Source organism: Canis lupus, chromosome 37 (assembly GCF_048164855.1).
Source record: "Canis lupus baileyi chromosome 37, mCanLup2.hap1, whole genome shotgun sequence".
Lineage (NCBI taxonomy): Eukaryota > Metazoa > Chordata > Mammalia > Carnivora > Canidae > Canis > Canis lupus.
Window position 1 is genome coordinate 315,785 of NC_132874.1, and position 144,179 is coordinate 459,963.

Genomic DNA, 144,179 nt, shown 5'->3' on the forward strand with positions numbered 1-144,179 from the left:
GGGAAGACGCGCTGATGAACCTTTTGGTGTACTGTCCTGTCGCTGCCCGGCATTTCCAGCCTTTTCCCGCAGAAATACCTGTTTGGAGGAAGGGTGGCATCCTTAGAGCTGTGGCACAGGGATATCCTGTCCCAGCACACGGAGGACCTTGCGTCTTCACTAGAGGAGGGTGTATGGAGAGGGCAGGTGCAGATTTCAGCCTGGTGTCTTGAACTGTGAACGGCTCGTGGGCTCCCGTGAGGGGTGAATGAATTAAGGGATGCGGTGCTGGGCCCTGGGGTGGCCCCTTGGGGACAGAAGAGCGCTGTGTGCAGGGTCTGTGCACAAGGAGTGAGACCCAGGGGCAGGTGCAGAATAGAACCAGCCTGCTGAAGGGATGAGTGACAGTGGGGACCCCAGCCCCTGTATCCTACCTGCTCCAGGCTGTGGGAGGGCTTCCCGCACCCAACCCCTCGAGGTCAGCTCTCATACCTTGGCCGGGCCCAGATCACACTAGTTTCTTCACTCGCACATTCGCACAGTCGTGTTTCTGAATTCTGGGCGAAGGACTTTGGGTGCTGCTGAGGAACCCAAGGGTCTGCTGGACTGTAAGGAGCTGTCCTGATGGTTGGGTGGGCTTTGCTGCTTTCCAGGGGCCAGCACAAAGGTAGGTCACTGGAGCCCTGTCTACTCCCCTCTCTTCCTCTTCCTCACTGCACACTTCCACAGTTTCCAGGACTCCTGTATCCTGGAAAGCCCTGCGTGTGTACCATTATCCTTCCTGCTCCCAGAAAGGGACCCACCACGTGGGGTCTGTGTGTGTGTGCACTCCTACAGCGCCCACCTGGGGGCTGCTCCACCATCCTTCAGTGCAAATGAGGAAGCCCAGACCCAGAGTTTAAAAACTCGAGCCAAATCAGGGGCACTTGAGTGATTCAGTTGTTTAAGCCTCTGACTCTTGATTTTGGTTGAGGTCCTGGTCTCACGGTCCTGACATCCAGTCCTATTTGGCCTCCACCCTAAGTACAGAATGGCCTGAGATTCTCTCTCTCTCTCCCTCTGCCCCTCACCATCCCCTCTCAAATAAATGAGTACATCTTAAAAAAAAAAAAAAAAAAAAAAGACTTGAGCCCAATCAACTTGAACTAAACAAAAAAGACTTTTGTTGAGTGAATGTTTGACAGCCATATTGGCCAGCCAGGTATTTGGCTCCCACCTGCCCTTGGTGGTCAGCAACATGAGGAATGGTTGGTATTACGAAGTCAGTCACCCCATGAAGGAGGTAAACATAGTTACAGCTTTATCCCAGAAAAAGTATTTGTGAGAGTGGGGGTAACTATATTAATATGTTCGAGTATAAGATTTTTAATATGCTTCTTGAAACTGCTGATGCAGTAACTGACCTGCTGACACCCCAAGAGTCCAGCCTGCTCAGTTAACCTGTTAATGCTACTCCCAGGAGTAGGATGAGGGCCTGGCCATCATGAGGGCCTCACCAGCTAGTGACTGACAGAGGGGATACAGGGCTGCAGACTGTGAGTGTGGAGTGGAGTGTGCACATGTGTGTGTCTGGGGTGGGTGGGGGTACACGTGGGTGCAGTGACTTTGTGTTCAGGTTATCCCAACCAGTCCAGTGGGGCTTTCTGCCCAGTCAGTGTTATCAGGGTCACACATCATTAATGCATTCAAACCAGGCTTACCAGAAACGGGAGATCTCATTTTTGTTTCTTACGCTGTTTGAAATATTTTGACAGTGAGTATATGGTCTTTATAATCTTTTTTTTTTTTTTTTTTTTTAATTTTAAGTCCCAAACCAACCAACTTGAGGAAGCTCCTTCGGGGGATGCCTGGATGGCTCAGTGGTTGAGCCTCTGCCTTTGGCTCAGGGTGTGATCTTGGAGTTCCGGGATGGAGTGCCACATTGGGCTCCCTGCGGGGAGCCTGCTTCTCCCTCTGCCTTGTCTCTGCCTCTCTCTGTGTGTCTTTCACGAATAAATAAAATCTTAAAAAAAAAAAAAAAAAAAAAAAGAAGCAGCAGCAGCTCCTTAGGGAAAATACTCAATTTAGGGAGGGATGGAAGGCTCGCTGGTCACTGGCGCCATCTAACGGTCACAGCAACTACTGCTCAACCACTGAGCCACCCAGGCCACCCAGGTGCCCCAATTCCTATTATAAATCAAACGTTTTAAAGATTTTATTTATTTATTTGAGAGAGAGAGAGCGCAAAAGCAGGGGGAGGAGCAGAGGGAGAAGCATATAACTGCCGAGCAGGGAGCCCAACACAGGACTCAATCCCAGGACCCCAAGATCATGACCTGAGCTGAAGGCAGATGCTTGACCTCCTGAGCCATCGAGGCGTCCCATCAAACATATTATTTTTAGTTAGTTAGTTACTTAGTTTGTTTGTTTGTTTGTTTATTTATTTATTTATTTATTTATTTATTTATTTATTTTAAAATTTAAATTCAATTTGCCAACTCCATCAAACCTATTTTATTTCTTAAGATTTTATTTATTTATTCATAGAGACAGAGAGAGAGAGAGGCAGAGACACAGGCAAAGGGAGAAGCAGGCTCCATGCAGGGAGCCCAATGTGGGACTCGATCCCGGAACTCCAGGATCAGGCCCTGGGCTGAAGGCAGCACTAAACCACTGAGCCACCCGGGCCCCATCAAACCTATTTTAAATTGTAACTTCCTATACCAGTTACCACAGAGTGCTTAAGCATGTGAATAATTCCACCCCAGACTAAAGAAACTTGATATTTTAATTACTGGCCATAAGAAATATATGTATGCTTTGTTTTTTATATAATAAAAACAGCATAGATTTATTTTGCCATCTTTCTGCATTCCAGTTTTAAAACTGCCTTACCAGACTGTAAAGACTATGAAGGCTGACATCATGTCTTTTCACAAAAACAAAAATCAAAACACAAAAAACCTTGAGCCAACTTTATTTCCTTTACACACCTGTCATACTTTCAATGATAGTTATGGGATATATCAACCAGTAATATTTTCTTAGGAGCCACTTACCAACAATGTCAACACATCGGTATGAAAACATTCTGAATCTTTTGTTTTCACTTTTCTGAGCAGACCTTTTGATAACATTCTCTTTTTCAGGTCAGAGTCCCTCCATTACGTATATATTTAAGGTTACTTATTTTTAAGTAGTATCTACACCCCAAAAGGGACTCGAACCCATAAGTTCGATCATGAGTCTCATGCTCTTTGGACTGAGCCAGCCGGGCATCTCAAGAGTCCCCTTTTGGGAACCCTCTTGCACTGTTGGTGGGAATGTGAACTGGTGCAGTCACTCTGGAAAACTGTGTGGAGGTTCCTCAAAGAGTTAAAAATAGAGCTACCCTACAACCCAGCAACTGTACTGTGTATTTACCCCAAAGATAGAGATGTAGTGAAAAGCCGGGACACCTGCACCCCAATGTTCATAGCAGCAATGTCCACAATAGCCAAACTGTGGAAGGAGCCTCGATGTCCTCCAACAGTTGAATGGATAAGGAAGATGTGGTATATATACAATGGAATATTACTCAGCCATCAGAAAGGACGAATACCCACCATTTGCTTCGATGTGGATGGAACTGGAGGGTATCATGCTGAGTGAAGTAAGTCAATCAGAAAAGGACAATCATCATATGGTTTCACTGATACAGGGAATATAAGAAATAGTGAAAGGGATGATAAGGGAAAGGAGGGGAACTGAGTGGGAAAAATTAGAGGGAGACAAATCATGAGAGACTCCTAACTCTGGGAAACAAAGGGTTGCAGAAGGGGAGGTGGGTGGGGTGATGGGGTAACTGGATGACGGGCACTGAGGAGGGCACTTGATGGGATGAGCCCTGGGTGTTAAACTATATGTTGACAAATTGAATTTCAAAAAACAAAACAAGGAAACAAAAAAAGAGTTCCCTTTTGATTCTAGTTTGGTGATATCAACACAAAAAAAATGCATATACAACTTACTCAATTCTACTGCCAGGAAGTGATTCTACAGGTAAACTTCATGTGTGGGAAATGACACATTTACAGTTATTCAATGCAGTGTTGTTTGTAATTGCAAAATATCATAAGGATAAAGGGCCTATTACAAATGGACTGATGGAATAAACTATGAGATAGCCATCCAGTGGAGTAGTCTTTAGCTATAATAAAGCAATAGGGGAAGCTCTCTGTGAATTAATATGGAAGATGTGCCTCAACTACAGTCTGCTGCTGTACTTACAGTCGTGAAGGGGAGACATATTTGTTTGGACAGCTGCAATCTCTCTGGAAGAACACTTAACACACCAATTGTGTCTATCATGAGGCCTGGCTAGCACATATCTTTTTTTTTTTTTTTTAAGTTTATTTATTGAAATCATCTCTACCTCCAGTGTGGGACTCGAATTCACAACCCTGAGATCAAGAGTCACTCACTGGCTTCTCTGACTGAGCCAGCCAGGGGCCCCCGGGGCATCTCTTCTGGATCCCTGTAAGGGGTCTGAGCTGAGCTATGCCCACAGTGAATTTAGGAGCAGAAAGGAGCTACCTGTTTTGGGGAGCCTCTGTGGGCTTGCAGAGTTCCCACATGTGATTATGTCAGCTCTTCGCTACAACAGCAGGAGGGATATCTTATTATCCCCACTTTAAGAATGAGGAGGATGAGGGGCGCCTAGGTGGCTCAGTGGATGAAGCATCTACCTTTGGCTCAGGTCCTGGGATCAAGCCCTGTGTGGGTTCTCTGCCCAGCAGAGAGTCTGTTTCTCCTTCTGCCCTTCCCCCTGCTCTTGCACAGGCTCTCTGAAATAAACGTAATCTTAAAAAAAAAAAAAATAGAAAAGAAAAAGAAAGAAAAGAATGCGGATGGTGAGGGAGGGTGAGGGGCACAGAGGCTCAGCAGTGTTCTGTATGTCTTGGGGAGGTGGCTTCTGGGGTACTTCCTGATCAGTTTGGGACAGGGTGCAGGAGCCAAGCCCAGATCTGAGCATCTGGGGAGGTGCTCAGAGACGAGGCTTGTGGCTCTGGGCTTTCTGGATGGTTAAGGTAGAGGACAGTGGGAGTGTCCTCGCTCTGGGCTGTGAGACTGGGAAAGCTCCGTGTTTCTGTTTTTAAGTCAAGCACACATGTCCGTGAGTGCCTGCTATCTTTGTGATATTACACACAGATACTTCTTTTCTTGGAGGACTTTCTCTTAGAGGACTGGGCCATCGTTCCTCTTTCATCTACTTTTCTCCCATAACAAAATTTTAAGTACTAATATTTGTCTGTTTCAAGCTGACAGAGCACTTTTAATGCATGTGAGCCTCATAAGCATGGAAGCAAGTGAGCAAACAGAGGATTGTCCCCACAATAGGGCAGGGGCGTCTGCCACTCGCTCACACCAGCTACTGCCTCCAAGCACATTCAGCACATGGGACTCGAGGATTTTGGGTTTTACTTTAAGTCCTCTTCCCTTTCACCTATGTTTGCTACCTCCCTTTATATCAAAGAATTGCCCATGGAACTGTCTTACAACGATGATGGCAGATATGACTATCCTACTGTTCTTGTTCTCTCCCGGTCCTCAATGCCCAGGGGAGGAAGTCATTCAGGAGTTAACCTCAAGGGGAATGGTCGTAGGAGCCCAGCCCCTTCTCGTTGTGGCTCTTTGAGCTGTTTTGTCCTCCCCTCTGAACACTTTGCTGCCAACATTAACAGCCAGGTAGTTTGCATTATTCCTCCTAAGGCCCCAAGAGTAGAAGCCATGTGACCCCAATTCCCTTGGTAAGATGTTGGTAAGAAGTCAAGGACACTTGCTTCCTGTGTTACCCGTATCATTGGACAATTTCCCCACCATGGCTTCAGTCGGGTTGGGTTTAAGGGAGAGAATGCAAGCATGGCCTCAGATCTAGGATTGGGGCATCTAGCGCAGGAGAAAGAGGAGGAAGCTCCGTCACTGGCTGTCTGCCTGACAACAACCAGGGACAATGGGGCCACCAGTCCTTTTCCTGAGGTCTGAGGGCTCTTGGTCCACCTGTCTGTCCCTCCTTTGTCTCCTCCCTGCTCCTACTTGTAATTATCCAGCAGGATGCATGTCTGCTCTCGACAAGCTGGAAATTCTCCAGCTTTGCCCCTACCTCCTAGCAGGATCTTGGGATAGGACCAGAGAGGCTGCTTCTGGTACGGCACTTTCTGAAGAGCACCAAGGCCATCCTCTGGGTGATGTGCTGTGCACAGAGGCTATGAGCTTTGTTAGTGCTGCCCCGTGGACGAGAACTTGCACGCTAGAGACTATATCTATAATGTCCTGGAGGACTCATGCAGGATGTAGATGGGTGGACAATGTGTCTCTGGTATGGCCTGTGGAAGAAGGCACCTCACTTCACCAATGCTAGGAGAGATCTGTGACAAACATGAGGCCAGCAGGAGGTCAACAGACTTGGGACTAGGAGAGTTAAAGGCGGAGTGAAGACTGTTGAGTCAGAAGATGTTTTGTTGCTTAATCTTTCATTAAGCTTCTAAGGCACTATGCTGCGGTGGGGAGGCTGTGGGCACCTGGCTTGGGGGCCCTGCTCCCTTGGGGCTCAGGGTCTGCTTAGGAAGGCAGGCATTAAAGAAAGGGTTGTGTACTTCAAAAAGAAATTACCACTGAGCAGAGTGCTATTCAAGGTGAAGTCTGTGCTGTGGACTCTGGGTAAGTGTGAGAAATTCTGGGAAGGCTTCCTTGGGGAGGTGACTTGAGCAGTTACTGAGGTGATGGTGCCCTAGGATGGGCAGGCTGAAGAGCACATGTCCAGGCTGTTACTCCCTGAGCTGAAAGTATCTGGGTGAGTTCCAAGAACACAATCAGGCCAGTGTGGTGGGAGCACCATGAGCAAGAGGGAGGAGGACCAGACATCGGGGCTGGAGCAGGTAAGTTTGGGCAGGTTGGTCCAGCATCTGAGCTGCAGCTTTCTCATCTGAAAATGGACCATGATAGCAGCGGAGACATGGTTGGGAGGATTAAGGCAGGTAAAGTGAGTTGCTTGTAAGTTAGACAAGGAAATGTGTTTCTGTGCTGATCTAAGTGAAATAAATACTGAAAGCATCTGAGGGTGTATGAATCATGTTGACTTTCAGAATATCAGAGACACTTGGAAAGACAGAGAAGAGTGAAAACTCGGCAGCTGTTCTTTGCTCTAGATCGCTGAAAGCAGAGGCTTTCCTTTCTGCTCAGATTCGAGTCCTCCATCTGGGCCCCTGGATAGGGCGGGGCCCATCTTGCCCTGTCATTTCCATATAGGGCCATTATGAGGATCCTCCTAGTGTTTTTATAGTATTTCCATGAATAGAATCTCTAGTGTGTTGTCTCAGATTTGTTCACTTGGCTCCTAAAACATCCATTCATAAATAAATTTTCATATTTGTCCACTCAGTTCCACACACCCTTTTCCAAAACCCACACTGCTCCAGAAATAAAAATGTTGTTTCTACCTCATTGGTGGGATGATCAGATGTGAAGCTATTTATGGTCTTTATTTACTGCACCTAATGTTAATAATCACGTGCTTTGGGGTGCCTGGGTGGCTAAGTTGATTGAGCAGCTCAGGTCTCGATCTCAGGGACATGAGATGGGTCCCATGTGGGGAGCGCTCAGCAAAGTCTACTGGAGATTCCCTCTCCCTCTCCCTCTGCCCCTTTGGCTCAAGCTTTCTCTCTCTCAAATGAAAATATAAATCTTAAAAAATAATCATGTATTTTACTGCAGAGACAGGGTTGTGCTTATTTCGGATGTTAGCCCTGTACACATGTATCAAATAGTGGAGTTCTCAGCCTTCTGTAGTTTCTAATAGAAAAATGTGGTGGTGTGACTTTTTTTCTCTGAGAATTATTTGGATCGTGTGCTAGTGAGCTCTGAATAAATGAACAATCATTATCGATTCCTGAACTGGACATAATGAGAGAGAAATCTGTTGCAGCAAAATGAACAGACAAAACCCCTACCATCTCACTGCCCAAATGCATACGTGCATTATGATGCATATGTTTCTTGAAAAAAAAAAAGATACATAGCCTTCTTGGGCTGGTATGAATATTCATATCTCGTAGGTACGTAATTACATATATTTAACTCAACATAACACTTGTTTGTTGTGACGTCTTTAGAAATCCAATTCTCTTGTAGTTCCAGGAATCCAGGAATAGAAATACTACATTTGTCTGTGAGGACGGAATGCTTTCTAAATCTGTTAACCTGACCTCATATACCCTTTACAAGGAGGGAGAAACTAGGTAACTATTTTCCTTTCTGTTGTTCAGATTAAGTAGCATCTCATTACACTGTGTTCATTTATTTATTATAAAGGGCTCCCTTCTATAATAGAGATTATAGAAGAGAAATCATTTCCAGGAGCAACAGGTGGTGTCAATTTTGTATTCTGGCACTTGGCCCCAGCAGGTGTGAGACATGCTCCCCCATGACCCAGATCATCTTCTGGGTAGGGAGGTGGCTCCAGAGCAGGCCTAGGGATGTGGCTGTTATATTTCTCTGAGTTGCTCAAGTCCATCCTGGGCTTCCCTATAGATGCCTGTAAAGGCTCCTAGAAATACTCTATCACGGTCTAGGCACCAAGCCCCAAGGCCAGCAGTGTCAAGAATGTACAACTGGACTAGAAGTGTGCATGGGGAGCCCAGGATGGACTTGTTGCAGAAAGGCTTCCTTAGCCCTGACCCTCTTCTGGCTCTGCAATGCTGTGAGCCTGTCCCCGGAGCCCAGGACGAGGAGATCCCGCAGGCCAGCAGGAGGGGAGGGTCAACAGGACTCTTAGTGGTGCTGCAGGATGAAGCCTGACCTGTAAATACCCCATGTTTGAATTTGAGGCTTTTGTCCTACACGGGACCCTAAATTGGAAGAGCTGTGCAGGACAGAAGGCCGTTCTTGAAGACAGGACGTCCACCCTGATGCAAGAGGACGTGACCACCCACCCTCACGCACCCATGCTCACACACACCCTCACCCACCCACTACTCACGCACCTACTGTCACGCACAAGCACCCGAATGCACTCACCCTCGCGCACACCCCCACACACCCATCCCCACACAAGCACCCTCACGTGCCCACCCTCACACACCTACTGCTCGGATATCCAACCTCACGCACACCCACCGCTCACATACCCACCCTCACCAGTTATTCGATGCTCTCTGACCTCTGACAGATGCTCGGGGGTGGAAGCCAAGTCAGAGGCAGGCCTTCAGACTAAATCTCTGAACACAGTGGAGAGAATTTGGAAACAGACTACAAGGCTTGAGTTCAAATATTGGGTCTGTCAATTTCAAAGTGGGGGGGGGGCGGGGGAGAGGGAGGAACCTCTGATTTGTAGTTTGTTTCCCCAAATCACCGTTTAGGGGGCTGCATACTAAGGACATTACATCTACTTTGTGTGGCTGGGCGAGAATTCAGTTGGATGCCCTCCGAAAGCACCTGGCACTCAGCCAACCAGCACTTAACTGGGCTACTTTGGTTAATATGTTTTCAGGGCATGTGAGCTATTAAGTTCTGGGCTCTACACTCTCAGTGTTGGGCATAAGGTGAGGAGAAGACGGGAAGGGAAGTGGGAGGATGGGAATAAAATGAACCAAAGATTGATCCCTTTCAAAGTGGGGAGGACAGTTAGCAAGAACTACGAAGTAGTTACAAAGGTAACACCTGTAAGACATTTGAGAGAACATTGAATAACAACAGCAACAAAACAGGAGCCCAAAGATTCATGGCCCCAGAGACCATTACAGCTACCATCCTCAAGTATCTTCTTCCAGCTTTTAAACATAGACACATCAAAGTTGTACAAATCTCCTGTTCTGCTTTTCTGCCTCAAACTCTCACACTTTGCCACGTTAATGTCATCAGTTGCTCTATTTAGCGTGTTTTCGTAGCTGTTCCTCGGAGTGGATGCATTCCCGTGTAGGAACCCAGCAAATACTCTGTGAGCTGGACATGGCGGTGGTTCCCTTTCTGATTTAATACCACCACAGCAGCAAATATCACCAAAATACTTTCCCGTTTCTTAGACTCGCGGACTTCTTTTTTGGAGGGAGGATCTGTCCTCCCATCCCCCGCAACTCAGCACAGCCTAGAAGTAGGGACTTGAGGGAAGACAGTTGCTAGAATGCAAGAGGAGGACTGGAGAACCCAGCTGTGGGCTCTGGGAGGGTGCCTCCGCAGAGAGCACCCTGCAGAGGGCATGCTGAGCCCTGGGCCAGGACCACACCGCAGTGCACACGGGGTGGCCAGGCACGCTTCTTTTCTAAGCAGTGCACGTGGCATCCTGGTGTCGGTAACTGCATACCACGTGTACTCTATGTACTCACACTGGTGGGTCCTCCCAGCTGAGAGCACAGCAAGTCCCTCAGAGGACAGGTGGCTGATGCTCTGACTGGTTAGAAATCCTGCCCCACTCTCCGCTTCTCTTCTGCCCATTTCCTAGCTCACTGGATCTCAACCACTCCCTGGGGAACATTTTTAAAAAGCTGTGGGCTTTTCTTTTGTAATCACAGTGATGGGGGGGGCATGTTGGCATTTATGAATAAGGCAGAGCAATGAGATGTTCTTCCAAGCATAGCCTGCACGATGAACTGTCCCTCATCCAGAATCTCAAATGTCCCTTAGGAGATTCATGTACATGAAAACCTGTGTTTAATTATCTGAGCCTAGAAATTAATACTGTTTAAAAAATGGTATTAATATACAATGAACTTTCTAGGAATACAATTACAGTTCTGTGTTAAATGACTTTGCTACCAAGAGTTGTTCAGCATTGTGTCAAATGACTTCATTGATGGCAACATGCTGGAGGTAGCTGAGTCACTAAGTCAGCACTTGTGTCAGCATGCCCATGTCAGCTCCATGCCTGTGCGTCTGCGGACAGGTACACACATCTGCCTCCTTCCTTACAACCTGCAGGGCAGTCGGGTCTCAGTACGCACACAGTAAAATATTGCTCCTGGTATTTTATCACAGATTATTGTTTTTCATTGCCCTGTGATGATACAGATAAGGAAGCACGTTGATTTTTCATACTTATGTCTGTAAGTAGGACCTATCATCTTTGGATTTCAGCTCCGTACAGTAAAGGATTCATTGTAAGACGTTTATTACAGAAAGGGCTGGCAGCTGAGAACCTCCACTCCCATCAGTCTCACACTATTTCCGTTTTCCCTCCTCTTTACCAGGACCAGCCAGAAAGAGCTTTGTTCCCCTGTAAGGAAACACCCCCCCCCCTAGCATCCCAAACCCACACCCATGAACACACACGCACACACCGTTCCCTCCTGTGAACACACACACACATCTTCCCTCCTGTGAACATACACACTTTCTCTGCTGCAAACACACATACACCCTTCCCTCCTGTGAACACACACACACACACACGCAGCCTCCCCTCCTGTGAACACACACACACACACCCTTCCTTCCTGTGAATGCACACATACACCTTTGATCCCGTGAACACAGACCCCTACACACACACACAGCCCTACAAACACAAACAGCCCCCCGCTCCCAGCCCTACACACACACATAAACAGAGCCCTCACCACCGCACAGAGCCTCGCTTAGAGCCTCACAGCCGGGAACTCACTGAGGCCCGCACCTGCAACTGCAACCTGCACCTGCCTGCAGTGCCCAGGACTCCGGGGCCGTCACCAGCAACACTGAGTCTGAGGCCCTGGGAAAGAAGGAAGGATAAGGTTGGTTGCAGCCCGCTGGAGGTCTTTGTCCCTGATGTTTTCTTCTACTGCTCCCATTTCTTTCCGGTGCCGCCTTCCCGGCTCTGGCTCCCGGTCCTTTGTCCGAGTCTCCTGCCCTGGGCTTCCCCTCTCCCCGGGAGCCTCTCGGCCCCCCACCCCCGCCCCATCCCCGCCCCCGTCTGACCAAACCGTCCCCTTCCCTCCCCCAGCGCCCCGGCCTCCGCCTCTCTCTCACCCCGACGCAGGGCACTCCGGGCCGTGCGGCCGTCCGGCTCCACCTGCGCCCCGGATCCCAGGCCCAGCACCTGCTCCTCCGCGCGGCGCCCGCACCCCCGGCCCCACCTAGCTCTCGTGCTGGCCCCCGCCGCCCGCCCCCGCCCCCGGCGCCGTGGGCGGTCCAGGGCGGGGCCGGGATCCGGGGCGGCTCCCGGGGCTCGGCTTGTGGGAGGCGCCCTCTCCTAGGTCTCCCCCTCCCTCCCCCCGCCCTGTCTTGTCCTCACCCTCCTTCCTCCCTCCGCCCGGAGCCTCCCCCGGTCCCCGGCGCCGCCTCCTGAGCTCCCGGCTCCCGCTCCCGCGGCCGCCGCCGCCCCGGGAACGAGAGAGCGGGGTGGAGTCTGGGGGAGCACGACAGGAGCGAGACCCCGGCCGGGCAGCAGCCGGAGGAGGGGGAGGCCGAGGAGAGAGGAGGGGGCGCGGGAGGAGCGGCCGGGCCTGGGGCCTGGAGGCCGGGAGGCCGGGAAGCTGGGCAGGCGCGCCGAGGTAAGGGCCGGGCCGGGAGCCGCGCTCGGAGAGGGGCGCGCGGGGGCTGGGGGAGAGGAGGTGGTGAGAGGTGGAGTCCCGGGAGGGTGGGGGGCCGAGGGAGGCAGGAGGAGGGTGGGGACAGGCGCTCCCTCCTCCCCCCGCCACCCGGCGCCCAGCTCCGCCCCCGCCTCCTCCGCCCTGCGCGCGTCTAGTCCGCAGGCGGAGCCGGGTCGGGGCCGGGCCGGGTCGGGGCCGGGTCGGGGCCGGGCGGGGGCCGGGTCGGGGCCGGGCCGGGGCCGGGCCGGGGCCGGGCGGGGGCCGGGTCGGAGCTCGGAGGCCCGGCGAGGGAGGCCGGGCGCTCCCCTTCCCCCCACCCCGCGGTTGGCCGCGCCGGCGGGGCTCGGTCCGGTCCTCACGGCCGCCTGTCACTCAGATGCTGCTGCTGCTCCTGCCGCTGGCGCTGGCGCCGCTCTTCCTCCGCCCCCCGGGCGCGGGCGGGGCACAGACCCCCAACGCCACCTCGGAAGGTGCATCTGCACGGGCGACCTCGGGCACCCCCACCTACTCCCCCTCTCCTGTACCCCCCTTTCTGGTCCTCATCACTGTCCCGTCAGCCCGACACAGCATCCCGGCCTGGCAACCCCGTCTGCACGGCCCGCCTTTGGTACCCCTGACCTCTCCCCCGGCCTACTTGTTCCCCGGCAGCCCCTGCGCTGCCCCACATCGCCGCATAGGCCACCTTTCCGTGACCCTCCATTGTTTCCTCAACCGCACCCCTCCTTCCCTGCCCACTACGCTGCCTGGGTGGCTGTACTCTCACCCTAATGCACTCAAAATCCTCCTTTAGCCTGTTTGACCGGGCCCACTGGCACATTGTAGCTTTTCACCGATTCTTAGCTTTCCCCCTTAGGGGATCAGCGCCCTTCCCTCCTCACTAGTGAGCTGTCTTACCAGTCCTAACCCTTGGCTGAGGCCTTTTTGTCCTTTGGGGGCGGGGAGAGTGTTTCTGTACCCATCACTACACCCACCTCCTAGCATCCTTCGCCACCTGCCCACTGACTACGCCCTGGGCTCCTCTGCGCCCCCGCTACTCCTCTCTGACCCAGCCGACTCACCCCTTAGGTTGCCAGATCATACACCCGCCTTGGGAAGGGGGTATCAGGTACAGGGGCCTGACTCGTGACCAGGTGAAGGCTATCAACTTCCTGCCGGTGGACTATGAGATTGAGTATGTGTGCCGGGGAGAGCGAGAGGTGGTGGGGCCCAAGGTCCGAAAGTGCCTGGCCAATGGCTCCTGGACAGATATGGACACACCCAGCCGCTGTGGTGAGTAGCCTTGCAAAGACCATCCCTCCTTCTGCCTCAAACTTAGCATTACTTACAAGTCAGCACTTTAAATCCACTGGAACAAAATTCACAAATATGATTCTCGAGCTAACACTATGTAAGAGGGACTTTACTATGTGCACTTGGAGGCAGTAAAGTTAGCGGCCCACACCTTTCATCTCATCCTCCCTGCATGAGGCCACTGACCTTATCATAAAATAACTTGATTATTCATCTTGTGAGTTCTTCTCTTTGGGATTATTAATGCCAGATTGTGCAAAAACACTCAAAATGATTTCATGGCACTTGTGATTGCCTCTGTCTCCAATGCAGAGATCATATACTCCTGAAGCAAAACCCAGTTGAACAGTAGTGTAAGTCAGCTATAATAAGAAAAGTCAGTCTGATTGTGGGTCTACAGTTATACACCTTTGCATGTCTGGAAGCCAGGGAGCGGTCCACTGCCACGGACTTTGAAGAGACCCCCTCCTATGTGCTTTATGGCTCCATCTTGGGTTCCTACCATGGAAATGCTTTTTCCTTTCTTCTGCTAGGAATGTGTGAATGCTTAGAGGGTTAAGGGAGGAATGGAAGCTGCAGAAGCAAATCCTTTGCACCCCTGATTTCCTGCAGAGTAGTATGCTTGCGGCCCCCAAACCCAGTCTGCAGCCCCTGCTCTTTAAGGGGAAGGAGCCTTTCCCAACGTGCTTCTCCTTTTCACTTTTCAATCTCTCTCCACAGTCCGAATCTGTTCCAAGTCATATTTGGCCCTGGAAAATGGGAAGGTCTTCCTGACGGGTGGGGACCTCCCCGCTCTGGATGGAGCCCGGGTGGATTTCCGGTGTGACCCTGACTTCCATCTTGTGGGCAGCTCCCGGAGTATCTGTAGTCAGGGCCAGTGGAGCACTCCCAAGCCCCACTGCCAGGGTGAGGGGAATGGCTGCCTACTTGCAACTGAGGATGCTTGCAGAGGGTGCCAGAGGGTGGGAAGGGATGGCGGGAAAGGATGGGGTGCTATGCAAGATGGGGGGGGTCTGGGGGAGGGAGGTGAAAACCCAACTCTTCCCCCCTCCCAGCTGTTTCCAGGCCCCTTTTGTAGCCCCCGTGTTCACTTTATCTGCACCAAGGCTTCCTTCCTCTTCCTATATCTCCTCCCTGCTCATGGTTCTTCAGATGTTCTCTTGTCCTTTATGAGTCTCACCCTCCATCGCTTGTCTTAAGGTTTATTTTTCCTATTTTTATTTTTTTTTAAAGATTTTATTTTATTCATGAGAGACAGACAGAGACAGAGGCAGAGGGAGAAGCAGGCTCCTTGCAGGGAGCCCGATGTGGGACCCCAGGATCATGCCCTGGGTGGAAGGCAGGTGCTAAACCACTGAGCCACCCAGGTGTCCCTGTCTTAAAGCGTAAATACTCCAATTCCCCCTAGCCTCAGTCCCTTTCTCTAAACTTAGAACTTTCTTTGCATAACCCTATTCTACAATGGATTACTCTCCATCTGTTATATAACTGGATTATTGTAAAGACTCAGAAATAAATCATATGTCATATGTAGAAAAAAATGTTAAGATTGGAAAGAATATCTGGGACGGAAAACTATCAGTGTAAAAAAATAAAAAAAGACTTAGAATTGGGGGCAGAAATGTCAGGGCACTGAGACTAACCCAGAGATGGGGGAGGGGAAGAGGACAGTCCTTTTCCATAACTCTCAGGCATCCTCCATCGTTCACCAAGGGACTCCGTCTTGTGTCCAACACCTTGTCATTTAGGTCTGCAAAATTCCCCCCTTCCTGGGCCCCCAGATTCTCCCTTTGCAGCTTCTCTGTGGGATGCAGGCCTGCCCCATGCTTCCCCTACTCTTGTAGACTCTTTCAAGGTCCTGGGCTTGGCTTTCCCCCACAGTAATTATTCTGCTTGTAATTTACCACTCCATTGTGGAAATTGAGGGTCCTACCCAGGGGTGGATTTGCTATGAAGCTAATGGAGTTTAAGCTCCATTTGCCCAGAGTCTCTTCTTGTGCACTAATAATGTGCTCACATGGTCACAGCTTTTTGTCAAAAATGCAAAAGAAAGATTTTCAAAGCAGTAGTTTAAAATCAATTGGATTTGTGATTGGTATTTTTTCTCTTGAAGAGAGACCTCTGAATTTTCTAATATTTAGGCTGCACAAAGCCAGGATCTGCCCCTGTCTTAGCGGCTGGCACTCCCCTCTCAAATTCTGTTGTCCTATGAGAAATAAAAACACCCGTAGGTCCTGACCCGCAGCCCCACCTTGCTCTTATCCCCAGGCACCCTCCCCTCAGAACGCGGGCTCCTGCTGTCCCCGGTCCTCTCCGGCTTGGACAGATGTGGGAGGGGGCTGGGGCTCTGGCCGGGGCGCTGGGCGCCAGTGGTAACTCTTCTCTGATCCCCGTCTTTCCTGCTGCCAGTGAACCGAACGCCGCACTCAGGTGAGATCAGAAACCCTCCTGTCGCGCACCGCACGCAATGCCCTGACCCCTCACAGTCCGCCCTGCGCCCCCGGGTCGCGCCCCCAGCTGCGGGGTCCTGTCCCCCCTTCCCCACCCCGACCCCATTCGCGGCTGGCCCTCCTTTCCCTACCGGTTTTCTGCCTCTGTCGGGGTTTTCTGCAGGCGCGCGGTCCCTCCCCGCTCCCCGCTCGGCTGCCCTGCCCTCCGCCCCGCCTCCCGCCAGACCCCGCTTCTGCCGGATCGCGGCGCCCGGCTGAGGCGTGGGGGGCGACGGGGCGAGCTGACCCTCGCTGCTGCTTCCCCTCCACCCTCTTGGGGGGGCGCCTGACGACACCCCCACCCCGGGGCCCCCGCGCGCCCACCGCAGCCTGGCAGGGCCTCGCTCCCTCCGAACCGCCACCCTCGCCCTTCTCGGGTCCCCAGGCACCCGAGCCAGGCCTGTCTCCGCAGCCCCGGGTCCCCGCCTCCGCCCCCATCGCTTCCCTTCACGCCACCCCCTTCCCACCCAACCAGCTCGCTCCCCGCGGTTCCCGCCGCCTTCTCCCTTTGCCCATCCACGCACAGCGGCTGCCAGAGGCGCGCGTCCCGCTGCCGCCCTGCGCGTCTCCATCCCAGGCCCCCGCGCCCCCGGGGCGGCCCCCGTCCCCGCCTGGCGGGCTGAGGGCGAGTCCCCTCCCTCCCTCCGTCCCTCCCTCCCTCCCTCCTTCCCTCCCCTCCCTCCCCTCCCACCGCTGTTCCCACGCCGTCGCGCCGCCCTCCCGCCCCTCCCCCCGCCCGCAGCTGCCGCGGCGCCTTTGACGTCAGGGCCCCCTCCCAACCCTCCATCTCCCGCTCCTCCTCCCCCCGGTCGGTCGGTCGGTCAGTCCGCGAGGAGAGTCCGCGGTGGCGGTGGCGGTGGCGGTGGCGGGAGCCAGAGCCCTGGGGGCCGTCGGAAGCCCACCCGCCCCGCTTCCCTGGGGCCTTCGCCCCCTCCCCACAGAGCGCAGGATGGAGGCGCCTCCTCGACGCCGCCTCAGCAGCCCTCCCCAGGAAAAGTGTCCCCCCTGAGCGCCTCCCGCCCCCCAGACCGCCCCTCCGCCGGGCCATGGGTCCGGGGGTCCTGTGTCCGCGGGCGAGGTGGCCGCTGCCGCTGCTGCTGCTGCTGGCGGCGGGGGTGGGCCCGGCGGGGCCCTCCCACGCCCCCCACCTCCCGCGGCCTCACCCGCGGGTACCCCCGCACCCCTCCTCAGAGCGGCGAGCGGTGTACATCGGGGCGCTGTTTCCCATGAGCGGGGGCTGGCCGGGGGGCCAGGCCTGCCAGCCCGCGGTGGAGATGGCGCTGGAGGACGTGAATAGCCGCAGGGACATCCTGCCGGACTACGAGCTCAAGCTCATCCACCACGACAGCAAGGTAGTCCCGGGGGTGGGGTGGGGGGGTGGGGGTGGGCGGGGGGTGGGGGCGGGGGGCCTCGGTCCCAGCGACTGCTGCGACTGCGACAAGGACCCCTCCCACGTCTGACTGGCGGGAGCCTGGGGACAGTCACAGGGGCTGGAGGGTCAAGATGAGGGTCTGGGGGTGCACGAGGTTGGTCAAGACGGGAGGCAGAGCCTCCTGCTCCCCAGAACGCTGGGAAGTGGGGGTGGGGGATGCTGGGGGAGCTGGTGATGGATTTAGGGTCCAAGCCGAGCCTGATCTTCTGGGGAGTAAACTGACCCTAGAATGGGGTCTGGGGACGGAGGAGGTGTCAGAGGTGGGGGGCTTTCCATTTACCGTGGTAATAAGGTGAATCTTGGCAGCAGGTTGGAACTAGAAGAAACAGACTGAACACCAAACATTTTGGGGAAGTTGAGTGCTCTTTATTTATCGCAGAAAACAACAGGGTAGCTGGGCGCCCTGCCCTGCAGAGGATTCCTGGACTGTGGGATAGACAGCATATTGTGGTCGGGGAGAGCTAATGGTTAGGAGGTGGGCATGGGCACCGGGAAATGAGCTGCATTAGAGATCCACATGGGAGCCCCCACAATTGCATGGGGATAGAGGGGAGTCTGGTTACAGGCAGGAGAGAAAGCAGGGAGGGATGGCAGTGGGGGAGGGAGTGATGATGATGAGGAGGAGAGATCATCGTTGGGCATCTTGTGGAACTTGAGTCTTCACTTTATCTTCCTTATGGCATTGTGGCCTCTGAGGTGTGAGAAGGGAGATGGAGGTAGGGTAAGGGAGGCAGGGAAGGGGGGGCTAGGTAAGCGAATTTGGGTAGGGGAGTAGAGAATGGTGCCATCAGATTCCTCTCCCACTCTGTGCCCTTTGAGTAACTGGGAGTTTGAGGAGGAACGTAGCACAGGGAAGGACTGAGACTTGGGGCCTCAAATTTATCTTCTCTGACATATGACCCCAGAATCGTGAGGGATCTGGGGGAGAGTAGAGAGGAGTACAGAGGAGAGGATTCAGGACCTGAGTGGACTCAGGATGTGTAGTCATTCTTTGAACAGCTGAGAAATATGTTTGTGAGGGAAGAGTGGGCAGAAGCGGGGTTGAAGGTGGGTGCTTGGAGAGAAGAGAACACAGTACTGCTAGGGGTTGGTGGGGGATTTCAGATCCCTCCTCACAGTTTGAAGGGATCCCCAAACTTTGGTGTATACGAGGATCACCAGAGGACTTGGTTCCAAACACAGATTCTAAGTCCCTGGTCAGGAATGAGTCCTGAGGATCCTGTCCTGGTGGATTCCGTGGGTAGCTTAACCCCAGATGCCTATGGAAGAGCAGCAGGGCACAGAGGAGAATGAGGTGTTAGGGCAGGAAGGGGAGCAGAGGGTCAGGTCTGAGGCTGGAGGGTCAGGTCTGAGGAGCAGAGGGTCAGGTCTGAGGCTCAGACTAACCCACCAGAGGTGCTGGGGAGCAGACGCTCCCTCTTCTCCACCAAAGGATGTGGAAGAGAACGTAACAGAGGCAGCAGGGGAGAGGGGAGCAGGGAACTGGGATGTGTCAACTGGAATGTATCAGGTTCCTTGGTGAAGAGGGCGGAAGAGAGGCTGAGAGGAAGTGTAGAGGGGAGGAGGGTGAGAAGCCCAAGGAAGGGATCTGTACGGAGGGACCAGTGCAAGAGAGAAGGGATGGGGGGGGGGGGGTGATGAGAAAACCAAGGTCGCCCTGTCGGTGTCAGTGTCCACCTAGGTCCTGTCAGCCTTTCCGTGGGGCTGCTGGGGAGAGCTGAGGTGAGATCTGGGGTACTCTGCTAGAAGTGTGAGAGAGGGTGAGCCTGAGAATGGCACAGATGCCTGCAGGAGTCTGAGTGGAAGGGCGAAGAGCCTTCAGAAACACCTCTTAGCAGGGGGATGGGAGCCTCGGTCTTCCTGCCCCACCTGGCTCTCCTGGCCCAACTTCCCTGATGTCTCAAATGTCAGGCCTTGGCAGGAGGTGAGAAGGCTCTGGGGGGGCCTTCCTCCTTCCCTCCCTACCCAGCCCCGGTCCCCTCTGTCTCCTCTGCCCCGGCTCCCGCTAGCTTCCATTTCTTCTCTGCCTCCTTTGGGGCTCCAATAGCTCCAGAAATGTCATGCTTCAGCAGGAGGGGAGCAGGCAGGGGGGCGCACACAGCTAGCCCCCCACATCCCTTCCCTCCCCCTCCCTGCCTCTCATCAGTACTCTGAAAGCATCTGGTTTGTGGTGAGCCTCCTTCTAGTTATTCTCCCCCATCTCTGTCACCTGTCTCTCCCCCCTGTCTCCGCCCCCTCTTCTAATGGATCCAGCAAATGTCAGGGCCCAGCAGGAGGGAAAGGATCAGATCACTGCGCCCTGCCGGACCCCCTGGCAGTCTTGCTCCCTGTTCTCTTCATGTTTATTTACCATCAGCCCAGGAGAGAGATGAGCTAGGAAAAATGGAAGGTGGAGAGAAGGGGTTTGTAGGGTGAGAGAGGCATTTCATCATGTGGTTCTTAGGACTCTGTCCTGTCCAGGACTAGGGAGGGTTGATGCACATTCCTGCAGACTCTTTTCTACTCACAGATACTTAGCACTTACAGACCTGGAGACAAGGACTGGGGTGAGAAGATGGTGGGCTCAGGGATGTGTGGGAAGGGGCTGAAGGGGATCCAGGGGGTCTGTGCACTAGTTCTGGCAGAGAAGAGAACCCAGGTGAGGAGGCAGGAGGATGGGAGGGGAGGGTGTTTCATGCATGAGGGGAAACAGGCAGATGGGGTCCAGGGTGGGACGGGGGCCTGGGTAGCTGCAGTGGGGAGTAGCACCAGGAGGACCAATTGTACCCCTCTCCATTCAGTGTGACCCAGGCCAAGCTACCAAGTACCTGTATGAACTGCTCTACAACGACCCCATCAAGATCATCCTCATGCCTGGCTGCAGCTCTGTCTCCACGCTTGTGGCTGAGGCTGCCAGGATGTGGAACCTCATTGTGGTAGGCTGGGCTGGAAAGAAGGTCCTCCCACTTTGTGTGTGAGGAGACTGTGGGGACCTCCTTGGAAGGCTCGTGGTCCTTTCCAGGCCTCCTTGCAGCTAACTGCTCCCTGTGGGCGGGAAGTGGAGTCCCATCGGGGACTGTGCACCTGTGCTGGGGTGAGGTGGGGGTGCAGGGCCATGATGCTTGAGGCAGAAGTGGGTGGGGGGCCGGGAGGCAGCCTGGGGGACGGTGCACAAGCTCCAGGTGAGCCTGTTCTGTACTGCCTTTGTCCCGCTAGCTCTCCTATGGTTCCAGCTCACCAGCTCTGTCCAACCGGCAGCGCTTTCCTACCTTCTTCCGAACTCATCCCTCGGCCACGCTCCACAACCCTACGCGAGTGAAGCTCTTTGAGAAGTGGGGCTGGAGGAAGATTGCCACCATCCAGCAGACCACCGAGGTGTTCACATCGGTAAGGGGGCCTGTGTCCCACTCCAGGGCATGGTGCCGTGGCCAGGATGCCTTCTGGGGAGAAGAGCCTGCTTCTTTATCAAAAGCAAACCCGTTCTGAGTGGGTTCAGTGGGTGTCTTTTTGCAACCAGAGGAACAAACAGATCCGGGTTTTTAGGGTCCTTTCCAACTGTTTGGTTTTAGGGCACTTTTTCCCTTTGATGCTCTCTTTGCCAGATAATTAGACCCCAACTGACCCAATTCTATTATAGTAGCTTTTCCCCAGGGTTGAGATGAGATGCAAGAAGGAATATGTGATAGGAACCCAGAGAGGCGGCACATTCCAGAGACCCTCAGGGGTGGTGGTAGTGTGAGTGGGAACAGTGGGAATAGAAAAGAGATGGAGAAGGGAGGGGGAGGGAGGTGGGTGGACAACGAGGCAGAGTGGGGGTTCAGATGCAGGGCTCTGAACCTGAAAAAGACAGCTGGCCCTCTCTCCTACTCTTGGACCCTGTCCACTCTCCTGTTCAGTGGCCCCTTAACCCTCCCCTGACCGTCTCCGTGGTGCAGGGATTCTTCTCTGATGCAGCTGTGTTTTCCCATCCTGTCCACACCGGAGCCTGTCTGTCTTTCCCCCACTTTTACTGTGTGGTGGGGCGGGCTGAATGGGGTGACTTCTCAAGACACAGATCCTCTGTAGGATCTATATCCTGAGACCACAGACACCTTCCTTGGAGCTCTCCCCACCCAGGGACACACATGGGGAGGGGTTCTGGAGTGCTGTACATCTCCGGTCTTTACCCCATGGCATGCCCCATGTTTTCTCCATTTGTTTCTCATTCCCACCCAAGACTCTGGACGACCTAGAGGAACGAGTGAAGGAGGCTGGGATTGAGATTACTTTCCGCCAGAGCTTCTTCTCAGATCCTGCCGTGCCTGTCAAGAACCTCAAGGTGCAGGGGTTGGGGGTGGTGGGCTCGGCCGCTGAGGAACCAGGGTGGGGGACCCATGGTAGGTTGGAGAGGAGAGCCAGGCAGGGGCAGGGGTGTTGTTTGTTTGTTTTTTTGTTTTGTTTTGTTTTTTTGTATCGAGATATAATTAGCATATAACATCGTATAAGCTTCATGTGTGCCATGAGTTGATTTGTTAAGTTTTTATATATATGTATTTATGAGATGCAAATAAACATTATATGCAGTCATATATTCCATATAATTGATGAATAATGTGTAAACTTAGGGTTGATTTGATATACTGACATGTTGCAATAGGATTAGCACCCTAATCTGATTCTGGGAGATAGTACCATCTCCTGGGAAGTTTATTTTCCTCATCCAGGTGGCATTAATCCAGCACCCCTCGAGCAGAACCCTGCAACATGCACTCATGCAAAAAAATCACAGCTGTGCAAGTGCTTGCTTTGTTTGTCATGAGCTCTATTTGTCTCCGATCTGTAGCGCCAGGATGCCCGAATCATCGTGGGACTTTTCTATGAGACTGAAGCCCGGAAAGTGTTCTGTGAGGTAGAGTTGGAATCTGGAGAGGGAGGGTCGGCTCCATCCCCTGGCTGTCTGGTGGGCTCTCTGCACATGTGCTCAGGTCCCTGGGCTGTCTGGGGGGCTCTGGGCACGTGTGCTTAGGTTCCTGAGCTGTCTGGGGGGCTCTGGGCACGTGTGGTCAGGTCCTTGGGCTCTCTGGGGGGCTCTCCAAATGTGTGCTCGGGTTCCCGGGCTATCTGGGGGGCTCTGTGCACATGTGCTTGAGTCCCTGCACTTTCCGGGGGGCTCTTTGTGCATGTGTGCTCAGGTCTCCTGGGCCATCCAGGAGGCTCTCTGTACACGTGTGCTCAGGTACCCAGGCCGTCTGGGGAGCTCTGTCCACATGTGTTCAGGTCCCTGGGCTGTCTGGTGGGCTCTGTGCACATGTGCTCAGGTCCCTGGGCTGTCTGGGCGGGCTGTGTACACATGTGCTCAGGGACCTGAGCTGTCTGGTGGGCTCTCCACATGTGTCCTCAGGTCCTTGGACTGTCTGATGGGCTCTCTGCACATGTGCTCGGGTCCCCGGGTTGTCTGGGGGACTCTCTGCATGTGTGCTCGGGTCCCCGGCTGTCTGAGGGGCTGTGTGTGTGTGTGTGTGTGTGTGCACGCGCTCAGGTCCCTGGGCTGTCTGGGAGGCTCTGTGCACGTGTGTTCAGGTCCCTGGGTTGTCTGGGGGGCTTTGTGCACATGTGCTCAGTTTGGAGTGGATGATCTGAGGTAATCATTTAGATGAAGTCTCTGTCCATTGGCTTTGACTCCATCTCTTGGCTTCTCACAAATGCACTTTCTCCAGATTTTACCTTCCTACCCCTTTGGGTTTCTACAGGAACCCTTGAATCCCATATTTCCTGACTAGCTCAGTAGAAACTTAGTAGTAGGAGGAGTAGTTGAGTGTCTCCAACTCCATCCAAGACCTGTAGATTACTCTTTCCAATTCTCTGCTCTTCTCTGATTCCCCAGAGGCTGCATAGTGTCAAGGGAAATAAGATAAAAAAAGAAATAAAGCCCCAGCCCTCCTCCTCTGCATTCAGGTATACAAGGAGCGGCTCTTTGGGAAGAAGTATGTGTGGTTCCTCATTGGGTGGTATGCTGACAATTGGTTCAAGACCTACGACCCCTCCATCAACTGCACAGTGGATGAGATGACCGAGGCTGTGGAAGGCCACATCACCACTGAGATTGTCATGCTGAACCCAGCCAACACCCGCAGCATCTCCAACATGGTGAGGGTGGGGACCTGGAAGCTGGCCCCCTGGGCTGGGGAACAGAACTGAGGGTGCCTTACAGGGGTGGGAGTGGGGGCAGGAGTGGAACATGCAGGTCCAGGAGGGCACGCAGAGCTTGTTTGCACCGTGTTTCCTGTGGCTTTCACCTCTGCTGTGACTTTCTTGAGCAGAAGCGAGAGAGAAATGGGAGAGTTATGATCACGAGGCCCCTATGAGTGGAAGGGCTGTTACCATGGCAATGAGGAGTGGTTGGCAAGAAGTCAAATGAGGGATAGGAGTTAATGATAATATAGATGCCGTATTCACAAGCACACCTTGACAGAAGTGACAGAAATATGATTTATTTTGGTGACTTCAGAGCCCTTTGGAGTTGCTTAATATTCACTCCTGATTGATACTGAATTAGCTTGGCCCCTGATATTTCTTTAATGATCCTCTTTTAGAATTTTAGATGTAAAAGGGACTTTTGCAATCAGTTCTTTCCAGATAGCTGATTGGTGACAGACTTGGGGCTGGAAGACATGTCCTGTGATTTGAGAAGGCTGGGGCGGCCCTGCAGGGCGTGAGTGTGAGGGTCAGGGCTCCTTTCTTGCTCATTATTACACCTGAAAGAATGCAGGAATCTCCAGCAAGCTTATAAGGCAGCCTGCATGTCTGCTCATTATTACCAGATGTAGTTCTGGGTCTGGAATACTAGTTTTGGAAAGCATGCTGGGGGTGAGTTAATGGTTGTAAAGCCCCAAATATCTCATTAAAACAAAAATGTACTAATGATTGCTTTTGTGTGGTAAGCCAGGAGTTTAGGTACATGGTTTCAGTGATCCTCCAGCCATGCTCTGATATGGGGTTGTCATTTCCATTCTGTAGACCAGGAGACTGACACAGAGAGGTCAAGTGACGTGGCCCAGGCCCCATAACTGCTCAGTGGTGAAACCAGACTTGACCCTCATTTAGTCTAACTCCAAACCACTTTGTCCTCTCATCCTCCATGGAAAACCATGAAATCCCACTAAAGAGTCTGTGCCTTTGTTGGCTAACACTGTTCAGCTGATGGAAGCTTTTGATCAAGGGAGGAAGATGGTTCAGGCAGTCTGTTCTAGCAGTGGATTGTGTTGGAAGTGTCCATTGTCAAGTGGACTCTGATTGTGGATCCTGTCCTGGGAAATTCCAAGGGACTTTATATTTAAGGTATCTTGGTTGAAAATACAATGGGAAAATTCTGAAGGATCACATCCCTGTAGAGCACCAGAGTAGTGAGTCATCTCTGAGACCTGAGGAAATAGAGGAACTGGTGCCCAAAGTGAAAAGGCTTATCAGCACCGTGAGCCTGGGACCTGCCAGTCGTGACTTCTACCCCCAGCAGAGAATTAGGGAAGCCTCTGGCAGGAAGCAGAGGACATCTGGGGCTTTGGAGCAGAATGAGTTAGACGGTCACCTTTCTGGCTCTTGGTCTTTAGAGAAGAGTGGTGCCTGCCTTTGAGGCCATAGGGCTTCTGGTGAGAGCATGCCTGCTTGGTAGCTTAAAACACCTGGTGGAAAAGCCAAGATTTTCCAAAGGGTAGAAGCAGCCTTCACAACTGACTAGGGCATAGACCGTGGATGAATCAAGCAGGACTAGGAGAGGTAAATCAGAAGCAAGAGTCATGGAGATTTAGAAAGGAAGCAGAGCTGCCTTCACTTCATAAGGATGATGCTAAGTTTAGAGCACTAGTTCTCAGACGTTACCTTTCTGGAGGGTTAGTTAGTACTCAGATTACTGGGCTCTTCCTTTGGAAGTTCTAATTCAGTAGGTCTGGAGTGGTTCTTTCTAGCACATTCCCTAGGGATGTTGATGCTACTGGTTTGAGACCACATTTTGAGGACAATTGGCTGCAGCTGTGGTTTTCAACGAGAGGTGGCAATATCTAGAGACAGTTTTGGTTGTCACAACTGGCATCTAATGGGTGAGCCAGGCATGCTTCTAAACATCCTATCATGTATAGGCAGTTCCCCCACAGCAAAGATTTACTCTGATCCAAGTGTCAAGAGGGCAGAGATTGAGGAACCCTGGTTTAGAAAGGAGCCAGGAATGGGAGAGTGGGTTGGAGTAGTTTTGAGGAAATATGGCAGCTCTGGGCTAGAGGGACAGCTGGGAGGTGGCCTCACCTGGGAATGAGGTTCTGTCGCAGTTCTCACAAGTTGGGATAGAGGTCCCATCAAATCTTGGTACAATACAAAATCGAAAGCTGCCTCGAGATACAAAGTTTAGGTCGCAGTCGGGCATCCATGTCCCTCACATAGAGACAACCAGCGGGCTGTTATAAAATGAGGGTCATCGAGTTGCATTTGATTACTTGACTAATTTCTGTGGGTTGTGGGATTTTTGCTGTTGTTCACTTTTCCTTGAGATGCTTAGTAATATTTCCGCCTGAAAACCTGCAGCTGTATCTGTGCTGGCCCAAGGGGAAAGATTTTTTGGGAAAGCATGTTGGTTTACTGACTTGGAGGCAGCAGAGAGTATGAAGATCTGGGTGCAGAGAGCACCACGCAGGGCAGATGAATCCTTTCCATCTGGATGTTTTTCTGATCCAGTGTGGACTTCGAACTGAGGATTGGATAGACTTGTGAAGGATTGCTCAGAAAGCCTCACCCTAGCAGCTGTTTACTGAGCAGGTGCTCTTGGAGAGGCCTACCTATGTGCAGAGGCAGTGCGAGGTGTTAGAGGAGTAGGGACTTTGATGCCAGGCTGCCTGGGCTTGAATCCAGGATGACAATTTTCTGTGCCTATTTCCTTATACATACATATGTGTGTGTGTGTGTATGTATATGTACATACATGTATATGTGTATATATATACATGTAGAAAAGTACGTGTGTGTGTGTGTATATATATATATATATATATATACACACACACACATACACCTTAGAAAAGTGGAAAAATGCCTGGAACAGTGTAAGGAAATATAAATGTTAGCTATCATCATCATCATCATCATGATCACTGTTCTGTGTAGGGGCTGACAGCATTTTTTTTTTTAAATATTGCTATTTTTTTTAAATTTTTACTTATTTATGATAGTCACAGAGAGAGAGAGAGAGAGAGAGAGGCAGAGACATAGGCAGAGGGGGAAGCAGGCTCCATGCACCGGGAACCCGATGTGGGATTCGATCCCGGGTCTCCAGGATCACGCCCTGGGCCAAAGGCAGGCGCCAAACCACTGCGCCACCCAGGGATCCCGGGGCTGACAGCATTAATGAAACATTTCAACAGAATAATTAAGAGGCCTTGGTGATTTGAAAGAGTCTAAGGGATTCTAACGCTTCAGTCTCACCTACCAGGAAGTGTTGAGGAGTAAAGAAAAGTTGAGCTTAGTCTTAGATGTTTTTAATTTAAGGTCATTGATCATCTAGCTACAAATGCCTCAGAGACAGCTGGGGATACAGGACTTGAAATGCTGAGATGGATTGTAGATCTGAGTACCAGTGACAAAGATGAGGTTGAGAGATGGGGAAATTTGCAAAGAGAAACTGTAGCTTAATTTTATAACCCAGCATTTTACCTATGTTTCTATTTCCTATGATAACTCTTCAGGTAGGCAGATTATCCTCATGTTAAAATTGAATAACCAACTACAGAAGTTTAGTGACTCGTTTGATGTTACACAGCCTGTAGGTGAACTGTTTGGAATTGGAGTTCATTCATCTATCTGTTTATCTGCCCAATGGACATTTTGTTTATTTAAAGGTTTTTTTTTTATTTTTTTTTTATTTTTTTAAAGGTTTTATTTATTTATTCATGAGAGACACGGAGAGAGAGGCAGAGACCTAGGCAGAGGGAGAAGCAGGCTCCATGCAGGGAGCCCGATTTGGGACTCGATCCCAGGACCCTGGGATCATGTCCCGAGCCAAAGGCAGATGCTCAACCACTGAGCCACTCAGGCATCCCCCAATGGACATTTTAAAAAATATATTTCTAGAGCGATTTGAATTCACAGCAAAGTTGAGAGGAGTATGCTCCCCACCGCAGAGGCACAGCTTCCGCCATCGCCAACCTTCCCCACCAGACCGCTTACCCTGGATGCATGTGCACTGACCCATCAGCACCCAGTTCCTTGCTTTATGCGCAGGCTTACTCTTGGTGCTGTACATTCTGAGGGTTTGATAGAGGTAGAATGACGTGTATCTACCACCATGGTGTCATATAGAATATTGATCCAGTGGACGTTTATCATTGGTCCATGTGGGCTGGGCACTGTACTGGGTGTTGAGGATGGACAGAGGTCCGGGTCTCAAGGTGGTGGAGCCCTGGCCTGTGTCCACAAGCTATTCCCAGGGTCCCAGGTGGACTGTTCCTTGCACTTCCCCCTCCCCTGGTTTCAGAAAGTTGAATAGAAAGAAAAGTGGGCTGGGCATGAGAAACATTTTATTTATTCTTCATCTACTCATTCTTTCCTTAAGAGTGTGAGGCTGTTAGTACATTCCAGATCTAAACAGAGTTGTGGGCAGCCTTGCCAACAAGTGGCCACTGAGCATTTCCTTGTGTGGCTTCTAGGGGGTAAGAAGGGGCGGATGTAATTTTCTCCATTACACGGTAGGCATTTCCAAAAACCCGAGCAATTTGCCTGTGGTTTTTAGCCAAATGAGGTCATTGCCAGGTATAGAAATTCAGGTCTCTTGATCCATTTCATGACAGAGTTATAGGAGCTGTCATTCTCTTTTGCTTTCTTGGAGAACAAAGATGGGGGTGGGGGTGGAGGGGAGAGTCTGAGTAGTGGCTTCCGAACGTCAAATGTTGGGAAGGGTGTCTCTGGGGCCTCAGCCTTCAGATCCCTCCAGGGGGCTGTGCCGGATGAGGAAGTTTCTTGGGGGGTGCCCTCTAGGTTGTCTTGTAATTGGAGCAGCTGTAATTGGAGTGTTTCGGGTCCAGCCCACTGAGAATATCTGGACCCTGGAGAACATCGCCTTTGGCTCCACCTCTACTTTCTTTGGCCCTTTGTTATACAGCGTCTGTCCCGTAGACTTGAGTTGTGGTTCTGTGCACACTGAACCACTGGACCCTGCTCAGCCCAGCTCCAGTCTAGATATGGGCATATTCACAGATTTCGAATGCCTGTGTCTCAATCTGACAACATGAACACAAACCATCTGTGCCATGAGAGGTGCTGCTACCGGATCAGAAGCCACACCCTGCATGCCTCACCCACGCCAGCCGTTTCTCCCTGTCCTTCCCTCTGCAGACATCCCAGGAGTTTGTGGAGAAACTGACCAAGAGACTCAAGAGACACCCTGAGGAGACAGGCGGCTTCCAGGAGGCACCGCTGGCCTATGATGCCATCTGGGCCTTGGCATTGGCCCTGAACAAGACATCTGGAGGGAGCGGCCGTTCGGGGGTGCGCCTGGAAGACTTCAACTACAACAACCAGACGATCACAGACCAAATCTACCGCGCAATGAACTCCTCGTCCTTTGAGGGTGTCTCTGTGAGTGACAGCAATCCCCTCACATTCCCCGTCCTCCTGCTGAGAGCACGCCATACTTCCCCTGCAAGCATGCATCAGCCTGCAATTATAGGCTCAGATGGGAGTTGGGGGACCTGTAAGAGAAAAACATGTAAGAGACTAGAAGGAAAAGGGATATTCCATTTCTTCCAACCTGTCCCCTAGGTATTTATGAGTCCAGTGAGAATCATAGGATTTTGAAGTAGAAATAGTCTGAGAAATCATGTCCTATTCCTTTCAAAGTGGGGAAATTAGTGCCCAGAGGGATTTGGTGACATGCTCAGGTCACATAGCCAGAAGCCAGGTCTCCTGGTGCTCTCTGAGGATTTTTCCCCACTCAAATCCCATGAGTGAAGCTTCTTTTCAAAAGAATAATGTTTCTAGAATCTAGGGTATGGGCATCTGGGGTATGTCCTATATGCAGGCAAATGCCATAAATAGAATTCATTCAGAGGCTCAATTACATCAAAAACATAAGGATCCAGAGAGTCCCTGATGCTCTCTTCTGGTTCCTGCTTTTATCACCTTTGCCTGCCTCCGCATGTTCCCGTCTCCCAGGGCCACGTGGTGTTTGATGCCAGCGGCTCACGGATGGCCTGGACTCTGATTGAGCAGCTGCAGGGTGAGTGCAGAGGTGTGGGCCAGAGTTGGGGGGCCGAGCTGGGCTGGGGGGCCCCACCCCAGGTGGCTTCTGCAGTCAGTCCGGGGCTCCCTGCTTCCTTCCCTTCATCAAGCGTCTATGTAATAATAGCAGCAGAAAGCTTGGAGAGGGTGTGTGGCTTGAGGTAGAAAGGGGCAGACACCGTGAAAGCTGCCATGTCTCTGTCCAGTGGCTTCCCTTTGGTGGCCTGGGCTTGAAGGGCTAATGCCCTGTAAGAGGCACACCTGTGGACTTGGACTTAGGGCAGCCGGATCTAGCTAACCGGCTATTTATAGAAGAAACTTATTGAATTTTCTTGTTGTGTAAACAAGCATTCCTGATTTTTGCATCTTAGGGGCAGTTTGGCTTTTCTAGACTGCATGGTCTTACACTTCAGCACACTTCAGTATTTGCCAAGCTTCCAAGAGTCAATCTGTGCACACACCCCTGTTGGCCTCCTAGGGTGCTGTGGGCACAGGTCTCTCTGTAACCCAGACTGGAGGTTGTGGGGTGGCTTCAGAGGGAACAGTTATGGTCACTGGTCACTGGGAATCTTAGCAGTGGCTGAATTTCGCCTCGTGGCTCCAAAAGGCAGATGCAACTTTCCAAGGAATCAGAACCCAAGCCAATCGAAAATAAAGTTCTAAAATTAAACTCTTTATTTAAATGAAAGATTCTGGGAAAATAGACCCTGTGATTCTGTCATGAGAGGGAGAATAAGCAGGCACTCTGAAAGCTTTAGACACCAGAATCGAAGTGCGAGATGACCACCAAGAGAGGCGCAAGGCTGGGGGATAGCACACCCGACCCGTGGAACCCTCTCCACTGGGCTCTAACCCTACAAGCTGTTCTGTATTACATTGCCTTGGGATCTACTTTATGTCTGATGGCTGCCTAAGAGAGCCCTCAGGTCCTCCCAGGGTCCGTCAGGGGCTCAGGGTGGAGGTAGAATCAGCCCCAGTTCAGGAAGCTAGCGCCCAGCACAGCTCCTCACCCCTCTGCCTGTTCTGCCAGGTGGCAGCTACAAGAAGATCGGCTACTATGACAGCACCAAGGATGACCTTTCCTGGTCTAAAACGGACAAATGGATTGGTAAGCTGGTCCTGTTTGCATTTTCTTTCACTGCCTGTGAACAACCAGGGGAAGGGTTGTGCCTGTGCACGAGGGTACGGTGGTGGGCGCCGTGGGTTTGAAATGTGCCAGGGAGATGGGCCAGGGTTGGGGTTAGGACCTGGGTAGGGGAGCTGTGTATTTGGAGAAGGAGCAGGCACATGGTAGCAATGCACTAGTAAAAACAGCTCATGGCTTAGGTCATAGGATTGGAGGTGGGGGTGCCTGGGGTGGCCATGGAAACCCTCTTTGGGTTTCTCAGATGTTCTGGTACCTTGATATATCAGAACCAGCTACTTTGGGCCTGTGTAGCCCCTTCATCTCTGCCACAAAATTGGTTGCTTAGATTATGAGATGTTGCAAAACCTCATATAATTGCCATACCCTAAAATGTGCTTTTTAAAGACAAAAAGTAAGCAATTATTCCTTGTGTGCCTGGTGGGCTAAATAATCAGAAATGGGACAGATCCTCCAGGTGGACAAAAGGAAGGACCTACTAGTAGAATCATGGCTTGGCACCTCAAGGATGGAGATAGCTGCCAGCTGCTCCACCCCACTGGAAGCTAGTGGTTTCCAGCACTGCCAGAGTTCTGACATGTTTTTTATAATTTGAATTTAGGACAGTATTCTATACTGCTATAAATGCCACATGGCCTAAATTACAGTTTTCTTTTTAAAGCTAAGCAAATTGAAATTAGATTTTATTTTCTTTTGTGAACTCGTCGACAAATCTGGCTTCCTTTTAATAATAACCAGAAAACACCTTTGGGAATGTCACCCTGCCAGAGTTAAAAAATCACAGATCAGATTTTTTCCTTAAGGTTAGGAGACTGGGCTGGATGCTTTGAACTCTTTAGCTTTATGATTCCACGACTGTCTTTTTGCAGCTTTTGATTTGAGTTCTGAGAGATTTCATGAACTTTACCTCTGAGTCATCCCCTTCTTCCCTTCCTGTTTCTTTTGCTGAGAAAAAGACAGAAAATACAGAACAAACACTAGCAGAAACAGACTCCAGCTTTGCTAATATATCCTAGCCTCTAGCTCCATTTTCTCCTCTCCTTCCACTGCTTCCTGAGATCCCAAGCTGCAGGGAGCATTCCTCTGTCCTGGCCCCAATTCAGAGCAGCCAGGGCCCCATGTCCTCAGGGCTGGAGGCAGGTGTCCTTGCCCCTTTCTCTGCCTCTTCATTTCCTTGTCCCCTCCTCAGTGCTATGCAGTAGGGCTCCCCAGCTGACTAGACTCCCCCACTGCCATGCAGGAGGGCCCCCCAGCTGACCAGAACCCCCTCACTGCCATGCAGGAGGGGGTCCCAGCTGACCAGATCCCCCACTGCCATGTAGGAGGCTCCCACCAGCTGACCAGAACCCCCAGTACATGCAGGAGGGCCCCCCCAGCTGACCAGACCCTCTACTGCCATACAGGAGGGTCCCCCAGCTGACCAGAACCCCCAGTGCCATGCAGGAGGGCCCCCCAGCTGACCAGAACCCCCTCACTGCCATGTAGGAGGGTCCCCCAGCTGACCAGAACCCCCAGTGCCATGCAGGAAGGGCTCCAGCTGACCAGACTCTCCACTGCCATGCAGGAGGAGCCCCAGATGGCCAGACCCCCCACTACCATGCAGGAGGGGCCCCAACTCACCAGACCCCCCACTGCCATGCAAGAGGGGCCCCAGCTGACCAGACCCCCCACTGCCATGCAGGAGGGCCCCCTAGCTGACCAGAACCGCCCCTTACCCTTAATGTCATGCAGGAGGGGCCCCCCCGGCCGACCAGACCCTGGTCATCAAGACATTTCGCTTCATGTCACAGAAGCTCTTCATTTCAGTCTCTGTCCTCTCCAGCCTGGGCATTGTCCTGGCTGTGGTCTGTCTGTCCTTTAACATCTACAACTCTCATGTCCGGTAAGTTTCCTGTCTGACACTTTCCTTGTTTTGTCTGCCTGCCCCCGCACCCCAGGACAGTGAGCATGGGATGGAGGTCAGAGCTGTGTGAGTCCTGGGTCAGGGAGCAGAGGTTTGCACTCTGACTTACGCTCTCCCGGTGACTACTGACACCTGGAGGGGGACCCCGAATGTGGGTCCCAATCCAGCTCCACAGCAGCTGGCTGAGAAAAGTGTTAGGGGCCAGGTAACACAGTGGGGGGTTGAAAGTGTGTGTGCTGGCGGGGGTCCCCTGCCGTGGAGCCCCCGCATCCACCACCAGCCCCTGGCCCAGGCGGCTTTGTCTGTCTTCCAAGGCCGGAAGTTGGGCACTGAAGAGCTGGCATCTGCAGAGAAGAGGTTAATTCGGCTCCTCTCTGTCTCCTCTCCTGCCTCTGCCCTAGTTACATCCAGAACTCCCAGCCCAACTTGAACAATCTGACTGCTGTGGGCTGCTCCCTGGCGTTGGCTGCCGTCTTCCCCCTGGGGCTAGATGGGTACCACATCGGGAGAAGCCAGTTTCCTTTTGTGTGTCAGGTGAGGAGGAGGTGGGCAGATGCCTGGCAGGATAGGGCTGGCCCCACCCTGGAGCCCCTCTGCCTTTTCTCAACTGTCCCTGTCCTGCTGACACCACCCTTCTGTTCCAGTCATCCAGGCCTCACTGTGCCACTCTCCAGGCAGTTCCAAGGTTGCCACGGCCTCACACTGAAGAGGGGAGGGACTGGGGGTATAGGAGGGAGTCTGCTCAAAGAACCTGGGACAATGGCAGCTTGCCTGTGCTGTGGAGACAGCAGGGAGTACACGCCGCCAGGGGGCCTTTGCTGTGGTTTGCAAGGAGAGGTGGAGTTGGACCAGACAGCAGGGAGCTGGTCCTGGGGCTGCTGGAAAGGCTGGCTTCCATAGCTAGTCACATTTGTGTAGTTCTGGTGGGGACAGAACTACATCCCCCCTCCTGCCCATCCCCCCTCCTCCTTCCCTGCAGCTGTGCACATGGCATTTGCACACACACATGCATACTCCAGCACGGGCCGTAGGTCCCTGTGAGATGGAAGCGCCATAGGAGGGGCACACAGTGAGCCATGGCCAGTATGAGAAATGTCCACAGAAAGTGCTGTGCAAGCGAAGAAGAAGTGGCTGGGGAGGTGGCTGGACCTCACAAGGGTGGCATTTCAGTATCAAAGGATACATGGGCTTTGCCAGCTGGAGAAATAAGGATGGTCACTCCGGCGGCTTGCAGGGATGGAAAAGCCAGCAGATCAGGGGAGCCCCTCAGTGTGGCCGGGTATGGCCAGGCATGGGGGAGGAAAGGGCCAAGGAGCATGGGAAGATGGGCAGGGCTGTGTTGGTAAGGGTCTGTGGACACACCACACACTGAAGGGCAAAGGGTTGGGCTGGTAACCCCAGCAGATTTTTTCCTGGTCGCCTGGCCAGCAGAGGAGGAAATGGATGGGAGCACATTGCCTGAGGCAGAGGGACCCCCTTGCTGGCCTCTCCGTGCCCCCATCCCCACTGGCTGTACCTCTGTCCCTCCCGAAGGCCTGCCCCTCCCCCCACTGTCCTGCCCTGCTCTCTCCTGTCCTAGGCACGCCTCTGGCTCCTGGGTCTGGGCTTCAGTCTGGGCTATGGCTCCATGTTCACGAAGATCTGGTGGGTCCACACGGTCTTCACTAAGAAGGAGGAGAAGAAGGAGTGGAGGAAGGTGATTGGCTTCCTAACCCCCAGCCTGGAGGGCTCTGGCTCCGGGGCCGAGGGAGCTTCCCTGACTCACCCATGCTCTGTTTATCTAGACCCTGGAGCCCTGGAAGCTGTACACCACAGTGGGCTTGCTAGTGGGCATGGATGTCCTCACTCTTGCCATTTGGCAGATGGTAGACCCCTTGCACCGGACCATTGAGGTACCAGCTGAGAGGAGGCCCCGAGGTCAGGGCGAGTGGGGCTCCCTGGTGATTGTTGCTGGTGGTTCCTGCTTGTGAGGGGTGCCTGTCAGCATTGTGCCTGTTGGCAGCCCCCACCCCCTTCCTGTAAGGAATCCTAGCGGGAACCTTTGGGTTTGCTGGAGAAAGGCAGGGTGGGGATCCAGGAAGGATGTGTAGACTTCCTGGGCATCATGGAAAGCTGGCAGACAAGCAGTTCTGAGGTGTTCCTGGGAAAGAGGCAGACTTGGGGGCCAGGGGCTGAGCAGAGGGGGCGCGAGGAGGGTGACCACTGTCTTCCCTTTGGCCCTGATTCTCCCTTAGACTTTTGCCAAGGAGGAACCAAAGGAAGATATTGATGTGTCCATCCTGCCCCAGCTGGAGCACTGCAGCTCCAAGAAAATGAACACCTGGCTTGGTGTGTGCAATGTGGGGGTGAGCGGGTTGGCAGGCTGGGGACAGAGGGTCTTCAGAGAAGGGGTAGTTTGAGTGTCCACCTCTGTGTCACTAGTTCTTTCTGGGAAGGCAGGAGAGTTGGTCTTTTTCGGTGAGGAGCTGAGCGTCTAGAGCAGGGCTGAGGTCGTGCCTGTGTGTGGCTGAAGGGCCAGTGGGGACAGCCTGACACCATCCGTTCACTTGGCTCCCTAGAGTGAGACCGGGGCTGTGAGGGGCCTGGGTTAGGTCCCATTTGGCCTTGTGAACATTGCTCTGGTGGGCAGCCAGGAAGGGTGAAACCTCCCCTGGATGGTGAGGAGGTGACATCATGCAGCCAGGGCCCCTGTCTGGCTGATACCTGCTCCCAACAGTCTTCTTCCTGTGTCCCAGGAGAAGTGGTGAGGTTTGGACAAGTTGGGGAGACAGGTGTGCGGGGTCAGGAGGCCACCTGGGGAGGAGCCTTCATTGTGGAGCTGTAAGCAGGAACAGCAGCATCCTCTGGAGGATGCAGAGGGTGCTGGGAGTGAGTGGATACATCAGGTCTAGTTGCCCAGGTGACCGTTTCCTCCATTCTAGGCATTTTCTATGGTTACAAGGGGCTGCTGCTGCTGCTAGGCATCTTTCTTGCTTATGAGACCAAGAGCGTGTCTACTGAGAAGATCAATGACCACCGGGCTGTGGGCATGGCCATCTACAACGTGGCGGTGAGCCCCGGACACCCAGCACTGACCCCGGGGGCTGCCTGGGAGGAATCAGGGCTGGGACCAGTGGCTGGGCATCTTTAGAAGTTTGTTAATGCCTCAGGTTTGTAAAGCAGTTTACAGTTGGTAAAGCGCACGACAGACACTCTTCTTAACTCTCCATGACCACCCATGAAGCAGACCTTAGTGTTCCCCCTACACAGGTGAGGAAGCAGAAACACAGACCTTACAGTGCTTGTATGTGGCTCCCTGGCTGGGATTTGAGTCAACTTCCTCCCAGGGTTCCTGCCTCCATCGATCCATCGATGGGTCATTTGATCAATGGCTCATTGGCAGGAACTCTGCCTGGAGGGAGGGGTTGGCCTAGAGCGGGACGTGGTTTGGGATTCTTCCCTTTTGGGAGTTGAGGGTGGCCTCAAGTTTGGACCGTTTTCAGATGGGAAGTTCCCCCAGGACCTGTTCTCATGGGCTCTCTTCTGGGGGAGGAAAGTCTAGAGGTCCCACATGGGTCCCCCTATAGGTCCTGTGCCTCATCACTGCCCCGGTCACCATGATCCTGTCCAGCCAGCAGGATGCAGCCTTCGCCTTTGCAGCTCTTGCCATAGTGTTCTCCTCCTACATCACTCTGGTCGTTCTGTTCGTGCCGAAGGTGGGGCGCTGCTGCACACCACGGTCTAGGGACGGTGCTCCCCAACCTTCCCCGCCCTCCTCCCCTCCATCCAGGGATTGTACTCCCCAACCTTCCCCGCCCTCTTCCCCTCCATCTGGGGACTGTGCTCCCCAACTTCCCTGCCCTCCTCACCTCCATCTGGGGACTGTGCTCCCCAACCTTCCCCGCCCTCTTCCCCTCCATCTGGGGACTGTGCTCTCCAACCTACCCCACCCTCCTTGTTGGGGGCCCAGCTTGTCCTTCTTGACCACCACCTGTTAGTCGCTGACCCCATGGCCTTCCCATCTCACACCCCAAACCTTGGCCCCCAGATGCGCAGGTTGATCACCCGGGGTGAGTGGCAGTCGGAGGCGCAGGATACCATGAAAACGGGGTCGTCGACCAACAACAATGAGGAAGAGAAGTCCCGACTGTTGGAGAAGGAGAACCGGGAGCTGGAGAAGATCATTGCTGAGGTTGGTGGGGGGCTGTGTGCACTGACCTGTTTCTCTCCCTGCCCCCCCCCGTTTCTCTTCCCTGATCTCTTCAACTGCCACCCCCACTTCGCTGTGTCTGCTCTCTTCCATCTTTCCTGGCTCTCGTTTCCATTCCTTCTGTCCATCCTGCCCCCCGCCCCCTCCCCTCTCCCCTCCCTTCTCTTCTCATGCCCTTGCTTCCACACTCCTCTCTGTGAGGCCCCTCCCGACCTCCTTCTTTCAACCTCTCCATCCTCTCTTTCCGCAGAAAGAGGAGCGAGTGTCCGAGCTGCGCCATCAGCTTCGTTCTCGGCAGCAGCTGCGCCCTCGGCGTCACCCCCCGACGCCCCCAGACCCCTCAGGGGGCCTGCCCAGGGGACCCCATGAGCCCCCTGACCGGCTCAGCTGTGACGGGAGCCGGGTTCACTTGCTGTACAAGTGAGGGCGTGAGCGGGGAGGGGACTGGCTGGGAGGACGCCCCCCCTCTGATAGTCTGGAGTGGTCTGGGTGCCCTGGACTGTTCTAGATCCACTGTCCAGTGCGCACCAGGCGCTGCTGCTTCCCCACCGGCCCCTCCCGCCCCCTCCTGCCCCCCTCCCCTTCCAGGTCTCCTACACAGACCCATCCCTCGCACCTGTACCTGCACCTGCTCTGTCCCCTGGATGTTGCCTTTTCCTGGCACTCACATGCCCCCACCTCTGCTCCTCCTCACTCACATGCTCCTCCTGTGCTCATGTGCACACATGCTTTCTCCTCTGTCCTGTGGCCTCATGTGGCCCTGGTGGTGGGGGCACCACTGTCCCTGGAGCAGAGGCAGGTGTTCCCCATGGGTGCAAAGCCATGTGCGTCCCTGCATCTTTGCTGTGTGTTCATGCGACCTGGGTGCCCCCACCCTTTGCATTGGAACATCGTCCTATTCTCCCAAAACAGCTGCAGGCACCCACTCTGCACCTTGTTATGAACTTTCCTTGGATTCACACCCTCACCTGGTTTCTGCTTGAGCTCCGCCCCCACTTTGTGCTCATGTATCCTAGGTCCACATTCACATTCCTTCCCAGGACTGCTTCCTTTGGTTTTGTGTTTTTCTGGGGGGAGTTAAGAGAGAAGAAATGAGGGCAGGCTTGGGGAGCTGCTTCCAGTAGAAGTGAGAATCCTAACCACAGGAAGCCACCTCGACTGCTGGCATGGACGGAGGGAATTCCAGGGCAGAAGGTGGCATCCCCTTTGCATTGAGGTGTCTCTTGGGGAGGGATCTCCCCTAGTCTCAATAAACCAGTGAACAGTGTGACTCAGTGGCTCGTCCCTCACTGTGAACACATTGGGCTTCTGTCCAAGGAGGGAGGCTTGGGGCTCTCCATGTTAGTGAAAGGGCGCTGAGGTGTCTCGTGGCTCCACTGAGGGCCATGCAGGGCAAAGCAGGATGGGTTTGGCTAAGACAAGAGAGTGATGGCATGTGAGCTTCAAGGTATGGGCTCAAGTGGTGTTGGATGACTGGAGCGTCAACCACCGTGGTGTGGGAACAAGTTCCTGGATCCCTCTTCTCCATGGCCTCGTTTGTGACGGCGGCAGCAGACATCCTGCTCAGCAGACATCCTGCTCGTCACCACGCAGTCCTCTGCACGGTGTCCAGTGTGGTCCTTAGCCCATGGAGCATGCTCATCCATGCAGCCATGGTCACTGCTGTCGATTGAGGGGGAGCCCGGAGCCTCTGGCTGATGAGATGGGGGAACCCTCCCTCCTAAGAAGCAAGAACCTCAGGAAAATGGCTACTGCTGAGGATGGTGGAAGAGAGCCCTGAGTGCTTCCCTCTGCACTCTGAGATCTGAGCAGTTTGGCAGGAGGCTGCTGGCCAGGGGGGAAGGTATTGAATGGTCAATGAGGCCAAGGAGAATTGCTCTTACAATTCTTCGTGTCCTCTTAGAGAAGAGTTTCTTTGCAGCTCCACGTCTCTCTTTCCCTTCAGCCCCGGGTTTTTTTCTTTTTCTTAAGACGTTCTCATATTTTTGCAAAAGAGGTGAAGGGTTGAGTGGGTCCTGTCATTTCATCATCCTGTTTAGAAGCCATTTTCTGAAGTTCCATGAGAGCTCAGACCAAGGCTTGACAACCAGTACACTGTGATTATTCAGCTAGGGCCAACTGGGCTCAGTGTGAGTCACCCTCTGCCTGCAGTGGCACATTCTCACGGAAATGGGAAGGAGCCTGCAGAATAGGGAAGCCTGCAACGAGGAAAATGAACACTTGGCTTCAGAAGGGCAGCAGGAGCTGCATACCAGCCCGTGGTAGAACTCAAACACCAGAATTACCACCTCCTACTTTTTTTTTTTTTTAAGATTTTATTTATTTATTCATGATAGTCACAGACACAGGCAGAGGGAGAAGCAGGCTCCATGCACTGGGAGCCCGACGTGGGATTCGATCCCGGGTCTCCAGGATCGCACCCTGGGCCAAAGGCAGGCGCCAAACCGCTGCGCCACCCAGGGATCCCACCACCTCCTACTTTATTTGCACTTTAGGTGGGGTGTAAATAACAAACAGAATCAGAAGTGCTGCAGTGACCCAGGGCAAGCCAGACTTCCTGAGCAAGCAGAGTCGGGGAACAGCTGAATGATGGCTGGCAGAGGCCTCTGGGGACAGTGGTGAGACCACAGCCTTGCCTCCGTTCAGACAGCATTCGCCCAGGCAGGGTTTGGAGCCCACCGGGGTCTGGCCTCCCTGCCTGGTCACTCACACACAGCATGTGGGAGCACTCTGGGCTATGCTGCTTTTGTTATCGTTTCAACAAACGAGTTTTGATTGGGGATGCTGCTGGGTCGGGCATTCCTCTGGGCAGGGGGCTTCACAGATGCACATTCTTATTGTGGAAAAACAGAAGGAAGGTCCAGAGTACAGAAGCAAAGAGGTGGGAGAGAAACCAGCAGTGTTGGGCTTGGTGGTCCTCAGCTGTGAGGCTTGGGAAAGCCCTTGTAAGGAGGAAGGTGTCATATACTTTGGCAAGGAGACTGCAGCTCAAAGAGGGAGCCCTTGTCCAGGGTCACAGCACCAACAAGGAGTGGAGCCCACCGTCAAGCTGCATGTGTTGGGATTTACTGCTGTAGAACCCGTTACCCTAAACAGTGGCTTAAGACACTAGTCATATTTTATTCCTGGTTTCTGTGGGGCAGGAACTCACAGTGGATGGTGGGGAGACACTGGGAGGCTTGAAGGCTGGGGCCGGAGTCATTGGGAAGGTCTAAAGTTGGGCGATGGCTGTCAGATGAGACCTCAGTGGACTGTCAGGTGGAGCCCTCCCGTGGCCTTTCCACGTGGGCTGGGATTCCTTGTGACTCGGTGGCTGGGATCTAACCGGGTGTGTCCTGGGAGAGATGGGAGGGGAGAGCTTCAGCTAGGGTGACCCTGTGTCTTTTTTCCTGGCAAAGCCTTGGAAGTCCCGTGGCATCACTTCTGCCAAATCCCATTGGTCCAGGCAGTCACAAGGCCTTACAAGTCCAGGGGAAGAAACACAGACCCCTCCTCTTGGGATTAGCATCACAGTATAAAAAAACCATGTGGGATGGGACACATATGCTGTTGCAGCTGCCTCTGCACATCACCTGCTGCATCTGGTCTGCCTTCTCCAAAGCCAGGTTTATTCCCGCTCTCCATACCGCTTGTCTACACCCAAAGCTGACCACCCAGTCTTGCCTCATTGCTGCGTTCAGACTCTTATTAGGCCTCTACTCCTGGACACTTCAGGGCTGGCAGCCCTACACTGTTTTTTTTTTTTTTTTTTTTCTGCCAACCACAGACATTCCCACGGTCCTTTGTCATTTCAGGCCACTCTGGACTAATGTCTTTTGGTTTATTCACTCAGTCTTTTGGACCAGGGAATTTTGTTCCTTTGCATTTCATGGCCCATTAGCATAAGGGAAGTCAGAGCACAGGCTTCCCCCTCGCACTGCCAAACAGCAGTGATTTCAGAAGAAATCACTTTGCCAATATGTCATCCCCTTATATGGTACCCTGGAGCAAGGAAGGAAACGCTAGAGGCTGTCTCAGGAAAGGTAAGCCCTGGCATCGGCGGCTGCTGGGGTGGAACCTACTGAGGCTTTGTGGACTGGGCACTGTGACAGCCCCCGCAGCAGGCAGAGTGCCCCCTCCGTGTGTGTGGAGAGGGGTAGAGGAGAAGAAAGATGGTCAGTTTCCTCTACCCATCTCAAGTTCTCCAGCAGGACCATGTAGAATCACTAATGACTCACTGACAAGCAGAAGAGAGGTTCACAAGAGAAAGATGCATACACTTGGGAAACCAGGGATGAGTGACCCAAGAGGTGGGTTACAGGGGGGCTTACCATTGTAGGTCAACAAAGGGAAAGGGGCTTGGGCTTCAGTGTAGTTGAGGAGCGAGGTCAGGGGAGGTGTGGTACACGAGGGTTGCAGAGTAAGCTTGGTTATGCAGAATTCAGTCAATGACTTTACCATTGACAGAAGGTGTGAGGAGTCTTGGAGTTCAGGGAGGATGGCACCTTCACAGATGTGCATTTCCTCCTGCATGGCTGGACCTCAGTGGCCTTGGCTCAAAATAATCCATATGCCAACGATGCCTATTTTGGTGGCGTCCTCTGGTCCCCTCCAGGGGTAATTCTGCACAGACAAAACAGGAAGCCTGACTCCACCAGGGGCGGGAGGGTACATGGGAGCTGGGCCCTGTGCATTCACGTCTCCTGATGCAGTGAACCCCGCAGAAGGGAACTGATGCCCATTCCTGAATAGGCAGCTGAAACGCTGAGGTTCCCCAATGCCATCCCTTAAATGCTTCCAACTCAAGTGCTATACTAGGTGGGTAGATAAGTGCCCCTCCTCATGGGACCTAAATCTCACGGGCTTCAAGCATTTGTAAGGGACCCTTTTTCCAGTGTTACCCAATTCAGTAGCTGACTTGCATCCCTAACATCTCTGCCTTACTCCTTAATCAGAGCTTCCTATTGTCACACATAAGACAGCTTAGCTCTTTACACACGGTAATTTGGCAAATATTTCATATTAACTGCTCCCACTGCGGTGGCTCCAACCTCCAGGAGGAATCCTCTGGTTCCCACACACCCAAGCACTCATACACTTTGTGACCTCTTGATTGTTTTATGAACAGGAGCCATAGAGCTGGGAGGCCCGCAGGGGGGGTATTCAGCCCCACCACTCCTGGTGGCAGCAGCCCCAACAGGTGGAAGAGAGGGAGGGGACCTTATGGGGACTTGATGGAGCAGATGGATACCAGTCTCCTGTTCCAGCAGGAGGGAGGGAGCTTTCTCATCCCCCACCCCCAGAGCAGCTCCGGCAGTGAGAAGCCGGCAGACTTCTGATTCCCTGTCTACTGCGATGCATGGGTACTTCATAACAGCCTTCTTCTCTCACCCATTTGTCCTTAAAAAAGAAAAGTGTGCCTCTCCTGTGCTCCCTGGACTTGACCACCATTTTGCTGCACTGTGTGGGTCCCAGATTGCAATTCTTTTTTTATTCCTGAGTAAACCTACTTGTGCTGGTAAAATAACTGACAGTTCTTACTTTTAAGGCTAACAGCCTCAAACTCAGTTTCTTAAGCTGGAACGATGTCTCTGACCATCCTTCTCTTCCCTGGACACTTTGAGGGTTATAATTAAGTTTAGGATAGATTTTCTCCTGAAAGAATTACAGATCAATATCCCTGATGAACATGGATGCAAAAATTCTCAACAAGATACTAGCCAATAGGGTCCAACAACATATTAAGAAAATTATTCACCATGGCCAAGTAGGATTTATCCCCGGGACACAAGGCGGTTCAACACTCGTAAAACAATCAATGTGATTCATCATATCAGCAAGAGAAAAACCAAGAACCATATGATCCTCTCATTAGATGCAGAGAAAGCATTTGACAAGATACAGCATCCATTCCTGATCAAAACTCTTTAGAGTGTAGGGATAGAGGGAACATTCCTCGACATCTTAAAAGCCAGCTACCAAAAGCCCACAGCAAATATTCTCAATGGGGAAGCACTGGGAGCCTTTCCCCTAAGATCAGGAACAAGACAGGGATGTCCACTCTCACCACTGCTGTTCAACATAGTACTGGAAGTCCTAGCCTCAGCAATCAGACAACAAAAAGACATTAAAGGCATTCAAATTGGCTGAGGAAAATTAACAAGGCAGGAAACAACAAATGTTGGAGAGGATGTGGAGAAAGGGGAACCCTCTTGCACTGTTGGTGGGAATGTGAACTGGTGCAGCCACTCTGGAAAACTGTGTGGAGGTTCCTCAAAGAGTTAAAAGTAGACGTGCCCTACGACCCAGCAATTGCACTGTTGGGGATTTACCCCAAAGATTCAGATGCAATGAAACGCCGGGACACCTGCACCCCGATGTTTCTAGCAGCAATGGCCACAATAGCCAAACTGTGGAAGGAGCCTCGGTGTCCATCGAAAGATGAATGGATAAAGAAGATGTGGTTTATGTATACAATGGAATATTCCTCAGCCATTAGAAACGAGAAATACGCACCATTTGCTTCGACGTGGATGGAACTGGAGGGTATTATGCTGAGTGAAGTAAGTCAGTCGGAGAAGGACAAACAGTGTATGTTCTCATTCACTTGGAGAATATAAATAATAGTGAAAGGGAATATAGGGGAAGGGAGAAGAAATGTGTGGGAAATATCAGAAAGGGAGACAGAACATAAAGACTCCTGACTCTGGGAAACGAACTGGGGGTGATGGAAGGGGAGGAGGGTAGGGGGTGGGGTTGAGTGGGTGATGGGCACTGAGGGGGACACTTGACAGGATGAGCACTGGGTGTTATTCTGTATGTTGGTAAATTGAACACCAATAAAAAATTAATTTATTAAAGAAAAGATTTTCTCCTTAAGCTTCTGGTAAATAACTTCACATGTAGAATTAATTCAGAACAGAACGCTAGTTCTAATGCCTGTGTTAAATCATTTATTCCTCAAATCAGACTCCTTCATGTAATTCTCCACTGCATCTCCCGACTAGGGCTTCTGTGTTTATGGAGCTGAGGGGCAGGTGGAGGTTTCCAAGTACTCATGAGAGAAAGGGCAGAGGTGGTCATGAGATAAATCATGTAAGTGACTTGAAAGCTGGGATTAGAGTTCGCATGACGTGTAGGGATGAGATGAGGATATTAACACCAGATGGGGGATCTACAGTAAGATCAGGACATAGTCTAATAGGAGGCTGAGGAGATACTGACATTACAGTACATGGATGACTGGAAAGATTGGGGTGAACACAGTCAATGTGCTGTTGTGAGCAGATGCAGGGACAATCTTCAGCCAAAGCCATTTGTGTTGGGACTAGAATAAAAGTAGGATTTTTCCTTTTTCATATTTCATCAGCACGTATCAGAGAGAATTTGGTGTTGTCATTGCCGTGAAAAAGCCGAGAGACAGCATCTGTGTGGTCAGGACCCCCGGAATGCTTTACACATGCTTTGGAGAGATTCGTTCGTTCATTCATTCATTCATTCATTCATAGAATTAATTTGGTGCCAGTTTTTGGCAGTTTTTGGTTCTTGCCTCCTGGGAGCCTGAAAACTAGTGGAGGATCAAAGCCAGGAGCACAGCCAGGAGCTAGAAGAAGACTTCTTCCAAGCAGTTGCTGTTTCTTGATCACGTGGGATTCTTTGGATGAAGTCTGATTCCCAGGAAGGACACCCTCACATGGACACTCAGATTCCATGTGTATTCCATGTGTATTTCTAGATTGGGATGATTCCCTCAGAGTTTACTGAGAGGCTGAGACTTCTGATCTGGCGGCAGAAGCCTCTTTGAACCAGAAGACAGGGTGAGAGCACAGACCCTGAGGCAGCCTCCCGGGGACAAATCACTGACCCAAAGCTGCTGCTTCAACTTGGGTCTTACCTGGTGCATCTGGGAAAGAGGATCTGCTCCCTGGTGACAGGGATCCAATGAGTCCGCATGTGGTAAGCTCGTTCCATGGTCCCTGGAATGTCCTATGCCAGGCACGAACACTCGGTGACGGCGGTGTCCTCATTTCCATCTCTCTGAGTGGAGAGTGGGACTGATGATGACCTCCAAGGGGGTCTTAAGTCCCAGCCCTGAAGCCAGGCGCAATGCCACCGTTCGACGGCAGAGGTCGCCAGAGCCCACCTGCTAGAGGCGCCCCTGGCTCTGAGGTCGACCTGGGGCTCCTGGGTGCGCAGAGGGGGTGCAAGCAACGAGGTGACCTTGGACTCTGTGGGGGAGGGGCCAAACAGACCAGTGGAGACTAGGGGAGGCAGGGGGGGTCGAGGTGACAGGGGAAGTAATAGGCAGAGATGACCCCATGAACGCCAGGGAAGGAATGGAGGGTCCCAGGTGACCAGTGGATGCTGCTGGAAGGAATGGAGGAGCCGAGGTGACCCTGTGCACAATAGAGGAAGGAATGGAAGGGCCGAGGTGATCCCTGGACGGCGGGGGGAGGGAATGGAGAGGCCGAGATGACCTGTGAGTTGGGGGCAGGGAGAAAGGCTGGATCTGAGGTGACCAGTGATGTGGAGCAGTGAAATGCAGGTCCCGAAGTCACCCATGGGGATCCGGTAGAGAGCAGAGATATAGTGGCACACAGGTGTCCTCTGATGTAGGAGGAGAGAAATGCAGGTGCCCAGGTGACCCTCGCCTCTTTCTCCCTTGGCTCCTCTGTTCCCAAGCTAAGGAGCTGGGACACTTGAAGACCATAAGAGAGCAGGCATGGCTTGGATCTTCGGTCTAAATTGCATTTCTTGGGCTGGTTTCAGAGCTGGCCTGACCTCAGCTGCCCTCCTGCTGTCCTTTGTGAGGAAGAGTGGATGGACAATGCAAAATATAAGTAAGTGGAAAAGCTGGGCAGAGAAGCAAATGATGTGGCGGGGATCAAAATGGGGGTGGAACCATGTTATGACAGATGATTTAGGCACATCATGGTGGAGGCAAGGACCATTAAAGACAAAATAAAGCAAAGAGGAAGTAATCTGATTTGTAGACTGCTTCACATGGAGATGTGCATCCCTCATCAGCCCAGGCTCTGTCGCGCAGGCAGGGCACACACAGAAATGCAGACGTACACACACACACACACAGAGCCATCGTCCATGGGCGTGGGGGGATGGGTGAGGGCACAGGTGTGGGGAGCTCCTCTGACAGGAGCCTGACGACCGCTTCTGGACTGGAAAGCACACGGAGCGGGCTCAGCTCTCCCTTGTATCCCTGTCCTTCCCCAGCAACCTTCTGACAGCCCTCTTTACCTCCTTGGTTTTCAGGGTGTAAATGAGGGTTCATTGCTGCAGTGCCCACGGCACAGAACAGACAGAAGAACTATGCCCCTTTCTGGGCATAGGCATTCTGGGGCTGGAGGTAGACAGCGACGGCTGATCTGTAGAAGAGGGTGACCACCACGAGAGGGGAGAAGCAGGTCCCACATGCTTTCCTCCACCGGTTGGCTGAGTTAATCCTCAGCACTGCCTGGGCAATGGCACAGTAAGAGACCAGGATGAGGCCGATGGGCATGAGCAGGATGAGGATGCTGGTGACAGCCATCTGGATCTGGTTGTAGGTGGTGTCCCCACCAGACAGTCTGATTAAGCTGGGACCTCACACACGAACTCATTCCCCTGCTGGTGGGGACACAAGGGCAGGTGGAGAGTGGGTGGTGTCTGGACCACCGACTCCAGCAGACTGATGGCCCAGGCCATGGACGCCAGCTGCCGGCACAGGCAACGGGGGCATGATGATGGTATAGTGCAGAGGCTGGCATATGGCCATGTAGAGGTCAAAGGCCATCATGTTCAGGTGGATGCACTCTGTGGTCCCCAGGAACAGAAAGATGAAGAGCTGAACAGAGCAGCCAAGGAAGCTGGTGGTCTTTGGGCTGCAGAGGTTGACCAGCAGCTGGGGGACGGAGCTTGTGGTGAAGCGCAGGTCCAAGAAGGACAGGTTGGAGAGGAAAAAGTACATCGAGGAGTGGAGCCTTGGGTCCCGCACAGACAGCAGGATGATGAGGGTGTTGCTCACCAGAGTGAGGAACAACACAACAGGAAGTGAGGACAACCACAAAAAGGATTCTCTCTAGCCCTGGGTGTTCAGAGAAGTCCAGAAGGAGGAAGCCCCCAGGGGAGTTCTGGTTGCCCATTTTCCTGCCCCAGCCTGGAAGGATGAGGGCGGTGTGTCCTGAGCTGTTGTCCCAAACCTCCCCTGGTACTGGTCAGCTCACCCCAGGTACATATCTCCTTTTCTGTCTCCACCGTGTCCTTTACCAGGCACTCCACCTCCACACTCTGCACCTCCTTCCCTTCATGTTCCTCCTGGGCAGTGCTGTCCAGCAGGCTTTGGGGGCAGCAGGACTTGCTGGGGGACAGGCGGTGCTGGACACGGGGGCCTCAGGCTGATGGGCTGAGCACAGCGGAGGCTACTGGAAAGCATGCAGTACTGAGCTGATTACTTCAGGACCACATGGTGGATGCGTCTGTGTTCTGAGTGCTGTTCCAAGTGTTGTATCGTCCCTATGCATTTGTTGGAAGAACCAGCAAAGTAACGTATTTTTATAATGGATTTTTAGGTTGTAGCTATCTCTGTAGAGTTGATCACTTCTCTATTTGTCAAATGAATTTTGGAGAGCTATTCATACTACATGTATTCTGTGTGCCTTTTTTTTTTTTTTTTTGCAAGGAACCTGATTTGAGACAGAATGTTGTGTCTATGGAGAGGTTTTCCTTTATTTTTTTTAAGGTTTTATTTATTTATTCATCACACACACACACACACACACACACACACATACACAGAGGCAGAGACACAGGCAAAGGGAGAAGCAGGCACCATGCAGGGAGCCCAACGTGGAACTCGATCCCAGGTCTCCAGGATCATGCCCTGGGCTGAAGGCGGCGCTAAACCGCTGAGCCACCTGCGCTGCCCAGAAAGGTTTTCCCTTTGTGTCTAAGGACCCCATTCACAGACCAGTATGGTTGCTCAAGTTGCTAAGCCAGTTGTCTGGCTAGGGGATCTGGTCCACATGCCCAGTCACGTCCTGGGAAGCTCACAGGCAGGAGGCAAGCATGGCCCCAAGCCCATTAAAATCATTGAGGGCTTCACAGGAACATTATTGAAGACCTCGAGCCTCCAAGGTCAGGAATACCAACATACTCAGTGAGGGGATAGGGTCTATAATAAGCTGAAGGGCCAGTTTGGGTGGATATATTGGGAAAGCTTCCTAGAGGAGGTGACTATATGTTTTCTATAAAAAAAGAGGAGCATTAGGCCTAAAAGGCCAAGCCATGGATGGGGCAGGAGGCTGAACCACTGGTGATTCTCTGGCCTTAGCCAATGACCCCCGGCCTCAGGACGGCTTGACATGGGGGCAGCTGGCAGAAGTACCCTAGTGGCCTGCAGGGTAGCCTGAGCATCTCCTAACACGTGTTCCCATCCTGTTGCATCTCCATCCTGTTAGAGATTTCTGCTGCTGTATCTTCCCTGGTTTGTTTTCATATTTTAAATATTTGTCATATTTGTATACATTTACAAAAGTGTGAGTAGAGCATATCTCTACAGTTTAATGAGTAAGACAGTCAACCCTGGGCATGACCACCAATAATTGAGTGAATGTTTCAAGTGTCTAGAAGCTCCGTGTGCCCACACCCCAGATGGAATCACCATGCTGAATTTCTAATAGACTATTCCTTTGTTTTCCTTTGGAGAGAGAGTTTACATAGACCCTTTGAAAATGTATAATTTAGTGCTTTTTATTTTTTATTATTATTATTTTTTAGTGCTTTTTAGTATAGTCACTACCGTGCAACCAACACCATCAGTCTCCAGAACATCTCATTGCCCTAAAACAAAACATCACGCCAAGGAGCAGGGTCCTCTCCTTTACTTCCCTTGTGATATCCAGTTCTTGTGACCTAAACTGAAGCCAGCTGTTTGTGTTACTCCTCAACTATCATCCTAATCAATTTGTTTGCATTCTGAGTTTCACATTCTCCTGACTCTCCCCTCCCTCCTTCCTGAGCCTCTGTAAGTGGTCTCCCCTTCCAGACCCCTCACCTGTTCTCCCTTGTCTCTGTCTTCTCTGCTTTCTTTAATTTACCCTGACCCTGTCATTCAGGGGTTTCTGCATTTACTCCTTTCTTGGGCCCCAGGAGTGCCAGCCAGCAGTGTGCTGGGAGCCAGGGCATGGGTTGGGGGGTCCACGCACAGGAGATTGTGATGATGCAGAGCTACTTGCTGGGGCTATTGGTAGCTGCCACCTGTGGACTGTTTCCCATGGCCTCTCATATACCCAATCACCAGGATCTCACAGCAACCCTGCACACAAGGTGCTCTTATTCCAAATGCATCAAGAAGTAAACAGTTTTAGAGGTTGAGAAACTTGGCGAAGGTCAACCTGCCAGTAGATGTGAGGCCCAGAGTGTAGACCCAGTTTATCCTCCACTCTGGTGCTCCTCTCTCGGGGGCCAGGTAGCAATGGATGTCTCCTAGGAGAAGAACAGACTTTCTACTTACCCAGAGTCAGAATAAAACCCCCTCTGCCACCAGTGATGACAAAACTCTTCACTGGTGCCTCCATGTGGACATTAGGAGGAAGACTTGCCAAAGAGCAGTAGGTATCCTGGAATGGCTGTTGGGTCACCGGTCTTATGAAGGATTGTTAGTGCCAACCACCAGGCACGTTCCGAGGCACACATCCATCGGATGTGCTGGAGCGAGCTCATACGAGCTCTTGACTGGTAACTTTTGGGGACTTTGTGAGAGAGGATTATGCCGTTGGCAGCTGGGACCAGCCATGGCGGGAGTACGCCATGGAAATTGGTCAGCCCATCAGGCAGGGTCTGTGTCTCCCCCAAACAAGCTGGTTGCCAAACAGTTACCAGTTCATCTCTGGTTGCCCACAGAGCTGCTCTGGGTGCCCTCTCCTCTGATACAAAGAATCTGAAGCAGAGAAAGATGACATCCCTTGCCTCAGACAATACAGTCAGTGAGCACGAGAGTTGATATTTGAACCTAGGTGGGCTGGCTGCAGAGGCTGTGTGCCAACCTCAGCTCACCATGTCCCTGCAGGGAAGGTGAGGCCCCAGAGGTCAGAGTGTTGTGCGCAAGATTACGTATCTGAGAAACCACCAAAAAGCCGACACCGATGCAAACACACGAGGGTTTATTAACAAGCTCGAGCTTGGGTCCAAGTGTACCCGACACAGCGGAGCAGGGACTTGGACCCCAAGGTGGGTTCCAGCTTAGTTTTATGGGCTGGTCTAGGGGACCTCCAGAAGGGGTGGAGGAATTTCTCAAGTTCTGTTTACATTCTGATATGGGGCTTTCAAGGGCATTGAGCTCTGTTCTCATTCTAATAGGGGGCTTTCTATGGCGTTAAACTGAAAGCTGTTTTTTTCCCCTGTAACTGAAGTAAGGTAAAGTTCTGCTCTTATTCACAGGGGCCTGGGATGGCTGTACTTGTGCTAACGCTGAACTTAAAATGGAATGGCCTTAATTTTCTCGGCCTCTACATTTCCCCCTCTCAGAGGAACCTAAGGAAGGACCCAATCATGGGTCCAGGTTGCTCTCAGAGTGAGCCAGGGGGAATGATTAAACCAGGATGCGAACCAATCTTGTTGCTGTTCTCACTCCCATTTACATCCCAGCAAAGAAGCAACATCCTGTTTAAGGCAGCACATAACCACCACCCCCCCTTGTTGTAAGAAAACTAAGTCTAATCCCCTTTTATTTTGAAGGACAACCTCAGACTAGGGAGGTGGGAAATAAGTGAGAACGGCGCAGTCTTAGCTTTAGGGGATTGTCCTTGTCTGGTTGGCTTTTCCATTCTGGAACAAAGTCCTTGAGAACAGCGTGTGGATCAGCTGGCTGGACAGACGTGGGTGTAGTGGGCCCAGGGAGTAATCCCGTCGGCCTTGAGAGTGGTGGGAGTGGTCAGGATCACGATGTACGGTCCCTTCCAGCGAGGTTGAAGTGTCTGGTGTTGGTATCTCCACACATACACCCAGTCACCCGGCCGATATCGATGGGGGTCCGGGGGTGGCCCAGTCTCGTAGAGGGCCCTCAGCTTAGGCCACACCTGTTCTTGGGTTCGTTTTAACACTTGGAGGGAGAAAAGAAGTTGGTGATCATCAAATTCAGCAAGCACTTCAGGTTTTAAATTGGGGATAATAGGTGGAGGAAGACCGAACATGATTTCATAGTAGGTAAATCCCATCTTATATGGGGAGTTCCTCACCCTATATAGGGCGAAGGGGAGGGGAGTCACCCAGTCCCCGCCAGTCTCCAGGGCTAATTTAGTAAGGTCTCCTTTAATGTTCTGTTCATCCTCTCTACCTGTCCTGAGCTTTGGGGCCTATATGCACAATGTAATTTCCAATCTTCCCCAAGTACTAGTGTCACTCCCCGTGTTACCTTATAGATGAATCCTGGGCCGTTGTCTGATCCAATCTTAACAGGAAAACCATACCTCGGTAAGATGTCTTCCAGCAGTTTCTTGGTCACAGTCTGTGCAGTTTTCATGTTTGGTGGGAAATGCCTCTGTCCATCCTGAAAAAGTATCTACAAACACTAGTAAATACCTGTATCTATCCGTATTTTCCAGGTTTTACCTCAGTGAAGTCCACTTCCCAGTAGGCTCCTGGGCGGTCCCCTCGGAGCCAGGCACCCAAGTTAGATCCATGGGCGGTGGCATTAGTTAACTGGCATGAGTGGCAGCTTGCCACGATCTGCTCGATCTTTGCTCGAGTCTTTATTTATTTATTTTTTTAATTTTTTTTTCGAGAGTCTTTAATAGTGATCTTTGCATGTCGTATGAGGTCTTCCATCTTCCTTGTTCCCATATGAGTGAGTATTCCGATGCATCTTGGATAGGACTCGCCGTCCTAGTTCCTCTGGCAGGATGATGCTGGAGTCTGCGGCCCTCCACCAGCCACGCAAGCACTGGGTCATAGGCAAGCGTTTGATCCAGTGTAAGTCAGCATCAGTATAGTTGAGGGTGTCTGGCAGGGTCGGTGCCCCCGGATGGGATCTCCATTTCCGTGGTTACGGCTGCCCCTGCGTATCTGATTCCTTCTTGAACGAAACTGCTGCCGTCCGTGTACCAGGTGGCATCCGCGTTCGGCAGTGGCTGGTCCTGGAGATCAGCTCTGATTCCGTGCACCTGTGCCAAAATTTCTTGACAGTCATGCAGAGGGGGGTCCCAGTCTGGGTTAGGGAGACAAGAGGCATGGGGTATTGGCGGACCCTGACAGGGTCTGCCCCCAGCTTTAGTTCTATGTCTATGGCTGGTCGGTGCCAGGCCAGCCCAATTCCCCCAGTTTCTGCCCACGCTTGGGGAAATTCCTGCAGCCAGTGGTCAATGTCAGTCATTGAGGCTGAGGGCATTTGATGGAGACGATATTTCGTCTTCTAAACTCAGGACAAGCACCTGAATTGGGTGCCCCTCTTTGGTTAGGATTTTTGTCCCTTCGGGATGGAAGTGAATTTGTGCCCCCATCTTGGTGAGCAAATCCCGACCTAACAACAGGTAGGGGCACTCAGGGATGACCATGAAGGAATGGAATACCTGGTCCATGCTGAGACCCACAGTTCTTCAGGTAGTCCATGAGAACTGTTTGGTGCCCATGGCCCCTTGCACCCGTGAAATCTTGTTTGCCAATTTCCCTTGGGGTTGTAATAAAACCTAATGTTGTGCCCCAGTGTCCACTAGGAAATCAACAGGTTGCCCCTTCACTCTAAGAGTTACCCTGGGCTCTGGGAGGGGTGCCGAATCCTGACTCCCCTAATCGTCCAGGTCCTCCATTTCCAAGATCTTGGCAGGGGCCTTAGGTCTTTTGTTAGGGCAGTCTTTCACCCACACCCTTTTCTTTGCAAAAAGCACATTGTTTTTTGTTCAGCTTAGGGCGCTCCCGAGGGGGACCAGGGCCATCCTCCTTACCTGTCCCTGAAGCCAGCTTCTTGAGGTGCCTCCATTTTTCCTGTGGGTCATCCATGGTTGTAGCCAGCAGGATCTTGGCCAGGTTTCAGGTCTGCCGGTCACTTAGTTTGGTTTGTTGTTCTTCCAGACTTTCTCTATTATTATAAACTCTTTCTGCTACTATTACTAAGTCCTGCAAGCTCTTCTCTCCCACTCTTTGCAATTTCTTTTTAATGTCCAGAGTGGCCTGGTTAACAAAAGCCATGATATTTGCGGCCTTTGTTTCCGAGGCTTCTGGGTTCATAGGGTTGTGCTGCCTAAAAGCCGCTATGATTCTCTCTAGGAGGGCTGCTGGACTCTCATCCTTACCCTGTTTTACATCATAGACCTTGGCCAGATTGGTAGGTTTGCACGCGGCAGGCTGGAGACCTGCCATTAGAGTCTGGCGGTGGACCCGGAGTCTCTCCTTACCTTCAGCTGAGTTGTGGTCCCAGGTGGGGTGGGATAAGAGGAAGGCAGTATTTATGAGGTCTGGGTTTTGAGTTGGCTGTCTGTCCTCTTCCAAGACAGACTTCCGGGCTTCTGCCTGAATTAGTTCTCTCTCTTTGGTGGTGAAGAGAACCTGCAAGAGCTGTTGGCAGTCATCCCAAGCAGGCTGGTGGGTAAAGAGAACAGTATCTCAAAGCCCGATTAGATCTCTCAGATTATCAGAGAACTTTGCATTTTGGGTTTTCTAATTATATCTAATTAGATATAATTATATCTAATTATATTCTAATTATAATCACTGGTGAGAACGGCCAATATAACATTAGCTGTCCGCCAGTCTCGTCGGGGGGGCCCCATGGCATGGAGGGGAAGGGCGGTGGAGTCGGCTGGCCCCGCATTTGGAGGTGGGGCCACCAGTGGGTCCACCCGCGTGTCCCTACTGCTGGCCCGGGCACAAGGACTCCCTCATCAGGGAGGGGTGGCGTCCCTTCTGCAACCCCCGGTGCCTCCAATGGAGGGGCAGAAGGGGGAGGGGTTGCCCGGTAGGGCGGCAGGAGGATCAGGTCCTGGGCAGGGGGCAGGAATCCTGGAAGACGGGATAAAGGGGCGCTTGGGACTTAGAATCGGTCTCCTTCTCAGCTTTCCGCAGGGCTAGAATCTTGGTAGGTCCTGCTTTGTGGGGTAAAAATGGTTTTAGCCAAGGAGGGGGTTCTCGATCATGTCCTGCCAGATCAGGATGTAGGGCACCTGGTCAGAGTGGCCATCCGGTTTGTCCCTGAAGATCAAGGCCTTAACCTGTAAGATAATAGGTAGGTAAAGTTCCTTCTCGGGGCCATCCCACATCAAAGGTTGGCCATTCTGCTATGCAATACATTTGAAATCTCTCCATATGTCTGTGCTCAGATTATGAGCTCTTTCCCTAACATCCGAGAAGTGGGAGAGCATAAGAGGCAGGGGAGTGGTTTGTGTCTGCCCTATTATGTCCCCAATCCACACCAAGACACAGACAGTAAAGACAATTAACAAGGACCCAACAACATAGACAAACATTCCAATGTGGCCACAGAGACAAAATAGAAAGTAACCCGAAGGGCTGGCAGTCAGCCCTCTTTATAGATGAGGACCCTGTCCTCCAGGCGGAGCAAGGGGTATCTCCTCAAGACCCCCGGTCGACGGCCTGCTAGCGCATCTGCCTAAGCCAATATCGACCCAATACAGATTGGAATTCCTACAGGTAAAAGTACAGTTTAGAGCTCTCAGAAAATATGCGCACAAAAGGTGGAAAAATTTGATAAATATTTATTTGATTATTATCTCTGCTTTTAATATAAATTACTATAAGTTTACACTAACTCATTTTTAATAATGGCTGTCATTTAACAACCGGTTTGCAAAATGCCTGAAAATCTACGTCAGCTCTCATGAGACTATATGAGGCAGCTCCAGCATCCTCTGGACATGGCCTTCTGGACCTTCCAGAAATCATCACATTGTTCCATCATGTTGATGACATCTTGTTAATCAAGCAGGATGAGATAGGATTGGTGAGACAAATGTGCTCCAGAGGGTGGGAGATGAACCCTATGAAGATTCAAGGCCCTCCACATCACTGATGTTTCTAGAGGGCCCGTGGTCTGGTTCATGCCAGGACATCCAGGTAAAGTAAAGGACAAATTATCACTTGTTATAAATCTTGAGGAATAAAGACAGTGTCATTGTGACATAAGGACAGACACATAGATCAATGGAACATAATGGAAAAAATCCAGAAATACATATAAGTATTTCCAAATTGTCCTTTAAGAGTGGATGAATTTTTTCCCAATCATCAAAAAGGGAAAAGTCATGTAATTTTTTGAGTGACTTTGGTTCACATTTCTGAAGCAATATTCTAGATGTCACAGCAGTTCTTTTAATCCATTTTATTTTTTTATAAATTTATTTTTTTATTGGTGTTCAATTTGCCAACATATAGAATAACACCCAGTGCTCATCCTGTCAAATGCCCACCTCAATGCCCATCACCCAGTCACCCCCACCCCCCGCCCACCTCCCCTGCCACCCCCCTTAGTTTGTTTCCCAGAGTTAGGAATCTCTCATGTTCTGTCTCCCTTTCTGATATTTCCCACACATTTCTTCTCCCTTCCCTTATATTCCCTTTCACTATTATTTATATTCCCCAAAGGAATGAGACCATATAATGCTTGTCTTTCTCTGATTGACTTATTTCACTCAGCATAATACCCTCCAGTTCCATCCACGTCGAAGCAAATGGCGGGTATTTGTCATTTCTAATGGCTGAGTAATATTCAGCCACTCTGGAAAACTGTGTGGAGGTTCCTCAAAGAGTTAAAAATAGAAGTACCCGGGATCCCTGGGTGGCGCAGTGGTTTGGCGCCTGCCTTTGGCCCAGGGCGCGATCCTGGAGACCCGGGATCGAATCCCACGTGGGGCTCCCGGTGCATGGAGCCTGCTTCTCCCTCTGCCTGTGTCTCTGCCTCTCTCTCTCTCTCTGTGACTATCATAAATAAATAAATAAAATTAAAAAAAAATAAATCATTAAAAAAAAAATAGAAGTACCCTACGACCCAGCAATTGCACTACTGGGGGTTTATCCCAAAGATACAGATGCAATGAAACGCCGGGACACCTGCACCCCGATGTTTCTAGCAGCAATGTCCACAATAGCCAAACTGTGGAAGGAGCCTCAGTGTCCATCGAAAGATGAATGGATAAAGAAGATGTGGTTTATGTATCCAATGGAATATTCCTCAGCCATTAGAAACGACAAATACCCACCATTTGCTTCGACGTGGATGGAACTGGAGAGTATTATGCTGAGTGAAATAAGTCAATCAGAGAAAGACAAGCATTATATGGTCTCATTTATTTGGGGAATATAAAAAATAGTGACAGGAAATAAAGGGGAAAGGAGAAAAATGAGTGAGAAATATCAGAAAGGTAGACAGAAGATGAGAGACTCCTAACTCTGGGAAACGAACTAGAGGTGGTGGAAGGTGAGGTGGGTGGTAGGTGGGGGTGACTGCGTGATGGGCACTGAGGGGGGCACTTGATGGGATGAGCACTGGGTATTATTCTATATGTTGGCAAATTGAACACCAATAAAAAATAAATTTATAAATAAAAAAAATGGAAGGACACAGAGTGAAAAGGTGACTTTAGCCCCTGCAAGCGAAGGAGATCCTGGGGCGAAAGGAGCACGTGGGAGATGGGTGGGCTTGCAGGGAAGGGAAAGGGGGCGCACGGGAGCAGCGTGCGGGCATGCACCTCGCTGTCTCATTTACACACTTGAGTCCTGACTTGAGGAAGCTAGTCAGTCCTACCTTAGCTGACGTATTTAGCAGATTCTGTGGGGGGGGGGGGGGGGGAGGGGGCGGGGACGGTGAGAAAGATTCTCCACATTGTAGATGAGCAAACTTAGACTCAGAAAGGGGAGATTGTCCCAAGGTCACAGCTAGTCAGTGGCCTGTGGGACATGCAGTCAGGCCTGTCTTATTCCCAAATCTGCTTTTTGGGCTGCTTCCCGGGTTCTGCTTGTATTCCTAGGGGCCAGAGTGGAAATCTGAGATTCAGGTATTTGAAGACAGATTTCCCCCTGAGCCTCTCTCCCCATCTTGGAAAGGGTGCAGTGCCTAAGAATAAGTGCAATACCCCAGGCTTGGTAGAACCAACACTTGGTAGATTAGAGCTATCCCTCACCTTCTTTGTTTCAGGGACCATACTTCTGTGAGTATAACCTTTAGATGCTGACTACTCAGTGCTAATCTGTGGGGAATCCCTCTTTCTGGCTGCTGCCAATGTCCATGCTGGTCCTGCTTCTACCTGCTGTGATGGTCATGATCCATGGGTCTTGACACCTGGAGTCGTCTAGCAGAATGCTGAGCTAGAAGCCAGGAGCCCTGGGTCCCCCATAGCAGAACTGCTTTTGGATAGTCTGGTTATTTGATACGGAGAAGTCACTGCATTACCCTCGCTTCTGTGTTTCTATGTGTAAAAGGAGGAGTCTTAGTGAGATGACCTCCCTGGCTCCTGGCTCACCCTCTGGCTCTAATTGCAATAAATATTTGTCAAATGAATGAAAAGGTGACAGGACACGGAAACCTTTTAACCCTGAGGAGTGATGCTGAGTCACATTTCCTAAGCACAGAAACTATATAGGAGAGTGGATTCCCCTGCTTCCTCTCCAGCGAGTGGCTCATCAGCATCCCTGCTCTACAACTGCTGTCCCTTTAGAATCTGGAAGGCTATTTCTGCTGCCAGCTACAGCTGATGCTAATCACTCTCCCTGTTGTTGAGAGGATGGGGCCCTAGGGGAGCTGTGTCTCACTCCCATAATTAGCACCTGTATAGAGTTGTTCAGGGAAGAGTCCCCAGGTCAGGGAGGGGAACATTCTGGAGGGAGAGGCCCATGATGGTGATGTGTCCCTGGCTGTGTGGAGGCCTCAGGTAGCACCAGGCTTCCTCCCTGTCACTAGTATTCCTAGCATTTAGATGGTTTAGGGTTTGGTTCTGGGATTGAGAGACATTGGGCAGCTCCAGAACCTGTGACTCTCAGGGTCAGCATGAAAATGGGGAGAAAGCCCTTGTCTGTGGAAGAGGTTTGAGGTCTGGTGGCGTTATCCTCAGTGCTGACCCTCCTGTCATTGGCCTTCCCTGCCACCCCTTCTGGTGGTGGTCACTGCCTTTGCTTTGTCCCTGACTCAGCCCATCTCCCCGGACGGCCCATCCTGGTTCTTGGTAGATCAGCATCCACACAGATGATGTGCTCCCTCCTGGCAGATCCTCCCCGGCAGGTGTCGGGAAGTTTGTCAAGGTCCCCAAGGCCACCTGTCTCCACTGCTCTCTTGAGCGTGGGTTCCCTGGTCTGTCACGACAGTTACTGCTCTGCACACATCCTGCCTCTCCCCCTCTTCTTGTCCTCTCTTGGCCAAATCATTATCCTATCTGAATAAAATCCTAACCCTTTCCCTGTATTTGTTCAGCCGACGGTGGTTGGAGAGAAGGCCAGAACCATCTGAGAAGTTTCATTTTGCCTTCATGAGTATTCACTTTATTTGTAATTCTTCCAGCTTTATTGAGACATGTTACATGGTGTAACTTTAAGGTGTTCAGCGTTCTGATTGATACACGTTATACTGTGAAGTGATCAGCACACTGAACTTCGTGAACACACCCTTCACTTCCCATGATTACCATGGTGTTGTTGCTATGGTGAGAACATTCAAAGTCCACCCTTGTATCAGCTGTGAATCACGATACAGTATTGTTAACTGTACTCACCATGAGGTACATCGGATCCGCAGAACTTACTGTAACTGGAAGTTTAGAATCTCTGACCAATATCCCCCCATGTCCCCCACTCCTCAGCTCTGACAGCCACCATTTTACCTTGTTTCTATGTGCCTAATGCTTTCAGATTCCACATTCAAAAGGCATCATGCAGTATTTGTCTTTCTCCACCTGACAAGGCCCTCAAGGTTCATCCATGGTATCACAGATGGATTCCCTGTTTCATGGTGGAGAGCATCCCACTGCATTTTCCTTATCCACGTATCCATCCGTGAACACCCCAAATGGTTTCCACATCTTGTGAGCAATGCTGCAGTGAACACAGCCTGCAGACATCTCTTTGAGAGAGTATTTTCATCTCCTTTGGGTATATCCCCCAAAGAGGAATTGCAGGATCACATGGTAGCTTTTCATCTTTTGAAGGACCTCCGTGCTGTTCTCTGTAGTGGCCGAACTGGTTCACATTCCCATCAACAGTGCGTAACGGCTCCCTTTCCCCCACATTCCTATCAACACTTGTTGTCTCCTGTCTTTTTGATAATAACCATTCTAAGAGATGTGAGGTTTTGTCTCATTGTGGTTTTGATTAGCATTTCTCTGATGATGAGTGCTGTTGAGCATCTTTCCATGTAGCTTTTGGCCATTTATATGTTTTCTTCGGAAAAATGTCAGTTCAAACCCTTTGCCCATTTTAATTGGATCATTTGGGTTTTTTTCCTGTTGAGTTGTATATGTTCTTCATATACTTATATATGTATTTATCACATACATGGTTTGCAAATATTTTCTCCCATTCCATAGGTTGACTTTACATTTTGTTGATTTTTCTTTCTGTGCTGAAGCTTTTTAGTTTGATGTCTCACTTGTTGATTTTTGGTTTTGTTGCTTGTGCTTTTGATGTTATATCCAAAAAATCCTTGCCATATCAGGGAGGTTTTCTCCTGGGTTTCTTCTAGTAGTTTTATGGTTTCAGTGTTCCATTTAAATTCTTCAGTTCCACAAATGAGTGAGAACACATGATATTTGTCTTCCTCTGACTGATTTCTTTCACTCATCATAATACCCTCTAGTTCCATCCATATCATTGCAAATGGTAAGATTTCATTCTTCTTCATGGCTAAGATTCCATTGCATACACACACACACACACACACACACACACACACACATATATTTCATATCTTTATCCATTTTCAGTAGATAGACCTTTGGCCTCTTTCCACAGTTTGGCTACTGTGGACATTGCTGCTATAAACAATGGGGTCCATGTGCCCTTGGGTCACTATACTTGTATCCTCTGAATAAATACCTAGTTGTGCAATTGCTGGATCATAAGGTAGCTCTATTTTTAGCTTCTTTTTTTAAAAAAGATTTTATTTATTTATTCATGAGAGACAGACAGAGAGAGAGGCAGAGACACAGGCAAAGGGAGAAGCAGGCTCCATGCAGGGAGCCCGATGTGGGGGGTCGATCCCGGGCTCTCTGGGATCAGGCCCTGGGCTGAAGGCAGTGCTAAACCTCTGAGTAACCCTGGCTGCACTATTTTTAACTTCTTAAGGAAACTCTGCATTGTTTTCCAGAGTGGCTATACCAGTTTGAAGTCCCACCGACAGTGGGAGAGGGTTCCCCTTTCTCCACATCCTCTTGAACATTTGTTGTCTCCCGTCTTGTTAATTTTCAGCATTCTCACTGGTGTGAGGTGGTATCTCATGTGGTTTTGACTTATATTTCCCTGATGGCAAGTGATGTGGAGCATTTTTTTATGTGTCTGTTGGCCTATGTAGGTCTTCTTTGGAGAAATGTCTGTTCATGTCTTCTGCCCACTTCATTTTTTTATAGGAAAATATAGACTTTATTTAAAAATTTTTTTTCCTAATTACGCAAGACTTTTTATTTTTTTTATTTTTTTAATAAAATAATTTTTATTGGTGTTCAATTTACCAACATACAGAATAACACCCAGTGCTCATCCCGTCAAGTGTCCCCCTCAGTGCCCGTCACCCACTCACCCCCACCTCCCGCCCTCCTCCCCTTCCACCACCCCTAGCTCGTTTCCCAGAGTTAGGAGTCTTTATGTTCTGTCTCCTTTTCTGATATTTCCCACACATTTCTTCTCCCTTCCCTTATATTCCCTTTCACTATTATTTATATTCCCCAAATGAATGACAACATACACTGTTTGTCCTTCTCCGATTGACTTACTTCACTCAGCATAATACCCTCCAGTTCCATCCACGTTGAAGCAAATGGTGGGTATTTGTCGTTTCTAATGGCTGAGGAATATTCCATTGTATACGTAAACCACATCTTCTTTATCCATTCATCTTTCGATGGACACCGAGGCTCCTTCCACAGTTTGGCTATTGTGGACATTGCTGCTAGAAACATCGGGGTGCAGGTGTCCCGGCGTTTCATTGCATCTGAATCTTTGGGGGTAAATCCCCAACAGTGCAATTGCTGGGTCATAGGGCAGGTCTATTTTTAACTCTTTGAGGAACCTCCACACAGTTTTCCAGAGTGGCTGCACCAGTTCACATTCCCACCAACAGCGCAAGAGGGTTCCCTTTTCTCCACATCCTCTCCAACATTTGTTGTTTCCTGCCTTGTTAATTTGCCCCATTCTCACTGGTGTGAGGTGGTTTCTCATCGTGGTTTTATTTGTATTTCCCTGATGGCAAGTGATGTGGAGCATTTTCTCATGTGCATGTTGGCCATGTCTATGTCTTCCTCTGTGAGATTTCTCTTCATGTCTTTTGCCCATTTCATGATTGGATTGTTTGTTTCTTTGGTGTTGAGTTTAAGAAGTTCTTTATAGATCTTGGAAACTAGCCCTTTATCTGATACGTCATTTGCAAATATCTTCTCCCATTCTGTAGGTTGTCTTTTAGTTTTGTTGACTGTATCCTTTGCTCTGCAAAAGCTTCTTATCTTGATGAAGTCTCAATAGTTCATTTTTGCTTTTGTTTCTTTTGACTTCGTGGATGTATCTTGCAAGAAGTTACTGTGGCCGAGTTCAAAAAGGGTGTTGCCTGTGTTCTCCTGTAGGATTTTGATGGAATCTTGTCTCACATTTAGATCTTTCATCCATTTTGAGTTTATCTTTGTGTATGATGTAAGAGAATGGTCTAGTTTCATTCTTCTGCATGTGGATGTCCAATTTTCCCAGCACCATTTATTGAAGAGACTGTCTTTCTTCCAGTGGATAGTCTTTCCTCCTTTGTCAAATATTAGTTGACCATAAAGTTCAGGGTCCACTTCTGGGTTCTCTATTCTGTTCCATTGATCTATGTGTCTGTTTTTGTGCCAGTACCACACTGTCTTGATGACCACAGCTTTGTAGTACAACCTGAAATCTGGCATTGTGATGCCCCCAGCTAGGGTTTTCTTTTTTAAAATTCCCCTGGCTATTCGGGGTCTTTTCTGATTCCACACAAATCTTAAAATAATTTGTTCCAACTCTCTGAAGAAAGTCCATGGTATTTTGATAAGGTTTGCATTAAACGTGTAAATTGCCCTGGGTAACATTGACATTTTCAGAATATTAGTTCTGCCAATCCATGAGCATGGAATATTTTTCCATCTCTTTGTGTCTTCCTCAATTTCTTTCAGAAGTGTTCTATAGTTTTTAGGGTATAGGTCCTTTACCTCTTTGGTTAGGTTTATTCCCAGGTATCTTATGCTTTTGGGTGCAATTGTAAATGGGATTGACTCCTTAATTTCTCTTTCTTCAGTCTCATTGTGAGTGTAGAGAAATGCCACTGACTTCTGGGCATTGATTTTGTATCCTGCCACACTGCCAAATTGCTGTATGAGTTCTAGCAATCTTGGGGTGGAGTCTTTTGGGTTTTCTAGGTAGAGTATCATGTCATCAGCGAAGAGGGAGAGTTTGACTGCTTTGCCAATTTGAATGCCTTTTATTTCTTTTTGTTGCCTGATTGCTGAGGCTAGGACTTCTAGTACTATGTTGAATAGCAGTGGTGAGAGTGGACACCCCTGTCTTGTTCCAGATCTTAGGGGAAAGGCTCCCAATGTTTCTACATTGAGAATGATACTTGCTGTGGGTTTTTCATAGATGGTTTTTAAGATGCTGAGGAATGTTCCCTCTATCCCTACACTCTGACGAGTTTTGATCAGGAACTGATACTGTATTTTGTCAAATGCTTTCTCTGCATCTATTGAGAGGATCATATGGTTCTTGTTTTTTCTCTTGCTGATATGATCAATCACATTGATTCCTTTATGAGTGTTGAACCAGCCTTACATCGCAGGAATAAATCCCTTTCGGTCATGGTGAATAATCTTAATGTACTACTGTTGGATCCTATTGGCTAGTATCTTGTTGAGAATTTCTGCATCCAGGTTCATCAGGGATATTGGCCTATAATTCTCCTTTTTCGTGGGGTCTTTGTCTGGTTTTGGAATTAAGGTGATCCTGGCCTCATAGAACGAGTTTGGAAGTATTCCATCTCTTTTTATCTTTCTGAAAAGTTTTAGTAGAATAGGTATGGTATCTTCTTTAAAGGTTTGATAGTTTTTCCTGGGAAGCCATCTGGCCCTAGACTTTTGTGTCTTGGGAGGTGTTGGATGACTGCTTCAATTTCCTCCCTGGTTATTGGCCTGTTCAGGTTTTCTATTTCTTCCTGATCCAGTTTTGATAGTTTGTGGCTTTCCAAAAATGCATCCATTTCTTCTAGGTTGCCTAATTTATTGGCGTATAGCTGCTCATAATGTTTTTAAATTCGTTTGGTGGTTTGGTATTGGTGGTGATCTCTCCTTTCTCATTCATAATTTTATTAATTTGAATCTTTTATCTCTTCTTTTTAATAAGGCTGGCTAATGGCTTATCTCTCTTATTAATTCTTTCAAAGAACCAACTCCTGGTTTTGTTGATCTGTTCCACAGTTCTTCTGGTCTCTATTTCATTGAGTTCTGCTCACATCTTTATTAACTCTCTTCTTCTACTGGGTATAGGATCTATTTGTTGTTTTTTCTCCAGCTCCTTTAGGTGCAAGGTTAGCTTTTGTATTTGAGTTCTTTTCAGTTTTTGGATAGATGCTTGTATTGCGATGTATTTCCCCCTCAGGACTGCTTTTGCTGTATCCCAAAGATTTTGAATGGTTGTATCTTCATTCTCATTAGTTTCCATGAATCTTTTTAATTCTTCCCTAATATCCTGGTTGACCCTTTCATCTTTGAGCAGGATGGTCCTTAACCTCCACGTGTTTGAAATCCTTCCAAACTTCTTGTGATTCAGTTCTATTAAGGGGGACTCTGTAAAAGAGAGGAGGTCCAAGGTAACAATGGACAAAAACAGGGACTGAATAGGTATCATGATGACACTAAATTCATGTCTTTCAATAGTAACTCTGAACGTGAACGGGCTTAATGACCCCATCAAAAGGCGCAGGGTTTCAGACTGGATAAAAAAGCAGGACCCATCTATTTGCTGTCTACAAGAGACTCATTGTAGACATAGGGACATATAAAGCTTGAAAATAAAAGGTTAGAGAACCATTTACCATTCAAATGGTCCTCAAAAGAAAGCAGGGGTAGCCATCCTCATATCAGATAAATTAAAGTTTATTCCAAAGACTGTACTAAGAGTTGAAGAGGGACACTATATCATACTTAAAGGATCTATCCAACAAGAGGACCTAACAATCATGAATATTTATGCCCCGAAGTGGGAGCTGCCAAGTATATCAATCAATTAATAACCAAAGTTAAGACATACTTAGATAATAATACACTTTTTCTTGGTGACTTCAACACAGTGCTTTCTATAATCAACAGATCTTTTTTTTAAAAGATTTTATTTATTTATTCATGATAGAGAGAGAGAGAGGGAGAGAGAGAGAGGGAGAGAGAGAGAGGCAGAGACACAGGCAGAGGGAGAAGCAGGCTCCACGCCGGGAGCCATCACGGGACCCGATCCCGGGACTCCAGAACCCCGTCCTGGGCCAAAGGCAGGTGCCAAACCACTGAGCCACCCCGGGATCCCTTCGACAGATCTCTAAGCACATCTCCAAAGAAACAAGAGCTTTAAATGATACACCGGACCAGATGGATTTCACAGATATTTACAGAACTTTACATCTAAACACAACTGAATACACATTCTTCTCAAGCGCAAGTGGAACTTTCTCCAGAATGGACCACATTCTGGGTCACAAATTAGGTCTTATCCAATACCAAAAGATTGGGATAGTCCCTTGCATATTTTCAGACCATAATGCTTTGAAACTATAAGCTTTTTAACTTGATGAAGTCCCAATAGTTCATTTTTGCTTTTTTTTCCTTTGCAGAGGCATCTAGCAAGAAGTTGCTGTTGCTGAGGTTGAAGGGTTTGTTGCCTGTGTTCTCCTCTAGGATTTTGATGGGTTCCATCTCACATTTAGGTCTTTCAATCATTTTGAGTTTATCTTTGTGTATCGTGTAAGAGAATGGTCCAGTTTCATTCGTCTGTACGTGGCTGTCCAATCATCCCAACATTATTTATTTTATTATTTTTGTTATTATTTTTGTATATTTTTTATTGCAGTTCGATTTGCCAACATATAGCATAACACCCAGTGCTCATTCCACCAAGTGCCCCCCTCCGTTCCCATCACCCAGTCACCCCAACCCCCTGCCCAACTACCCCTTGTTCGTTTCCCAGAATTAAGTGTCACTCATGTTTTGTCATCCTCACTGATATTTTCTCTAAGTTTCTCTCCTTTCCCCTTTATTCCCTCTCACTAATTTTTATATTCCCCAAATGGATGAGACCATATAATGTTTGTCCTTCTCTGACTGACTTATTTCACTTAGCATAATACCCTCTAGTTCCATCCACGTCAAAACAAATGGTGGGTATTTGTCATTTCTAAGCTGAGTAATATTCCATTGTATACATAGTCCACATCTTCTTTATCCATTCACCTTTTGATGGACACCAAGGCTCCTTCCACAGTTTGGCTATTCTGGACATTGCTGCTATAAACATTGGGGTGCAGGTGTCCCGGTGTTTCACTGCACCTGTATCTTTGGGGTAAATCCCCAGCAGTGCAATTGCTGGGTCGTAGAGTAGTTCTATTTTTAACTCTTTGAGGAAGCTCCACACAGTTTTCCATAGTGACTGTACCAACATCATTTATTGAAGAGACTGTTCTTTTCCATTGGCTATTTTTTCTTGCTTTATCGAAGATGAGTTGACCATAGAGTTGAGGGTCCAGTTTTGGTTTTTCTATTCTGTTCCATCGGTCTTCATATCTGTTTTTTAGGCATCTTGTTGATGACTAGGACATGAGCTAAGTCGGCCTTACCTACCATTCCACCTGTGAGACCCTTCCTTTTTGCTTTTGGCCTGCCTCTCATCACCCTGTGCCTGTCTGGGCTCCTGTGACACTCGATGCCAGAAGTCTCCCTTATGCTGCCAATGATAAATGACTCAGGTAACATCCTCTCTTGGAAACTGTGGAAGTCGGAACTCATTTGTGATTTCAAAGGAGAGAGTTGTTATGTCTTTAAGGGTGCTGGTCAGGCACCTTGTCACTGATTTTGGTGCATGTGCCTGGTTTGCAAAGCCCTGGGGTTGCTTAGGCCTGTGATCTATTGACATCACAGGTGTGGCTGGGCCTTCCCCTGTGTGGGACATCTACCTGGACAAGATGCATACAGTCATTTGTGAGACCCTGCAGCCTCAGCTGAGGCCTTCTGATGCTGGTGCCTCTATTCAGCTCATGGGCATGCTGAGCATTCACAGGAGATACAGGCTGGGCAGAGGACACAATGGGAACTGGGAGCAGGACCACTGTTTCTCTTACAGCCTCAGCCTTGAGGGGTGTGCATATTGGTCCCAGCAGATCCCTCGCATAAGTGTCTCCTCCCTGTGCCTGCTCCTTTCCTCCTGGTGAGCCTGAGCATGTCTGCTCTCCCCTGAAAATCTTTATGTGAGTAAAAGAAACAGAAACCTGTCCAGTTGCCTTGTTTTAAATTCAGGATCACAGTTTTGAATTGAGAAACTTGCTACCTATTTTGACTGGTATCTGCAGCAACCAAGTGGCTGTGCTTGTATTTGTCTAGGATTAATGTAGCTCAACATCATTAGTAGTGATGGTGGGGAAGGAGTATCCACCATAATCTTTCTGGTTCTTTGTAAGAAAATCAGCCACAAGGAACAGAAAGTGCTTCAGGGAAATAGGCATAGAATGGTGAAGCTGAACCCAGAAGAGGGCTCATTTGATTCAGTCCCACTGCTTACTGACACTGTTGAGGCTGGAGGAATGATGGCAGGGGTAAGTGCCAGGCCTTGTGAGTCTTCTGTGGCAGAGGGGGTAGTGGGCCCAATCCTCTGTGTAAGCCAGAGTTTTCCTCATTCAGCAGGGTTCCTGCTATGATGTGCAGGCTCAGGGCTTTGGGCCTCATTCCAGAAACACTGTCATGTGCCTTACATGATATGCACAAAATGAGGCCAAGGTAGAGTGAGTGATGGGATGGAGGTGATGTCAGAAGCCAGGTGAGCATTTCAAAAGCAAACGGTGAGGAGATGTACATTTCCCAGAAATGGGTCACAACTCTGGTTACTAGTTGTCATATAAAGAGGGAAAAGTGATTTCTTAATTTATTAAAAGTTAAATGTGTACCTTCTCCATGATCCTGCCATTCCATACCCAGACATTTACCCAAGAGAGGGGGCGAGAATACAAAGCTGTGCATGCAGACTTTCAGAGCAGCTTTATTTGTAATAACCCGAAACTGGAAACAACCCCAATTTCCATCAATCGGTTAACAGATAAGCAAATGGTGATATATCTGCACGATGGAATACCACTCAGCAAGGAGTGAGCTGTTGATACACACGACATGGATGCATCTCAAAATAATTATGCTGAACTGAGGAAGCCAGTCCCAAAAGGCTGCATAATTTGTGTTTCCACTTATAGAAAACTCTAAGAAAGACCAACTCATTGATCGTCCCAGAAATGTGACCATAGGTTCTGTGAAATGGGGAATGTGAGGAGGGGTGGGCAGGAGAGATGCATTGGGGCACAAGGACGGTTTGATGGCTCAGAAACATTCATAGCATGACTGTGGTGGTGGTTTTGCAGGTATGTACGTGTGTCCAAATTTAGCAGGTATGCTGAAATATATGCAAGTTATGTCAATCGTATCCTCTTTAAGCTGTCAGGAAAGAGTTCACGTGACAGAAGGACAGTGTCCCCATCACTGAGATGTGATGAACAGTTTCCTGAGAGTTTCATGATGTTGTTTCTAGGGGGCATCCCTCTTGTAAAGCGGTGGCAGAGCGCTGGAGCACCACTCACTCGAGGGCTCTGTGGAGGGTGTCATGGGTGGGTGGAAAGAGCACATGTGAGGTGTGCTGCTCCTGCTGCTCTGCTCCGTGTGTGGACAGCCTCAACTCAGAATAAAGGCTGACTACCATTCATCCCTTCCTGAAGGTCATCCCTCTGAGAAAGGATCTTGATAAGCACAGAGGAGTGGCAGTGTTGGGGTTGTGCTGGGTTGTGTAGGCACATGTTGGGACTGGGTTGAACATGAAGGGGCCAGACTGTTTACAGCCCCTGGAGAGGGCCACCCTAATGCTCTGTGGGGCTGAGGGGAGGCTGTGAGGGTGTGGACACTCACATTGTTCTCCAGTGGGGTCCTGAGAATCAGCATTAGCTCCCCACACACAGCAAGCCTCTGGGCAGATCCACACCCAGCACATCCTAGGCACAAACCCCACACAGCGCAGAGCCAGGTGGAGCCAGGGGCACGGGGAGGCCTTTGGGAGGTGCTTGTCAGACTGAATGAAGTGCTGGGAACAACAGGAAAAAGGAGGGGGATCATGTCTGTATTTGCTGGTGGGTACTTGCCCCCTGAGACCTATGTGGTGACCCAGCTAGTCCCAGATCTGGATTCTGCGTGCACAGATGCCTCTGCGCTTTGCCCTCAGACTGGCTCTCCGGTGGGTCTTTTGTCCTGCTGGCCTCTGGTGGGTCTGCACTGGGTTGCAGGACAGTGTCCGCAGCCATGGTGTGTGTGTGTGGGGTCTCTTGGCTCCCAGCACCAGACATCCTAAGAACACCCTTCTCTCCCCCAGCAGAAGCACCTGCATGGGGTGGATAGTGTCGTCTGTGCCCACCTGTCTGACCTGCATAAAAACATTTATCCAGCCACTGTTTTGTGCCAGAGAGTAAGCTTGATACTTTATGAGTCTATAAATACTCAGAAACCCCCAAAGAAATAGACTGTATTATTGTCCAGACTTTATAGACCAGGGAGATGATATCCTTTCCTGCCATCTCCTGTGAATCAGGTGAAGGAAACAAGCCTTGAAGCAAAGTTTGACATGAAAATCTACTCTTACCACTGAGTCATATTGATTCCCATAAGAATTACCTCCATTGAAACTTCCCTGGCCCAACCTCAGATCCTGGGGACGCTGCTTTGTGCCTGCTGATGGATGTAGTTAGGTGTCCCTGTGTGCATGGGTGCACAGAGCAGCAGGGCCACACGGGAGGCCAGTCTTGACCTGGGATACAGATGTGTCAGTCCTTTAAGAATCGGTGCTGAAGGGTGCCTGGTGGCTCTGCTAGCGAAGCGTCCGACTCTGGTTCACTCAGGTCCTGATCTCAGGGTCCTAGGCTCTAGCCCTGCAGTGGACTCTGAGCTCTGCATGGAGGCTGCTTCTCCCTCTCCTTCTGTGCCTCCCCCTGCCTGTGTGCACACACTCTCTCAAATAAATAAAACCTTAAAACAAAGGAATGAGTATTGTGCCTGGAGGTTTCATTACCTTGGTGGTCTGGTGCGAGGACATTTTATAACATGTCCTTAGGGTTGACTTGCTCTGCTTCGACACAGGTGATCATCCATCCTGGGTATCCTGTTCCTTAGGACAGAAGGCAGAATAGCGCGTGTGTGTGGGTTGCAGGGGTCTGAAAGTGGTTTGGCTCCATTCTTCCAAGATAACTCTGTTCTTGACAGGCTGCCCCCTGCCCAGGTGAGGACCATGCTTCCTTACCTTTGATGCTTGGTGATGGGAGGTGACTGGGAGTGACAGCCTCCATTGTCACCCCCTTGTCAAGTGTCCGCAGGCTTCATTTTCTGGAATGTTCGCCTCAGGGCAGCCTTGACATCCGCATTCCGCAGGCTATAGATGATGGGATTAAGGATGGGGGTGACCACAGCATAGAAGAGAGACAGCACAGGGTCAGTGGCTGGATTATAACTGGCCTTAGGGCGGATGTAAATGAAGATGGCCGTGCCATAGAAGAGGGAGACCACCAGCAGGTGAGAGGAGCAGGTGGAGAAGGCCTTGCGGCGGCCAGCAACAGACGGCATCCGGAAAATCGTGGCCAGGATATGCCCATAGGAGCCCAGGATGAGGCCGAAGGGACAGAGGATGATGAGGGCAGCAGCTAGGATAATCTGCAGCTCATTGAGTGAGGTGTCTCCACATACCAGCTGCAGGATGGGCTGGATCTCACAAAAGAAGTGTGGGATGGCATTGGGGCCACAGAAGGGCAGGGAGAAGATGAAGGAGGTGTGGCCCAGGCCCACCATTGCCCCACAGGCCCATGCCAGCCCTGCTAGCTGCAGGCACACCCGGGGACTCAGCAGAAGTGTGTAGCGAAGGGGTTTGCAGATGGCTGCATAGCGGTCATAGGCCATGGCAGCCAGGAGGCAACACTCTGTGGCACCGAAGAAAAGGAAAAAGAACATCTGGAGAGCACAGCCTGAGCGAGGTATGCGGCGCTGGCCTGTGAGGAGGTGGTGCAGCAACAGGGGCATGGTGACAGATGTGTAGCTGATCTCCAGGGCCGACAGCATGCGCAGGAAGAAGTACATGGGGGACTGGAGAGCAGAATCCGTGGAGACCAGCAGCACTATGAGGAGGTTGCCTGCCACGGTGAGCAGATAGACGGCAAGGAAGAATGTGAAGAGCCAGCCCTGCAGGTTGGCCAGATGGGAGAAGCCCACAAGGATGAACTCGGTCACCACGGAGCTGTTGGTGCTCATGCCACTCCCACAGGACAGAGAAACAGCAGCTGCGGAGCTGTGACATGGACAGAGGTGGCCCCTTGCTGCACCTGCTCAGGAAGACGCTGGAATACCCTTTATTTCAGGGTTTCATAGCCCGTGAGGCAGCACAGGCCATGTCCCTGTCAGACCTGCTGTCATTGGAGCCAGGTGAGCACTGAGCCCTGAGAGCTTGGCTTTCTCTTCAGTGGTCCTGGGACTCCTGCCCTTCATAGGACACACTTAGATCTGTCCTCAGTTTACTCTGGGTGGACATGTGAGTCATCCTTGTCTGGTCTTCTCTCCTTGTCCATGGAGCCCTGCCGCTGGCACTGTTCTTCTCAAAGCCAGAATTCCTCTGCCTTCAGAGTGAGAAACACCCTGTTCTAAGTCAAGGGGCTTTCCCTTGTGTTCATCTCCCTCTGGGGTCCTTCTGCGCCTGTCTTTCCCTTTCTTTCTTCTCTGTGGCTTCTCCTTCCTTTCCTCTCAGTGTATGTCCTCTGTGACCTGAGTTTCTTCTCTTTTTTATTTATTTATTTATTTATTTATTTATTTATTTATTTATTTATATATTTATTTATTGGAGTTCAATTTGCCAACATATAGCATAACACCCAGTGCTCATCCCGCCAAGTGCCCTTTTAAACATTCTTCATCTACCAGACCCACTTGACCCCTCTCTTTCTCAGTTTTCCTTGATTGTTTTGCCTTTGGAAAAATTTCATGGTTTGCACAAAGGAGGAAAGAAATTTAAAAAGTCACCTCTTTTGAGCTCCCAGAGGCAGGTAAACAGTTATTTGAAGGACTGAGGGTCTCCCTAGTTTTCAAAGATTCTTGGGAAGGACATGAAGGGTCTTTCTTGGTTGCTCATTGCTGCATCTTCCAGACCCTGAAATGCATCTCCTTTATACCCAAGCGCGTGTGCAAATCCCCAAACCACACACACAAACTCCACCAATTCACACACTAACACATCACATTTCTAAATACAAGCACAGGAATGGACATAACACAATCTCACATTCTAGGTTCATCTAAGGCAGCAAATCATTATTATACAATGTAAATATCATTTCAAATAACAGTGAGAGTGAAAACACATTTAACATGAAAATATAAAACAGCAGAGATATGGTTCGATAGATGAATACATTCAAATTCTTTGCAAAACCATAACCATGTTCAAGACTGTGTCATAAAATGCAAGCTCACACACTGATACTTTGCAAGTGGAAAGTCCTTGGTTCTCCCACCTTCCTGGCTTACAGGAGACATTCTCTGAATAATATCTTTGCGTTGGAGAAATCGCTGGTGCTGAAGGCAGATGACGTCTAGTGACCTGCTCAGGATCCTCTGTCTTTACTCTGTGGATCCCTCATGAGGGAGGTGTGCTTAGATTTGGTGTCTCTTAAGAGTCTCTGAGGACCTGGTCTCCAAGCACTCGTGGCTTTCCAGGGGGAGAGCTCTCCACTCAGACAATCTGTTGGAGTATGTGAGATTGCAAACAGTGTGCTGTGACCTGTGCAGAGGTTTCAGAATGTCCAGGTGCCTCAGCTCACCCAGAGCATCTCTGGCTCAGTCATCTTGATTTTATTTCCATTACTATAGATGTTCTAACATCCCTGCAAACAGTGTGGTTTATACAGCTCCTTGCTGTCAATGTAATTCAGTAATCAATATATTTGAGAATTCACTCAACCACTTATCTATTTAGTCATTCCACAGAGCACTGAGAATAGAAAAGAGAAATATATATACTTTTGACATTAGTAGCTGATGTCATTTTTTTGGGGGGGGGAAACTATCCCTAACTTCTCTTTTTTGATTTTTTAATTTATTATCAGAAAGTTATTTCTTAAATAAATTTATTTTTTATTGGTGTTCAATTTGCCAACATATAGAATAATACCCAGTTCTCATCCCGTCAAGTGCCCACCTCAGTGCCCGTCACCCAGTCACCCCCAACCCCCCGCCAACCTCCCCTTCCACCACTCCTAGTTCATTTCCCAGAGTTAGGAGTCTTTCATGTTCTGTCTCCCTTTCTGATATTTCCCACACATTTCTTTTCCCTTCCCTTATATTCCCTTTCACTATTATTTATATTCCCCAAATGAATGAGAACATACGCTGTTTGTCCTTCTCCGATTGACTTACTTCACGCAGCATAATACCCTCCAATTCCATCCATGTTGAAGCAAATGGTGGGTATTTGTCGTTTCTAATGGCTGAGGAATATTCCATTGTATACATAAACCACATCGTCTTTATCCATTCATCTTTCGATGGACATCGAGGCTCCTTTTACAGTTTGGCTATTGTGGACATTGTTGCTATGGACATTGGGGTGCATGTGTACTAGTGTTTCACTACATTTGTATCTTTAGGGTAAATACACAGTAGTGCAATTGCTGGGTCGTAGGGCAGGTCTATTTTTAACTCTGAGGAACCTCCACAGTTTTCCAGAGTGGCTGCACCAGTTCACATTCCCACCAAGAGTGCAGGAGGGTTCCCTTTTCTCCACATCCTCTCCAACATTTGTTGTTTCCTGTCTTGTTAATTTTCCCCATTCTCACTGGTGTGAGGTGGGATCTCATTGTGGTTTTATTTGTATTTCCCTGATGGCAAGTGATGTGGAGCATTTTCTCATGTGCTACATAAGCACCTTTAAATGAAAGATTTTCTTTTCCTTGTATTTTTTGGTAGCTCCTCCCTTTTCCCAGTCTCCCTCCAGAGCAACTCTCTTTCCAATGAAACAATTCTCGTTAACAGTCTTGCATGTATCCTTTTATACATTTTCTCTGTTCTCTCCCTCACACAAATGTTTTATTTTTTAAACAAAAATGTGAAGTTCTTATACTTTTTATGTTTTGATTTTCTTTCTTAGTAGCACTTAATAGAAATCCTTCTGAGTCTTCTGGGCTAGTATGTATGTATATATTTATGTATTTATTTGGCATTATTTCATTTCCCTATTGATGATCATTCACTGTGTTATAAATAATATAACATATATATCATTAATATATAATATATTATATTAATATAATATAAATAATACAATATAATAAATATAAAAATGTCCTTATACTTATCAATTTTTATATATGAATATTTTAATTTTTATATTTGATTCTTGGGAATGAGATTGAAGAATGTGTGCATTTTTAGCTTAAGTAGTTATTTATATATCTTTTCCCAAAGGGTAGCAATTCACATTTTTCTACTTTTTTCCCCTCTAGAATTTGAAGGCATAGTTTACTCATAAAAATTGTATAATTTTAAGGGCTCTAAGTTGATTATTTACATACAAATTATGAAATAATGACCACAATCAAGGTAGTTAACATATCCATTACCTTACATACTTAGTATCTTTTCTTTCTTGCCTTAAGAACACTTCAATCTGAGAGAGGGTTCCGCAAGATGACGGAAGAGTAGGGTCCCCAAGTCACCTGTCCCCACCAAATTACCTAGATAACCTTCAAATCATCCTGAAAATCTACGAATTCGGCCTGAGGTTTAAAGAGAGACCAGCTGGAATGCTACAGTGAGAAGAGTTCGCGCTTCTATCATGTAGGAAGATGGGAAAAAAGAAAGACACAAAAGGCCTCCAAGGGGGAGGGGCCCGCAAGGAGCCGGGCTGAGGCCGGGGCGAGTGTCCCCAGGACAGGAGAGCCCCGTCCCGGAGAAGCAGGAGCTGCACCAACCTTCCCGGGCGGAAAGGCGCCCGCAGGGAGGTGGAGCAGGACCCAGGAGGGCGGGGATGCCCTCGGGCTCCCAGGGACACTAACAGACACCTGCGCCCCGGGAGAGTGCGCCGAGCTCCCTAAGGGCTGCAGCGCGCACGGCGGGACCGGAGCAGCTCGGAGGGGCTCGGGCAGAGGAAGAGGCTCTGCAGAGGGGGCTGCGGGGCGGGAACGGGAATCCAACAGCGCAGGCCCCGGAGCACTGGGTGCCGGGACACAGCCCAGGATCCGGCCTCCCCCCGGGAAGGCAGAGGCCGGGAGGGCCCAGGACAGCGAGGACGCTCCTGCCCCGAGCTGAGCAGATCAGCGGCCCCGCCCCGGAGCCTCCAGGCCCTGCAGACGGAGAGCTCCGGAGCCACTGCGGGAGCTGAATCTTTCAGGTGTTAGCACTTGGGGGAGCTGCCGTGCCCCTGCCTGGTGCAGGGCTCAGTGGGGGTTGTTTACCCCGTGAGGCCCCAGGAGGAACAACCCCAGTGGCGGGGCCAGCTCTGGAGCCCTGGATTCAGCCCCCACAGGAACTCTGAAGCACTCCGCGGAGCCGCCCCCGAGCCCCCCGAGCTGCTCCCGCCCCGCAGCCCCCTCCGCGGAGCCGCCCCCGAGCCCCTCCAGCTGCTCCGGGTCCCGCCGTGCCCGCTGCAGCCCTTAGGGAGCTCGGCGCACTCTCCCGGGGCGCAGGTGTCTGTTAGTGTCCCCGGGAGCCCGAGCACATCCCCGCCCTCCTGGGTCCTGCTCCACCTCCCCGCGAGCCCCTTTCCCCCCGGGAAGGTCGGTGCAGCTCCTGCTCCTCCGGGACGGGACGGGGCTCTCCTGTCCTGGGGACACTCGCCCCGGTCTCAGCCCGGCTCCTCGCGGGGCCCCTCCCCCTTGGAGGCCTTTTGTGTCTTTATTTCTTTTTCCCCGTCTTCCTACCTTGATAGAATCGCAAACTCTTCTCACTGTAGCATTCCAGCTGGTCTCTCTTTAAATCTGAGGCCGAATTCATAGATTTTCAGGATGATTTGAAGGTTAGGTAATTTGGTGGGGACAGGTGATTTGGGGACCCTACTCTTCTGCCATCTTGCCCCTCCTCCTCATTAGTTTCTATGTCTTTTTAATTCTTCCCTAATTTCCTGGTTGACCTTTTCATCTTTTAGCAGGATGGTCATTGACCTCCACGTGCTTGAAATCCTTCCAAACTTCCTCTTGTGATTTAGCTCTAATTTCATAGCTTTATGGTCTCAAAATTTGCAGGGGATAATTGATTATTGATAATCAATAATTGATAATTTGCATTGGGAAAATTGCAGATTATCCCAATCTTTTGGTATCAGTTAAGACCTGATTTGTGACCCAGTATGTGGTCTATTCTGGAGAAAGTTCCATGTGCACTTGAGAATAATGTGTATTCAGTTGTGTTTGGATGTAAAATTCTGTAGATATCTGTGAAATCCATCTGGTCCAGTGTATCATTTAAAGCTCTTGTTTTTTTGGAGATGTTGTGCTTAGAAGAGCTGTCAATTGTAGAAATTGCTACATTCAAGTCACCAAGTATTATGACCAAGTATAATACACCAAGTGTATTATTATCTAAGTATGTCTTAACTTTGGTTATTAATTATTTGATATATTTGGCAGCTCCCACATTTGGGGCATAAATATTGATGATTGTTATGTCCCTTTGTTGGATAGATCCTTTAAGTATGATATAGTGTCCCTCTTCATCTCTTACTACAGTCTCTGGGATAAACTTTAGTTTACCTGATATAAGGATGGCTACCCCTGCTTTCTTTTGAGGACCATTTGAATGGTAAATGGTTCTCCAACCTTTTATTTTCAGGCTGTAGGTGTCCTTCTGTCTAAAATGAGTCTCTTGTAGACAGCAAATAGATGGGTCCTGCTTTTTTATCCAGTCTGAAACCCTGCGCCTTTTGATGGGGTCATTAAGCCCATTCACGTTCAGAGTTACTATTGAAAGATATGTGTTTAGTGTCATCATGATACCTATTCAGTCCCAGTTTTTGGGTATTGTTCCCTTGGACTTCGTCTTTCTATTACAGAGTCCCCCCCTTAGTATTTCTTGCAGAGCTGGCTTGGTGGTCACATATTCTTTCAGTTTCTGCCTATCTTGGAAGCTCTTTATATCTCCTTCTACTCTGAATGACAGACTTCCTGGATAAAGTATTCTTGGCTGCATGTTCTTCTCATTGAGGACCCTGAATACATCCTGCCAGCCCTTCCTGGCCTGCCAGGTCTCTGTGGACAGGTCTGCTGTTAATCTAATATTTCTCCTCATAAAAGTTAGAGATTTCTTGTCTCTTGATTCTTATGGATCTTCTCTTTATCTTTGGAATTTCAACCTTCACTATTAAACATCGAAGTGTTGAGCGGTTTTTATTGATTTTGGGGGGGGGGGATCTCTCTATCTCCTGGATCTAAATGCCTGTTTCCCTTCCCAGATTTGAAAGTTCTCAGCTATGATTTATTCAAATACAAATTCTGGACCTCTGTCCCTTTCCGCGTCCTCGGGAAAACCAATTAAATGTAGATTTTTCCTTCTGAGGCTGTCATTTATTTCCCTTAACCTATCCTCATGATCTTTTAATTGTTTTTCTCTTTTTTCCTCAGTTTCTCTCCTTGCCATCCACTTTTCTTCTATGTCACTCACTCGTTTTTCTACCTTGTTAAGCCTCATCTTTAGGACCTCCAGTTTGGCTTGCATCTCATTTAATGATTTTTAATTTCTGCCTGATTAGATCTAAATTCTGCAGTCATGAAGTCTCTTGAGTCTTTTATGCTTTTTTCTAGAGCCACCAGTAGCTTTATAATTGTGCTTCTGAATTGGCTTCCTGACATTGAATTGTAATCCAGATTTTGTAACTCCATGGGAGAGCGGACTGTTTCTGATATCTTCTTTTGAGGTGAATTTTTCCTTCTAGTCATTTAGCTCAGTGCAGAGTGGCCCAAATGAAGTTTTACTGGAAAAAGGAGGTAAAGAGAGAAGAGAAAAAAGAAAAAAAAGAGGGAAAAAAGAAAAAAACTGGGGGCAAAGCAGATAGAAAACAAAAAACAAGGTGGAGTATCCTCTGATTCTATATGCTGTAAATCCCTCGATTTCCCCTGATACTTTCCAGTGCTGCTTTGTCAAAACCTCCTTTTCCTCTGTCCTTCTAGCCAGTCTTCTGTGGGAGGGGGCCTGCTGTGCTGATTCTCATGTGTATGCACCTGGGGGAGCTGCCTAACCCCCTGGTAGGTGTGCGGCTCAGTGGAAGCTGTTTATCCTGTGAGGCCCCTGGTCAGTCCCAGGTACAAGGTGACAGCAGGAGCAACAACAGTGGTGGTGGCCAGCTCTCCAACTCTGGAGTCAGCTCCCGCAGTAACTACCTCAGCTCCCAGTCTGCAGGGGCCTGGATGCTTTGGAGGCCGGCAGCTTGGATCTGCACAGCTCGGGGCCACCTGGCGGCAGGAGCGCCCTTGCTGTCCTGTGTCCTCTCAGCCTCTTCCTGTCCCACGAGGAGTGACGGATTTTGGCCTGTGTCTCCCAGAGCCCTGGTCTCTGGGTTCTGCACCACTGGAATCGTGCTCCCGAAGCTGTGCAGCCCCTTCCACCCAAAGCCCCCACCTGAGCCACTACCCAAGCTGCTCCCGGGCCCACACAGCCCCCTCTGTGTGGAGCCGTCACCTAAGCCACAGCCTGAGCTGGTCCTGGCCTGGTGAGGCGTGTGCTGCAGCCCTTTAGGGAGCTCAGCCTGGTGTGTGATGTGCTCTCCCCTGGGGCGCAGTTCCTTTGTTAGTGACCCTGGGAGCCTGAGGGCATCCCCACCCCTCCTGGGATCCTGCCCGAGCTCCCTGCGCACCTTTTCATCTGGGAAGGTTGGTAAAGCTACTGCTTCTCCGGGAATGGGCTTTCCTGTCCTGGGGGCACTTGCCACATCATCTTTCCCGGCTCCTTGCGGGTTCCCCTCCCCCCTTGGATGCTTTTTTATTTTTGTTTTTTTTTTTTTCGTCTTCCTACCTTGATGGAGGTGCAAACTCTTCTCACTGTAGCATTCCAGCTGTTCTCTCTTCATTTTATTTTTTTGTATTTTATTTTATTTTTATTTTTTAATTTTTTTTATAAATTTATTTTTTATTGGGGTTCAATTTGCCAACATATAGAATAACACCTAGTGCTCATTCCATCAAGTGCCCACCTCAGTGCCTGGCACTCAGTCACCCCCAACCCCACCCACCTCCCCTTCCACCACCCCTAGTTCATTTCCCAGAGTTAGGAGTCTCTCATGTTCTGTCTCCCTTTCTGATATTTCCCACTTATTTTTTCTCCTTTCCCCTTTATTCCCTTTCACTATTTTTTATATTCCCCAAATGAATGAGACTATATAATGTTTGTTCTTCTCCAATTGACTTATTTCACTCAGCATAATACCCTCCAGTTCCTTCCATGTCGAAGCAAATGGTGGGTATTTGTCATTTCTAATGGCTGAGTAATATTCCATTGTATACATAAACCACATCTTCTTCATCCATTCATCTTTCGATGGACACCGAGGCTCCTTCCACAGTTTGGCTATTGTGGACATTGCTGCTATAAACATCGGGTGCAGGTGTCCCGGCGTTTCACTGCATCTGTATCTTTGGGGTAAATCCTCAGCAGGGCAATTGCTGGGTCGTAGGGCAGGTCTATTTTTAACTCTTTGAGGAACCTCCACACAGTTTTCCAGAGTGGCTGCACCAGTTCACATTCCCACCAACAGTGTAAGAGGGTTCCCTTTTCTCCGCATCCTTTCCAACATTTGTGGTTTCCTGCCTTGTTAATTTTCTTTTTTAAAAAAAATTTTTTTAAACATTTTTATTTATTTATGACAGTCACAGAGAGAGAGAGAGAGGCAGGGACATAGGCAGAGGGAGAAGCAGGCTCCATGCACCGAGAGCCTGACGGGGATTCTATCCCGGGTCTCCAGGACCGCGCCCTGGGCCAAAGGCAGGCGCCAAACCGCTGCGCCACCCAGGGATCCCAGCTTCTTATCTTGATGAAGTCCCAATAGTTCATTTTTGCTTTTGTTTCTTTTGCCTTCGTGGATGTATCTTGCAAGAAGTTACTGTGGCCAAGTTCAAAAAGGGTGTTGCCTGTGTTCTTCTCTAGGATTTTGATGGAATCTTGTCTCACATTTAGATCTTTCATCCATTTTGAATTTATCTTTGTGTATGGTGCAAGAGAGTGGTCTAGTTTCATTCTTCTGCATGTGGATGTCCAATTTTCCCTGCACCATTTATTGAAGAGACTGTCTTCCTTCCAGTGGATAGTCTTTCCTCCTTTGTTGAATATTAATTGACCATAAAGTTGAGGGTCCACTTCTGGATTCTCTATTCTGTTCCATTGATCTATGTGTCTGTTTTTGTGCCCGTACCACACTGTCTTGATGACCACAGCTTTGTAGTGCTGTTCTCTCTTTAAATCTCAGGCCGAATTTATAGGTTTTCAGGATGATTTGAAAGTTATCTAGGTAAGTTGGTGGGGACAGGTGACTTGGGGACCCTACTCTTCTGCCATCTTGCCCCGCCTCCTTTAGCCATTATTTTAAAGGTGATGTTCTTCTGGATACCAGTTTTCTTGGGTTTCACTCTTCTGAGAATAGTTTTATCTGACATCATTCCTTAAGGATAGTTTCACTGAACATAAAATTGTATCTTTTTAAAAAGCACCATATAGATTTTCCACTTCCTTTTGGCCTCTTGTAGTTTCCAATGAGAAATAATATGCAGTTATTCAGATCAGAGGCGTATAGTTGATCTGTTGTCTTTGTCTGGCTATTTTCCATATTTCCCTTTAACTTTCATTATTTTCTGTGGTTGTAGATTGTTTTGGCAGGATTAACCTTGTTTGGAATTGTCTCAGCTTCTTGAATCTGTTATCTTTTATATATCATTTTTTTTATCTTTTATATATCTTTTACCAAGCTTAGGAAGTTTTTCATTATTTCTATCAATGTATTTTTTTTCAATATCATACCCTTTTTTTTCCTACCAGGACCCTCATAACAAAAATGCCAGCCTTTTGTTATTGTCTCATAGGTTTCCAACATTCTGTCAATTTTTTCCAAACACTATCTGTCTTTTGCTTAGATTGAATCATTTTTGGTGACCCCAGTTCAAGTCTATGTGCTGTTTTGCCATTTCCATTCTGCCACTTCGTCCATTCAACAGTTATTTATTTTGATGATTGTAGTTCATTTCTAAAATTCCCATTTATGATTTCTTTATATTTATTTTTTGCTAACACTTTTTATTATTCCACGTATTTTATGAGTGTTTTAAATTGCTCTTTAAGCATTTTATATCTGCTTTAAAGTCTTTGTCAGATACTCCAACATCTGTGTCTTCTCAGTTTTTGCTATTCTACTTAGTATTAGATTCACACATGTGAATCTTGTTATCTTCCTTTTATCTTCCTGGTAATATCTGGTTCTATGAGCTCCCTTTTTTGGTACTCTAGATAGAGATCTAGAGCTCTAATTACCCTGGTCTGCCACGTACCTCTTCTCACCCGCACTCAGCTTGAGGAGCAGCAGGAAGAGAAAAAACATCAGTGGGGTTATTTCCACTCTCATGGAGCTGCAGTTCCATGAGATAGAGAGGTAGGTTTCCCTCTATCAGAAATTTTACCATTGTGGGTTATGTTCCCACTACTGCCACAGAATTGCTGGGCATGAGAAAATAGAAAAAAAAGAGAAAAAATAACAGGCCCTGATCTGTGACATCAGCTCTAGTGTGGGTCTCTAGTTAGACAGCCTTAATGCTTGAAATGCAGCTTCACCTCTGCCTGGGAGTCCAGCGTACCAGAGATTTAAATAAATTTCTCTTCCTATTGGTTCTGTTCTCTCAAGAATCTGGACTAGGACAGATTTTGATATTCCTCACACCAAACATTAAGAATTCCTCCTCATCCTTTCATGAAGATGGCGCCAAAGGCAAAGAAGGGAGCCCCTGCCTCTCCCAAAGCAAAAGCCAAAGCCAAAGCAAAGGCTTTGAAAGCTAAGAAAGCCGTGCTGAAAGGTGTGCATAGTCACAAAAAAAGAAGATCCATATGTCACCTACATTCCAACAACCCTAGACTCTGTGTCTCTGAAGAGAGCCCAAATATCCTGGAAAGAGCACCCCTAGGAGAAATGAGCTTGATCACTATGCCATCAAGTTCCCCCTGACTGAATCAGCCATGAAGAAAATAGAAGACAACACACTTGTGTTCATTGTTCTCTTATTTTTTTATTGGAGTTAAATTTTCCAACATATAGCAGAACACCCAGTGCTCTTCCCATCAAGTGCCTCCCTCAGTGCCCATCACCCAGTCACCCCCACCCCCCTGCCCACCTCCCTTTCCACCACCCCTTGTTCATTTCCCAGAGTTAGGAGTCTCTCATGTTCTGTCTCCCTCTCTGATATTTCCCACTCATAACTTGTGTTCATTGTGGATGTCAAGGCCAATAAGCACCAGATCAAACAGGCTGTGAAGAAGCTTTATGACATTGATGTGGCCAAGGTTAACACCTTGATCAGATTGGGATCACCTAAACTGAGTCCAGCTGGCTATAAATCTATAATTTTTTTCACCATAAAAAGAATTCCTCCTCATCTCCTTGAACCAGAGACAGAAGCTTCTCCTAGAGCTCTCTCTGACTATGGCATGGTACTAATTGTGTTTTTGATTGTGTGAAGCTCAGATTGGGAGATCCTGGAGGCAAAAATAATGACTAACACTGGCAATTTGGTAGTTCTTTGAGTTCTAGTATTCTTCCACTAGCCACCTGCTAATATTTACGTTTTGGGCAACTTAAATAGCTTCTTCCTGTATACTGTTCAGTTTGTATAGCTGAATTTAGTAGGAGAGTTGGAGTGAGTGTGTTTATGCCATCAGATTGTGAACTTGATTCTATACCTTGAAATTTGATTAACATGAAGAGAAACAAAATAGACAATGCTTATTTCTTCTAGATGCAGTTTCCCATTCTGTTTCAACCCTATCAGCCCTTGGAAAAACTGGGTGTAACAATTGTGCATAGGCATAGAAATAGCTGTGGGGTGCTGAAAGGACTACCAGACTTGTAGTCAGCAGACTTGAGTCTGAAGTTGGGCATGTTAAGTCTTGGTCAAGACCGTTATGGTTTTCTTAACTTCATTTTTCTCTTCTTTTTTAATTATTTATTTAAATAAAACTTAGTTAACATACAGTGTATTATTAGTTGCAGGTAGAATTTAGTAATTCATCAGTTGCATACAACACCTAGCGCCCATTACTTCAAGTGCCCTCCTTAATTCCTATCAACCAGTTGCCCCTTCCAATCTATGACCTGCCCTCCAGCAACCTCAATTAGTTTCCAAGACTTAAGTGTCCCTCTCTGTTTTCATCTTATTTTACTTTTCCTTCCCTTCCCCTGTGTTCATCTGTTTTGTTTCTTAAACTCCACATCTGAGTAAAATCATGTGGTATTTGTCTTTCTCATTTTGCTTAGCATCATAATCTCCACCCACATCGTTGCAAATGGCAAGATTTTATTCTTTTGTTTTTGTTTTTGCTTTTTTAAAGATTTCATTCTTTTGGATGGCTGAGTAGTATTTCATTGTGGATATATATATATGTACATATATATATATATATATATACACACACACATTTATTTATCTATTCATCTGTAAATGGACATCTTGGCTCTTTCCATGGTTTGGCTATTGTGGATATTGCTGCTATAAACATTGGGGTGTGTGTCCCCCTTTGAATCACTGTGTATGTATTCTTTGTATCAATACCTAGTAGTGCAACTGTTGGGTTATAGAGTAGCTCTATTTTTAACTTTTTGAGGAACCTCCATACTGTTTTCCAGAGTGGCTACACCAGTTTGTATTCCCACCAATGGTGCAAAAGGGTTCCCCTTTCTCCACATCCTCACAAACATCTTTTGTTTCCTGACCTGTTAATTTTAGCCATTCTGACCAGTGTGCAGTAGTATCTCATTGTTGTGTTGAGCATTTTTTCATGTGTCTACTGGCCATTTCTCTTTGGAAAATGTCTGTTCATGTCTTCTGTCCATTTCTTGACTGGATTCTTTGCTTTTTGCATGTTGAGTTTGATAAGTTCTTTATAGATTTTGGATACTAGCTCTTTGTCTGATAAGACATTTGCAAATATGTTCTCCCGTTCTGTTAGGTTGACTTTTAGTTTTGTTGATTGTTTCCTTTGTTATGCAAAAGCTTTCTATCTTGATAAAGTCCTAATAGTTTATTTTTCATTTTGTTTCCTTGCCTTTGGAGACATCTCTTGCAAGAAGCTGCTGTGGCTGAGGTCACCAAGGTTGCTGCCTGTGTTCTCCTCTAGGATTTTGATGGAGTCTTCTCTCACATTTAGGTCTTTCATCTATTTTCAGTTTATTTTATTTTTTTTATAAATTTATTTTTTATTGGTGTTCAATTTGCCAACATATAGAATAACACCCAGTGCTCATCCCGTCAAGTGCCCACCTCAGTGCCCATCACCCAGTCACCCCCACCACCCACCAATATTACTCAGCCATTAGAAACGACAAATAGCCACCATTTGCTTCGGCGTGGATGGAACTGGAGGGTATTATGCTGAGTGAAATAAGTCAATCGGAGAAGGACATTTTTATTTTCTATAAAATAAATATAATTAAAAAAACATTGACACAAAATAATACTTTTAAATCAATAACTGTAGAAAACAACCTATTGTTATTTGGATGGTAGAATGATTGGAGATTATTATATATGACTATTAAATAGGACTAACATAAAAACCTACTCAATATTCACAGCAGTCAGGTGTTTGGGGACGATGTTGGCAGCACCTCGTTTTTCCACTTCAGCACTGATGGCAGATTGGGAGCCATCCATCTTGGAGATAGTGGTGTTGTTCACAATGGAGCTGGCCCCCAGGGAGACTGAGAGGGTAGGAATACCCCCACTCTGGATCACAGAGATCTCATTGGTCTTCATGGTGAGACCTCCATTGAGCATGATTCCATACCACAGGGTCCATGTTCACCAAAGGGGCCAGGATTTCCTTTGGAAACATCTCAGGGACTCTCTTCCCATCAGTTCCTAACAGAGCCATGGTGTTCTTGATGGCCAGTTTCCTCCCACAGAGAGCTGAGCTATTGTTCGCCCCATGTGTCATATAGTGGACCTTCAAGTTGCTTTTGGTGGTAAAAGCTCACCCATATATGTTACACACAAAAGGCTTCTCCCCAGTGTGAGTCTGCTCATGAATTTGAAGAGCGCTCCCCTAGATAAATTCTTCTCACACCGTGTATACCTGTGTTGTTTGGCCTGTTAGCATGGCTGGGCCACTAGCAAAGGTGTCATGCCTGCGGATATGGGCGCAAGTCCAACAAACGCACCAGGGACTTCAACTTTGACATAGGTTGGCTGGGCTTGGATAAATGTTGATGGCAGACTTCTAGACCTTCCATCTCAGTGTGGCTGTTCTTGGAGCTGTCTGCTTTGCCACCAGCATCAGGAGACCCGGACTGGATGCCCTCTGCCTGGCTATTGTCCAGGGACAGGACCTGGAAGGATGTGGTCTTCAGCACATCTGGACTTCAGCTCTGGTACTCCTGGTCTCCCATCACCGAGGACGGTGAGTTGTTGGTCAAGCTGTCGCTCTCCAATGGACCATTTTCTCTGCTGCTCTGCTGCTGCTAGACAAGAGGACCAGGACCCACCTTCCCTGGGGCATCTAGGGCAGCTTTCACGGAGAACCGGAGAGTGGGTGATGCTGAGTGGATGTTGGGAAGAGGCACGGGGTCCTTCAGGGAGCTGCCAGAAGCGTACTGGGTGGCTGAGCTAGTCAACATCGATGCTCTCAATGATGTCATCATAACAGGTGGCACCTGCGCTACCATTTTCGCTGACCATCGCAGCCTCTGGACCCGTAAAATCATAGGGGTTCTCAGGCAGAGGCGTGATGGGAATCTGGCCATCTATGTGCATCTGGATGTGCTGCTGCAGCAGGACCACATTCATAAACTTCTTCTGGCAGATGGCGCATGATTGCTGCGTCTTTATGGACATGTTGGTCTGGTGAATCCTGAGGTGTGTCTTCAGGTTGCCCTTGGTGGAGAAGGCCTGACCACAGATCTTACAATGAAATGGCCTCTCCCCAGTGTGGGTGCAGTAATGCATCTTGAGGGAGCTCTGGAATCTCAAGAACGGTGGGAAATGAGACATTTGTTGGGATCACTAGTGGCCTTGTCAATGTTCTCCACCAGCTTTTGTAATTTCGGGTCTCTGACCCTGGCTGGGGGTCCTACTCCCTTGGAAGCCACCAATGCTGGGGAAGTGTGGTTTGCAACCCCCTCCACCACCACCCCTCGATAGTAGGGGTCGGTCCTTACTTTCCCAGGAAGGCCTAGGCTGCAGGTCATTGGGCAGTGGGTTGTGCATTAGGTACTTGGGGTTAGTCCCTGAAGAGAGAATTCTGAGATAGCCCTAGACTGGGGATTCCTCTTAAAAGGACAGGTTTGTTGTCTAAAGAGAGACTTAATTCATCTACAGGGCTGGGTACAGAGATTGCATAGGGAATGTCATTGCCTGTTGCCATTTTGTCATGGAACTCTGCAAAGAGCTGGGGGTTGGCCTTCACCTGATGATGTCAATGAAAGTGCACCTTGAGGTTGCCCTTGGTGGTGAACCAGTGGCCACAGACAGCACAAAAAGGGTCTCTCTCTGGTATGGGAGGTGAGGTGGATCTGTAGGAAGCTATTGGTCCCCAAAACCTTCCTACAGTACTTACACCTGTGCTTGCAGAGGATGGCCTCATCTTTGGGTTTGGCCTCCACTGGGGACACGTTCGGCGGCTTCCCCTTCCCTTTCTTGGATGGGTCTAACACCATGGTGGAGAAAGGGCTCTGGAAGAGCACAGAGCCAGGGGCCTGAGGTAGCAAAGCACCAGAAAGGCACGACATGATGTTCAGCAGCACCCTTGTCATATGGGCTTCAGGGTGAAAGGTGCCAGCCCCTGGGCCACAGAGCTGACGGTGGAAGGGATGTTTGCACAAGGTAGTTTGGCCGGTTTCAAGGCATCCAGAGACAGGCCCTGGCTGCCAGCTTTCTGGCTGAGCAAGGCCACGGCTGTGGAAACCTGCTGGGACATGTGTCTGCCCAGGGTCTTGAGAGTGTCCACTCCTGCCACACCAGAGTGGAGGGCCCAATGTTCGGTGAGCTGCATATGCTGCAGCTGCTACTGCTGCAGGCACAGGATCCGTTCTAGGATCCATGGGATGCTGCTGGCACCGGGCTAGGGGGCTGGTGGCACCTCGGCACAGCACTGATTCACCGCCACTTTGGTGCCCTGCAGTGCTTGCAGAGTCACGTTAGTGTTGGCCACTTTGCCTTTGGGTAAATAGCGTATGTCCTGGGACGTGGAGAGCAGAGCAGCCTCTGTCTTCAGGTACATGACAGGTTCAGCACCCAGCTTCTCCTTCAGCTCCCTTGATCCGCCACAAACCTCCCTGTGACCATCCTTTTATATATATATTTGGAATTTGATTTGCCAACATATAGTATAACACCCAGTGCTCATCCCTTCAAGGGCCCCCCCTCAGTTCCCATCACCCAGTTATCCCAACCCCTCGCCTACTTGCCCTTCCACTACCCCTTGTTCGTTTCCCAGAGTTAGGAGTCTCTCATGTTTTGTCACCCTCTCTGATTTTTCCCACTCATTTTCTCTCCCTTTCACTTTTTTTTATATTCCCCATATGAGTGAAACCTTATAATTATTGTACTTCTCCTATTGACTTACTTCACTCAGCAGAATACCCTCCAGTTCCATCCATGTTGAAGCAAATGGTGGGTATTCGTCATTTCTAATGGTTGAGTAATATTCCAGTGTGATATATATATATATATATATATTATATATATATATATATATTAGTCAAATATTAGTTGACCATATATATATGGTCAAATATTAGTTGACCATAGAGTTGAGGGCCCATTTTTTGGGTTCTCTATTCTGTTCCATTGATCAATGGATGATCACAGCTTTGTAATACAACTTGAAATCTGACTTTGTGATGCCCCTAGCTCTGGTTTTCTTTTTCTATATATATATCACATCTTCTTTATCCATTCATCTTTTGATGGACACTGAGGCTCCTTCCATAGTTTTGCTATGTGGACATTACTGCTATAAACATTGGGGTGCAGGTGTCCTGCCATTTCACTGCATCTGTATCTTTGGGGTAAATCCCCAGCAGTGCCATTGCTGGGTCATAGGGTAGCTATATTTTTAACTATTTGAGGAACCTCTACATAGTTTTCCAGAGTGGCTGTACCAGTCTCCCACCAACAGTGCAAGAGGGTTCCCTTTATCCACATCCTCTTTAACATTTGTTGTTTCCTGTCTTGTTAATGTTCACCATTCTCACTGGTGGGAGGTGGTATCTCATTGTGGTTTTGATTCGTATTTCCCTGATGGCCAGTGATGCAGAGCGTTTTCTCGTGTGCTTGTCGGCCATGTCTATGTCTTCTTTGGTGAAATTTCTGTTCATGTATTTTGCCCATTTCATGATTGGATTGTTTGTTTCTTTTCTGTTGAGTTTAATAAGATCTTTATAGATCTTAGATACTAGCCCTTTATCTGATAGGTTATTTGCAAATATCTTCTCCCATTCTGTAGGTTGTCTTTTAGTTTTGTTGACTGTTTCTTTTGCTGTGCAGAAACTTTTTATCTTGATGAAGTCCCAATAGTTCATTTTTGCTTTTGTTTCCCTTGTCTTCATAGATGTATCTTGCAAGAAGTTGATGTGTCCAAGTTCAAAAAGGGTGTTGCCTGTGTTCTCCTCTAGGATTTTCATGGAATCTTGTCTCACATTTAGATCTTTGATCCATCTTGAGTTTATCTTTGTGTATGGTGTAAGCAAGTGGTCTAGTTTCATTCTTCTGCATGTGGATGTCCAATTTTCCCAGCACCATTTATTGAAGAGGCTGTCTTTTTTCCAGTGGATAGTCTTTCCTACTTTGTCAAATATTAGTTGACCATAGAGTTGAGGGCCCATTTTTTGGGTTCTCTATTCTGTTCCATTGATCTATGGATGATCACAGCTTTGTAATACAACTTGAAATCTGACTTTGTGATGCCCCTAGCTCTGGTTTTCTTTTTCTATATTTCCCTGGCTATTCAGGGTCTTTTCTGATTCCACATAAATCTTAAGATGATTTGTTCCAAGTCTCTGAAGAAAGTCCATGGTATTTAGATAAGGATTTCATTGAATGTGTAAATTGCCCTGGGTAGCATAGACACTTTTCCAATATTAATTCTTCCAATCCATAATCATGGAATATTTTTACATCTCTCTGATCCCTGTGACCATCCTTACTGCCTTGGACTGTGTGGCGGGTGGCTGAGCGCAGTCCTGGAGAAGTCTCCCGCAGGCATCGGACCCTTGTTGTTATTCATGATGAGCACAGATAGATTTTTAGTGCAATTTTTCTTATGTTCTAAGAACTCTGAGAAGCTGAAGAACTCTGCACAGCATTTCTCACAGATGTGAGTCTCCTCCTGAGGAGTCCTCTTTGCTGTTATTCCATTCCTGTTGGCTTCACTGCTGTTCCCTGGGTGGTTCATTGGAGCATCCGGCTCTGCTCCCCCACCACCCACTGATGCTGCTACAGCTGCATCTGCAAACTGGGGCTGGCTGCTGCAGTGGCTACTCGCCCTTGTCCTCCTCTGGGTTGATGTGCTGGGGTTACCTCTGTTTGTGCCTCGACAGGGTGTAGGCATTGGGCCACCTGGAGAACCTCCGAGAGAAATACTATTCCTATACCATTTTACAGATAAGCAATGGAGTCACAGAATTGCTAAGAAACTTTCTAAGGTCATATATCTAAGGTTGGTTATTTTTTTCATTTTTATTGGAGTTCAATTTGCCAACATATAGCATAACACCCAGTGCTCATCCCGCCAAGTGCTCCCCCTCAGTGCCCATCACCCAGTCACCCCAACCCCCTGCCCAATTCCCCTTCCACTAAAGATGGGTTGGTTATTGTTCAAACTCAAAGAATCCAAAATTATTTTATTTTTTCCTTTTTAAAATTTAAATTAAATTATTGAATATCTAGTACATCATTTTCAAATGTAGTGTTCAAAAATTCATTAGTTGCATATAACACCCAGTGTTCATCACATCCTGTGCCCTCCTTCATGCCCATCATTCAGTTACCCCAACTCTCCACTCCCCTCCAACAACCCTCAGTTTGTTTTCTATAGTTCAGAGTCTCTCATGGTTTGTCTACCTCTCTGGTGACTTCCCATTCAGTTTTCTCTCCCTTCCTCTATGATCCTTTGTGCTATTTCTTATATTACACATAAGAGTGAAACCATATTATAATTGTCTTTCTCTGATTGATTTATTTTGCTCCACATAGTACCACCCAGTTCCATCCACGTCAATGTAAATGATAGGTATTCATCATTGCTGATGGCTAATATTCCATTATATATATGTGTGTGTATTTATATATATATTATCTTCTTTATCCATTCATCTGTTGGATGTGCTCCTTCCACAGTTTGGCTATTGTGGACATTGCTTTTATAAACATTGGAGTGGAGGTGCCCCTTCAAATAACTACATCTGTATCTTTGGGGTAAACACCTAGTAGTGCAATTGCTGGATCATAATGTAACTCTATTTTTAGCTTCTTGGGGAACCTCCACACTGTTTTCCAGAGTGGCTGTACCAGTTTGCATTCCCACCAACAGTGTAAGAGGGTTCCCCTTTCTCCACATCCTTGCCAATATTTGTTGTTTCCTGACTTGCTAATTTTAGCTATTCTAACTGGTGTGAGGTGGTATCTCAATGCCAAGTGATATGGGGCATTTTTTTCATCTGTCTGTTGGCCATTTGTAGATTTTTTTCTGGAGATATGTCTGTTCATGTCTTCAAGCTGTGTTCTTAACTGATATATATACTACATTGAGAATTAGTAGCAGTTTCATGAAATAGGTTAAAAAAATTAAGGATTGGATCACTGTATTTGGAGTATTTCATCAGATTATTCCATCACTTAACAAAGCAAAGAAGGATTTGAATTTCTGGAGTGTGAATTCCTTTGCCTGATACAGAATAGGTAACCAAATAACTCTGGAGACCCCTACAGCATTTAACCTCTCTCAGACTCCAGCTTATGGTAACTGTTACTGTATTAAATAAATGTGCTCATCAGGACTTGTATGAGGGAGGAGCCTACCCATTCCAGCAAGCAGCTGCTAACACCATCAGTTTGAAATTTTAAGCAATTAAAAATGGTCTCCTTGGAAATTGCTTTTGCCAAGCACAGTCTTGTTTTACTGAGGTCACTTGAGGGCTCATTAGAAAGCTTACAGAAAATTATATCATTAAAATGGTATAAATATTTTCACAAAGTAAGTACATAATTGTTTAAACACCTCAAAACTATTATCTCTGAAGAGCAAGATGCCTTATCATGGCATTCAAACCAACCACATCCAGGGTAATCTCCAGAGGAGGCCACTTTGTTCAGCAGTTGGTGCGCTTCCTCAGTTTTTCTCCTAGTTTTATCAACTTCACAGTTGAACTAGAAGAGGTCTCTGGGGAAGGCCACTTAACCGGCAACATTGGCATGCACTTTTCTCAAAGTTTAAGGTCTCCTCAGGGAAACAGAGATGGGTAATTACACCAAAACCTCCCTCCACTGAGAAGTAGGAAATGTCGTTACTATTGGAAAGGAAGATGCTGTAAGAACCTTTGAGTGTTTATTTTTCTCTAAGAGCTTCTACATCCAGAATGAATGAAAGCTGTATCCTTGTTAATATCAACTCTGTGTATCCACAGAAACATTCACTCACTTATTCTCTTATTTCATTCAATTAGTTATTATAATAAACTAGACCCTTGTGACAATGATCTTCCAGATTCAAAGCTCTAATTAAACCACCAATTTACTTTTATTAACATACTTGAGTAAGTTTTTATATACACACACAAAAATGATATGACTAATGGTTAAATCCTGCTTTAAGGCTGATTTGGAAACTTTTTTTTTTTTTTTTTTACTTAGAGAAAAACATAATTTTTGTCTTCAGACTCACATCTCAGAACTATTCCTGTGACTGTCTCATTTCAACCTCACTCAGATCCAACTGCAAATTCATATAAAATGAGACCACCTATCAGGTAGAAATATGCATCATGACTGCAGGGACCATGAATCTGGATCCATGACTCCTGTGCATTTTCAAACAATGTTATGCAGAACAGTACTGCAGAAAATACAATCAAATGAAATTTGAGAGAAGATATTTGAAACACCAGTTCATGCAACCATAATGTTTCTCTCTTGTATGCTCAAATATTTTTCCAAGAAACCTCAGATTAATCCTCATTTTGGAATAATTACATAAATATGCAGGACAAGTTCGAGTGACCTATACTTTGTTTGATCCTTTCAGTGATCACCATATAGTACTTGTCATGTGAAAGTTATTTTTATGGTTATGTGAAACATATATTAGGGGAAATGGATTCTATTTTCTCTTTCTTATCTGCAGTAAGCATCTAATATAAAATGTTCCACCTTTTCATTTTATGAAATGGTTTTTACAAATGAGCTGTTTTGAACAAATGGTATTAACTATAGTGCATGGCACCCATGAGTTGGCATATAAATAATTTATATAATGATTTCCCAGTGACTGTTTATGCAAACCACGGTGAAATTTTATGTTCTTCTTACTTACCAAAATGATTCTGAAAATTTTAATGTCTACCAGTCTGCTTTATGAGTAAGGAGTTGTTATTTGCTTATATTTGACCCAAAAGATTACTGCATCTTTCAAAAAGCATCTTTCTTCTCTGAGATCAAACTGTATTATTTGGAAGGCAATTAAGTATTTTAATTTGTGGAAGTTCTACATGGAGAAAAGTAAAACCACGCAACATGACAGTTTTTCTTCACCTGCAGTCACCTCACCTTCCATAGCCTATATGATCATTCTTATTCTGTTTTGAGATGCTTCCCTTTGAATCACTAATACACTTCCTTAGAACCCTAGCGGTATTATGAACATATTTCCTAATACACTCACTTCCTTTTCATGGTGATTTTTCTGTGCCTCAATGGTCAGTTTTTCACTCACATACTGTTTCCCTTATCATTCTTCAGTTCAGAGTTGCTCCTTTATTTCACAGTATTTGTTCTCTAAATTCTTTTTTTCCTGATCGCTACTTGTTCCCCACCACATAAAAATTTCTTTTACTTTGACGCTTGCATCTTGTTTTCCTCACCTACATACTTTCCAGGCATGCTACTACTCTCACAGAGCCTTGAGCACTTGTACCCATGCTTCCTCCCAGCATCTACTCTGGCCATTTCCAGGGTGTCCATGCAGATAATTGAGCAACCACACTGGCTGTCACACTGGCCCAGTCAATATCCAGGTAGATGGTCCAGCTTCCACATTAACTTCAGACCTTCTTGACCTCATTAATGTATTATTCCTCTTGGAATTGCTGTCAATCACCAACTTAGTGTGAGGCATTGTGGTACCTCCTGGACATCCAGAAACACAACTATGAAGTCAAGTCTTCACTCTCATCCTCTAATAATCCATCATATAAGGACAGGAACAGATGTATCTAGAAGGTAATCAGAATAAAATGTAGGAAGTGTAACAGTTCATCTGAAAAGTGTCACAAGAACAAAAGAAGGGCTCTGGAGAGACTTTCCAAAGTAGATGATTAAAGGGTTTTATGAGTTCATCATGTACCAAACCTGAACTTCTATCCACATCTATATCCTCCCTTCACGGCTCTGTGCTTGATCTTGGCTAAGTTCATACAATTACCTGTTTCCTTTCTCCTAATGCTTCTCCAAAATTTTTATTAATGTATAATTTACACACAGTATTATTTCACCCTCTCACTATATGTTTTATTGATCTGTAACCAGCCGTGGCCAAGCCATAGAATGTTTCCATCACCTCCAAACCTGTCCCATGTACTTTCCTAGTGAGCTCTCTCCCGCAGCCAGCCTTCATAACCACAGATCTGTTCCTTTCCTTATAGTTCAACCTTTGTGAGAAAGTAATCCTATAATTAACTGTAAAAATGGAATCACAGTAACCTTTCCTGTGACTTCTTTTTCATTTCTTGGCTTCAAAGCTACCCTCAGTTGCTTAATCTCCACTTTATCTGAGCATTCAGGCCTCCCCAGACCACATTGCTGCCCCCATGAAGCTGGACCCATGGTGGTATAGGATCAGAGAGGACAGTGGGAGGAGACAAAGTTGGCCCTTTCCTCTGACTTCCAGCCCCCAGCATGCTTACCTCCTGTCGTACTCCCACCAACACTGAAAGCAGCCCAAGGTATCTTCTTATTGGAGTCTAGAAAATCAGGAGAAAATTCTGTAGGCATGCACTCTGGTGTGTTTATAAAATTATAAAAATCATGCTCAGTGGTCCCTGCTGCCCCTACTCCCTTCAGGAATCATCACAGGACTCATTGCCCCTTCATTCCCATACTGCTCTCTCTCAGGAGTGACCTCACCTACCACCACAGAGGGAACATGCCCCATTAGACTCAGTTCACACCATGTTCCTACTTCCAACCACTCTTCCAAAAACTCTTTTACCTCAGGGTCATCAAGAACAAGTATTTCAATCATTACTGAGAAATCAGATTCAACCACAATACTTTGCAAAATGCAGAGAAATGATTACCGGCCTTGAACAGGAAAGTTTCTGTAGGATGGTGGAGGCAGCAAGAATGGACACAGCCTGACTGTTAAATGCTCTTCCTATTAATACTCTTCTACTTCATTACATCAGATGTGAGTGATCAACACTGTCTTGTCAACATACAACTTTTACTTACATTTTTGGCTGTCATATCTTTACTTGGAGGATAAAACTGTGCCAACATATTGGCCAGCTTCCTCTTGTAGTGGCTTTTTTAAGCCACAGGATATCCATGTCAGGATTTCTCCACAAAAGCCCTACTTTTAAAATTTAAATTTAATTAGCACATGTATAGTACTCCATTAGTTTCAGATGTAGATTCAACAATTCATCAGTTGTGTATAATGAATACCCATTGCTCATCAATCACATCACCTTCCCTCCTTAATGTGCATCAAACAGTTACAAAATCTCCGCACTTACCACCCTCCAGTGATCCTCTGTTTGCTTCCTCTAGTTAAGAGTCTCTAATGGTTTCCCTTCCTCTCTGATGACTTCCCATTGAGTTTTCCTCCTTTCTCCTATGATTCTCTGTGCAGTTTCTTATATTCCTCCTAGAAGTTAAACCATATGATAATTGTTTTACTCTGAGTGACTTATTTTGCTTGGCATAATACCCTGCAGTTCCATCCAAATCGATGTAAATGTGAGATATTCATCCATCCTTTCTGAAGGCTGAATACAATTGTGTGTTTGTGTGTGTGTGTATGTGTGTGTGTATACACACACACACACTTTATCCATTCATCTGTCAATGGACAGACATCTGAGTTCCTTCCATAGTTCATCTATTATGGGCATGGGCATGGTGAGCATTGGAGTGGAAGTATTCCATTGTTTCCCTACTTTTGTATCTTTGGGGTAAATACCCAGCTGTTCAATCGCTGGGTGATAGGGTAGTTCTATTTTTAAATCTTTGAGGAACTTCCACACAGTTTTCCAGTCTCTGCACCAGTTCCCGTTCCCACCCACAGTGCAAGAGGGTTCCCCTTTCTCCACATCCTCTCCAACATTTGCTGTTTCCTGTCTTGTTAATTTCACCATTCTCACTGGTGTGAGGTGGTATCTCATTGTGGTATTGATTTGTAGTGATGCCATTATGTCAAGGGATATGGAGTGTTTTTTCATGTGGCTGTTGGCTGTTTGTAGATCTTCTTTGGAGATATGTCTGTTCATGTCTTCTGCCTATTTCTTGACTGTATTGTTTGTTTTTTTGGGTGTTGAGTTTGATAACTTCTTTTTTTTAATAAATTTATTTTTTATTGGTGTTCAATGTGCCAACATAGAGAATAACATCCAGTGCTCATCCCATCAAGTGCCCACCTCAGTGCCTGTCACCCAGTCACCCCACCCCCTGCCTACCCCCTTCCACCACCCGTAGCTCATTTCCCAGAGTTAGGAGTCTTTCATGTTCTGTCTCCCTTTCTGATATTTCCCACTTATTTTTTCTCCTTTCCCCTTTATTCCTTTTCACAATTTTTTATATTCCCCAAATGAATGAGACCATATAATGTTTGTCCTTCTCCGATTGACTTATTTCACTCAGCATAATACCCTCCAGTTCCATCCACGTTGAAGCAAATGGTGGGTATTTGTCATTTCTAATGGCTGAGTAATATTCCATTCTTCATAGATCTTGGATACTAGCCCTTTATCTAATATGTCATTTGCGATCTTGAGGAGAGGCAAGATGGTGGAAGAGTAGGGTCCCCAAGTCACCTGTCCCCACCAAATTACCTAGATAACCTTCATTTTTTTAAATAATAAATTTATTTTTTATTGGTGTTCAATTTGCCAACATACAGAATAACACCCAGTGCTCATCCCGTCAAGTGCCTCCCTCAGTGCCCGTCACCCATTCACCCCCACCCCCCGCCACCTTCCACCACTCCTAGTTTGTTTCCCAGAGTTAGGAGTCTTTATGTTCAGTCTCCCTTTCTGATATTTCCTACCCATTTCTTCTCCCTTCCCTTATATTCCCTTTCACTATTATTTATATTCCCCAAATGAATGAGAACATATAATGTTTGTCCTTCTCCGATTGACTCATAGATAACCTTCAAATCATCCTGAAAATCTAGGAATTCAGCCTGAGATCTAAAGAGAGAAGAGCTGGAATGCTACAGTGAGAAGAGTTCGCGCTTCTATCAAGGTAGGAAGACGGGGAAAAAGAAATAAAGACACAAAAGGCCTCCAAGGGGGAGGGGCCCGCGAGGAGCCGGGCTGAGGCCGGAGCGAGTGTCCCCAGGACAGGAGAGCCCCGTCCCGGAGAAGCAGGAGCTGCACCGACCTTCCCGGGCGGAAAGGGGCTCGCAGGGAGGTGGAGCAGGACCCAGGAAGGCGGGGATGCCCTCGGGCTCCCGGGGACACTAACAGGCACCTGCGCCCCGGGAGAGTGCGCCGAGCTCCCTAAGGGCTGCAGCGCGCACGGGGGACCCGGAGCAGCTCGGAGGCGGCTCCAGCAGAGGCTCTGCGTGGGAAGGACTGCGCGGGCCCGGGAGCAGCTCGGAGGGGCTCAGGCATCGGCTCCGCGGAGGGGGCGCGCGGCTGGGAACGCTAATCCAACAGCGCAGGCCTGGGAGCACAGGACACCAGGGACACAGCCCAGGGTCCGGCCTCCCCCCGGGACAGGCAGAGGCCGGGAGGGCCCAGGGCAGCGAGGACGCTCCTGCCAGCTGAGCAGATCAGCGGCCCCGCCCCAGAGCCTCCAGGCCCTGCAGACGGAGAGCTCCGGAGCTACTGCGGGGGCTGAATCCAGGGCTCCAGAGCTGCCGCCGCCACTGGGGTTGTTCCTCCTGGGGCCTCACAGGGTAAACAACCCCTGCAGAGCAGCTCCCCCAAGTGCTCACACCTGAAAATCAGCACAACAGGCCCCTCCCCCAGAAGACCAGCCAGACGGACAGGGGAAAAACAAATTATTGACCAAGCAGCACTGGAAAGTTCCAGGGGAAGTCAAGGGACTTCCAGTACATAGAATCAGAGGATACTCCCCCGTGGGTTTTTTTTTCTTTTTGATTTCTGTTTGCTTCCCCCCCTTTTTTTTCTTTCCTTTTTTTTTCTCTTTTTCTTCCTTTTTTCTTTTTTCTTTCTTTCTTTTTCTTTCCTTCTTTCTCTTCCCTCTTTTTCTCCTTTTCCCAATACAACTTGTTTTTGGCCACTCTGCACTGAGCAAAATGACTAGAAGGAAAACCTCACCTCAAAAGAAAGAATCAGAAACAGTCCTCTCTCCCACAGAGTTACAAAATCTGGTTTACAATTCAATGTCAGAAAGCCAATTCAGAAGCACTATCATACAGCTACTGGTGGCTCTAGCAAAAGCATAAAGGACTCAAGAGACTTCATGACTGCAGAATTTAGATCTAATCAGGCAAAAATTAAAAATCAATTGAAGGAGATGCGATCCAAACTAGAAGTCCTAACGACGAGGGTTAACGAGGTGGAAAAACGAGTGAGTGACATAGAAGACAAGTTGATGCCAAAGAGGGAAACTGAGGAAAAAAGAGACAGACAATTAAAAGACCGTGAAGACAGATGAAGGGAAATAAACGACAGCCTGAGGAAGAAAAACCTACGTTTAATTGGGGTTCCCGAGGGCGCCGAAAGGGCCAGAGGGCCAGAATATGTATTTGAACAAATCCTAGCTGAAAACTTTCCTAATCTGGGAAGGGAAACAGGCATTCAGATCCAGGAAATAGAGAGATCCTCCCCTAAAATCAATAAAAACCGTTCAACACCTCGACATCTAATAGTGAAGCTTGAGAATTCCAAAGATAAAGAGAAGATCCTTAAAGCAGCAAGAGACAAGAAATCCCTGACTTTTATGGGGAGGAGTATTAGGGTAAGAGCAGACCTCTCCACAGAGACCTGGCAGGCCAGAAAGGGCTGGCAGGATATATTCAGGGTCCTAAATGAGAAGAACATGCAACCAAGAATACTTTATCCAACAAGGCTCTCATTCAAAATGGAAGGAGAGATAAAGAGCTTCCAAGACAGGCAGGAACTGAAAGAATATGTGACCTCCAAACCAGCTCTACAAGAAATTTTAAGGGGGACTCTTAAAATTCCCCTTTAAGAAGAAATTCAGTGGAACAATCCACAAAAACAAGGACTGAATAGATATCATGATGACACTAAACTCATATCTGTCAATAGTAACTCTGAACGTGAACGGGCTTAATGACCCCATCAAAAGGTGCAGGGTTTCAGACTGGATAAAAAAGCAGGACCCATCTATTTGCTGTCTACAAGAGACTCATTTTAGACAGAAGGACACCTACAGCCTGAAAATAAAAGGTTGGAGAACCATTTACCATTCGAATGGTCCTCAAAAGAAAGCAGGGGTAGCCATCCTTATATCAGGTAAACTAAAATTTACCCCGAAGACTGTAGTGAGAGATGAAGAGGGACACTATCTCATACTAAAGAGGACTATCCATCAAGAGGACTTAACAATCATTAATATATATGCCCCGAATGTGGGAGCTGCCAAATATATCAATCAATTGAAAACCAAAATTAAGACATACTTAGATAATAATACACTTATACTTGGTGACTTCAATCTAGCGCTTTCTACACTTGATAGGTCTTCAGAATGGATGCTGAGATAAAGAGCTCCCAGGACAGACAGAGACTGAAAGAATATGTGACCACCAAACCAGCCCTGCAAGAAATATTAAAGGGGATTCTGTAAGTGAAGAGGGAGCCCAAGAGTAACACAGACCAGAAAAAAACACAGAGACAATCTGAAAAAACAGGAACTGTACAGATAAAATGACACTAAATTCATCTTTCTTTTTTTAAAAGATTTTATTTACTTATTCATGAAAGACACAGAGAGAAGGCAGAAACATAGGCAGAGAGAGAAGCAGGCTCCATTCAAAGAGATGATGTGGGATTTGATCCCAGAACTCCAGGATCATACCCTGAGTGGAAGGCGGATGCTTAGCTGCTGAGCCACCCAAGCATTTCTAAATTCATCTTTCAATAGTTACTCTGAACATCAATGGTCTAAATGCTCCAGTCAAGAGATACGGGGTATCAGATTGGATAAAAAAGCGTGACCATCCATATGATGTCTACAAAAGACTTATGTTAGACCTAAAGACACCTTTAAGTTGAAAATTAGGGGGTAGAGAACAATTGACCTGGCAAATGGACCTCAAAAGAAAGCTGAGGTAGCAATCCCCATATCACATAAATTAGATTTTAAACAAAAGACTGTAGTAAGAGATGAAGAGGGAGACTACAACATACTTAAAGGATCTAGCTAACAAGAAGTTTGACAATTATAAATATTTATGCTCCTAACATGGGAGCAGCCAATTATGTCATCCAATTAATAACAAAATTAAAGAAATATGTAGATAATAATACTTTAATACTCCACTCACAGCAAAGGACAGTTCATTTTAGCAGAAGATCACCAATGAAATGGAAGCTTTGAATCACACACTGGACCAGATGAACTTCGTAGATATATACAGAACATTACATCCTGATGCTGCAGAATACACATTCTTCTCAACTGTACATGGAACTTTCTTCAGAATAGACCACGTAATGGGTCACAAATCAGATCTCAGCAGATACCAAAAGACTGAGATTATTCCCTGCATATTTTCAGACTACAGTACCTTGAAATTAGAACTCAATCACAAGAGAAAATTTGGAAAGAACTCAAACACTTGGAGGTTGAAAAGCATCCTACTAAAGAATGAATGGGTCAATCAGGAAATTAAAGAAAAATGAAAAAGATTCATGCAAACTAATGAAAATGAAAGCACAACTGTTCAAAACCTTTGGGAAATAACATAGGGGGTCCTAAGAGGGAAGTACATTTCAATACAAGACTCTCAAAAAATTAGAAAAATTTCAAATACACAAGCTAACCTGACACCTAAAGTAACCGGAGAAAGAACAGCAAATAAAGCCTAAACCCAGCAGGAGATGAGAAATAATAAAGATTAGAGCAGAATTCAATGAAATACAGAGCAGAAAAACAGAAAAGATTTTAAAAATTACGAACTGGTTCTTGATGGGATGAGCACTGGGTGTTATTCTTATATGTTGGCAAATTGACCACCAATAAAAAATAAATTTATAAATTAAAAAAAAGGTTCTTTGAAAGAAATAATAAGATAAATAAAACCCTAGCCATATTTTTTAAAAAAAGAGAAAGGACCAAAATTATAAAATCATTAATGAAAGAGGAGTGATCCTGAGCAACACAAAGGAAATAGAAACATTTTAAAAAATGTATTATGAGCAAATATACCAACAAATTAGGCAGTCTGGAAAAATGGATGCATGCTTAGAAATTTCTAAACTACCAAAACTGAACCAATAAGGAATAGAAAACGTGAACCAACAAGGAAATTGAAGCAGTCATCAAAAACCTCCCAAGAAACAAGAACCTAGGGCCATATGCCTTCCCAAGGGAATTCTACCAAACACATAAAGAAAAATTAATATCTATTCTACTGATGCCATTTCAAAAGATAGAAATGGGGGCACCTGGATGGTCAGTGGTTGAGCATCTGCCTTTGGCTTGGGTCATGATCCATGGGTCCTGGGATGAAACCCCACATTGGGTTCCTCACAGAGAACCTGCTTCTCCCTCTGTCTAAGTCTCTACCTCTCTCTCTGTGTCTCTCATGAATAAATAAACAAAATCATTTTTTTAAAAAAAAGATAGAAATGGAAGGAAAACTTCCAAACTCACTCTATGGGGACAGCATTACCTTGATCCCAAAACCAGACAAAGACTCCATCAAAAAAAACAATTACAGACCAATATCCCTGATGAACATGATGCAAAAATTCTCACCAAGATACTAGCCAATAGGACAGCCACATGCAGAGGAATGAAACTAGACCATTCTCTTACACCATACACAAATATAAACTCAAAATGGTTGAAAGATCTAAATGTCAGATAAGAATCCATCAAAATCCTAGAGGAGAACACAGGCAATAGCCTTTTGAAATTTAGCCACAGCAGCTTCTTGCACGATACATCTATGAAGCCAAGAGAAACAAAAGCAAAAATGAATTACTGGGACTTCATCAAGGTAAAAAGCTTCTGCACAGCAAAAGAAACAGTCAACAATGGGATCCCTGGGTGGCTCAGCGGTTTAGCGCCTGCCTTTGGCCCAGGGCGCGATCCTGGAGACCTGGGATCGAATCCCACATTGGGCTCCCGGTGCATGGAGCCTGTTTCTCCCTCTGCCTGTGTCTCTGCCTCTCTCTCTCTGTGACTATCATAAATAAATAAATAAAAATTAAAAAAAAGAAAAGAAACAGTCAACAAAACTAAAAGACAACCTATAGAATGGGAGAAGATATCTGCAAATGACCTATCAGATAAAGGGCTAGTATCCAAGATATATAAGGAACTTATTAAATTCAACAGCAAAGAAACAATCCAATCATGAAATGGGCAAAAGACATGAAGAGAAATCCCACAGAGGAAGACATAGACATGGCCAACATGCACATGAGAAAATGCTCTGCATCACTTGCCATCAGGGAAATACAAATCAAAACCACAATGAGATACCACCTCACACCAGTGAGAATGGGGAAAATTAACAAGGCAGGAAACAACAAATGTTGGAGAGGATGTGGAGAAAGGGGAACCCTCTTACACTGTTGGTGGGAATGTGAACTGGTGCAGCCACTCTGGAAAACTGTGTGGAGGTTCCTCAAAGAATTAAAATAGATCTGCCCTATGACCCAGCAATTGCACTGCTGGGGATTTACCCCAAAGATACAGATGCAGTGAAATGGCAGGACACCTGCACCCAATGTTTCTAGCAGCAATGTCCACAACAGCCAAACTGTGGAAGGAGCCTCAGTGTCCATCAAAAGATGAATGGATAAGGAAGATGTGGTTTATGTATACAATGGAATATTACTCAGCCATTAGAAACGACAAATACCCCTTATTTGCTTCGATGTGGATGGAACTGGAGGGTATTATGCTGAGTGAAATAAGTCAGTCAGAGAAGGACAAACATTATATGGTCTCATTCATTTGGGGAATATAAAAATTAGTGAAAGGTAATAAAGGGAAAGGAGAGAAAATGAGTGGGAAATATCAGTGAGGGTGACAAAACATGAGAGACACCTAACTCTGGGAAATGAACAAGGGGTAGTTGAAGGGGATTCCCACATGAATTCTTAAAATCATGTGAGACATGAAGGAACAGTGTCATGACTACACATTGCTAATAGCCATGTTAAATCATTTAATGCTTTTGGAAAGCAATATAGTTATATATTCCAGGGAGTTGAACATTTTATACACTTTGAATCAGTGATGCCATTCCTTGTAATTATGAAAAGCAGAACTTCAATGTTTAGCATTACTTATCATAGTGTAAAGTTGGAAAAAAAACATTCACATAAAATAGATTAGTGATTGAATGATATTATGTTATGAATTCCACTAAACACTGTGCATTGAGTTAATTATAATAGTAAAACTATGTAGATGTACATAATAATATATAAAGTTGCACATACATTGGGTGCAGGTGTCCCAGTGTTTCACTGCATCTATACAGGGTGTTTTTAAAATGTGCTTGTTTGTTGGTGTGTGTGTGTGTGTGTGTGTGTGTGTGTGTGTGTTCTATAATACTTGGTTCATTTGTGGAAAAAAGGAAGTAGTGAGCCTGTATTAAATGGCTATAACTATTTATTTTTTCTAAATTCAAAGAAACAAAAACAAAAAAAATGGTTTTTTTAAATAATAAATTTATTTTTTATTGGTGTTCAATTTGCCAACATACAGAATAACACCCAGTGCTCATCCCTTCAAGTGCCCCCCTCAGTGAAAAAAAATGGTTTTAATGACAAAAAAGGTGAAGAAATCACATGAAGTGTTTCCATATCCAATGGTTATATATTTTATTTACTGGAAAAAAGACTTACTGCTTTTCCCCAATATTATATATGGAATACATTCCCATCATTAAAGCTCTTGTGTGTAACTGTACAGACATCAACAACAGAAGTACAGAAGTGTTGTTTTCCTGGTGGACTGCCCACCCAACGATATCATTCCTAAAGCTCCCCTCATATTCATTCTGCAGGCTGCAGATAACAGGGTGGAGTGTTGGGGGCATTACTGTGTAAAAGATAGATAACACAAGGACAAAAGTAGGGGAGAATTTGAAGTTGGCTTTAGCAATTCAAAATGCCTGTGTTGAGAAAAAAAATGACACAATAGAGGCAGGTGGAGGAGGCCTTGGAGAAGACAGCGGAAATGGAGCAGTTGGATGCCATTACCGACATGAAGACTGCCACCCCATCATTCCAAGATTGGAGTAGTAGAGCTTGGGCACTAGAGGGCATTGCAGAAGAACGGTGAGTTGTCTTGGCCCTACAGAATATGATAATATGTCGGCTGTATACAAGATTGCAGACACACAGCCATCATAGCCCTTTCCAGGTTCTGGATCCATGATGACATGACCTCTGAGTGCAGGGGAAGAACATGATGCATATTGGCCATAAGAATTACTGTGAGAATGGCCACCTCAGCCTACACAGAAGACATATCTGCCTACATAGAAAATGTCCAAGAATCTATAGTTAAAACAACAGAAAAATAAGATGACTCAACAACTTTCTTGGCCCAATATCAGTTTTTTCTACACATATGTAATAAAGAGGAAAAATGTAACTTAAGAAATATAATTGCTGGTAATTGTCAAATTAAAATGTCCAGAAATAAATCTAGTAAAGCACAGGAAGAACATTGCACAAGGTACTATGGAACTTTACTGAAAGACATAAAGAAGAGCTACATAAATATGGACATTTACCTTGTTCTGAGATGATATCTTTAGTAATCCTTAATAGTTAATAGTTTCTTTGTTAATATGTAGATTTAGTGCAATTCTAGGTTTTCTTTTTTTTTTTTTTAGGTTTGCTTTTATTTACTTTTTTTTGTTTTTAGAATTTGATGTTCTGACTCTGATTCTGAAATTTATCCAGAAGTAGAAGAGGAAACCAAGAAACATTTGAAGAAGAACAAAATGGGGGAAACTCATCCCACTGGGTAGCAGGATCTATAATGTATAGTAATTAAGATAATGTTTTATTAGTACAGGGAGAGATAGGTAATAAATAGAAGAGAGGACCCACAAGAGATCCTCACATATATAGGCATAAGGTCAGACTCATTAAGATGTGTGCACTTTTTGTCTACCAATTATGTTTCAATAAAATAAAAACAGAGGTATAGAATGTGATGTGATGTGTGTGTGCATATTTGTATCCAAAAAAAGTACTAACAATTTATCAAATTAAAATCAACAAAAGGAAAAAGCATTTGAGGAAAATCCGAATAAGCCAGTTGCCTACCAGAGGAGTCACACAAATGTGCATGATTGTGGACAATAATGCTCCCAGGTGTATTTCCCAAATATGCCCTTAAAAACCAATAAAGACACTTATTTGAAGATGTACATTTCAGCATTATTTGTAATGATGGGTAATTGGAAATGATCCAGATGTTCATCAATGGGAAAGTGACTATGCAACATACGGAGGCTGTAAACCATTGAAAACTATGCGGTGGTTAGAGACAAGGTGCTAGATGTGGACCTTGCTCTTAAAATGGCTCTTAAAAACATTGAGTGAACAACTAGAGGTAAGAAATTGAACAAGATTATAATACAGATATATGATATACATACATGCATGTATATCTCAATAATAATAAAGCCAACCACCCACTTAAAAATGAGCAAAAGATCTGAGCAAAAACTTCCAATTTTAAGATACATAAGTGGTTAAGAAGCTCATGAAAAGATGCTCAACCTCATTAGTTATAGGGAAACCCAAAACATATTGATATGCCATTAAATGCATATTTTAAAAGCTAAAAAATTAAAGACAGTGACAATAACTAATGTTGGTGTGAATGAAGAGCAACTGGATCTCTCATACATCACTGGCATATTTTATCTAGACAACATAATACAGAACAGCTACTTTGGAAATCAATGTGACAATTTTTTAAAAATTAATCAAATGCCTACATTATGAATCCAGCCTTTTCAGTGTCAAGTATTCAGTCAAAATAAATCAAAACATGACCATAAAAAGACTTGTAGATGAATATTTATGAAGGCTTTAGTTAAGATACCCCCAAAATGCAAACAACCCACTTGTTCATGAATTGTTCATGAATTGTTCATGAATAAAAACAGAATAGTAGCATATCTATTTCATGGAATACAACCCAGAACTCAGTTACATGGTTAAATCACAAAAGCATTATGCTCAGCAAAAGAAGCTTGATATCCAAGAGTGCAGATGCCGAGTGGACAATCATGGTTTCACTCATGGGGAATATAAGAAATAATGAAAGGGATGATAAAGGAAAGGAGGGGAACTGAGTGGGAAAAATTAGAGAGGGAGACAAACCATGAGAGACTCCTAACTCTGGAAAATGAACAAAGGGTTGTGAAAGAGGAGGTGGGCAGGGGGTTGGGGTAACCAGGTGACAGGCATTGAGGAGGGCATTTGATGGGATGAGCACTGGGTGTTATACTAATTCTAGAAAATGCAAACAAATGTTTAATGGCAAAAAGCAGATTAGTGGTTTCTTGAAGTAGAGAATGGGGGAGAAAGGCCTGTAGGGTAATCAAGAATCTTTTTGGGGGCTTCCCTGGGTGGCTCAGTGGTTTAGTGTCTGTCTTTGGCCCAGAGCACGATCCTGGAGTCCTGGGATTGAGTCCCACGTCTGGCTCCCAGCGTGGAGCCTGCTTCTCCCTCTGCCTGTGTCTGCCTTTCTCTCTCTATGTCTATCATGAATAAATAAATAAAATATTTTTAAAAAAGAATCTTTTTGGGATCCTGGACATATTCTCTATCTTGATTGTGGATGTTGTCAATGTTCAATGATTTATACACTTTAAGTGTACATAAGGCCCTTCATATAAATTTTATCACAAAGTTAATAAACATGTAAAAAAGAAAAAAATCATAGTGTATTGTATTCAAAAGAGAACTTGTATTGTATTGTAATCAAAACAGAAGATTTGTGGGAATCATTACAAGTCTTCTCCAGGATAATGTTGCCTGGACCAAAAAGATGTCAGCAGACATCAGTAGCATTTTGGTTGAAGACCAGGGCTAGGTAAAAGGGAGTATTCCATAATCTGATTTGAACAATGAGGTGGGCAGGAGTTATTTATGGAGATGAAAAAAATAGGAATAAACAAAGGATTAAGTGAACAAAAGTAAATAGGAGAAACTGTCAGTGATAACCTGATTATTGATGAGTGTGGGTTCTAAGATTAACCTTATCATAATGTCAATAATATTTAACGTCAATTAACTGCAACCAATTCCTTCCTTCTTGATTGGTAATCTCTGATGACTTTTCTCATTTAAATGGGCACATTCTTTTTTAAAATTATTAAATAATTAATTTTTATTGGAGTTCAATTTGCCATATAGCATATATATATATAGCATAATACCCCGTGCTCATCCCGCCAAGTGCCCTCCTCAGTGCCCATCACCCAGTCACCCCAACCCCCTGCCCACTTCCCTTTCCACTACCCCTTGTTCATTTCCCAGAGTTAGGTGTCTCTCATATTTTGTCACCCTCACTGATATTTTCACTCATTTTCTCTCCTTTTCCCTTAATTACCTTTCACTAATTTTTATATTCCCCAAATGAATGAGACCCAAATGGGCACATTCTTTATAAATAGTTCATTCTGTTGATCTGGTTAACATTGACATTTTCACAATATTAATTCTGCCAATCCATGAGCATGGAATATTTTTCCATCTCTTTGTGTCTTCCTCAATTTCTTTCAGAAGTGTTCTATAGTGTTTAGGGTATAGATCCTTAACCCCTTTGGTGAGGTTTATTCCTAGGTATCTTATGCTTTTGGGTGCAATTATAAATGGGATTGTCTCCTTAATTTCTCTTTCTTCAGCCTCATTGTTAGTGTATAGAAATGCCACTGATTTCTGGGCATTCATTTTGTATCCTGCCACGCTACCAAATTGCTGTATGTGTTCTAGCAATCTTGGGGTGGAGGCTTTTGGGTTTTCTATGTAGAGTATCATGTCATCGGCGAAGAGGGATTGTTTGACTTCTTCTTTGCCAATTTGAATGCCTTTAATATCTTTTTCTTGTCTGATTGCTGAGGCTAGGACTTCCAGTACTATGTTGAATAGCAGTGGTGAGAGTGGACATCCCTGTCTTATTCCTGATCTTAGGGGAAAGGCTCCCAGTGCTTCCCCATTGAGAATGATATTTGCTGTGGGATTTTTGTAGATGGATTTTAAGATGTCGAGGAATGTCCCCTCTATCCCTAAACTCTGAAGAGTTTTGATCAGGAATGGACGCTGTATTTTGTCAAATGCTTTCTCTGCATCTAATGAGAGGATCATATGGCTCTTGGTTTTTCTCTTGCTGATATGATGAATCACATTGATTGCTTTACGAGTGTTGAACCAGCCTTGTGTCCGGGGATAAATCCTACTTGGTCATGGTGAATAATTCTCTTAATGTACTGTTGGATCCTACTGGCTAGTATCTTGTTGAGAATTTTTGCATCCATGTTCATCAGGGATATTGGTCTGTAATTCTCCTTCTTGGTGGGGTCTTTGTCTGGTTTTGGAATTAAGATGATGCTGGCCTCCTAGAACGAATTTGGAAGTACTCCATCTCTTTCTATCTTTCCGAACAGCTTTAGTAGAATAGGTATGGTTTCTTCTTTAAACGTTTGATAGAAGTCAGAGAGTTAGAACAAATTATTTTAAGATTTGTGTAGAATCAGAGAAGACCCCGAATAGCCAGGGGAATTTTAAAAAAGAAAACCCTAGCTGGGGGCATCACAATGCCAGATTTCAGGTTGTACTACAAAGCTGTGGTCATCAAGACAGTGTGGTACGGGCACAAAAACAGACACATAGATCAATGGAACAGAATAGAGAACCCAGAAGTGGACCCTCAACTTTATGGTCAACTAATATTCGATAAATGAGGAAAGACTATCCATTGGAAGAAAGATAGTCTCTTCAATAAATGGTGCTGGGAAAATTGGACATCCACATGCAGAAGAATGAAACTAGACCACTCTCTTTCACCATACAAAAAGATAAACTCAAAATGTATGAAAGATCTAAATGTGAGACAAGATTCCATCAAAATCCTACAGGAGAACACAGGCAACACCCTTTTTGAACTTCGTGACAGTAACTTCTTGCAAGATACATCCACGAAAGCAAAAGAAACAAAAGCAAAAATGAACTATTGGGACTTCATCAAGATAAGGAAATTTGCACAGCAAAGGATACAGTCAACAAAACTCAAAGACAACCTACAGAATGGGAGAAGATATTTGCAAATGATGTATGAGATAAAGGGCTAGTTTCCAAGATCTATAAAGAACTTCTTAAACTCAACACCAAAGAAACAAACAATCCAATCATGAAATGGGCAAAAGACATGAAGAGAAATATCACCGAGGAAGACATAGACATGGCCAACATGCACATGAGAAAATGCTCTGCATCACTTGCCATCAGGGAAATACAAATCAAAACCACAATGAGATACCACCTCACACCAGTGAGAATGGGGAAAATTAACAAGGCAGGAAACAACAAATGTTGGAGAGGATGCGGAGAAAAGGGAACCCTCTTACACTGTTGGTGGGAATGTGAACTGGTGCAGCCACTCTGGAAAACTGTGTGGAGGTTCCTCAAAGAGTTAAAAATAGATCTGCCCTACGACCCAGCAATTGCACTGTTGGGGATTTACCCCAAAGATTCAGATGCAATGAAATGCCGGGACACCTGCACCCCGATGTTTCTAGCAGCAATGTCCACAATAGCCAAACTGTGGAAGGAGCCTCGGTGTCCATCGAAAGATGAATGGATGAAGAAGATGTGGTTTATGTATACAATGGAATATTACTCAGCCATTAGAAACGACAAATACCCACCATTTGCTTCAACGTAGATGGAACTGGAGGGTATTATGCTGAGTGAAGTAAGTCAATCGGAGAAGGACAAACAGTGTATGTTCTCATTCATTTGGGGAATATAAATAATAGTGAAAGGGAATATAAGGAAGGGAGAAGAAATGTGTGGGAAATATCAGAAAGGGAGACAGAACATAAAGACTCCTAACTCTGGGAAACGAAGTAGGGGTAGTGGAAGGGGAGGAGGGCGGGGGGTGGGGGTGAGTGGGTGACGGGCACTTGACGGGATGAGCACTGGGTGTTATTCTGTATGTTGGTAAATTGAACACCAATAAAAATAAATTTATTATAAAAAATAAAATAAAATAAAATAAAATAAAATAAAGGGCATGCAGACTAAAAAAATTAAAATAAAAACATGATGTAAAGAAAAAAAAAAGAAAAGTTGGAATGGAGTTCTGAAGGAAATCAGACCTCCCCTCTTACAATGTGAAATATATTGGGAGTACCTTTTATTTGTATGGATTTTTAGAATTTAAAAATGGTTTTTAAATACATTTTTCTCTGAGCAAATTCTCCTTTTGACAGCACCTTCTTCAGAGCAGCCTTAATGGCTTCATTCCGTAAACTGTATATAACTGGATTGAGTGTTGGTGGTATCACCGTATAGAATATGGATAACATGATGTCCATAGCTGATTGGGAGTCAGAAGGGGGCTGCAGAAACTCAAAGCCTGCAGTGGAGAGGAAGAAGGTGACTACAAACAGGTGTGGTAGGCAGGTGGCAAAGACTTTGGTCCGGCCCTCGGCTGATGGGATCCTCAGCACGGTAGAAAAGATATGAACATAGGAGAGCACGATGGAGACCAAGCAGATGAATGCTGCTGAGGTTGTGAAGGCAGCCACTGCAATCTCATTGATGAATTCATGAGAACAAGCTAGTTTCAGCATCTGAGGAACATCACAGAAGAATTGGTGAATGACTCTCTCCCCACAGAGAGGTATGGAGAAGTTCACAGCCGTATGCATGAGCCCAGAGAGGCCCCCAGCCAGCCACACAGCTGTCACTGCATACCTACAAATGCAGGGGTTCATAATGGTCTCATACTGCAGGGGCCGACAGATGGAGACATAGCGGTCATAAGACATCACTGTGAGGATGGCCACTTCTGATGAGGCCAGAGCTATGAAGAAGAACACCTGAAGAATGCACTGGACATAGGAAATGTAACCATTGTTCATAAGTGAATTTGTGATGGACTGGGGGACTGTGACAGAGATGAAGCAGAGGTCCAGAAGAGAGAGGTGCTTCAAGAAGTAATACATGGGGGACTGTAGGTGATGGTCCAAGCTGGTTACAGTGATAATGAGGAGGTTGCCTGTCAAGGCCAACAGGTATGTCACCAAAAAAAGCAATGCATGTAAAATCTGAAGCTCACGATGATCAGAAAACCCCATGAGGAGGAATCCACTCATGGAGGTCAAGTTGGCCATGGTCACACTGAAGGTAGAAAGTATGACTCTGCCAAAGAAGCCAAACAACAGTTGTAAAGAATGTATCATATTTAGTATATCTGTATGTCAAGGAATGGTGCACTCAGCCTAGAGGTACGGAAATCAAGACAAATTTATCCCCATAGTGAGTAGGTAACATTTAACTTAGAAAAATCTTTACCTATTATTCAGAAATAGAACACCTAAATGTGATCAATAGCTTCACATAGGTAAAAAAAAAAAGTCATCAGAATTTTCTGGAGCAGAGTTTGGATTGTCAAAGGTGAAAAACTGATGGAGACAATTAAGTCTTTCCACTCAACAAAGTCATTTAGGATTGCACTGATATATTAGTATTATTACATCTTATATACAATACCTTAGGATTACAATGAGGTAGTAAAATTTCCTTCATTAACCATCTAAAATGAAGTTGTTGGTACCATCTTGTAAATGGATCTAGGAACAGTCCAGACTTAAGGGAGATGTTCATTCTAAGGACAATCATATTCCTTGCCTCTGAAAGACTCTCAACATTTTTAAAATAATGAAATTTGGTTGGAATGAAATTCCAAGGGCAAACTTGAACAGTGAAATCAACTTTAAAATTGTAACATGCAGATGCCACTGAGTCCCGAGGTTTGGAACTTGATAGATCTCTGATGATACCTTTTCCTTTTAATTGTTAAAACCTTAGGATGATTTGGATTCAGATATGTCTAATCAAGTTCATTTGAACAAATAATGAGGTTTTCTAAAATGTATTTAGTTCTTACTATGTTGTAGGCAGAATGCTAAATGGTGGAGTATATGCCTTTCCAGTATTATCTTTAGTGTGACTTCTTCAATAAGAATTAACATTTATTCTTTTTCTCAAGGACTTGAAATATATTAGTGCCCATTTCCTAAAATAATCAACCAACCAAACAAACAAAACTTTAACATCATATGTAACATAATTGTTGGGGAGGGTTGGCTAGTGTCAGTCTTTATGTTAAATGAGATAACGTAGAATGATAAAATCATTCTGGGTGTCAGAATCATTCTACTGATTTCTATTTCTTTTTTTAAGAAATCTGTGGATTTGTTGAAAGATCAGTCCATTTTCACTGAGTTTCTTCACCATGAGGCAATTTCTTCACTGTCCATTTCTCCATGCTTGGCAATGGTACCTAACATAGCAGCACTAAGTAAATATTTACTTAACTGGATATATTCGCGAGTGATTTCAATTCTATACAGTACTATTAAGGTACCTGAATTACTCTGTCAGATGCTTTAGTTTATTCTGTTGATTAATCCCTAACCAATGGAAAGGAGTTGAAAATCACTGAGCTAGTATCTTTTTGTTTTACTGTAATTTATTTTTTATTTTAATTTTATTTATTTAGTTGTTTTAATAAATTTATTTTTTATTGGTGTTCAATTTGCCAACATATATAACACCCAGTGCTCATCCCATCAAGTGCCCCCCTCAGTGCCTGTCACCCAGTCACCCCCACCCCCCCCCACCTCCCTTTCCACCACTCCTTGTTCGTTTCCTAGAGTTAGGAGTCTCTCATGTTCTGTCTCCCTTTCTGATATTTCCCACTCATTTTTTTTCTCCTTTCCCCTTTATTCCCTTTCACTATTTTTTATATTTCCCCAAATGAATGAGACCATAAAATATTTGTCCTTTATTTTGAAAACTCACTGAAACTAATTTTTAGGAAGCATCTGGCAACAGCATGGACATTGGATTGGAAGAAAATAAAACTGAAGGATTAAATATTGCCAGAGATGATGAAGGTTTGAACTAATCAATAAGTGTGACAAGAGGTAACAATTATGAGAGAAAACAGCAGGCAATATTCTGATGGCTGATAGATGTGCAGAGAGGAAGATAGATAACAGAGACAGGAAGGCAGTTGAGAGAGATGACTCTGATGAGAGAGACCCAGTCTGAGGTGATGGTGTGCTGATCTTGAGGTTGTTTATGAAGATCTGAAAGTCAGGTGGTACCTAAAACAGCACCAATTCAGTAAAAGTGTACAAATCATCTAGAGAAGCAGTTAAATTGGCTCCTTGAAGGGGCACTTACAAGAATATTTTTAGGGGAAAAAAAAAGAAAAGAGGACTGAGGATGACATTTAGATACTGTCAAATTTCAAAAGACATGCATAAGAGGAGCCAGCCAAGGAGACAGAAGAAGAATATTCATAGAGGAGGAAGGAGAAAACCAGCAGGGACGAGTGGTATCAGATTCAGCAGAAGAGAGATATTTTAGAAGAAAAACTGTACAGTAGTGTCATATATTTAAGAAAGGAAAATTAAAATAACAGCAAAACACATTGAATTTACCATTTTGTTGGTCATTTGTAGACTTGCTGGAGCTATTCAGGAGGATTCATAGGTACAGAAACATGATGAACGTTGTTCAAAAAATGAATGAGTTATGAGAGGAAATCATAGACTACTCTCCTCAGTAGGATGTCTATAAATTTCATAAAATATGGACAAGTGTCACTCACCAGAGCTGCTCTTAGTAGGAGCAAATCTCATTAATCCGAAGATTGAGCATTTTTGTTTCAGAGTCGAGCTGGTAGCTTGGAAATTTTCAGGCAAGGAAAGAACTGAGCTATGTTCATACAAGGTTGAACAGGGGGCACAGGAACAGGGACATTTTAACCTCCCACAAAGCCTACAACACCCCCAAATGCAGCCAGTGCTGCCCAGGCACGAGGGAGCAAGTCTCTTCAGGGTGGTTGGGGTATCAGGAAACACTGAGTTCAGAGCATGGGGCTTGGTGGATCTGTCCCCCAAGGAATTGCCTCAGTGGAAAGTAATTAATTGCCATCTTAGTTTAACTGGATCTTATAGAGTCAGTGCATTCCAGAGGGGGAAACAGGTATAAAATGTATGTTTGGAGCACCTGGGTGGCTCAGTCAGTTAAGTGTCTGCCTTTGGCTCAGGTCATGATCTCAGGGTCCTGAGATCAAGTGCCACATTGGACTTCCTGCTCAGTGAGGATCCTGCTTCTCCCTCTCCCTCTGCTGCTCCCCCTGTTTGTGCTCTTAAATAAATAAATAAATAAATAAATAAATAAATAAATAAATAAATATTTTTAAAAAGTATATGATATATTTTATGTAAGATAAATTCAGACTTCAAAAAAATAAAATAAAAAAATAAGTTCAGACTTCAGTTTCTCTAGTAAAAGGTATTTCTTTATTAACAATTCAATTTCTATTTTAATTCAATTTTCTATTAACAATTTTAGTTTTACTGGTCACCAACAAAATCATACCTGCTTGTAAGGACTTCATTTAGGAAAAGGAAATATTTAGTTTTTTTAAAAATAAATTTATTTTTTATTGGTGTTCAATTTGCCAACATACAGAATAACACCCAGTGCTCATCCTGTCAAGTGCCCCCCTCAGTGCCCATCACGCAGTCACCCCCACCCCCCGCCCACCTCCCCTTCCACCACCCCTAGTTCGTTTCCCAGAGTTAGGAGTCTCTCATGTTCTGTCTCCCTTTCTGATATTTCCCACTCATTTTTTCTACTTTCCCCTTTATTCCCTTTCACTATTTTTTATATTCCCCAAATAAATGAGACCATATAATGTTTGTCCTTCTCCAATTGGCTTACTTCACTCAGCATAATACCCTCCAGTTCTATCCACATCGAAGCAAATGGTGGGTATTTGTCATTTCTAATGGCTGAGGAATATTCCATTGTATACATAGACCACAGCTTCTTTATCCATTCATCTGTCGATGGACACCGAGGCTCCTTACACAGTTTGGCTATTGTGGACATTGCTGCGATAAACATTGGGGTGCAGGTGTCCTGCCATTTCACTGCATCTGTATCTTTGGGGTAAATTCCCAGTAGTGCAACTGCTGGGTCGTAGGGCAGGTCTACTTTTAACTCTTTGAGGAACCTCCACAAGTTTTCCAGAGTGGCTGCACCAGTTCACATTCCCACCAACAGTGCAAGAGGGTTCCCTTTTCTCCACATCCTCTCCAACATGTGTTGTTTCCTGTCTTGTTAATTTTCCCCACTTTCACTGGTGTGAGGTGGTATCTCATTGTGGTTTTGATATGTATTTCCCTGATGGCAAGTGATGCAGAGCATTTTCTCATGTGTTTGTTGGCCATGTCTATGTCTTCCTCTGTGAGATTTCTGTTCATGTCTTTTGCCTATTTCATGATTGGATTGTTTGTTTCTTTGGTGTTGAGTTTAAGAAGTTCTTTATAGATCTTGGAAACTAGCCCTTTATCTGATATGTCATTTGCAAATATCTTCTCCCATTCTGTAGGTTGTCTTTAAGTTTTGTTGACTGTATCCTTTGCTGTGCATAAGCTTCTTATCTTGATGAAGTCCCAAGAGTTCATTTTTGCTTTTGTTTCTCTTGCCTTCGTGGATGTACCTTGCAAGAAGTTACTGTGGCCAAGTTCAAAAAGTGTGTTGCCTGTGTTCTCCTGTAGGATTTTGATGGGATCTTGCCTCACATTTATAACTTTGATCCATTTTTAAAATGCTTTTCATAAACCCTTTCCTTAATTTAATTTTATTTTTTTGGAGTTCAATTTGCCAACATACAGAATAACACCCAGTGCTCATCCTGTCAAGTGCCCCCCTCAGTGTCCGTCACCCAGTCACCCCCACCCTCCGCCCACCTCCCCTTCCACCACCCCTAGTTCGTTTCCCAGATTTAGGAGTCTCTCATGTTCTGTCTCCCTCTCTGATATTTCCCACACATTTTTCTCCTTTCCCCTTTATTCCCTTTCACTATTTTTTATATTCTCCAAATGAATGAGACCATATAATGTTTGTCCTTCTCCGATTTTTTAATAATAAATTTATTTTTTATTGGTGTTCAATTTACCAACATACAGAATAACACCCAGTGCTCATCCCGTCAAGTACCCCCCTCAGTGCCCGTCACCAATTCACCTCCACCCCCCACCCTCCTCCCCTTCCACCACCCCTAGTTCGTTTCCCAGAGTTAGGAGTCTTCCATGTTCTATATCGCTTTCTGATATTTCCTACCCATTTCGTCTCCCTTCCCTTATATTCCCTTCACTATTATTTATATTCCTCAAATGAATGAGACCATATAATGTTTGTCCTTCTCCGATTGACTTATTTCTTTTTTTAATAAATTTATTTTTTATTGGTGTTCAATTTACCAACATACAGAATAACACCCAGTGCCCATCCCGTCAAGTGTCCCCCTCAGTGCCCGTCACCCACTCGCCCCCACCCCCCGCCCTCCTCCCCTTCCACCACCCCTAATTCATTTCCCAGAGTTAGGAGTCTTTATGTTCTGTCTCCCTTTCCGATATTTCCCACACATTTCTTCTCCCTTCCCCTATATTCCCTTTCACTATTATTTATATTCCCCAAATGAATGAGAACATACACTGTTTGTCCTTCTCTGATTGACTTACTTCACTCAGCATAATACCCTCCAGTTCCATCCACGTCGAAGCAAATGGTGGGCATTTGTCATTTCTAATGGCTGAGTAATATTCCATTGTTATACATTAACCACATCTTTTTTTTAATAAAATAATTTTTATTGGTGTTCAATTTACCAACATACAGAATAACACCCAGTGCTCATCCCGTCAAGTGTCCCCCTCAGTGCCCGTCACCCACTCACCCCCACCCCCCCCCCTCCTCTTCCACCACCCCTAGTTCGTTGTTCGTTTCCCAGAGTTAGGAGTCTTTATGTTCTGTCTCCCCTTTTTTTTAATAAAATAATTTTTTTTTTATTGGTGTTCAATTTACTAACATACAGAATAACACCCAGTGCCCGTCACCCATTCACTCCCACCCCCCGCCCTCCTCCCCTTCCACCACCCCCAGTTCGTTTCCCAGAGTTAGCAGTCTTTACATTCTGTCTCCCTTTCTGATATTTCCCACACATTTCTTCTCCCTTCCCTTATTTTCCCTTTCACTATTAAATAAAATAATTTTTATTGGTGTTCAATCTGTCTCCCTTTCTGATATTTCCCACACATATCCTCTCCCTTCCCCTATATTCCCTTTCACTATTATTCATATTCCCCAAATGAATGAGAACATACACTGTTTGTCCTTCTCCGATTGACTTACTTCACTCAGCATAATACCCTCCAGTTCCATCCACGTTGAAGCAAATGGTGGGTATTTGTCGTTTCTAATGGCTGAGTAATATTCCATTGTATACATAAACCACATCGTCTTTATCCATTCATCTTTCGATGGACCCCGAGGCTCCTTCCACAGTTTGGCTATTGTGGACATTGCTGCTATAAACATCGGGGTGCAGGTGTCCTGGCGTTTCACTGCATCTCTATCTTTGGGGTAAATCCCCAGCAGTGCAATTGCTGGGTCGTAGGGCAGATCTATTTTTAACTCTTTGAGGAACGTCCACACAGTTTTCCAGAGTGGCAGCACCAGTTCCCATTCCCACCAACCGTACAGTACTGGCACAAAAACAGACACATAGATCATTGGAAGATAATAGAGATCCCAAAATGGACCCTCAAGTCCTCAGTCAACCTATCTTTGAAAAAGCAGGAAGGAATATCCAATGGACAGAAGGCAGTCTCTTCAACAACTGGTGCTGGGAAAATTGGACAGCCACTTATAGAAGAGTAAACTAGACCATTTTTTTACAGAATATACAAAAATTGACTCAAAATGGATGACCAACTTAAATATGATACAAGAATCCATTAAAATCCTAAAGGAGAACACAGGCAGAAACGTCTTTGACCTTTGCTGCAGCAATTTCTTGCTAGACATGTCTCAAAGGCAAGGGAAACAAAAGGAAAAATGGACTTTGAGACTCCATCAGGTTGAGAAGCTTCTCTTCGGATATTTTCCCAGCTCAGGCTCCTAATTACTTCTTTTTTTAAGATTTTATTTTAGAAATAAAGAGAGTACATACACAGGAGCATGGTTAAGTTTAGAGGAAAAGTGAGGCAGAAAGAATCTTAAGCCAACTCTGCAGTGAGCAGAGCTTGATGGAACTCAAACTCATGACCCTGAGAGCATGACCTGAGCTGAAACCAATAGTCAGATGTTCAACCAACTGAGTCACCCAGGCACCCTACCAAGCCCTTATTTCTAATGATTCCACACCTCTATAAGTGATTTATGCCTCCTATACACTTTCCACTGCCTCAAGAAAGAGAGAAATACAGGATGCTTATGTTTGTTCATTACTTCAGGGATATTCTTCCTATAATTCATACAATTTATTTTCTTACTATTGATAATGAAAATACAGAACAAAATTCCTCTCTATCAAAACCACTACTCAATAAAGACTAACAGTGATGCAGAAAAGATTCAAGGGATTTCAACATGTCTTTAGCTAAACCAAAAATAGAAAACTAATTTTATGGCAAATTCTGCCATAAAAGTGAGAAATTAGAAGATCACAGTCTAGCTTTTTAAAAACTAAGTACATCATCTTTCTATTGGAATTTCATTTCTTAATTTTCAATTAAGAGGATACTTTTATTTATTATGCTACTGAAAAAATTTAATATTGATGCTCAATTTTGATTTTACATGGCTGTTTTCTTCATTGGAGAGTAATTGATATTTAGACAAACTGCTTAATTTATATCTATGAGCGAGAGCTCTGTGGCCTTGCAAAACACATGCTCCACTGGTGCTGACACAGCGAGTAAACAGGAGAGTGGCTGATGGATGGATATAGAGAAGCGCCTGCTGAAGAGGGGCTCCACTGTCTCATGAAGATCATGAATGCAAGGGATTCTTCTGCTCCACTAGTCTTCTTACTGCTCCTCTTACATATTTGTTTCTCAGAGTGTAGCTGAGAGGGTTGAGGCTAGGTGTGACAACAGTATAAACGAGGGCAATGAACTTGCCTTGATCTTGAGAATCTCCCAATGGTGGCTGCAGATATATGCACATGGCTGGAGTTTAAAAAGAGGGAGACAACCATAAGATGGGCTTCACATATTCCAAAGACCTTCTGAAGTCTGGTTGTTGACTGCATCCTCAGTACAGCCTGAGCAATGGCACCATATGAGCTGAGAATGAGGATGAGTTGTATGAGAACAAAAATGCAGCTTGTGATCAGGAGGGTAAGCTCATCTGCATGGGTATCAACACATGATAATTGCAGCAGTGCTGGAACTTCACAGAAGAAATGGTCTACTTGGTTATGTCCACATAGGGGTACCCAGAAAGTAAAGGAAGAATGAAATGCAGAGTTGTTTACCAACAACTGACTCAGGAAGCCACAGCCAATATGTGGCAGAAATCAGGGTTCATGAGGACAGCATAATGCAGGGGTCTACAGACAGCTGCATAACAGTCATAGGACATCACCACTGGGAGGACGCACTCTGTGGTTCCCAGGGCAAAGACAAAGTAAAGTTGAATCATGCAACCAGTGTAAGAGATGGTCTTTTTTGGGCCCCAGAGGTTGATCAGCAACTGAGGGATGGAGCTGGTGGTGTAGCAGAGATCCAGAAAAGAGATGTTTGCGAGGAAGAAGTACATAGGAGTGTAGGAGATGGACATCCAGGGATGACAAGATAATGATAAACAGGCAGCCTATCAATGTCATCAAGTAGAACATCAAGATAACCACAAGGAGAACTACTTCCAGATGAGGCCAGTTGGAAAAACCCAGCAGAACGAAGTAGCTTTCAGACTTGCATTTTTTCCCCTCATCATTCTTTTTTTCCCCCTGTACCTGAAGGAAGAGTCATAAACTCAAAGGGTGCCCACTCATTTCCAAATCCCTGACCAGTAGACTGGAAAGACTTACAACATTTCCAAATACTGCTCTTATGATAGTAACATTTTTATACTTTTATTTTTATGTTTCATTCAAATATTTTTCCTGCTGTGAATACAAATCAATAACTTCTCAAGAAAATGAGTTCTTTTCATGCATCCCCAAGTTGGTATTTGGATAAATATTGAAGATTACATTCCATAGCCAAGACAATTTTCATGAAAAATAACCGTTTTATTTTTACAAAAAACAAATCTTTCAATTTATTCCTATGTTACATATTTCGGGTTATTTCAGTTTTCTGGTTACAGAGAAAGAGTATCTCTAGCCTCAATAATCTTACATATAAATGAGAGTTTACTATGAGATGAAAAACAACTCAATAAACAACTTTAAAAGGGAACAAGGCAGGAAACCACAAATGTTGGAGAAGATGCGGAAAAAAGGGAACCCTCTTACACTGTTGGTGGGAATGTGAACTGGTGCAGCCACTCTGGAAAACCGTGCGGAGGTTCCTCAAAGAGTTAAAAATAGACCTGCCCTACGACCCAGCAATTGCACTGTTGGGGATTTACCCCAAGATACAGATGCAATGAAACGCTGGGACACCTGCACCCCGATGTTTATTTTTTTTAATAAATTTATTTTTTATTGGTGTTCAATTTACCAACATACAGAATAACCCCCCAGTGCTCATCCGTCAAGAGCCCCGCTCAGTGCCCATCACCCATTCACCCCCACCCCCGCCCTGCTCCCCTTCCACCACCCCTAGTTTGTTTCCCAGAGTTAGGAGTTTTTTTTAATAATAAATTAATTTTTTATTGGTGTTCAATTTACCAACATAAGAATAACACCCAGTGCTCATCCCGTCAAGTGCCCCCCTCAGTGCCCTTCTCCCATTCACCCCACCCCCCACCCTCCTACTGTTCCATCACCCCTAGTTCGTTTCTGAGAGTTAGGAGTCTTTATGTTCTGTCTCCCTTTCTGATGTTTCCCACACATTTCTTCTCCCTTCCCTTATATTCCCTTTGACTATTATTTATATTCCCCAAATGAATGAGAACATACACTGTTTGTCCTTCTCCGATTGACTTACTTCACTCAGCATAATACCCTCCAGTTCCATCCATGTTGAAGCAAATGGGTATTTGTCGTTTCTAATGGCTGAGTAATATTCCATTGTATACACAAACCACATCTTCTTTATCCATTATTCTTTCGATGGATACCGAGGCTCCTTCCACAGTTTGGCTATTGTGGACATTGCTGCTAGAAACATTGGAGTGCAGGTGTCCCGGCGTTTCATTGCTTCTGTATCATTGGGGTAAATCCCAACACTGCAATTGCTGGGTCGTAGGGTAGCTCTATTTTTAACTCTTTGAGGAACCTCCACACAGTTTTCCAGAGTGGCTGCACCAGTTCACATTCCCACCAACAGTGTAAGAGGGTTCCCTTTTCTCCGCATCCTCTCCAACATTTGTGGTTTCCTGCCTTGTTAATTTTCCCCATTCTCACTGGTGTGAGGTGGTATCTCATTGTGGTTTTGATTTGTATTTCCCTGATGGCCAGTGATGCAGAGCATTTTCTCATGTTTGCTGGCCATGTCTGTGTCTTCCTCTGTGAGATTTCTCTTCATGTCTTTTGACCATTTCATGATTTGATTGTTTGTTCTTTGCTGTTGAGTTTAATACGTTCTTTTTTTTGAATTATTTATTTATTTATTTATGATAGTCACAGAGAGGGGGGCGGGCAGAGACACAGGCAGAGGGAGAAGCAGGCTCCATGCACCGGGAGCCCGATGTGGGATTCGACCCGGGTCTCCAGATCGCGCCCTGGGCCAAAGGCAGGCGGTAAACCGCTGCGCCACCCAGGGATCCCCGTTCTTTTTTTAATAATAAATTTATTTTTTATTGGTGTTCAATTTGCCAACATACAGAATAACACCCAGTGCTCAATACATTCTTTATAGATCTTGGAAACTAGCCCTTTATCTGATACGTCATTCGCAAATATCTTCTCCCATTCTGTAGGTTGTCTTTTAGTTTTGTTGACTGTATCCTTTGCTCTGCAAAAGCTTCTTATCTTGATGAAGTCCCAATAGTTCATTTTTGCTTTTGTTTCTTTTGCCTTTGAGGATGTATCTTGCAAGAAGTTACTATGGCCGAGTTCAAAAAGGGTGTTGCCTGTGTTCTTCTCTAGGATTTTGATGGAATCTTGTCTCACATTAAGATCTTTCATCCATTTTGAGTTTATCTTTGTGTATGGTGAAAGAGAGTGGTCTAGTTTCATTCTTCTGCATGTGGATGTCCAATTTTCCCAGCACCATTTATTGAAGAGACTGTCTTTCTTCCAATGGATAGTCTTTCCTCCTTTATTGAATATTAGTTGGCAATAAAGTGGAGGGTCCACTTCTGGATTCTCTATTCTGTTCCATTGATCTATGTGTCTGTTTTTGTGCCAGTACCACACTGTCTTGATGACCACAGCTTTGTAGTACAACCTAAAATCTGGCATTGTGATGCCCCCAGATATGGTTTTCTTTTTTAAAATTCCCCTGGCTATTCGGGGTCTTTTCCGATTCCACACAAATCTTAAAATAATTTGTTCTAACTCTCTGAAGAAAGTCCATGGTATTTTGATAGGGATTGAATTAAACGTGTATATTGCCCTGGGTAACATTGACATTTTCACAATATTAATTCTGCCAATCCATGAGCATGGAATATTTTTCCATCTCTTTGTGTCTTCCTCAATTTCTTTCAGAAGTGTTCTATAGTTTTGAGTGTATCGATCCTTTATCTTTGATTAGGTTTATTCCTAGGTATCTTATGCTTTTGGGTGCAATTGTAAATGGGATTGACTCCTTAATTTCTCTTTCTTCAGTCTCATTGTTAGTGTATATAAATGCCACTGATTTCTGGGCATTGATTTTGTATCCTGCCACGCTACCAAATTGCTGTATGAGTTCTAGCAATCTTGGGGTGCAGACTTTTGGGTTTTTTATGTAGAGTATCATGTCATCGGCGAAGAGGGAGAGTTTGACTTCTTCTTTGCCAATTTGAATGCCTTTAATGTCTTTTTGTTGTCTGATTGCTGAGGCTAGGACTTCCAGTACTATGTTGAACAGCAGTGGTAAGAGTGGACATCCCTGTCTTGTTCCTGATCTTAGGGGAAAGGCTCCCAGTGCTTCCCCATTGAGAATGATATTTGCTGTGGGCTTTTCATAGATGGCTTTTAAGACGTCGAGGAATGTTCCCTCTATCCCTACACTCTGAAGAGTTTTGATCAGGAATGGATGCTGTACTTTGTCAAATGCTTTCTCTGCATCTAATGAGAGGATCATATGGTTCTTGGTTTTTCTCTTGCTGATATGATGAATCACATTGATTATTTTACGGGTGTTGAACCAGCCTTGTGTCCCAGGGATAAATCCTACTTGGTCATGGTGAATAATTTTCTTAATGTATTTGGATCCTATTGGCCAGTATCTTGTTGAGAATTTTTGCATCCATGTTCATCAGGGATATTGGTCTGTATTCTCCTTTTTGGTGGGGTCCTCGTCTGGTTTTGGAATTAAGGTGATGCTGGCCTCATAGAACGAATTTGGAAGTACTCCATCTCTTTATATCTTTCCAAACAGCTTTAGTAGAATAGGTATGGTTTCTTCTTTAAACGTTTGATAAAATTCCCCTGGGAAGCCATCTGGCCCTGGACTTTTGTGTCTTGGGAGAGTTTTGATGACTCCTTCAATTTCCTCCCTGGTTATTGGCCTGTTCAGGTTTTCTATTTCTTCCTGTTCCAGTTTTGGTAGTTTGTGGCTTTCCAGGAATGCGTCCATTTCTCCTAGATTGCCTAAGTTATTGGCATATAGCTGTTCATAATATGTTTTTAAAATCGTTTGTATTTCCTTGGTGTTGGTAGTTATCTCTCCTTTCTCATTCATGATTTTATTAATTTGAGTCTTCTCTCTTTTTTCTTTTTAATAAGGCTGGCTAATGGTTTATCTATCTTATTAATTCTTTCAAAGAACCAACTCCTGGTTCTGTTGATCTGTTCCACAGTTCTTCTGGTCTCGATTTTGTTGATTTCCGCTGAAATCTTTATTAACTCTCTTCTTCTGCTGGGTGTAGGATCTATTTGCTGTTTTTTCTCTAGCTCCTTTATGTGTAAGGTTAGCTTTTGTATTTGAGTTCTTTCCGGTTTTTGAATGGATGCTTGTATTGCGATGTATTTCCCTCTTAGGACTGCTTTTGCTGCATCCCAAAGATTTTGAACGGTTGTATCTTCATTCTCATTAGTTTCCATGAATCTTTTTAATTCTTCCTTAATTTCCTGGTTGACCCTTTCATCCTTTAGCAGGATGGTCTTTAACCTCCACGTGTTTGAGGTCTTTCCAAACTTCTTGTTGTGATTTAGTTCTAATTTCAAGGCATTATGGTCTGAGAATATGCAGGGACGATCCCAATCTTTTGGTATCAGTTCAGACCCGATTTGTGACCCAGTATGTGGTCTATTCTGGAGAAAGTTCCATGTGCACTTGAGAAGAATGTGTATTCAGTTGAGTTTGGACGTAAAGTTCTGTAGATATCTGTGAAATCCATCTGGTCCAGTGTATCATTTAAAGCTCTCGTTTCTTTGGAGATGTTGTGCTTAGAAGACCTATTGAGTATAGAAAGAGCTAGATTGAAGTCACCAGTATAAGTGTATTATTATCTAAGTATGTCTTAACCTTGGTTATTAATTGATGATATATTTGGCAGCTCCCACATTCGGGGCATATATATTGAGGATTGTCAAGTCTTCTTGTTGGATAGATCCTTCAAGTATGATATAGTGTCCCTCTTCATCTCTCACTACAGTCTCGGGGTAAATTTTAGTTTATCTGATATAAGGATGGCTACCCCTGCTTTCTTTTGAGGACCATTCGAATGGTAAATGGTTCTCCAACCTTTTATTTTCAGGCTGTAGGTGTCCTTCTGTCTAAAATGAGTCTCTTGTAGACAGAAAATAGATGGGTCCTGCTTTTTCATCCAGTCTGAAACCCTGCGCCTTTTCATGGTGTCATTAAGCTCGGTCAGGTTCAGAGTTACTATTGAAAGGTATGAGTTTAGTGTCATCATGTTATTTATTCACTCCTTGTTTTTGTGGATTGTTCCACTGGACTTCTTAAAGGGGAATTTTAAGAGTCCCCCTTAAAATTTCTTGCAGAGCTGGTTTGGAGGTCACATATTCTTTCAGTTCCTGCCTGTCTTGGAAGCTCTTTATCTCTCCTTCCATTTTGAATGAGAGCCTTGTTGGATAAAGTATTCTTGGTTGCATGTTCTTCTCATTCAGGACCCTGAATATATCCTGCCAGCCCTTTCTGGCCTGCCAGGTCTCTGTGGAGAGGTCTGCTCTTACCCTAATACTCCTCCCCATAAAAGTCAGGGATTTCTTGTCTCTTGCTGCTTTAAGGATCTTCTCTTTATCTTTGGAATTTGCAAGCTTAACTACTAAATGTCGAGGTGTTGAATGATTTTTATTGATTTTAGTGGGGGGAATCTCTCTATTTCCTGGATCTGAATGCCTGTTTCCCTTCCCAGATTAGGAAAGTTTTCAGCTATGATTTGTTCAAATACATATTCTGGCCCTCTGTCCCTTTCGGCGCCCTCGGAAACCCCAATTAAACGTAGGTTCTTCTTCCTCAGGCTGTCACTTATTTCCCGTAATCTATCCTCATGGTCTTTTAATTGTCTCTTTTTTCCTCAGTTTCTCTCTTTGGCATCAACTTGTCTTCTATGTCACTCACTGGTTCTTCCACCTCGTTAACCCTCGTCGTTAGGACTTCTAGTTTGGATTGCATCTCATTCAATTGATTTTTAATTTCTGCCTGATTAGATCTAAATTCTGCAGTCATGAAGTCTCTTGAGTCCTTTATGCTTTTTTTCTAGAGCCACCAGTAGCTGTATAAGTGCTTCTGAATTGGCTTTCTGACATTGAATTGTAATCCAGATTTTGTAACTCTGTGGGAGAGAGGACTGTTTCTGATTCTTTCTTTTGAGGTGAGGTTTTCCTTCTAGTCATTTTGCTCAGTGCAGAGTGGCCAAAAACAAGTTGTATTGGGAAAAGGAGAAAAAGAGAGGAGAGATAGAAGGAAAGAAAAGAGAAAAAGAAAAAAGGAAGAAAAAAGAAGAAAAAGAGAAGATAAAGAGAAAGAAAAAGAAAGAAATGGAAAAACGGGGTGTGGGAAGCAAACAAATCAAAAAGCAAAAAAACAAACAAACAAACAAAAAACCACGGGGGAGTACCTTCTGTTTCTGTATATTTTAAGTCTCTTGACTTCCCCTGGAACTTGTCCGTCTAGCTGGTTTTCTGGGGGAGGGGCCTGTTGTGCTGATTTTCAGGTGTTAGCACTTGGGGGAGCTGCTCTGCCCCCTGCCTGGTGCAGGGCTCAGTGGGGGTTGTTTACCCCGTGAGGCCCCAGGAGGACCAACCCCAGTGGCGGCTGCAGCTCTGGAGCCCTGGATTCAGCCCCCGCAGGAACTCCGGAGCTCTCCGTCTGCAGGGCCTGGAGGCTCCGGGGCGGGGCCGCTGATCTACTCAGCTCCGGGCAGAAGCGTCCTCGCTGTCCTGGGCCCTCCCGGCCTCTGCCTGTCCCGGGGCGAAGCCGGATCCTGGGTTGTGTCCCGGCGCCCTGTGCTCCGGGGCCTGCGCTGTTGGATTCGCGCTCCCGCCCCGCAGCCCCCTCCGCGGAGCCGCCCCCGAGGCCTCCGAGCTGCTCCCCCCCGCAGCCCCCTCCGCGGAGCTGCCCCCGAGCCCCCCGAGCTGCTCCGGGTCCCGGCGTGCGCGCTGCAGCCCTTGGGGAGCTCGGCGCACTCTCCCGGGGCGCAGGTGTCTGTTAGTGTCCCCGGGAGCCCGAGGGCATCCCCGCCCTCCTGGGTCCTGCTCCACCTCCCTGCGGGCGCCTTTCCGCCCAGGAAGGTTGGTGCAGCTCCTGCTTCTCCGGGACGGGGCTCTCCTGTCCTGGGGCACTCACCCCGGCCTCAGCCCAGCTCCTTGCAGGGCCCCTCCCCCTTGGATGCCTTTTGTTCTTTATTTCAACCCCCCACCCGTCTTCCTACCTTGATAGAAGCTCGAACTCTTCTCACTGTAGCATTCCTGCTGTTCTCTCTTTAAATCTCAGGCCGAATTCGTAGATTTTCAGGATAATTTGAAGGTTACCTAGGTAATTTGGTGGGGACAGGTGATTTGGGGACCCTACTCTTCCTCCATCTTGCCCCTCCTACTCCACCCCGATGTTTCTAGCAGCAATGTCCACCATAGCCAAACTGTGGAAGGAGCCTCAGTGTCCATTGAAAGATGAATGGATAAAGAAGATGTGGTTTATGTATACAATGGAATATTACTCAGCCATTAGAAATGACAAGTACCCACCATTTGCTTCAACATGGATGGAACTGGAGGGTATTATGCTGAGTGAAATAAGTCAATCAGAGAAGGACAAACATATGGTCTCATTCATTTGGCGAATATAAAAATAGTGAAAGGGTATATAAGGGAAGGGAGAAGAAGTGTGTGGGAAGTATCAGAAAGGGAGACAGAACGTAAAGACTGCTAACTCTGGGAAACGAACTAGGGGTGGTAGAAGGGGAGGAGGGCAGGGGGTCGAGGTGAATGGGTGACGGGCACTGAGGGGGGCACTTGACAGGATGAGCACTGGGTGTTATTCTGTAAGTTGGCAAATTGAACACCAATAAAAAATGAATTTATTATAAAAAAATAATAACTTTAAAATATCAATTTTGGGTGAAAAAATTAAACATAAATTACATTATGATTATGGGAAGAACAAAATATTCTTATTCATTTATTTATGCTAACAGCTTATATATAAATAAACAAATAGCATGCAACTGGAAATATATGCAAAGGCACATGTGTGCACACATACACCCAAAAATGAGTATTCACACTGTGAGCTAAGCTAAAGGTCTTAATCCTGACTGAGAAGTGAAATAGGATCCTCCAGTGATGGCATGCTACCAACAATATGTGAGACTAGAACTAAGTTTGCATGACCAAAGTGAAATTACAGAGTTAAAGAAAACTACAGAGGGAACAAGAGGAAAGAAGAAGGGTGTTTAGAGCAGGAGAGAGGACAGGAACCAATGGCGATGCTCAGGAACTCCAGGGTATGAAGCCTGAACAATAGCATAGAAGAACAGTTTTCACAAAATTTCATGTGGTTTAGATCTTAAAAGCCATCTATGAAAAGGCCCAAAATATCATTCTCAATGGGGAAGCACTGGGAGCCTTTCCCCTAAGATCAGGAACAAGACAGGGATGTCTACTCTCACTACTGGTATTCAACATAGTACTAGAAGTCCTAGCCTCAGCAAACAGACAAGAAAAAGACATTAAAGGCATTCAAATTGGCAAAGAAGAAGTCAAACTCTCCCTCTTTGCTGATGACATGATACTCTACATAAAAAACCCAAAAGACTCCACCCCGAGATTGCTAGAACTCATTCAGCAGTTCGGCAGTGTGGCAGGATACAAAATCAATGCCCAGAAATCAGTGGCATGTATATACACTAACAATAAGACTGAAGAAAGAGAAATTAAGGAGTCAATCCCATTTACAACTGCACCCAAAAGCATAAGATACCTAGGAATAAACCTAACTAAAGAGGTGAAGGATCTATACCCTAAAACCTATAGAACACTTCTGAAAGAAATTGAGGAAGACAGAAAGACATGGAAAAATATTCCATGCTCACGGATTGAGAGAATTAATATTGTGAAAATGTCAATGTTACCCAGGGAAATTTACACGTTTAATGCAATCCCTATCAAAATACCATGGACTTTCTTCAGAGAGTTAGAACAAATTATTTTAAGTTTGTGTGGAATCAGAAAAGACCCCGAATAGCCAGGGGAATTTTAAAAAAGAAAACCCTAGCTGGGGGCATCACAATGCCAGATTTCAGGTTGTACTACAAAGCTGTGGTCATCAAGACAGTGTGGTACTGGCACAAAAACAGACACATAGATCAATGGAACAGAATAGAGAACCCAGAAGCGGACCCTGAACTTTATGGTCAACTAATATTTGACAAAGGAGGAAAGACTATCCATTGGAAGAAAGACAGCCTCTTCAGTAAATGGTGCTGGGAAAATTGGACATCCACATGCAGAAGAATGAAAATAGACCATTCTCTTACATCATACACAAAGATAAACTCAAAATGGATGAAAGATCTTAATGTGAGACAAGATTCCATCAAAATCCTACAGGAGAACACAGGCAACACCCTTTTTGAACTTGGCCACAGTAACTTCTTGCAAGATACATCCATGAAGGCAAGGAAAACAAAAGCAAAAATGAACTCTTGGGACTTCATCAAGATAAGAAGTTTTTGCACAGCAAAAGAAACAGTCAACAAAACTAAAAGACAACCTACAGAATGGGAGAAGATATTTGCAAATGACATATCAGATAAAAGGCTAGTTTCCAAGATCTATAAAGAACTTCTTAAACTCAACTTAATTTCAATTGGATTGAAACAAACAATCCAATCATGAAATGGGCAAAAGACATGAAGAGAAATCTCACAAAGGAAGACATAGACATGGCCAACATGCACATGAGAAAATGCTCTGCATCACTTGCCATCAGGGAAATACAAATCAAAACCACAATGCGATACCACCTCACACCAGTGAGAATGGGGAAAATTAACAAGGCAGGAAACCACAAATGTTGGAAAGGATGTGGAGAAAAGGAACCTTCTTAAACTGTTGGTGGGAATGTGAACTGGTGCAGCCACTCTGGAAAACTGTGTGGAGTTTCCTCAAAGAGTTAAAAATAGAGCTACCCTACAACCCAGCAACTGTACTACTGTGTATTTACCCCAAAGATAGAGATGTAGTGAAAAGCCGGGACAGCTGCACCCCACTGTTCATAGCAGCAATGTCCACAATAGCCAAACTGTGGAAGGAGCCTCGGTGTCCATCGAAAGATGAATGGATAAAGAAGATGTGGTTTATGTATACAATGGAATATTACTCAGCCATTAGAAAGGATGAATACCCACCATTTGCTTCGACATGGATTGAAGTGGAGGGTATTATGCTGAGTGAAGTAAGTCAATCAGAGAAGGACGTATATGATTTCACTCATACAGGGAATATAAAAAATAGTGAAAGGGATTATAGGGGAAGGAAAGAATATGAGTGGGAAAAATCAGTGAGGGTGACAGAACATGAAAGACTAGTAACTCTGGAAATGAACAAGGGGTGGTGGAAGGGGAGGTGTGCTGGTGGCTGGGGTGACTGGGTGATGGGCACTTAGGGGGGTACTTGAACGGGATGAGCACTGGGTGTTAAACTATATGTTGGCAAATCGAACTCGAATTAAAAAATATGCAAAAATAAATAAATAAAGTCAGAACACCTAGTAAGAATCTGTGACAGGTTCCATCCACTTATGTGAAGTCAAACGGTCACGAATGAGGATTCCTGTCCAGAATCAGTTCCTTGAGCTCCTTGGGAACAGAAAAGTCTCTGGTGCATTGCTGGGAAGATGAAAAGTAGCTACATTTCTGAATGCAAATACTTGACTTTTCCACACGTTGTGGGCTCCTCACTACTCAAGAAGCAGTATATCAGAGGAAATCTCTCTGGATTACAGTAATGTTAATCTTTAATATCTCTTGGAAAAAAGTGTGCCTGGGTTGGTGAAAATTCTTGTAGGAAGCAAAAGAAAAAAAAACTTAGACTTTATAGACTGATTCTTCTGGCTTTCTTCTAGAATACTTGGCATAAATATATATTGTAAATCTCTGCAGAGAAAGTATTTTTATCTTTAATGTGAAAGATTAAATATACTTTTCATTATGAGAGGAGAACATGAACCTGTTTCTTGATTTGTTATTCCAGACATTTTGATCCAGCAGAAATATGAGAGGTAAATATAGATTAAATTGGAAACGAAGAACTAAAATACAATATTTTATTCATGAGACTGGAGCTGGGAAGGAATCAGATATTTTTGGTCTGTCTCTAAATCTCATAATGTGCATGAAAAATTATTTGTACACTTCCCATGTCAGGCTTTTAATAGCCATAAGAAGGATTATTTTTCCTTCCTGAATTAATCTTTGAAGGCTGTAATGATGATGGAATAGTTAAGTAATTAACAACATGACACTGACTAATTTTAAAGGAATTTTCATTTTTGTTTTCATATAATTTTAACTGAAATTTGACTTAATGAGAAGGTACTATTATACACATCAATTTGTCTGTCAATAAATAAATATTAAGTATGTATTCAGCCCCCCTGCCCAAATATTACATACCTCTACTGGTGTGTGACAGTGTGTAATTCGATAGTCAGAGTGTTTACTTTTCTTTTATGCATATTGGTCAATGGCAGAATCTAGGCTCAAATTGTAAATCTTTAAAAGCTAGCTCTGAGGAAATCAACAAATGACTCTCTCAAAACAACTATTTTAACCAGTATATGTAGTTGGTCTTCTACACAGTCTACTTTTGAATCACAGCCAGTTTGAAGTAATTTCTCATAATGTCCAAGAAACATAATTGAAATGGCATAACATCAAAAAGCATAACATTTTATACTATATCTACACAGAGAAAGAGAGAACTAGAGAGAGATTCACCAGTTCGATATTTAACTGTCATTTTTCAATCATGTATTTTCTCTTAGTTATTTTTAATAGGAGCTTTCTGGATGTTACTTTGGCTTCAGGTGGTAAAAAGTTGTCATTTTATACTTAGTGAGAGGAAACTATAGAGGACTACTGACAATCTGTTCAATCGTTAAAAATTTGGGCAGTTCTGATGTTCTTATGCATGTCTGTAGGAACTCTATGTGTATCACCCTACTGAATAAGGCTAAAATAATTATTCCTTAGAATAGAAACCAATGTCTTAAATTACTTTTCATCAAACTTAATAAATCTTGTTACTATATAGATTTAATCACAGATATTTTCCATTGGTCTGAACCTTTTATCATCCCATCCGTGAAACTTCAAAAACACTAGTGCAAGCTCTTAATGTATAAAAGATTATTTTAAAAATTCCTAAAACCCTAAGTGATTTTTCACCATTATTCATACTATGACTTTTTTCTTTTATTCAAAAATTACGTATAAATAGAGAGGATAAGGTAGAGGATAGATGAGATGATAGGCAAGTACACAGCTAGATGGATACATAGATACACAGATACATGGAAAGATAGGTATTGGGGGAAATGCTTTAGGTGTCATGGATTGAGTGCAGAGCAATAGATACCAGACCCACTTTCTTAAAGTTTACAGACTGCCATAAGGGGCTGTTAAAAAAAAAAAACTTTTACCGAAAGAGTACATGATTATAATTGGTTCTTTTTCATTGTTCAAGTTTTTATTTAAATTTCAGTTAGTTAACATATAGTGCAATATTCGTTTCAACTTAAATATTCAAAACTTCCATACACCACTTGGTTCTCACAAGTTCACTCTAAATCCCCTTTACTCATTTCTCACATCCCACCCACCTCCTCTGTAGTAACTAACAATTTGCTCTTTATAGTTAAGAGTCAGTTTCCTGGTTTTCCTCTCTTTACCCCACCTCTTCACCCCTGTTGAATTCATTTGTTTTGTTTCTTAAATTCCATATATGAGTGAAATCATATAGTATTCTCTTTCTCTGGCTGACTTATTTTGCTTAGCATAATACTCTCTAGCTCCATCCATGTTGTTGCAAATGGCAAAACTTAATCCTTTTTATGGCTGAGTAATATTCCATTATACATATAATGTGCATTATATATTTATAATATTCCATTATATATATTCCATTGTACGCACACACACACACAAAAACACACACACAAAACATATTTTCCATATCCATTCATCAACTGATGGACATTTGGCTCTTTTAATGATAAGGCTATTGTTGATAATCCTGCTATAAATATCAGGATATATGTATCTCTTCAAGTTAGTGTTTCTGTATCCTTTGGGTAAATACTGCCTAGCGTAATTGCTGAATCATATGGTAGTTCCATTTTTAACTTTTTCAGGAGCCTCCACACTGTTTTCCAGAGTGGCTGTGCTAGTTTGCATTCCCACTAACAGTGTCAGAGGCTTTTCCATTCTCCAAATCCTTGCCAACTTCTGCTGTTTCCTGTATGTTAATTTTAGAAATACTGACCACTGTGAGGTATCTAATTGTAATTTTGGTTTTCTCTAATGATAAGTGATGATGAGAATCTTTTCCTGTGTCTGATAGCCATCTGGATGTCGTCTAGGGCAAAATGTCTATGCATGTTTTCTCTCCACTTTTTTACTGGATTATTTGTGTTTTAGGTATTGAGTTTTATAAGTTCTCTATGTATTTTGGATATTACCCTTATCAGATATGTCGTTTGCAAATATCTTCTCTCGTGTCATAGGTTGCCTTTTAATTCTAATTATCATTTCCTGCACCATGCAAAAGCTTTTTATTTTGATGGAATCATAATAATTAATTTTTACTTTTGTTCCCTTGCCACAGGAGATATATCTACTAAGATGCTATGGCTGATGTCAAAGAGGTAAATGGCTGTGTTCTCCTCCAAGATTTTAGTGGTTTCCTAACTCACATTTAGGTCTTTGATCCATATTGAATTTACTTTGTGTCTGGTGTAAGAAAGTGATCCAGTTTCATTCTTTTGCATGATGCTGTCCAGTTTCCCAAACCAATTGTTGAAGATACTCTCTTGTTCCCATTGCATATTCTCTTCTGTTTTGTTGGAGATTAATTGACACTATAGTTGTGAGTTGTTTCTGGGTTTTCTATTTTGCATTACTAAGTATTTATGTGAAGGATACAAAAATACTAATTTGAAGGAATACATGCACCTCAATGTTTATAGCAGCATTATCAATGATAGCTAAATTATGGAAACAGCCCAAATGTCCATTGACTGATGAATGGATAAAGATGTGGTGTATATATTTGCAATGACATGGATGGAGCTAGAGAGTATTATCCTAAGCAAAGTAAGTCAGGGATAGAAAAACAAATGCCATATGATTTCACTCATATATGGATTTTAAGAAATAACAAATGAACATTAGGAAAAACTACCAGAGAGGCAAACCAAGAAACAGACTCTTAACTAGAGAGAACAACTGATGGTTACCGGAAGGGTGGTGGACAGGAGGATGAATTGATGAGTGATGGGGATTAAGTAGCTCACTTGTGATGAGCACTGGGTGTTTTATGGAATAATAAATCACTAAATTCTACACATAAGCTAATATTACACTGTATATTAGCTAACAATATTTTTTAAACAATGAAAAAAATTTTGAAGAATGAATGAAGTCAGCATAAGGATTGAAGACAGTTGCCAAAATCTAGCAAGAGAGTGGTTTGGATTTTGGGTAGAGATTGTGGAAGCTCTTTAAAAGTGAGAGGATAGTTAAAACATAATTTGCATTCAAATTTACCAGTTTGTGTGATAAGTTAGGTATTGGAATGAGAGAGATAGATAAAGGTGATAAGGATAAATGTCATATCTTCTACATAAGAAACTGGGATGTCAACAGTGCTAATCACGAAGATATGAAAAAAGAGGAACACTCTTTTACTCATTCTGACATTAGCAAAATAATTACATTCTTTAGGTGAATTTAATGACCAAGTAAAAGAGTCTTTTCACTATATCAAGCCTGGAAGATTTGTAGAGAATCAAAGGGTCGCGTCATTTTAGAACCAGGTCTATTCCAAACTTCCAAACTTATATGTGAGAAATTTCAGACCTTGAGTTTAAGAGTAAACTCACCAAACTCACTTAGATAAAAATATATTATGAAACTCATCACTATAAAAGATCTACAACAAATACCAAATTACTTGGCTGTAATTCTTTTGCCCATTATTTTTAAATTATTAACATAAATTATATCCTTTTTAAAATTTTGTATTTAAATTATATAGTCTGTATTGACAGATTTCTCCTCTTCTTTCTCCTTCTCTTCTTCTTGCTCCTTCTGCTCCTCTTCCTCATTGTCTTCATCCCCGTATTCCTTCACCTCCTGCTCTTCTCATTCTAGGATTTGAGCATTAGTGGACTATGGACCAAAACAATTATACTTCTCTACACGGTTTTGTTTTACTTGGTTTCTCTGACTATCCCAAACTGGAGATGGTGCTATCAGGAGTTGTCACTGTCTTTTACTTCATTACATGGGTGGGTAACACAGCCATCATCATTGCATCTCTCCTGGATTCCTGTCTCCATACACCAATGTATTTTTTCCTCAGGAATTTATCTTTCCTGGATCTATGCTTCACAACCAGCATCATCCCTCAGATGCTGGTTAACTTGTGGGGACCTGACAAGACCATTAGCTATATAGGCTGTGTCATTCAACTCTATATTTATATGTGGTTGGGTTCCACCGAATGCCTCCTCCTAGCTGTTATGTCCTATGATCGCTTCACAGCTATCTGTAAGCCTTTGCATTATTTGATAATCATGAACCCACATTTCTGTCTCAAGATAATAATCACAGTCTGGAGCATTAGTTTGGCCAATTCGGTAGCATTGTGTACACTCACCCTGAATTTGCCTCGATGTGGAAACAACCTTCTGGACCATTTCCTGTGTGAGTTGCCAGCTATAGTCAAAATAGCTTGTATAGACACTACAACAGTTGAAATGTCTGTTTTTGCTTTAGGCATTGTCTTTGTCCTTACACCCCTCAGCCTTATTCTTCTATCCTATGGCTACATTGCCAAAGCTGTGCTGAGAATAAAGTCAAAAGCAGGCCGAAAAAAATCAATGAATACTTGTGGATCTCATCTCACTGTTGTGTCCATCTTCTATGGAACTATAATCTACATGTACCTACAACCAGGTAACAGTGCCTCCTTAGACCAGGGCAAGTTCCTCACCCTCTTTTACACGATCATCACTCCAAGTCTGAATCCTCTCATTTATACCCTACGGAATAAGGACATGAAGAATGCATTGAGGAAGCTGGTGAGAGTTGACATGAATCTACAAAATTGAAGAGGAACCAGATATCACAGAAAAATATTACCCTGGATAAGTCAATGAAATATGTTTTCTAATTGTCTTTTTTTCATTCGAGTGTAATTAACACACGTGTTACATTAGTTTCATGTGCACAATAGAATGATTCAACAACTGTATACATTTATCAATGTTCAACACGATAAGTGTACTTTTTTTTGATAAGTGTACTCTTAATCCCCTTTATCTCATCCATCAACCCACCCACCTTCCCTCTGGCAACCACTAGTTTGTTCTCTAGGGATTTTTTTTTTTGGATTGTTCATTTGTTTTGTTTCCTAAATTCCACAACGTGTGTGAAATCATGGTATTTCTCTTTCCTGACTGACTTAGTTCACTCAGCATTATACCCCTAGATCTATCCATGTTGTGTTCAATGGCAATATTTTGTTCTTCTTTGGCTGAGTAATATTTCATTATATATATATATTATATATATAGGTGTATATATAATATATATATATTATAAATCATAATATATATTATATATATACATCATGGTTTTTTAATCTATTCATCTATCAGTGGTCACTTGGGTTGCTTCCATATCTTGACTATTATAAGTAAGGCTGCAAAAAACATACAGGTGCATAATATTTTCATATTAGTTACTTTATTTGTTTTATTTGGGTAACCCAGCAGTGGAATTACTGGATCATATGGTAGTGCTATTTTTAATTTTTCAAGGAAACTCTATAGTCTTTTCAACAGTGGTGCACCAATTTGTATCCTACCAACAGAGCATAAGGATAGTAAGTTTTTGACATTAGCCATAGATACATTTTTCTAAATATATATATACTCTGACAAAGGAAAAATTAAACTATTAGGACTACACCAAAATAAAATTGTTTTGCAAAACAAGGAAACCATCCACAAGACAAAAATTCAGCAGAATATATTTGCAATTGATATATCCAATAAGGGGTTCATATCCAAAAAATATAAAGATCATATGACTCAACACCAAAATAAACAAACAATCCAATTTAAAAATGGGCAGAAGGGCAGCCCAGGTGACTCAGCGGTTTAGCGCCAACTTCAGCCCAGGGTGTGGTCCTGGGGACCTGGGATCGAGTCCCACATCAGGCTCCTTGCATGGAGCCTGCTTCTCTCTCTGACTGTGTGCCTCTTTCTCTCTCTCTATGTCTCTCATTAATAAATAAATAAAATCATTTAAAAAACAAAAATAAAAATGGGCAGAGGATCTGAATAGACATTTTTATGAAGAAGATATACAGATGGTCAACAAGTACATGAAAAGATTCTCAAGATGACTAATCATCAGGGAAATGCAAATTAAAATACCAATAAAAATATCACTTTATACCATTCAGAATGGCTAAAATAAAAAACAGAAGAAGTAACAAGTGTTGGCAAAGATGTGGAGGAAAAGGAACCCTATTGCACTATGGGTGTGAATCTGTGTTTATTTCTGCTGAAGCAACTAATCCCTGGACCATAGACACAATTAATAGAATAGTTTCTGTATATAAACATTCTATGTATGCAAAGAATACTACAACCATCCTATTTAGCTCTATTATGACTCTAATAATTGGCATACCTTCAGAGAAAATAACTTCCTAAGAATTTTTATTTTTGTTTGTAATATAATACAGAGGATGTAAACAAGAGGATATAAACTTGAATGCATTTAATTCACCCTAAAGGCCCACAAAAACTTTTGATGATCTAGTTTTCTATTTTATATGCAAATTCTTGGATCTTCAGAAATATAGACTTGGATAACTGGATTCATATACAGTATGGTTTGTATACTAAATAATAATATACAAATCATGACCTTGTACATTAAATCTCTTGTGATGTTATATAACTATTTTTTTGTTATATAACTATTTATTGATATTTTGAGTAGAGTCTTTCTTATTCAAATTATTTCTTCTTTATCATGATACAAGGAAGTGAGAAGACACAAATTAAAGGGTTTAAAACATGATAAGATAGTCTTATTCATCACTTATTCATTCATGAAACATTTTTTCCATGATTGTCTTCACCTCAATGGAAATAAAATGACTAGCTTGACATTAGTTAGGATTTGGCTTTTTTTTAATTTTTAAATTTTTAAATTTTTTATAAATTTATTTTTTATTGGTGTTCAATTTGCCAACATATAGAATAACACCCAGCGCTTATCACATCAAGTGCCCTCCTCAGTCCCCGTCACCCAGGATTTGGCTTTGATCTACCTATAGAATCATAGAATTTATGTAAATTTTGAGAAATGTAGATTTATACTTTTTATGTAGTGGAATTTCATAAAATGAATAAATCTTTTCATTTCCATTTATCATGCCACAGTATCAGTTTTTTTATGGGAAAATGTGATGACTTTTGAAATAACTTTTGATATTTTCTGTGATGGAATACCTCTCTCTTTAAAAAGTAATTTAATAATTCTAACCAATCAGATATATATTGTCTCCTGTGTCACTTCATAATTCATGAGATGTGAAGATGGAGAGTCACTGGATAATTTTTATCTTTCCACTCTGAACCACAAAAAAGCTGCCTCACATAAAATATATTCAATGTAATGTAGAATATTACCAAGGCCCTTTCATCCACACAAGACTTTCTTCACAGTGCCTTCAAGAAACAGTTCACAATCCCACAAAAAATGTCCACAGAGAAAATATAAGTTCTGTGGTCCTGATGAACATTGTCTAGCCACCATGCCCATTACTTTTATACTTGGAAAGATTCTTCTTTTACTCTTTACAAGACTCTATAATTAATAATGTTAAGAGAGATAGTAAGTCATTTCCAGACCTCAATAAAAAGTATGCCAGAACTATACTAGCAATGGGCACTTAGGAAAATATCAACATTTATATCTATAATTCGTTTCTTTCATATGTACTCTAGTATTATTTTTTCCTTTGGCTTATTTCCTCTGCATTAGGGCTGCAAATCACACAAATACTTTAAATAATTAATCTCATTCTTATTTCCCTGAAATAAATATATATACTAGGACCATTATATTAACTTACAATAAACCCTTAAAATATATTAAGCTTGCATAAGATAATCAGTAGTTCTATAAGCCTGACAGCCTGACCTCACACTTGTGGGATAAAATATGACTTGAAAGGTAAGTGATAATTAAAAGTAATAATAAGATTAATTAAATCTAATTTTCTCTTTCAAGAAAGCTTATTTTTCAGACCTATGTCTCACATCAACATTCAAGCATAGCATCAGTATTCACGAAGACTTATAAAAGGGCTATTGTAGAAAACAATGCATTAGACTGGGACCTAGAGGACTATAATTTGAATCTCAAATCCAAGTGAAAAAAGTGTCACTTAATATTCCTAAACCTGTGTTATCTTAAGATTAAAATGAGTAGGGATCCCTGGGTGGCGCAGCGGTTTGGCGCCTGCCTTTGGCCCAGGGCGCGATCCTGGAGACCCGGGATCGAATCCCACATCGGGCTCCCGGTGCATGGAGCCTGCTTCTCCCTCTGCCTGTGTCTCTGCCTCATTCTCTCTCTCTCTCTCTGTGACTATCACAAATAAATAAAAATTAAAAAAAATTAAAAAGATTAAAATGAGTATTAGAGGGGAATCCAAGACGGCAGCATAGTAAGAGGAGCCCAGGTTCCTCTGGTCCCATGAACACAGCTAGATAACTATCACTTCCAGCTAAATACCCCCAATATTGACCTGAGGACTGAGAGAACAAACTCTACAACTAGAGGGAGAGCAAGGCCACATTGACAAAGGTAGGAAGTGTGGAGACGTGATCTGGAGAAGAAACAGAGAATGAGGATGCAGAGAGCAAGGAGGCTTGGTCATGCAGAAGAGAAGAGAGAGAGAGGAACATAGGGAAATACACAAGGAGAACATTTCCCCAAGGCCTTTAGCTTGGAAAATGAGAGGGGTTGATTTTCATGAGTACTTGAAACCTGTGGCCCTTAAAGCCTAGAGTTTTAAAGGTGGAAAGACAAGGTTGGGATAGAGCCCTGAGGGCACTGTGCTGCTCTTGGTGAGAAGGCAGGCAAACAACCCTGGGGAAGAAGGCATGGATAAAAGTGTCCTGAAGAATGCCTGGGGCACACAGTGGGGACATGATTCACTCTGCCCTGACAGGCAAGTTGAGAGACACCTTTCCAAGAACAGGAGAGCTGAACAGTGCCATTCCCCTTCCCCACCCTTCAGCATAAACACAGAGCCATCTGTGGGAGGCAGGACAGTGGCTGCCCCACTGGCTTACACTAAGCAAGACCCCTCGCACTCTGGCAGGACTCCTCTTCTCAATCAAGCTTGCCTGCAGTCCTAGACCCAGTGGGCCACTTCCCCCAGAAGACTATCCAAGGCCCTTGTGCACACCACATCTCTAAATCCTGGAGTTTTAAAGGTCATCAGGCATGGCTGGGATAGAGTCAAGAGGGCAGTGTGCTGCTGCTGTAGAGAAGACAAACAATCCAGGTGCAGACAGCATAGAAATGACAATCTGAAAATCATCTGGGACACACAGGGGAGACATAATTCTCTATTCTAGGGGTGCTTCCCTGAGAGAGAGCATTTAGGGAGATGCCTTTCCAGGAACAAAGGAGCTGGCCAGTGCCATTTCCTTCCCCCATCCCTCAGCATAAACACAGAACCATCCATGGGAATCAAGGCAGTACTGCCACTGGCTACCTAACTCGCCTCACCAAGCCCTACTCCTTGTACTGTACTGAGATGGCCCTACTCAGTCAAGCATGCCTCAGCCCCAGCATGGCAGGTCCCCTCCCCCAGGATATCAGCAAAAACTTTTACCCTCAACACATCTGCAGAACAGAGACTTTCACAGGGCATTAGTTCTGGTGGAGTTGATGTCAGGTCTCTCTCAAAAGCAGACCAAAGTATACCTACTTAAAACTCACCAGATTAGGCCAGGGTCCAAACACTGGCAATAGCAGTCAAGGAGAGCCTTTTCACCTGACTGGCCTGAAAGATAGAGCACCCTGTGCAGAAGTGAAGCACAGGCAGCACATACGGAAACACCATCTGACACAGGCTCTCAATGTCACATTACCTCTTCTTCATGAAGTCATTACTTTTGGGAGGAAGAGACAACTGGTTTTTCTAACACAGAGAAGATGCATAGACATTTTTTTTACCACAAGATTTTATTTATTTATTATTATTTTTATAAATTTATTTTTTATTGTTGTTCAATTTGCCAACATATGGAACTGGAGGGTATTATGCTGAGTGAAATAAGTCAATCAGAGAAGGACAAACATTATATGGTCTCATTCATTTGGGGAATATAAAAAATAGTGAAAGGGAATAAAGATGCATAGACTTATAAAGAATGCTAAGACACAGGAACGTACACCAAAATGAAAAAACAAGATAAGGCCATGACCAGATTCTAAGTGAAACAGATACAAATAACATGTCTGATGAAGAATTTAAAGCAACAATCATAATCAACACATTGGGCTTGAGAGAAAAATGAAAGACCCTTTTGGTAAGATAAGGGTCTTTACCACAAACATAAAAGAGTTAAAAAAAGAATCAATCAGAGATGAAGAATGCAATAAATGAAATTTGAAACAGGTTTGATGAAATGAATAGCAAGCTGGAAGAAGCAGAAGAATGAATCAGTGGTGTGGAAGACAAGATACTGGGAAATAATAAAGCTGAACAAAAGAGAAAAAGAATAATTAAAGATCATGAGAATAAACTTAGGGGATTCAATGACTCCAACAAATGTAATAACATACATATTATAGGAGACCCTGAAGCAGAGAGACTAAAGAGAGCAGAAAACTTATTTTAGGAAAACTGTGTGGAGGTTCCTCAAAGAGTTAAAAATAGATCTGCCCTATGACCCAGCAAAAGCACTACTGGGGATTTACCCCAAAGATACAGATGCAGTGAAAACCCACGACACCTGCACCCCAATGTTTATAGCAGCAATGTCCACAAAAGCCAAACTGTGGAAGGAAACTTCGTGTCCATTGACAGATGAATAGATAAATAAGATGTGGTAAACATATACAACAGAATATTACTCAGCCATTAGAAACGATGAATACCCACTATTTGCTTCAATGTGAATGGAAATGGAGGGTATTATGCTGAGTGAAGTAAGTCAATCGGAGAAGGACAAACATTAATGGTTTCACTCATATGGGGAATATAAAAAATAGTGAAAGCTATCATAGGGGAAAGGAGAGAAAATGAGTGTGGGAAAAATCAGTGAGACTGACAAAACATGAAAGACTCCTAACTCTGGGAAATGACCAAGGAGTAGTGGAAGGGGAGGTGGGGGGGATGAGGTGACTGGGTGATGGGCACTGAGGTGGGCACTTGATGGGATGAGCACTGGGTGTTATACTATATGTTGGCAAATTGAACTCAAATAAAAAAAAAAACATGAAAAAAAAAAGAATGAATGAATGAATAGCAGAAAACTTCCCCAATCTGGGAAAAGAAACAGATATCCAAATACAGGACATCCAAATACAGGAGGCACAGAGAACTCCCATTAAAATAACAAAAGCAGGCCAAAACCAAGACATATTCTCCCAATACTTCATTTTTGCTTTTGTTTCTTTTGCCTTCATGGATGTACCTTGCAAGAAGTTACTGTGGCCAAGTTCAAAAGGGTGTTGCATGTGTTCTCCTCTAGGATTTTTTTTTAAATTTTTATTTATTTATGATAGTCACACAGAGAGAGAGAGAGGCAGAGACACAGGCAGAGGGAGAAGCAGGCTCCATGCACCGGGAGCCCGATATGGGATTCGATCCCGGGTCTCCAGGATCACGCCCCGGGCCAAAGGCAGGCGCCAAACCGCTGCGCCACCCAGGGATCCCATCCTCTAGGATTTTGATGGAATCTTGTCTCACATTTAGATATTTCATCCATTTTGAGTTTATCTATGTGTATGGTGTAAGAGGCATGTTCCCTCTATCCCTACACTCTGAAGAGTTTTGATCAGGAATGGATGCTGTATTTTGTCAAATAATAAATATTTTCTCTGCATCTAATGAGAGGATCATATGGTTCTTGGTTTTTCTCTTGCTGGTATGATGAATCACATTGATTGTTTTACGAGTGTTGAACCAGCCCTGTGTCCCGGGGATAAATCCTACTTGGTCATGGTGAATAATTTTCTTAATGTACTGTTGGATCCTATTGGCCAGTATCTTGTTGAGAATTTTTGCATCCATGTTCATCAGGGATATTGGTCTGTAATTATCCTTTTTGGTGGGGTCTTTGTCTGGTTTTGGAATTAAGGTGATGCTGGCCTCATAGAACGAATTTGGAAGTACTCCATCACTTTCTATCTTTCCAAACAGCTTTAGGAGAATAGGTATGGTTTCTTCTTTAAACGTTTGATAGAAATCCCCAGGGAAGCCATCTGGCCCTGGACTTTTGAGTCTTGGGAGGTTGTGGATGACTGCTTCAATTTCCTTCCTGGTTATTGGCCTGTTCACGTTTTCTATTTCTTCCTGTTCCAGATGTGGTAGTTTGTGGCTTTCCAGGAATGCATCCATTTCTTCTAGATTGCCTAATTTATTGGCGTATAGCTGTTCATAATAATTTCTTTTTAATAATAAATTTATTTTTTATTGGTGTTCATTTGCCAACATACAGGAAAACACCCAGTGCTCATCCCGTCAAGTGTCCCCCTCAGTGCCCATCACCCATTCACCCCCACCCCCCTCCCTCCTCCCCTTCCACCACCCCTAGTTCATTTCCCAGAATTAGGAGTCTTCATGTTCTGTCTCCCAATCTGATGTTTCCTACCCATTTCTTCTCCCTTCCCATATTCCCTTTCACTATTATTTATATTCCCCAAATGAATGGGACCATATAATGTTTGTCCTTCTCCAATTGACTTATTTCACTCAGCATAATATCTTCCAATTCCATCCATGTTGAAGCAAATGGTGGGTATTTGTCATTTTTTTATAATAAATTTATTTTTTATTGGTGTTCAATTTGCCAACATACAGAAAAATACCCAGTGCTCATATCGTCAAGTGCCCTCCTCAGTACCCGTCACCCATTTACTCCCACCACCCCCCCTCCCCTTCCACCACCCCTAGTTCATTTTCAGAGTTAGGAGTCTTTATGTTCTGTCTCCCTTTCTGATATTTCCCACACACTTCTTCTCCCTTCCCTTATATTCCCTTTCACTATTATTTATATTCCCCAAATGAATGACAACATGCACTGTTTGTCCTTCTCCGATTGACTTACTTCACTCAGCATAATACCCTCCAGTTCCATCCACGTTGGTGCAAATGGTGGGTATTTGTCGTTTCTAATGGCTGAGTAATATTCCATTGTATACATAAACCACATCTTCTTTATCCATTCATCTTTCGATGGAAACCAGGCTCCTTCCACAGTTTGGCTATTGTGGACATTGCTGCTAGAAACAACGGGGTGCAGGTGTCCCGGCATTTCATTGCATCCGCATCTTTGGGGTAAATCCCCAGCAGTACAATTGCTGGATTGTAGGGAAGGTCTATTTTTA

The 144,179-nt window shown here is 45.5% G+C and overlaps 4 protein-coding genes, 1 long non-coding RNA gene and 1 pseudogene across 8 annotated transcripts; 2 read left to right on the top strand and 4 right to left on the bottom strand.

The window, feature by feature from the left end:
• Positions 1-2,514: 2,514 nt before the first annotated feature.
• Positions 2,515-12,085, bottom strand: LOC140626321 (uncharacterized). The gene is made up of 3 exons (XR_012025513.1): positions 11,935-12,085; positions 11,547-11,677; positions 2,515-10,984 (listed from the first exon to the last, which is right to left on the bottom strand). It is a non-coding gene; the product is annotated as an uncharacterized lncRNA (long non-coding RNA).
• A 111-nt stretch (positions 12,086-12,196) lies between these two features.
• GABBR1 (gamma-aminobutyric acid type B receptor subunit 1) lies at positions 12,197-38,427 on the top strand. Of its 4 annotated transcripts, XM_072814032.1 has the most exons (24): positions 12,197-12,458; positions 12,874-12,967; positions 13,563-13,766; positions 14,508-14,693; positions 16,197-16,217; positions 17,468-17,628; positions 20,489-20,623; positions 20,904-21,074; positions 21,904-22,005; positions 22,510-22,575; positions 23,622-23,813; positions 29,037-29,279; positions 29,856-29,919; positions 30,952-31,029; positions 32,797-32,947; positions 33,370-33,502; positions 34,548-34,664; positions 34,753-34,860; positions 35,203-35,296; positions 35,890-36,017; positions 36,535-36,663; positions 36,996-37,139; positions 37,408-37,622; positions 37,658-38,427. In XM_072814032.1, exons 2-23 carry the CDS (start codon positions 12,874-12,876, stop codon positions 37,579-37,581), a joined length of 2,895 nt encoding a protein of 964 aa, XP_072670133.1. In that variant the 5' UTR covers positions 12,197-12,458; the 3' UTR covers positions 37,582-37,622; positions 37,658-38,427. The 4 variants fall into 4 exon arrangements, 3 of the variants coding, with proteins under 3 accessions (XP_072670133.1, XP_072670132.1, XP_072670134.1); XM_072814031.1 differs by having other exon boundaries at positions 37,408-38,427; XR_012025512.1 differs by lacking the exons at positions 36,996-37,139; positions 37,408-37,622; positions 37,658-38,427 and adding an exon at positions 36,118-36,217.
• Positions 38,428-46,334: 7,907 nt separating this feature from the next.
• Positions 46,335-47,275, bottom strand: OR2H2 (olfactory receptor family 2 subfamily H member 2). The gene is given in 5 exon segments (XM_072813902.1): positions 46,335-46,416; positions 46,418-46,736; positions 46,739-46,859; positions 46,861-47,172; positions 47,174-47,275. Coding segments are annotated over 5 exon segments (936 nt in total).
• A 22,635-nt stretch (positions 47,276-69,910) lies between these two features.
• On the bottom strand, positions 69,911-70,849 carry OR10C1 (olfactory receptor family 10 subfamily C member 1). The gene has a single exon (XM_072813684.1). It carries the CDS (start codon positions 70,847-70,849, stop codon positions 69,911-69,913), a length of 939 nt encoding a protein of 312 aa, XP_072669785.1.
• Positions 70,850-84,378: 13,529 nt separating this feature from the next.
• Positions 84,379-89,467, bottom strand: LOC140626065 (sal-like protein 4 pseudogene; annotated as a pseudogene).
• Positions 89,468-133,121: 43,654 nt separating this feature from the next.
• Positions 133,122-135,716, top strand: LOC140626275 (olfactory receptor 2W1). Its single transcript, XM_072813967.1, has 2 exons — positions 133,122-133,165; positions 134,673-135,716. The coding sequence occupies exon 2, from the start codon at positions 134,693-134,695 to the stop codon at positions 135,632-135,634; it is 942 nt and encodes a 313-aa protein (XP_072670068.1). The 5' UTR covers positions 133,122-133,165; positions 134,673-134,692; the 3' UTR covers positions 135,635-135,716.
• Positions 135,717-144,179: the final 8,463 nt, after the last annotated feature.

Coding starts and splice junctions, on each gene's coding strand:
- OR10C1 (XM_072813684.1), bottom strand. CDS start 70,849: ATGAGCACCAACAGCTCCGTGGTGACCGAGTTCATCCTTGTGGGCTTC.
- LOC140626275 (XM_072813967.1), top strand. CDS start 134,693: ATGGACCAAAACAATTATACTTCTCTACACGGTTTTGTTTTACTTGGT.
- GABBR1 (XM_072814031.1), top strand. CDS start 12,874: ATGCTGCTGCTGCTCCTGCCGCTGGCGCTGGCGCCGCTCTTCCTCCGC. Junction 23,814..29,036: donor CCCGCAGCATCTCCAACATG/GTGAGGGTGGGG, acceptor TTCCCTCTGCAG/ACATCCCAGGAGTTTGTGGA. Junction 31,030..32,796: donor TAAAACGGACAAATGGATTG/GTAAGCTGGTCC, acceptor AATGTCATGCAG/GAGGGGCCCCCCCGGCCGAC.